General features: G+C 48.9%; 15 protein-coding genes and 2 non-coding genes across 20 annotated transcripts; 6 read left to right on the top strand and 11 right to left on the bottom strand.

The window, feature by feature from the left end:
* Nucleotides 1–11,460: 11,460 nt before the first annotated feature.
* commd7 (COMM domain containing 7) lies at nucleotides 11,461–14,714 on the bottom strand. The gene is made up of 9 exons (XM_068747911.1): nucleotides 14,586–14,714; nucleotides 13,752–13,805; nucleotides 13,408–13,510; nucleotides 13,279–13,335; nucleotides 13,148–13,185; nucleotides 12,990–13,080; nucleotides 12,317–12,366; nucleotides 12,204–12,252; nucleotides 11,461–11,675 (listed from the first exon to the last, which is right to left on the bottom strand). The coding sequence occupies exons 1-9, from the start codon at nucleotides 14,664–14,666 to the stop codon at nucleotides 11,599–11,601; spliced, it is 600 nt and encodes a 199-aa protein (XP_068604012.1). The 5' UTR covers nucleotides 14,667–14,714; the 3' UTR covers nucleotides 11,461–11,598.
* Nucleotides 14,715–18,319: 3,605 nt separating this feature from the next.
* On the bottom strand, nucleotides 18,320–18,413 carry trnai-uau (transfer RNA isoleucine (anticodon UAU)). The gene is made up of 2 exons: nucleotides 18,376–18,413; nucleotides 18,320–18,355 (listed from the first exon to the last, which is right to left on the bottom strand). It is a non-coding gene; the product is annotated as a tRNA-Ile (tRNA).
* Nucleotides 18,414–19,701: 1,288 nt separating this feature from the next.
* dnmt3bb.1 (DNA (cytosine-5-)-methyltransferase 3 beta, duplicate b.1) lies at nucleotides 19,702–28,963 on the top strand. Its single transcript, XM_068746571.1, has 21 exons — nucleotides 19,702–19,803; nucleotides 21,201–21,345; nucleotides 21,627–21,688; nucleotides 21,824–21,961; nucleotides 22,066–22,203; nucleotides 23,155–23,313; nucleotides 23,414–23,521; nucleotides 23,752–23,893; nucleotides 23,967–24,089; nucleotides 24,332–24,376; nucleotides 24,485–24,564; nucleotides 25,042–25,154; nucleotides 25,232–25,415; nucleotides 26,433–26,517; nucleotides 26,629–26,774; nucleotides 27,145–27,235; nucleotides 27,465–27,613; nucleotides 28,218–28,303; nucleotides 28,403–28,472; nucleotides 28,553–28,671; nucleotides 28,746–28,963. Exons 1-21 carry the CDS (start codon nucleotides 19,744–19,746, stop codon nucleotides 28,885–28,887), a joined length of 2,385 nt encoding a protein of 794 aa, XP_068602672.1. The 5' UTR covers nucleotides 19,702–19,743; the 3' UTR covers nucleotides 28,888–28,963.
* Nucleotides 28,964–31,578: 2,615 nt separating this feature from the next.
* Nucleotides 31,579–32,653, bottom strand: zgc:56699 (uncharacterized protein LOC405758 homolog). Its single transcript, XM_068753031.1, has 6 exons — nucleotides 32,554–32,653; nucleotides 32,365–32,471; nucleotides 32,046–32,172; nucleotides 31,883–31,966; nucleotides 31,746–31,800; nucleotides 31,579–31,663 (listed from the first exon to the last, which is right to left on the bottom strand). The coding sequence occupies exons 1-6, from the start codon at nucleotides 32,636–32,638 to the stop codon at nucleotides 31,600–31,602; spliced, it is 522 nt and encodes a 173-aa protein (XP_068609132.1). The 5' UTR covers nucleotides 32,639–32,653; the 3' UTR covers nucleotides 31,579–31,599.
* Nucleotides 32,654–33,607: 954 nt separating this feature from the next.
* Nucleotides 33,608–33,696, top strand: trnay-gua (transfer RNA tyrosine (anticodon GUA)). Its single transcript is given in 2 exon segments — nucleotides 33,608–33,644; nucleotides 33,661–33,696. It is a non-coding gene; the product is annotated as a tRNA-Tyr (tRNA).
* Nucleotides 33,697–33,894: 198 nt separating this feature from the next.
* On the top strand, nucleotides 33,895–36,204 carry letmd1 (LETM1 domain containing 1). 2 transcript variants are annotated; one of them, XM_068744086.1, is made up of 9 exons: nucleotides 33,895–34,008; nucleotides 34,145–34,284; nucleotides 34,450–34,565; nucleotides 34,652–34,734; nucleotides 34,811–34,997; nucleotides 35,224–35,319; nucleotides 35,412–35,564; nucleotides 35,682–35,778; nucleotides 35,898–36,204. In XM_068744086.1, exons 1-9 carry the CDS (start codon nucleotides 33,896–33,898, stop codon nucleotides 36,065–36,067), a joined length of 1,155 nt encoding a protein of 384 aa, XP_068600187.1. In that variant the 5' UTR covers nucleotide 33,895; the 3' UTR covers nucleotides 36,068–36,204. The 2 variants fall into 2 exon arrangements, with proteins under 2 accessions (XP_068600187.1, XP_068600195.1); XM_068744094.1 differs by having other exon boundaries at nucleotides 33,896–34,010; nucleotides 34,132–34,284.
* Nucleotides 36,205–36,245: 41 nt separating this feature from the next.
* cd63 (CD63 molecule) lies at nucleotides 36,246–42,003 on the bottom strand. The gene is made up of 8 exons (XM_068744106.1): nucleotides 41,907–42,003; nucleotides 41,210–41,295; nucleotides 38,267–38,455; nucleotides 38,088–38,162; nucleotides 37,895–37,993; nucleotides 37,644–37,787; nucleotides 36,945–37,028; nucleotides 36,246–36,868 (listed from the first exon to the last, which is right to left on the bottom strand). Exons 2-8 carry the CDS (start codon nucleotides 41,273–41,275, stop codon nucleotides 36,803–36,805), a joined length of 723 nt encoding a protein of 240 aa, XP_068600207.1. The 5' UTR covers nucleotides 41,276–41,295; nucleotides 41,907–42,003; the 3' UTR covers nucleotides 36,246–36,802.
* Nucleotides 42,004–42,992: 989 nt separating this feature from the next.
* On the top strand, nucleotides 42,993–46,454 carry nemp1 (nuclear envelope integral membrane protein 1). Of its 2 annotated transcripts, none has more exons than XM_068748689.1 (9): nucleotides 42,993–43,125; nucleotides 43,791–43,912; nucleotides 44,029–44,245; nucleotides 44,320–44,392; nucleotides 44,474–44,567; nucleotides 44,662–44,776; nucleotides 44,982–45,207; nucleotides 45,364–45,540; nucleotides 45,648–46,454. In XM_068748689.1, the coding sequence occupies exons 1-9, from the start codon at nucleotides 43,017–43,019 to the stop codon at nucleotides 45,805–45,807; spliced, it is 1,293 nt and encodes a 430-aa protein (XP_068604790.1). In that variant the 5' UTR covers nucleotides 42,993–43,016; the 3' UTR covers nucleotides 45,808–46,454. The 2 variants fall into 2 exon arrangements, with proteins under 2 accessions (XP_068604790.1, XP_068604798.1); XM_068748697.1 differs by having other exon boundaries at nucleotides 43,017–43,140; nucleotides 43,806–43,912.
* A 335-nt stretch (nucleotides 46,455–46,789) lies between these two features.
* Nucleotides 46,790–49,290, bottom strand: ormdl2 (ORMDL sphingolipid biosynthesis regulator 2). The gene is made up of 4 exons (XM_068747277.1): nucleotides 49,241–49,290; nucleotides 47,990–48,163; nucleotides 47,688–47,839; nucleotides 46,790–47,207 (listed from the first exon to the last, which is right to left on the bottom strand). Exons 2-4 carry the CDS (start codon nucleotides 48,161–48,163, stop codon nucleotides 47,072–47,074), a joined length of 462 nt encoding a protein of 153 aa, XP_068603378.1. The 5' UTR covers nucleotides 49,241–49,290; the 3' UTR covers nucleotides 46,790–47,071.
* Nucleotides 49,291–55,099: 5,809 nt separating this feature from the next.
* On the top strand, nucleotides 55,100–63,799 carry pan2 (poly(A) specific ribonuclease subunit PAN2). The gene is made up of 25 exons (XM_068743894.1): nucleotides 55,100–55,178; nucleotides 55,364–55,671; nucleotides 55,788–55,957; nucleotides 56,027–56,147; nucleotides 56,473–56,550; nucleotides 56,628–56,898; nucleotides 56,964–57,309; nucleotides 58,357–58,453; nucleotides 58,525–58,644; nucleotides 58,714–58,833; nucleotides 58,913–59,041; nucleotides 59,122–59,321; nucleotides 59,646–59,794; nucleotides 59,874–59,980; nucleotides 60,050–60,148; nucleotides 60,236–60,324; nucleotides 61,201–61,345; nucleotides 61,413–61,550; nucleotides 61,626–61,685; nucleotides 61,762–61,852; nucleotides 61,922–62,223; nucleotides 62,328–62,507; nucleotides 62,629–62,722; nucleotides 63,323–63,514; nucleotides 63,617–63,799. Exons 2-25 carry the CDS (start codon nucleotides 55,384–55,386, stop codon nucleotides 63,649–63,651), a joined length of 3,621 nt encoding a protein of 1,206 aa, XP_068599995.1. The 5' UTR covers nucleotides 55,100–55,178; nucleotides 55,364–55,383; the 3' UTR covers nucleotides 63,652–63,799.
* Nucleotides 63,800–65,973: 2,174 nt separating this feature from the next.
* spats2 (spermatogenesis associated serine rich 2) lies at nucleotides 65,974–72,205 on the bottom strand. Its single transcript, XM_068743906.1, has 12 exons — nucleotides 72,181–72,205; nucleotides 71,387–71,466; nucleotides 70,867–70,975; nucleotides 70,458–70,507; nucleotides 70,051–70,261; nucleotides 69,553–69,735; nucleotides 69,341–69,476; nucleotides 67,719–67,777; nucleotides 66,728–66,837; nucleotides 66,523–66,625; nucleotides 66,263–66,411; nucleotides 65,974–66,183 (listed from the first exon to the last, which is right to left on the bottom strand). The coding sequence occupies exons 1-12, from the start codon at nucleotides 72,203–72,205 to the stop codon at nucleotides 65,974–65,976; spliced, it is 1,425 nt and encodes a 474-aa protein (XP_068600007.1).
* Nucleotides 72,206–74,740: 2,535 nt separating this feature from the next.
* Nucleotides 74,741–78,633, top strand: pym1 (PYM homolog 1, exon junction complex associated factor). 2 transcript variants are annotated; one of them, XM_068750443.1, is made up of 3 exons: nucleotides 74,741–74,964; nucleotides 77,483–77,576; nucleotides 77,709–78,633. In XM_068750443.1, exons 1-3 carry the CDS (start codon nucleotides 74,934–74,936, stop codon nucleotides 78,199–78,201), a joined length of 618 nt encoding a protein of 205 aa, XP_068606544.1. In that variant the 5' UTR covers nucleotides 74,741–74,933; the 3' UTR covers nucleotides 78,202–78,633. The 2 variants fall into 2 exon arrangements, with proteins under 2 accessions (XP_068606544.1, XP_068606536.1); XM_068750435.1 differs by lacking the exon at nucleotides 74,741–74,964 and having other exon boundaries at nucleotides 77,369–77,576.
* Nucleotides 78,634–79,331: 698 nt separating this feature from the next.
* Nucleotides 79,332–81,228, bottom strand: ocstamp (osteoclast stimulatory transmembrane protein). Its single transcript, XM_068742975.1, has 3 exons — nucleotides 81,191–81,228; nucleotides 79,809–80,814; nucleotides 79,332–79,724 (listed from the first exon to the last, which is right to left on the bottom strand). Exons 1-3 carry the CDS (start codon nucleotides 81,226–81,228, stop codon nucleotides 79,332–79,334), a joined length of 1,437 nt encoding a protein of 478 aa, XP_068599076.1.
* A 1,006-nt stretch (nucleotides 81,229–82,234) lies between these two features.
* On the bottom strand, nucleotides 82,235–89,148 carry slc13a3 (solute carrier family 13 member 3). The gene is made up of 13 exons (XM_068745298.1): nucleotides 89,041–89,148; nucleotides 88,059–88,324; nucleotides 87,739–87,917; nucleotides 87,430–87,487; nucleotides 86,985–87,143; nucleotides 86,783–86,908; nucleotides 86,543–86,635; nucleotides 86,348–86,452; nucleotides 86,123–86,220; nucleotides 85,004–85,116; nucleotides 84,708–84,869; nucleotides 83,064–83,201; nucleotides 82,235–82,989 (listed from the first exon to the last, which is right to left on the bottom strand). Exons 1-13 carry the CDS (start codon nucleotides 89,146–89,148, stop codon nucleotides 82,822–82,824), a joined length of 1,773 nt encoding a protein of 590 aa, XP_068601399.1. The 3' UTR covers nucleotides 82,235–82,821.
* Nucleotides 89,149–91,029: 1,881 nt separating this feature from the next.
* LOC137898909 (uncharacterized) lies at nucleotides 91,030–94,539 on the bottom strand. The gene is given in 6 exon segments (XM_068742966.1): nucleotides 91,030–92,176; nucleotides 93,066–93,149; nucleotides 93,152–93,208; nucleotides 93,957–94,211; nucleotides 94,299–94,448; nucleotides 94,513–94,539. Coding segments are annotated over 6 exon segments (633 nt in total). The 3' UTR covers nucleotides 91,030–92,116.
* Nucleotides 94,540–98,740: 4,201 nt separating this feature from the next.
* tcf15 (transcription factor 15) lies at nucleotides 98,741–99,967 on the bottom strand. Its single transcript, XM_068746842.1, has 2 exons — nucleotides 99,319–99,967; nucleotides 98,741–99,011 (listed from the first exon to the last, which is right to left on the bottom strand). Exons 1-2 carry the CDS (start codon nucleotides 99,796–99,798, stop codon nucleotides 98,946–98,948), a joined length of 546 nt encoding a protein of 181 aa, XP_068602943.1. The 5' UTR covers nucleotides 99,799–99,967; the 3' UTR covers nucleotides 98,741–98,945.
* A 12,038-nt stretch (nucleotides 99,968–112,005) lies between these two features.
* Nucleotides 112,006–116,494, bottom strand: scrt2 (scratch family zinc finger 2). Its single transcript, XM_068749247.1, has 2 exons — nucleotides 115,954–116,494; nucleotides 112,006–112,796 (listed from the first exon to the last, which is right to left on the bottom strand). The coding sequence occupies exons 1-2, from the start codon at nucleotides 116,135–116,137 to the stop codon at nucleotides 112,006–112,008; spliced, it is 975 nt and encodes a 324-aa protein (XP_068605348.1). The 5' UTR covers nucleotides 116,138–116,494.
* Between the last annotated feature and the right edge of the window lie 3,985 nt (nucleotides 116,495–120,479).

Raw genomic sequence — 120,479 nt, 5'->3', positions numbered from 1 at the left:
GGTGTTGAAAACGAGCAGCCACACATCATCAGGCGTCAGTTTGCTGTAGATGAGATCACGTCTCTCTGCATGGCAGAGGCTCCGCCCACCGGAAGGCGTCGACCCGGAAGTCAAAACTTCGGAAACACGGAAGGACTTGATCGCGCTGGCGTGTTTCCGATCGTTGTCGCGGTTCCGTGTGAACGACAACGCGGCCTCGCTAACATAATTAAACCAGCAGACTGAAAAACACACCCGAACACACCCTACGCCACGCCCCCTTTTACAGCAGACGACCAATCAGAGCACGCCGTGGAACGACGAAAGTACACGCGTTTACTTTTAACTCTAGGAACGCAAACGAAGACGGGAAACTGTCTTTAAAGGTATTGATAAACGGATTTTAAATGTATTATAAACATATTGATTAACGTGTTGCGTCTGTAATTAATCTGAAGCAGCGCTTTATTATTTAGGATTGATCACATGACTCAACTTTCATTCTTGTGATTAGAAGATGTGCCCCCCCCCCCCCCCCCCCCACACACACACACACACACACACACACACACCAGGCCTCTGATAGGCCGGGGTCAAAGGGAGGGCAGCACACACACCAGAGTCCGACCAATTCCAGTCAATTTAGCATCTCATAATGACGGAGTAATGGTTTCGCTACGATGTCTGCGTTCGTCGTTGGTCCACCTCGTCCCGCGGAGTCTCCGTTGGGACGGATCGTCTCCGCTGCTAATGGAGGACAGAGGTTCCATTCATCCATCTGCTTTACCTAAACATTAGCGTTTACTGGCGTTATAACCCGGACGACCTCATTTTAAACAACATAAAACGAAACAGTCACGAAATGAGCAAAGACTCCTCCCATCCACTCTGACCATGACCATATATGGTTACATCCATCCAGTTAATGTGAATAAAATCAACTGCGGGCTAAGTTATGTATTTGGAATTAGTTTAGTTCTGATGTTCAAAGACTGAAGGCTAATTCAGAGTCAATAACACACACACACACACACAGCAAAGTGGGCAGTTAGGTTGTTAATTAGCTAATTAAAAAAAGGTTTCTTCTTAAATCGACCGAAGCACGGTAGTGATTTTTTTTTTTTACCTTTTAGGTTACATGTTACACGTCTGACACTCTTCTGCAGAACAGGAAGTATTGATGACGACCCTCTTCCAATCAAACCCACTTAAATCGATCATCAACACGGACACTCGAGCAGCTGCAGCAATCAATCGATTAATGGCAAGGAATCCATTTTAAGGCTATTTTCAGAAGGATTGAAGTCGAGGCCTGAAAGACCGATCGTTTTTTAACCTGTTCAAAAAGACAAACTACGAGGTGGCTGTTGATTTTCAAGCAGCTGATATATTAATCGATAGATTGTAGCAGGAAAAAGACCAAAAGCCAATCGATCAAAACAAAAAAGGAAAGAACCGTCATAAATAAATAAATGTGGGACTTAAACAAACGAAGGTCGGGGAATCCAGCTTTACTGATCGATCGGTCCCAACGGATTAATTAAACCACCTCTAACACCAAACAGTTTGTTTATCCGGAATCCTGGGCGGATGGTTCGACGAATGACATCAAAGAACTCCTTAAATGGGCGGAGTCAGAAACCTTTATTTCTAGTTTTTTTTTGCTTGTGAGGACTTTTTTTTTTAAACAGAACTGTCTCAAAAATACAAAACGAAAGTTTTTCAGGCATTCTAGTACAACAATAGCAGCTGATTCCTGGCCCGGGGTCACGTGACGAGGCTCGGCCTATCAGGGGGCCGGTGGTTTTTTTATAGGCGTGATGTCATAAGAGGAAGCTGCTCGCGCTCGAGTGTTGGCGTGTCTAATCTTCTGTTGCTGCTGTCGGGTTAGATCCTCGGATCAGAACAACCGGGCCGATCGCCTCACCTGGCAGGAGGGTGATGAAACCCAGACCGGCGGGTCAACCTGCACCGGGACGCCGACGCTTTAAGCAACACGCACGCACTACTTCCTGCTGCTGTGGCCGTGAGACATAATCTCATGATGACTTCCTGCGTCGCTAAAACTGGTTCTTAGGGGAACATTTACGTAATCAGCTGCCAAACCAAAAACACGGCGGGATGTCGCCACAGTAGCCGCTAACTATTAGCTATACTTGCTGCTTCAAAAACAATAGCATTCATTAGCTCTTTCAGTTACCAACAAGATTAAACTACTCTGTGTTTGCTGAAGAACAGAAACAAGAAGTTGTTTGAATTTTAATTTAATAAGAATATAAAAAGTTAAAAGTAAAGCCTGTAAAAAAAAGAAGTAGCGAGCAGCGCCACGCTAAAGCTGCAAGGCGCTACCTGACGAGGTGTTCTGCAGTTAGCCAGTTAGCATGCTAAAGGAGATGATGGATAGATACTTCTACCCTCCCTCCCCTGTGAGGTCAGAACAGAACTCTGCAGTCTAAACAGCAGATCCCCTGATGCTAACCAGACTCAACAGAACTGCTGCCGACCCGGAGACTCCGTTCCCGGTCCTTACTGGGATACTGGATCTATGCGGGACAGCTAACGGCGCCGTACACGCGCGTCTCCCACGTCCTGCGTCCGTTCGCGCACAGTCAGACATCACAGAACCGTCCAGACAGACTGGGTCACTGATAGATTTAGCTGAAAGATATCTCCATGGATCCCTCCATGCACGCTCTTTCGTGGCTTTGAAGCAGTAAAGTCTTCGCGTCAGACGACGGCGAAGGGACGGGCGGCTGAAGTTTCAAACGACTCATTTTATAGACGAACAGATGCACCTGTCTCTAAGGGCGTGTCCATCAACGTCCACACGCTAACGCAAACGAACTACAAATGTCTGGACAACAGCAAATATGCCGCTAAGAATGTGGAGCAAACTGACTGATTTAACGGCGCATCATCTATGTTACAGAAGAGTTAGCTCTTAGCAGTCAGCAGGCTAACTCAGAAGGACCAGATCAACCGCCCGGCAACCGGGTCAAGGGTCGTTTTTATTTATTGTTTAAGATCCGCTGGTCAATACGCATGTAACTGGACGGGACGGTGCGGCGTCGCTACCGTGCGACTGTACCGTGTGTGAAAACTGAGCTAACGTCGATCTCCATGTTAGCACACCTGAGCTAACATGGATGCTGCTAGATCAAAGAGGGCGTGTGGCCACGCCTCGCAGGTACAGCAAGGAGAAAAATAGCGAATAATTCAGGAAGCCCGTTTGGGGTCCCGCCGGAAGACCCACAACGAGGAACGTCCGACATGAAGACCCACAACGAGGAACGTCCGACATGAAGACCCACAACGAGGAACGTCCGACATGAAGATCCACAACGAGGAACGTCCGACATGAAGACCCACAACGTGGAACGTCCGACATGAAGACCCACAACGAGGAACGTCCGACATGAAGACCCACAACGAGGAACGTCCGACATGAAGACCCACAACGTGGAACGTCCGACATGAAGACCCACAACGAGGAACGTCCGACATGAAGACCCACAACGAGGAACGTCCGACATGAAGACCCACAACGAGGAACGTCCGACATGAAGACCCACAACGAGGAACGTCCGACATGAAGACCCACAACGAGGAACGTCCGACATGAAGACCCACAACGAGGAACGTCCGACATGAAGACCCACAACGAGGAACGTCCGACATGAAGATCCACAACGAGGAACGTCCGACATGAAGACCCACAACGAGGAACGTCCGACATGAAGACCCACAACGAGGAACGTCCGACATGAAGACCCACAACGAGGAACGTCCGACATGAAGACCCACAACGAGGAACGTCCGACATGAAGACCCACAATGAGGAACGTCCGACATGAAGACCCACAACGAGGAACGTCCGACACGAAGACCCACAACGAGGAACGTCCGACACGAAGACCCACAACGAGGAACGTCCGACATGAAGACCCACAACGAGGAACGTCCGACATAAAGATCCACAACGAGGAACGTCCGACATGAAGACCCACAACGAGGAACATCTCCCGACTTCGACCCGGGTCGATCCGACTGTCTTTAAAAAGATTTAAAATCTATCGGATAAAAGGAGGAATCATCTAAAACACAAAGATCAAACCTCTGCGGTGTTTATGATCGGAAATATATTAAATAAAAGACTTAAGCATCATCTGTCACCTTAACTCGCCCGAACTGGGACAAGAAGGGGAACCAGTTAAAACCCGGTAACTTCCTCCGAGCCCAGCGGGCCCGGGAGGTTCGGCTTTACGAAACCCAGTCAACGGGACTCGGACCCGGGACCGGACAGAGTGACGCACTCACCGGGGCCTTGACGGGGACGAACAGCACCGGCCGGTCCGACGAGCCGTTCTTGGCGTCCTGCAGCGTCCCGACCTGGAAGCCTTTGGACCGGACCCAGAATTTAAACTTGGCGTTGATGTGGCCGCCCCCCCCGGTGTCGTCCCCCCGGAGGAGGCTCTGCAGGATCCGGTTGTATTTACGCCGGGTCACGGTCTTGGTCTTGCCGGAGTCTCCGTACGTCCGGAGGCACCAGTCCTGAAATTCAACGAACATCTCCGCCCCTCCGCTCCCGGGGCTCACCGGCTGGCTCTGGCTCCGGTTCCGGTGGTTGGTGCTGGTCGTCACCGGCTCCGCCGCGCCGGTCTTTCTCGTTGTCATGATGGAACGAGGTCTTAACGCGCTCCCCTGAAACGGAACCACTTCACCGACCCGTTAGAATTCGAATCGAATCGGGGTTCGGTTCGGTCAAAGTCTCCGGAACCTCCGCACCGAAAGGTGCGTTTGTTCCCGTCTTTTCACCAGGTGGGCTGAAAACCTCCAAAAAAACAAAAAAAAAACACCGGAAGGTTCCAGAAAGAAAGAACCGAACCTCTTTTTTTTTTTATCTCTGAATGAACGTCCCGGTTTGATCCGCACCAACGGGTGGCCGTGAAGAAACCGACAGAAGAGAATCGAACCCAAACCGGGACGGTTCGGTGTGACGAGGCGGACCGGGAGGCAGACCGGACGGGCGGGCGGTGCAGCCTCAGACACACCTGTTAGGAGCCGAGCGTGGGTCTGGCCCGTCCCGTGGGGGGTGTCGGTCACCGCCTCCTCTTCCTCCTCTTCCTCCTCCTCTTCCTCCTCCCGTGAGACGAGGCGCAAACACAAAGGTGAATCTTCACCCCCTCCAAAGCGCGGTTCTCTCCCGGTTCTCTCCCGGTTCTCTCCGAACGGAAAGCGACGCGTCCCGGGGCCGAACCGACGGACCCCGTGTCGTCATGAATATTCAGCAGCTCCTCTTCATCCCTCCTTTGTCAGCTGCTCCCTCTTCCTCTTCCTCTTCCTCCTCCTCCTCCTCCTCCTCCGGGCTCCGGCTGATTGGAGGCGAGCGGACACCTGTTTGAATCCGGTTCGTTTTCTTCTTCTGCCGTTAAAGCGCCGCGCTTCGCCGATAACGGGACCCCCGGTGATAACGGGAGCCCCCCCGTCCGTTAAACCGGGGTTGGGTAACCGTTAACGGGACGCTCAGAAAGCAGGAAGTGTCCGAAAAGGAGCGCAAAGCACCGGGGGGGGAATAAAACCATTCCTGTAAACCTCTGATGACCCGCCCCATCCTGATCGATGCTTTTAATGATGATCAATGATTAGCGCCACCGGGAGGCCACGTGACCAGCCCGTTTGTTTGTTTATCTGTTTATTGTTGACATTTTGTGTTTCATCTCAAAAGAGTGCTCAAACACGCACACGCACACACACGCACGAGACATTTGTTTGTCATTTCTAATGTAATAAAACTTTTTCACGTGTTTACTTCCTTTCTTTTTTCTCTATTATTTATATTATATTTATAGGTATTTTTTTGTTTGTGGGGTTTCAAAGGAGACTGGTATTTACTCTTGTGATGGACTTCCTCTGGACGCCTGATTCCCAGCTGAGACATCCAACCGTCGGTTGGTCCATCAGATGCAACCAAACAGGACAGGAACCTGAAACGGCTGCGGTGGACGCCTCGAAATAAGGAAGCTGGCTGTTTGAAAGTCTCCCCCAACGCACACAAAGAGGAACACCCCCCCCCCCCCCCCCCCCAACCTCAAAGTTAGGATTCTGTTCAGAAACACAAACTAGAACAAACAAAACAAGCGCAGGACTTTGTAAAAGTGAGAAATCGGTTCATTTCTGAGCGATAACAGCGAATATTTCAACATCCCGACTGTGTTCTGGTTCGGTTCTGGACGGTTCTGGCGTTCCCCGCATGCAGGAATAGAATGACGGCCAGAAAAAAGAAATGCGAGCGGGAACATTAGAATAAGCTTCCATCATGGGAAGTGAAAGTGAGTTTCAAAACAGGACAGTTCCTCCCGCCTGTTTTCTCCCGGCCTCCGTTGGCCCTCCGACGGCAGCTGTTGGGTTGTTGTGTTTCAAACCAGATGTGAGGCGGTTTGAACCAGGTTTGAACGCAATCTAAATAAGGAATGTATTTTTTGCTTGATTGCACAAACAAATGTTTGTTTTTCTGTCAGGAGGACATTTTCAAAAAAGCATTTTTAAACTCAAAGTCATCCATTTATTTTTTTTAAAGTCCATGTGATGTTTGGTTCGTCAGAGCCACACTCGTGTTGTTGTAGTAGCAGCGGTTTGCCTGCAGGGGGTGTCTGTCTCAAAATAAGATGAACATGTGATCTGAAGAATCTTTTGTATCGTTAAACCGAGAAGATCTGCTGTTTTTCCTGCAGGGCAACAAAATGAGCCAAAAATGAAAACCTGGAATATTTCACTGTGTGAACCTGGAATGTTTCACTGTATAAACCTGGAATATTTCACTGTGTGAACCTGGAATGTTTCGCTGTATAAACCTGGAATATTTCACTGTGTGAACCTGGAATATTTCACTGTGTGAATCTGGAATGTTTCACTGTGTGAACCTGGAATATTTCACTATGTGAACCTGGAATATTTCACTGTGTGAACCTGGAATGTTTGTACAGTTTTAAACTTTATATTATTATTTCATTGATATTAGACGGATCAGTAGAGCAGACGTGAACTACGAACGGACTCGAGTTCTGATCCCATTCCCACTACATCAAACACAAAACACTACCTAACAGGCTCTATGCACACACACACACACGCGCGCACACACACACACACACACACACACACACACACACACACAGGGCCCTGTTTGCTCAGCTAGTTGCCATGGTGCCAGTCAGCTGGAGGGAGTGTGAGTGGGTGTCGAGGACAAGGTCTGCTGCTGACTCCTGGGTAGGACACACGCACACACACACACACACACACACACACATACACACACATTAGACTAGAACTGATCATCGAGTCCAGCAGACTAGCTAGCAACATGCTAGCTAGCTGAGCTATTTGCGCCTGCTTGCTTTGATGACGAATCGTCAGAAAAGGGAGGAGTTCTTTCACCGCAAACATTAAAGGTTCACTTTAAGGCGGAGTCACATCAGGTGATCACTGCCGCTAGCTTAGCATCAGTAAACCGGCTACTATAGCGTTAGCAACCTGCAGGCATTCAAACATGGTGCCATCCACCAATCGAGCCGGGACTTTCCTGTGTCGACATGTTCTCCGATTGGTTGCCCGTGTGTCACGTGATAAACTGGAGACTTGTCCAGGGTGCGCCCCTAAAAATGCCCATTAACTCCGATTCACTTTTACTTTTCGTGATTGGTGTGTAAAGATACCGAGAACAATCTAGAACCTTCTGGTGCTGATCCAGATCACCGTGTGGACGGTGTAGATCCAGTTAGGAGGGGAACGAGCAGCTTGGCGGAGGTCTGTGCCCTCTGAGTTCTTTTCTCCTTTGATCCTGTATTTAAATGTCTCATTATTCGACTGCGCCCTCTAGTGGCCACACACGTCCATTGAAAGCGTCTGATCCCAGTAAAACTCTCCTTTCCGAAGGTGAACGTCGTGAATGACCCGCCCCCTTGCGATGACATCATCACACAGTCCCTTTTCCGGTCACTCGTTCTCAGTTTATGTGAAACAGCATGCGGTGCGGCGTTAGCGTTTGTGTTAGCACATTATCTGTGAATACATTAGCACCAGGATCACACACACACGCACACACACACGCACACACACACACACACACACACACACACACACACACACAGCAGGTGAAGGGAACACCTGTTAACATCTAGAATGAAGCTGTTAACAGGTGTGTGCAGGAAAGTGCGACCCCTTCTGCTGCTGAGTGTGTGTGTGTGTAAGTGTGTGCGTGTGTGTGTGTGAGTGTGTGCGTGTGCGTGTGTGTGTGTGCGTGTGTGCGTGCGTGTGTGTGTGAGCTGGGGGAGGCGCTGAATTGGGATTATGTGGTTCTTTGTGAGTGTGGGGGACAGGCCCACTTTGGCTCCATCGCCACCCAGTGAGATGGGTATGGTTGCCAAGGTAACCCCATCAGCCTCAGCAACGGTGGCAAGTGGTAACTAAGTAACAGGAGAGGCGGGATTAGTGTGAGGAAGGGAGGGCCTTCCATTATCACGACAAGAATCCTTTCACTTTTGTTTCATTCATTTTCTTTTCATTGAACTTGACTCATTGATCCGGTATTGATTGTGATCACCCCTTTAAAATGCAGCTGCAGCCATATTTTCTTTAAAAACTTGATTTCCTTCTCTTTTTCTGCACCTTTAAACAGGAATAAATGAAGCTGAAGCCCCTTCCTCGGGGGCGGGGGCAGCAGTGGGGCATGTTGGGCCCAGATAAGGGACAGGAAGACATTAATTACCTTCGGCAGAGACAGACCCCCCCCCCCCCCCCCCCCTCACTTAATGCACACGAGGAAGACAAGCCTTATCTAGAAACACACGCATGTGTGACATCATGGACTCGACGTTTCCTTCCTCTGGCTGCACAGGCGGGCGTAATTCCTCCCCCTGCCAGCAGAGGGAGGTCGTCACATGTTGGCAGGTCACAGCGATGATTTTCTTTTTGTAGGCGATACAGATATTTAAAGTTTTTGATGCCTTTCTGTTCAATGAACCGCAAATTCATTTTATATGCGCCAAACTATCTTTATAAAAATGTTTGAATGCAGGTCTTTGCTTATTATATTTGCATTTGTGGATATAGAACTTTTAATTAAATTTTTTATAATAAAAAATATATCTATCTAAAAAACAAAACACAACATTCTCCCATTTTAAGGAGAAGTTCTTATAAAGTTTACAAGCGATAAAGCTGCTGAGGTCTTTTTCCAAAATGAGGTCACGGCGACGATCACGAGGTCAGACTGATGACGCGTGTGTCAAACAGAAGGTCAAAGGTCACGCAGGGAGGTAAAAGCACATTTAAATGTGAATTTATTTTTCGTTTTGGTGGGTTGTGTTTAAAGATGGCCGAATCCACCGCTGTGGTGATTTGGCTGAATCTCCCTGAATGGGATGAGCGGACCGGGGAGGAAGATGAAGACGAGGCAGACTGAGGAAGAAAGACTCGGGTTCGAGCAGTTAAAGCGTCTCAGGATCAGTTTGGTGGGCATGGCTGGAGTGTGCGTGTGAACAGAAAGGACGCGTAAAAGCCAACAGGAAAGGGTGTGGCCTGTTACAGGAAGCAAAGCAGGACTCTTTGTACACGTTACAGGTCAAAGGTCAAATGAATGCGCTTTAAGGCTCATCTAGATGTGAATACACGAACAAGTTCTGCAGAGTAATTCACTAAAGCTGTAAATATAAACCGGATCTAATGCGGACGCTGATTCTTGGTAATGGTGGAATGAAACTCGAGTACATTTACTCAGGTACACACGGTTTTAAGGTACTTGTACCCGCTTGTGTTACTTCGCCTGTCAGTTAATTCTTCTCCAGGATCTGATGATGGGTGAGTCGAACTGCGGCCTCAAGCCTCCAGCAGCGGGGGGGTGGGGGGTGGAATGAATACACATTGTAAAAACTTGGTCCTTCGTGTTTGCTCAGGTTGTCTCCTGACCTTTGACCTGCCTGAAGCAACCTCGACACGTCCTCTCCATCGACGTGCAAGCAGCAACATGTCGAGTCACTCGATGGGAGGAAGGAGAGGAAGAGGAGGAGGAGGAGGAGTCGAAGAATGTGAAGGTGGAGAGGAGCCGGAGAGGAGAGAAGCCGCTGAAGTACTTCTGGTTGTTATTGATCTTTATTTAATTGAGAACTAATTCTCACTTCCAATAACGACCCGGACCTGCATGTTTCTGGTGCCGGAGAACCCGGGGAGAACCCAGGGAGAACCCACGCAGACACGGGGAGAACACGCAAACTCCTCACAGAAAGGCCCCGAGCTTAGTTTAGTTTAGTTTATTGTTTGGTTCAAGCAGAATAAAAAATAAAATAAAATAATACCTGTTCGTGTACAAGAGACCATATTTCAATACGTCCAAAAGAAAACACAGAATGCCACAAGAATGTACACAAGAAACGGCATTCATTCATTCATTTGCCAACCGCTTATTCCGTCATCGGGTCGCGGGCCAAGCCGGAGCCAATCCCAGCAGTCAATGGCGAACCTGCGACCACCTCGCTGTGAGGCAACAGCGCTTACCGCTGCGCCACCGGGCCGCAAGAAACAGCAAATAATTCATTATATAGTGGGAAGAAGAGAGCAAACCAGGCGGCGTCTCCAGTCGCTGACGTTTCATAACAAGAAGATTAAAGGAGAAGCATGTTTCTGGAATGTGGGGGGGGGGGGTCTATTTAAATCCAAACATACGTGTGTTTGGATGAAACGCCACGCAGGCCACCTGGAACACGAATCCGCCTCCCGTTACCTGTTCTGATCCGAGGTGCGTTTGGTTCGCCGCCCGAGTCACCTTACGAAACACGATCCTCTCGCCCCGCGGGGTGTGCTCGTCTCGTTTCATAAACACACACACATAAAGGCGCGATCCTCATCATCCTCATAATCCTCATCATTCTCGTCATCCATTTCACACAATCCTAAAGTGCAGCGGAATGAAGAGCGAGGCATCACAGGAGAGATTCTTTTCTCCGGCCGGGGACGGACAGACGGACGGACGTGGTTTTACCGGTTCGGGATCCAGGACGTCCTGGAAGCGCTGAGACCACGCAGGGATAATCGTGTCTCATTATGCATGACAGCAGCGCTCGCTAACCAGAGTTTCCAGTTCTCCTAGAGAGCCTGATCCAGATCGAGACGCCAGCTTCTGGATTCCCGAGGACTCTCATCCCATTCCTGGGACAAAGTCCTCCGGGAACGATCCAGGACGTCTCGCTGGACTCCGAGTTCTGCTCGCTCGCAGATACGTTTTCTCCTCGGATCCATCTGAGCCTCGAGGCTGCAGGTTTCCAGTGAACCAGGAAGTAGAGCAGCGCCAGAGCCTCTCCAAGCCCCACCCCCCCCCCATGCGTCATCATCATCATCATCAGCTTCATTCTTCCTCCTCCAGAAACACAGCTGATCCAGAGGCGTCAATAAAAAAATATTTTGCCCCTTTGAACAAACAAACGGACTCAGTTTGGCGTCTCTCAATCTGTTAGGTTTATTATGCAGGTGCAACAACGCCTGCCCAGGTGTCTGGGGGGGGGGGTTCCCCACACACGCGTGCGCGGCGTGACAATCACACCCTGCAGCTGCAGCCTGACAGCCTGACACTCAGCTGAAACGCTCCAGGCTCGCCTTGGCTCGCTCCATCTCATGCAGGAAGTTGTAAAACTGAGGAAGCGTCAACTCTGAGGAAGCGGGAGAGGAAAACACGCATCAGCGGATCGGCGCGCACACGTGAACGTCTGTCCACGCCGACTTCCTGCCGACGGCGCCGGGCGGGCCGCTTCGACGCCCGGGGGGGGGGGGGGTTCAACCCGGCCGCGAACGCTCACGACGCCATCGGTTGCGATTTCGCTACGTGGCGCTAGAGGGCAGCTACTAAACGCCTCCTGCATGAGCACCTTCCTGTTCCCAGCAGGTGGCGCTAGCGCCGCCGCGTGATTGCTAAGAGGGTTTAAAACTGTCAGCTGTCGACCCGAAAGGTCAGGTTCGGAATCCGGATGAAAACAAGCCCCGCCCCCTAACAAATTGAATAGAAATCAGTTCCAAAGTTTTCGCGTCTTGGAGCAAATGATGAAAAGGAAGTTCCAGCTGGTCGCATCAGGACGATTTATTATTCACACGTGTTTATTTAGCTAATCCCAAAGAAACAACCACAAGGTGGCTTTCCAGCCGTGTGGGAGGGGCTTGTCTGATCGGTAACGTCTACTCACCCATGTGGACGTTTTCGGTGGAATTCCCTTTCCTGACCACGAGTTTCAGCTGCAGGAGGAGACAAGCTGCGTTCAGGGAGCCGAGCGGTGAGCGGAATCCGGAGCGTTCATACCTGCAGGAAGATGTTCCCGACCTTCTGCAGCTCGCTGGTGCCGACGGTCACTGCGGAAGTCGGGAAGCACGTCGCTCAGGATTCACTTATTCGGCCAGGATATCCCGTTAAGAGGAAGAGAACCGACAGAACCGGAAACGCTCCTCGAATAGAAACACTCTTTGTTTACCCGTCAATAAAAAAACGACATCATGCATTTTGTGCTCTGTGTTTGTAAATTACAATTTTAACGACTGTTTTTTTTTTTTTTTCAAATCAAGCTGCTAGCTTTTGTTCCGTTTTGAATATTTGAATTCAATATTTAGATTTCAGAAACGTAAAAATCATTCATGATAATTTCTTATTGATAATTTAGCCTTGAAACAATTCCATGATCACTCGAACCGTATTCCCCCCCCCCCCCCCCAACATGTATTAATCGTCATTATTTTTTATTGATTATTAGACGGCGTCACGTTTTTTCAACCTTATTATTTGAAGAATACATTAAAATAACTGTAAGAATTCCTGACCTCTCTCTTCATATTCATTAGCATAGCTTAGCGTAATGCTAACCACTTAGCATCTCTATCACCCGTGAGCCTTTAGGGGGTGTATGAATAAAGATCTGCGTTCAGAGGGATGCTAATCCTAGCCTAGAGCTACGCGGCTACGCTCAGAAGCCCCGCCTCACCTCCGAACTTCCACTCCATGTCGACCAGCTGGTTCACCATCAGAGTGTGTCCGACAGCAAGCCTGGACAGCGCCGCTTGGTGCTCCGCCCACTGCAAAACACGCAACTCGTCAAACCCGCGTGTCTCCTGTGGCGGCGCGAGATCAGGAGTTTCTCACCTGCTGCGAAAAACGAGCCGCCTTGTCTTTGCTTAATCCTGAGGAATCAACAGGAAAAGTAGGAAAGAGTAAAACGCCAGCGACGAGGAGGAGGAGGAGGAGGCTGTGGGACGAAGGGTTCGGAGACGTACCCAGCGACCCGAGGTCTTCCTCCATCTGCTCGGCCGTCAGGTTTCTCTTCAGGGCTCCTGAGGAGACAACAGAGTGTGGTTGTGTCAGCCAGGTGGTTCACACAATGCATTCTGGGTAAGAGTTCCCACCCTGCGGCACCAGGAGGACGCTCTTCATCAGGTTCCTCAGAGGACCGGCACTCATCCCATGTTCCCCCGCAAACTCACTGAGCTGCTGCATGAACTGCTCAGTCTACACACACACGCGCACACGCACACGCACACACGCACACACACACACACGCACACGCACACACACACACACGCACACACACACGCACACACAAAAGATTAAGCAATGTTTTAGTTTGGTTGAGTTGTCAAGGCGAATCACATTTCAGCGACAGTTCCATTAACATTTTAATTGTGTGTGTGTGTGTGTGTGCGTGTGTGTGCACATGCGTGTGTGTGTGTGTGTGTGTGCGTGCGTTCACCTCTTTAGGCTCCAACAAGAAATGGAACAGAATTTCAATCAGATGAAAAAATTGCTGCACAAAGTGAAAAGAACGAGGGTCAGGGTTAATGTCTGAAAGAAAAAGAATCTCAAGCCCCTGGTGGTGGGGGGGGGGGGGGGCGTCCCAGGACAGAGGAGACGTGTGGGGGGCCCCCCCCTGGAGAGCTCCGGTCTAGACCGGGGGCCCCCTCCCAAGTAGAGACGGCTGAGGCCTACAGAGAGACGCAGCCCGACTCTCGGCTCCTCGGCCCCGAACCGCCCGTAAACTTCACCAAGCATCAGTTTAAGGTAGCCACGCCCACAACGTTATCTGATTGGTTGGTAATCAGCAGCAGCCTAGCAACGGTGAATACACCGAGTGTTCAAAGTGACGAGCAGCTTAAAATAATACATGAGATTAGTTTAGTGGTAAAAAAAAACATCACATTTAAACTTTATAGGTAGATAGACAGACTGACGGTTAAGGGTCACAATCAGAGTGTTATCATGAATTAAAATCACTTTATTATGCATTATAACCACTGTTATTATACACTCTTGCCTTATACTTTATTACTATTTGATTTAAGACAGTATAAATGCTACTGGATGCTAATCAATGAAGCGGATTCATGAAGTCCTTTAGAAGCAGACATTTGATATTTAGTAAATACAGAGTTCATATCGCATCAGAATTTATTCAGAATAATGACGTCATCAATCACTATACGTGGTCATAGCTTATTATGAACGTCTATAGCTAACTAGCTTAACTCCCCGTCGTTTGTCCCTCAGAACTACATTTAGGCGGTTCCGTTAAACCGGACGTTCCTACCGGCTCGGTGAGTTTGTTCAGGTTCTGGAAGTCGGCGCCGACAGAATCCGGTAAAGGATCTTTCGTGAAATGAAGCAGCATCTTTTTCTGTTTACAGAATTCCGCCGAAGAGCCCGTCGCCTGTTTCCGGGTTCTTCAACGCGCGTGCGTCTCACGTGACCAGGAAATGAAAAACTTTATCGCGGTTCTTTTATCAAAATATTAACAATGTACAGATTAAACGTTTTTATTTTCGAGGACACGTCAATAATATGACCACAATAGGAAATGTATTTCTTACCTATATTTCACTCTCCGTCAGATAAATAAATAACAACTTTAAACATATTTTAACGAGTTACTTCTGTTCAGGCCGGTGATAGAAAGCATTTTAACTCGTCTTCACACTACAAACATTTTACTTGCTGTTTCTCCAGTGCATTCATTTGATTATTTGATTGTTTTACAGTTCATATAAAAGTTTTGTATTTATTTATGTCAAGGTGAAGGTCGGCGAACTTGTACTTAAACGTATATTACCGGAAAAGTACTGAAAAGTGTTTGTAAAATTGAAGCGGAGTTACTTTTATTCACGTAAAAAGATTTACTTCCATTTAAGCCACGTCAGTTTGTGACCGGTGGAATTGGGGGCGCAAATGAAGCCTTTTATTCTGACAGTATAAATCAGATTGTATTTCCGCCTTTAAACAACAGGGCGTCTGTTATGAACATGTTATAACAGTTTCTGTTCCGTTTCACCTTCACGGGGGCAACATTAAGGTGTCTCTCTGTTATAATGGAAGATGATGGAGTGGGGGGGGGGGGGGGGGGGGGGGTGAGTTGGGTACAATCAGGGGCTCCTGCTCACATTCCTAACCCCCAGGCCGGGGGCAAAAAAAAAGGGGGGGGGGGGGTAACATTCTCACCTGGGATGGACCTGGTGGCTCCGAGCGACCAGTTCTGCCCTCCTGTACTTCTGCGGGTCGACGCTAGGTGGACCGACCCACGCAGGAGTCCACGGGACACACGCGGTGAGCACGCGCACGAGAGAGAGAGAGAGAGAGAGCGAGAGCGAGCTCCGCAGCAGCATGCTCCGACAGCACGTCCTGCATGAGGAGGACGACTCCTGATCGGGTTCAAGGCTGACTCCTTCCTCTGGTTGAAACGCATTCGACTCTTCAGACAACGCACCTTCCTCTTCCTCACTTTCCCGCCGTGGATCAGCGCGACGCGCGTGGACGGTGATGTGAGTTTTGCGTGATTTGCGTGAAATGATTCGAGAGACTTTTGCGCACATTTCTTTAGTAAATCCGCTGTTTGGAGGAGCCCGGTGTCTTTGCGCGCCGAAATGACCCGAACAGTACCCGAAATGATCCGAACAGTCACGCGCTTCGTTTGGTTCGGAGTTTCTATCCGGATTGAGTCCGGATTATAGATTATGGCAGTGAAAATGTCTCAGTTCCTTTCGGACTCGCACATCTTGCTGTCATGTGTTTATTCTGTTTAATGTGGTTCTGATTCGCACCTTCTCGTGCTCGTGCGTGATTTTACGCGTGTATTTACAAGTCCCGCGCACGTGCGCGTGCCCCTGACGTTAACTGCGGTTTAAATGAAAGAGCTTTAAGGATGACTAAACAGGATTTCTGCACTTTGGTCGCGGTTTCCCCGGATCTTGACGCGCTCCGGTGTCTGAACCCGGTAATTTACCGGTTCTCGACGCGCTCCGGTGTCTGAACCCGGTAATTTACCGGTTCTCGACGCGCTCCGGTGTCTGAACCCGGTAATTTACCGGTTCTCGACGCGCTCCGGTGTCTGAACCCGGTAATTTACCGGTTCTTACGGGTTATAACAGAGTTGTTGTTAAGGCCGGATCGGAACGCGCACGTTTCAAATATCACGGTTAACAAGTGTCCCTGATTCAGTGGAGAAGGAGCCGCGGAAACGAAGGGGGCGGAGCCTCCCGGAGGAGGAAGAGTGACGTCATTCAGGTAGAGGAGGAGGAAGAGAGACCCTCGTGTTCCTCACACACACACACACACACACACACACACACAATAGAAGCCACACACTTTATTTATAGTGTCCTGAATTAAACTAAAACTAGGGGCGGGGCCTGGAGGGGGGGGGGGGTGTTAACCTGAAACCCAGCGCTTCATTATTGACAGGAATGTTGTGTAAACCGACCCGCGGAGAGCCGAGCATCATGGGAAGAGACGGGGGAGCGTGGGAGGTCAAACCTGACACCCGGCGAACACGCTGCAGCCTGTTGAGCCTCGAGACGCGGATCCAAAGCGCCCGAGAGCCGGATCGTAAAGGCGCCGGAATAAAGTCGCCCGCTGCGTCATCAAGGAATAAATAACGATCACATGCAGAGTAGAATAAAAGATCAAAGCTGCACGTTGCTGCTTCCGTGCGAGTCAGGAAGGCGTGAAGCCGACGGAACCGCTCCTCATTTTCCATCGACTCGAGCCTGATCAGAAAGTTGGGGGGGGGGGGGGAGGGGCTTCAGATCTGTCTGAATCCTCCAGACTTTTGGGAGATACCATCTTGTTGTTTTTTTTAAGGGGGGGGGGGCTTCAGATCTGTCTGAATCCCCCAGACTTTCGGGAGATACCATCTCAACGTGCTGTTTTGTTGCAGGTCCACGAGATCACGGCGTTTATGAATGAGGAACAAGTCCATAGTAGCTGCGGGGCTACTATTTCCTGCCTGGGGGGGGCGTTTTATCCTAAACAGACCTCAGACCTGTCGTCTGCGGCTGCTCGGCTCGTTCTGGAGCCGCAGCGCCGTTTCACGATCCCATCTTTTAATTCTCCGCTTGTCGTGATGGACGCCATAGAAGTTTGCTCAGGAACGCCCCGGCGGGATTCGAACCCGCTACGGCTCCGGTCCGGCTAGCAGCTAACCGTCTACGGTTGAGCGTTGGGACTGAGGTTTCGATAGAGGCTTTGGATTTCGGAAGCATTTGATCTGTGAACTTATAATTTACGAGCTGTTATGACGTGGCGGTGGAGTCTGGAACCCAGCATGCATATCCCCCCCCCCTGTCTTGCAGTACCAAGTGTCGCCTCTAGAGGCAGTAGCCTAATCTAAATCTAAACGGGCGTTGATTATCGGTCTAAAAACCTGGACCCGACGCCGGTCGGGGCCACTAGCGCTATGGCTAACAGTAGCTGCACCCAAAGATGACTCTAGAGAACAAGATGGTGATCCGCAGAGTTCCGGCCATGCTTTACACGTTTCTCTAGGGTGGTATGAAAATAAAAAAAACGTTCTCGTGATTTCATTTCTAATCTGGTTAATAGTTGTGTACAGGCTGCTGATTGGATGAAACACCTAGTGAGCCCGCCCCCCCCGTGCCTCGAGAGTTGGGCGGGCACAATGGAAGTAGACAACGTATAGCGTGTAGAGCTCTATGGGAGGGGCCATAAAGTACATGGCGGACAAGGAATGCAGCCCCCAGAGAGAGAGCCCGAGGATCCGACCCCCCCCCTAAAACACACTCACATTCATGGTCGCACCCTCCGGAGAGGGAACAATCCCCTCTCGCCATGCGGTTGCTAATCTCTCGCCAGCAGACACAACGTTGATGTGAAGCCCCCCCCCCCCCACCCCCGTCCTCAGCGTTCCCTTTTCGGGGGCCCCTCGGTCGCTCCTGTCCGTCCTTCCTTCGGCGATTTATTCTCACTTCCACTTTTCCCTGCATTAAAACAAAGAACTAAAGACGTGCGCTTAAGAGTTTTTACGCTAAAAGCTGCTCCGGGTGAGGCTCGAACTCACAACCTCGGCATTGCTCGGCGGCGTACTGTCTTATAAGTACCGCGCGCTAACCCATTGCGCCACCGGAGCTCGCCGGAGACCTGAACCCAGACCGTTAGCAGGAACCGGTTTGGTTCCGGTTTGGTTTGTTGGTGAGCGGTTCAAAGTGTGGCAGGTGTGAGGCGAGGCTCTGTTGCCTAGGGAACGGCCGCAGTGTTACCCGCCAGTAGGGGGCGGTAGCACACCTGCGGGCTGTAACACAAAGAAGAACAGACTTGGACCACAGGACAGACAGACAGACAGCATGGTCGCTGTTAAAAAGACGCGTCCCGAACATCGGCGCTTTAACCCTCCCCCCCCCGGCGGTCGCCGTGGGTTCGCGGTCCCATTTGTTGCACGTCTTTGCTCCGCCTCCGGCCGCCTCCCTCAAATGAAGACTTGTTTCCTCTTAGCTCGATTGAAAGTGATGGTTTTGGTCAGGAGGAGCTATATGATGCTAACAGCTGCTAAGTCATGTAGCATGCTGTGTGTGTGTGTGTTTGTGTGTGTGGTGGGGGGGGGGGGGGCCGTGATTTTAGGTTAGTATTTGATCTCGAGGATTCAAAGGTGAGCCGTTTCTAATCGTCCACGTGCGTCGCCGTGGTTTCCTGTTGTGTCTCCAGGGAGACGAGTTGAAGGTCTGCAGGTCTCTCTGCACGGGCTTGTCAACAAAACGATTGACCCTCCTAAACGCGCGCGCGCACACACACACGCACACACACACACACACGCACACACACACACTCTCTCTACTGCAGCTTTGCACAGGCATGTCGGATCTTCTCCAACCCGCTCACGATGAAACGGGAAACATCGTCTCGCCTCTCTTCCATTTTCCCCGTTTGTGTTTATCAGAAGAGGAATCTGGACGCCTTTTTATGTTTGTGCTCCGCTTCTGATGAAAACGTGAAAACATTTGAAGACGGTCCAATTCTCCCGAGGCATCAATAGGATTCGGCGCCTGCGTTTTATACACGCCGTGTATTCCAAAGGGACCGCGGAAAAGTTGCAGCCACAAACTAATTGAGTGATGATCCTCAAAGTGTGTGGGGGGGGGGGGGGGGGGGGGGATCAAAGGCTCAAGTTGGTGCTGTTAGAAACATCACACTCTTTTATCTACAATTTGCTCACTATCAGTATTTTGCTAGTGGCTAGCAATGGTAAGCTAATGTCATAAATAATACCCATTGAGCGTCCAATAGCGCCCGAATGAGGTCGTATGCTTGTGTGTCATCGGCCAATGAGGACTCACCTGTCCCTGATTGATCCCGGGGGGGGGGGTATCGGGACTGGAGCCGGTTCTGATTGTGTCTCCTTGTTTGTTTGGTCCAGGTTCGAAAAGGAGGCACAAGAAACTTCGGATCAGTCGACTGCGACCGCGATGCCTTCCAACAAATACTCTGCTGCCACCGTGGAGGAGGGCAACAACATGGCCGCCACTGTGAGTCTAACACACGCACACATGCACGCACGTACACACACACTCCATTATCCCTTCTTCCTCTTTCTCGTTTCACACTTTTCTGAGAGGGAAACTTCCTGGTCTCTCCTTTCACTTCTCCTTTGCTCCGTCTTCCCTTCTCGTTCTTCCCCGCCGCGTCTCTGTGTTGATTTCCCGTCTCCACGGCAACCGGCTCGTCGTGTGACACGAGTTCCGCAGGTATTCGCTTCAAGTTCGGACAGCATGCCGGTAATTACTTATCTCTTCACATCGGAACGCTGGCGCGACCTGTTGGGCGACTTCAACCCGCATCACTTCCTGTCGGGAGAGAACATGCAGCAGAGTCACCGGAGTCGCGTTTGCCTGTAAATCGCTGCTTCTGATTGGCTCAGGAGGACTTCAATCCGGCGTCAACCATGTCTTTATCTTTAATCCGCGGGTTCTTCTGGCGGGAATGAGCGGCTGCAGCGAGAAGCTGAAAGGAGGCCCGAGGTCGGAGCGTGGTTCTCCGAGCATCAGAGATCAATAAAGTTTATTGGGAACTCTTTCTTCATCCCGGAGGAAATGCGCCGCGGCCGAATTCCTCACACGCCAAACACGCATTCCCGGTTTTACGACATTAAAGAAATCACAAACAGCGATTTGTCTTAAAGCGCCGCCGGGATCCAGATTCTAATTCTGCTGTTGTTTTTTATAGATTACATTCATTTTTGTGCCTGCAGCGGCGTGTGTGTGTGTGTGTGTGTCATCACACACACACACACACACACCTGCAGCGGCTGGTTTGTGCGTAAATCTCCGACCGCAACACGTTAACGCCGGAGCGTGTTCGGATTAAGATGACTCGGATGCACGCGGCCTGCAGCCGGATCGTGTTTCAACAGGGAGCTGAATTCAGCCGGAACGCTTTCACCGGGGATGAAAGCCTCCTCCTCCTCCTCCTCCTCCTCCTCCTCCCCGATCCTTTATGTCAACAGAGGTGAAGTCCTCCGACAGGATTCCTCACCTGCGCCGTTGTTTTCCTTTCGCTCCGTGATCACTGATAAATTATAGGAATGTGACCCGAAGGGAAGGAAGGCTTTCGCCTCCCGACTTTTATTCCCGGGAGATTATTTGCCAAACAGGGAATGCCGTTGCTGTCGTGCTGCGGGGATGACTCGTGAAATCCGGAATGGGTTGGGATACAGGGAACTGGAGCTCCAGATCAGGATCCGGAATGTTTTCAGACGGTTCTTCCTTTTTTCACCGGTCGGGACAGCGGCCGGATTTAATCTGGATTATGTTGACAGCGATTGGGACACGATGACATCACCATCAGATCGGTTCTGATCCGGTGCAACGTTTACAGCCTGAGCAGCCTCACAGTCAAAGTCCTCTACCCCCCCCCCCCCCCCCAGGTCAACGGGGACACGCCTCCAGCCGAGGGCCTATCGGAGAACGACAGCGGCGTCGAGCTGACCAATGAGAACAGCCCCATGACGGCGGCCGAACCGCCCTCGCCCTTCAGCCCCAAGCAGAACGGCGGCGCCGCCTCGCCTCAAGGTAAGGACGCGGGTCCCGGGGGGGCGGACGCTGAGCAAAAGGTTACTGTGTAGCCATGGAAACCAAAGTATTTCAGACAGAAATGTACGCTTAACTGGCACCTGCTGGCGTCAGGTTGTCAGTGGGCGGAGCCACATCTGGCACACGCACCGTCTTTGGGTCGTGTGGCGGTTCAGGAATCCGTGTTCTTGTGTGTCCAAAGACCGAATCGTCTCATTCAGGCGTCCCTCCGTCCCTCCGTCCGTCTGACTCCCGCTTGTGTCTCACCGTCTGTCCTTCAGGAAGCAGGAAGAGGAGCAGGAAGAAGCTGGAGGAGGAGGAGAGCGGCTGGGACTCCTACGAGGTACGACCAGGAGGTCCAGGAGACGAGCCGGGACAAAACCCCAGAACCAGAACCAGGACTTTATGATAGCATTTGTAAACGTTCGGACCTCCGTCCCCGTGGTTCCTTTTTTAAACTGTGTGTCTGTGGATCCAGGACAAGTCGTCAGGAGGCTCTCAGCCGGGCTTGAGACAGACTCCTCGACCCAGAACCATCTTCCAGGCCGGTCCGATGCCGCATTTGCACAACAAACCTCGCAGACAGAACCGCAAACAGGAGCACAACACACTGCCGGTAGACACGCGCACACACACGCACACACACACACACACACACACGCCCCACCTCTGACCCGACAACGTCAGTATAAGTCGCACTCTCTACCTGCTCCCTGTCAGTGTGGAGGGGGTCCCGGGGGGGGATGTGGTCGAGTCCCCGAAGCCCCCGGTCTGGACCTGATGGAACAGGACTCCAAGGACTCCGCCCAGAGCAGCAGCGGCGCCTCGTCCAGCTCCGAAATCCTGCCGGAGTACAACGTAAGATGTTCAAATTGGCTTTTCGTCCTAAGAGGAGAACAAAGTCTGAACCGAGATTCCAGACGGTTGGGTTTCAGGGGCAAGAACCAAATCAGAACTCTGAACCAATCCTCAGCGTCTAGAGGCTTTCCTGATCGGGTCCCAGACCCAGAAGGTTCGGGATGCTGTTCTACGAAGCCATGAACCCAATCTGGACCTTTTGGGGCCTCTGGATCAGCAGTATGTCTGGAGGAGGAAGAAAACAGACCTCAGAGTCCACCAAGACCCAGTTCCAGGAGAAGTCCTGGATCATTCTAGAGGCTTCACAATCGTCTGACTGGAATCCATAGAACCTCGGGTGGATCTGAAGGAGGCGGCTGCAGCAGATAAACCAGGAACCAGAACCTGGATCTGGATCAGGTCTGCAGCTAAAGGTTCTCTAGGAGAACTGGAGACTCTGGTCACAGAGAGTGTCGAGAAATAAACAGGGAAAATCATTTCAAACGAGGAAGTGGAGGGTAACTCCCTACAGAACACCCCCCCCCCCACCACCTGGCCTTGTGTTGATGCAGGTGCCCCCCCTCCCACACACACACAGTAGTTCCATTCAGGACAGGACGACCACCGGTCTGCTCAGTGGCCGCGTCCACAAAGACGCTGGCGTGCTAAGCTAACAGCAGCTGTCAAAGAAACACCTGAGCAAACAGGTGTGGAGTGACGCCGACGCACGCACACACACACACACACACTTTATGAAGTCTGCTTGGAATTCAGATGCTTTATTCACTCCTGCTGGGAAAGTTCCCTTTCGTTCACATGGAGGTCAAAGGTCACCTGTGAGTTTGTTTACCTGTTCATTTGCGTGTTTCTTTCAGAAGGAGGGTTCACACACGGGCGTTATCTCCTTCGTCTCATCCAGTTTCCGCTCCTCTTCTTCGCCCTTTCCCCCCCCCCCCCCTCCTCCTCATCCAGGACAACAAGGGTTTCGGCATCGGGCAGCTGGTGTGGGGGAAGATCAAGGGCTTCTCCTGGTGGCCGGGCATCGTGGTCTCCTGGCACGCCACCGGCAAGCGGCACGCCAGCCACGGAATGAGGTGGCTGCAGTGGTTTGGAGATGGCAAGTACTCCGAGGTGAGGAGGGGCGGGGGCGGGGGCGGGGGCGGGACAGCCGGCCGATGGGCAGGAGGAGTAAGTCTCCTTCTTTTGTGCGACGCCTCCTTTCTCCCGTCAGGTTTCAGCGGACAAACTGGATTCGCTCACCGCCTTCCCCAAGTTCTTCAACCAGGCCTCCTACACCAAGCTGGCGTCGTACCGCAGAGCCGTCTTCCAGGCGCTGGAGGTCAGTCTCTCACGTCTGCTTCAATGGCACAGCCCACATTAAGGTAGTAGAAGAAGAAGAAGAGGAAGAAGAAGAAGGTCATAATAAACAAACTAAGCCAGTTAGCAGCCAAATAATAATGAGCCCCCCCCCCTGATACTCCATCGCCTTTACGGCTCCTCTTTTTACTCACTATTTCTCCTGCTCCTCCTGCTCCTCCTGCTCCTCCTGCGCCTCCTCCTCTCTCGCAGATGGCCAGTATCCGGTCAGAGAAGAATTTTTCTCCCTGTGAGTCCGACAGTGCAGAAGACCAGGTCAAACCCATGCTGGACTGGGCCAACGGCGGCTTCCTGCCCAAAGGAGAGGAGGGACTCAAACCCAAGCACACCTCCAGTGAGTCCGTCGGCGCCGGCGGGCCGGGAGAAGGATTTGAGCACGTGTTAAACTGTGGACGTGTGTCCAGCAGACAGCAGCCCTCTGGACCACCAGGTCCTCCACGTGTCCCTGCCCGAGTACTTCCCCAGCGTCAAGAAGTCCAGAGTCAGCCTCTGTAAGAACAAGGCTGGACCCGAGGAGTCCTACAGCAGAGGTAGGGAACCCTCCCAGAACCGCCCACCCTCCCAGAACCGTTTGCTCTTTGAACCGGCAGGCTAGCCTATTATTACTAAGTTCTATTTCCCACGTTCCTATTTCTCTCCTCCTCTGCGTCCTTCCTGTTTCCTCTTTTCATTACATTGTAATATGTAAAATATTCTTGACGTATACTTTTCCGTACTGAATGAGTCTAAAAATGTATAAAACAAAACAAATGTTTTGTCTTTTTTGTCTCAGAACAAATGGTGAATGAAGTTCTGAAGAATAAAAGAAGTATAGAAGGTAAAACTCTTTTTGACTTTCCGTGTGTCTTCTGGTCATTGATTGGTCTAACCTGTGTGTGTCTTCTGGTCATTGATTGGTTGATTGGTTCTCTATTTGTTTGGCCAGAGTTCTGCCTCTCTTGTGGAAAGATGAGAGCAGCAACCTTCCACCCGCTGTTTGAAGGAGGCCTTTGCCAGTCCTGCAAGGTTTGTTTTCTGTAATCGGCTATTTGCCTTCTTTTGCACCGAGTAACATCCAATAATAATCATAATAATAATTGCATTTGTAATTAATGAAGTCGTGAAAGGATGACTAGAGGTTTCCAAATACACCTGATCACTGTCGCCCAAAAACACATTCAAGTTCTTAGACTTCTTTTAGCTGCTAAGCTAAGCTGTACCTTGTACGCCAACCCGGAGCTGCTATGCTAATGTAGCTGCTAAGCTAAGCTGAGCTCACACTAGGCAGTAGACATGCTTATTGACACGCCTTCTGCATGTCTCGAGCTCATGCACCTTCGTCAGACGGACGCAGGCTAACGTTTTTAGCTTAGATGCTACAGGGAGCGCTTCAGCTTTGTAAAGGCGGAGATGTTATTTTTGAAACGACTTTTAAATGCTAACACGCGGCCGGTGCGTTCTGCGTTCGGCCGTGCCAGTGAGTGTCTTCCCGCGTGTCTCCAGGACGTCTACCTGGAGATGTCCTACATGTACGACGACGACGGGTACCAGTCCTACTGCACCGTCTGCTGTGGAGGTCGAGAGGTTCTGCTCTGCGGCAACGCCAACTGCTGCAGGTCCGTCACGCGTAGCAGGAAGGAGCACGCGATGCACGTCGAACACGCCTCCTCCAATGACACGCCTCCTCCTCCAGGTGTTTCTGCGTGGACTGCCTGGACATCCTGGTCGACCCCGGAGCGTCCAACAACGCTCGCTATCTGGACCCGTGGCGATGCTACATGTGCCAGCCGCTGCTGCAGTACGGCGCCCTGAAGCAGCGGCACGACTGGAGCATCAAGCTGCAGGAGTTCTTCGCCAACGACAACGGGCAGGAGTTTGTGAGTGTCGTCGGTCTCAGACACGGGAAAGGAGAGCGGAAGTGTAGCTTTAGATCTGCCTCGTCTCTTGATTCTGATACTGCAGCGCCTTTAGCTGCGGTTTGACACCAGCAAAAAACGATGATGATGATGAATATATTTATTAGATAGAATGTTAGAGTACAAGTACAGTCACACAGTAGCATGTATTACAGTACAAGTACAGTCAGACAGTAGCATGTATTACAGTACAAGTACAGTCAGACAGTAGCATGTATTACAGTACAAGTACAGTCACACAGTAGCATGTATTACAGTACAAGTACAGTCAGACAGTAGCATGTATTACAGTACAAGTACAGTCAGACAGTAGCATGTATTACAGTACAAGTACAGTCACACAGTAGCATGTATTACAGTACAAGTACAGTCAAGCATCCTGTCTAAGAGGAGCATTTCAAAAAAGCCCTTGCGGTCTTGTTTCCGTTGAAAGTCCTTCGTACATAAATCATCGACATTTAACAATACAAATAAAAATAAAACCAATATTAAATTACGCAATTGATGCAAAGTAACATTAGAAAAATAAAATGATTTTACACCACCGATGCAAACTAACAATTAATCTAAAATAAATTACACCACTGATGCAAATGACAACGATTGACAATAGATGACATAAATTACAATAAATTACAAAGACACTTAATATGTGCAACGTTGGTGGACAAGAGGGGGTGGGGGATTGATCCGGAGAGAGTCGTGATGACTATCTCCGTTCCTGTCCCCCTAAAAGGTGTATTTTTAGGGCCGTTTTGAAGGAGGCCAAAGAGGTGCATGTCTTGAGGGCAGGAGTCAAACAGTTCCACCCTTGGGTGGCCGTATTATAAAAAGATGATTTACCCATGTTAGTCCTGTAGGAGGGGGTAATCAGGTTGTTGTTTGAGCTCCCTCTAGTGTTGTGGCTGTGGGTGTCACTAAATCTTTGGAGGTGTTTATTCAGTCTTCGATTCGATTCGATTTGTCTTCGTCTTCCAGGACAAACCGAAAATGTACCCAGCAGTCCCTGCAGAGCAGAGACGGCCAATCAGAGTCCTGTCCCTGTTTGACGGCATCGCCACCGGTGAGGACGAGCGTGTCTGTGTGAACGGAAGTGAGGTCAGCTGTGTCAGTGGAATGCACCACTCCAACTGTGTGTGTGTGTGTGTGTGTGTGCGTGCGTGCGTGCTGCCAGGCTACCTGGTTCTCAGGGATCTGGGTTTCAAGGTGGACCAGTACGTGGCGTCAGAGGTGTGCGAGGACTCCATCTCAGTAGGAGTCGTCAGACATGAAGGAAAGATCCAGTACGTCCATGATGTCAGAGACATCACCAAGAAGAAGGTAAGGAAGACGGGAAACCTGCAGCCATGGCAACCGATGCCAAAGCCGTTGCAGTTTGTTGGTTGCTGAGGCGAACGAGCGTGTGAAATAACTCGAGATCAGACCCAAGAATGTTGTAGTTGAAGACGTTTCCACTAAATACAGCTGGTCCTCACTTCACGAAGACTTTCGACCAGACGGAGAAGGCGACAAATCAAAAGCAGAATTAAAGGAAACCTTTCAAATGAAAGGTTTCCTTTAATTTGAAAGGTTTCCTGTCAATGCTGTTTATCCCAAAGAGCATTTCGGTCCTCCTCGGGTGATTCTTTCTGTGTTTGATATCTAACTGAATACCTTTTGGGACACTTTGTGGTGACGTTGTGTCTTCCAGCTTCAGGAATGGGGTCCGTTTGACCTGGTGATTGGAGGAAGTCCCTGCAACGACTTGTCCATCGTCAACCCAGCCAGGAAAGGCCTCTATGGTAGGAAAGTCTGACACTGTTATTGTGAATAATTCACACAAGCAATGTGGGCGAAGTGTCTTGCCTAAGGGCACAACGACAGTGTACACATGTCATATGATCATAGGTACCACCCTCACCCCAGTGGAGCACGACATAAATAATAATGTCCCACTCTGTTCTTCTAAAAATAAAGCTTGCTTCGTGTCATAAATACGTTGTATGCTAAAATGACGTTTTGTTACTTCAGAAGGTACAGGGAGGTTGTTCTTTGAGTTTTACCGTCTGCTGAGTGAGGCCAAGCCCAAAGAGGGAGAGAAGCGTCCATTCTTCTGGATGTTTGAGAACGTGGTTGCTATGGGCGTCAACGACAAGAGGGACATCTCACGGTTCCTGGAGGTGGGTTACATGGACCGTAAAAGACAAACACGAACCAGCGGTATCTCTGAAGGACGGATGCTGACTGAGAGACTGGGCTGTAATTTGTAACGCCAGCGTCGGCGTGTAGAATGTTTCACTGTGTGAACCTGGACTCAACTGTGTGAACCTGGATGTTTTCACTGTTTAAAACTGGACTATTTCACTGTATGAACCGGGACTATTTCACTGTATGAACCTGGACTATTTCACTGTATGAACCTGGACTATTTCACTTTTTGAACCTGGACTATTTCACTGTATGAACCTGGACTATTTCACTTTTTGAACCTGGACTATTTCACTGTATGAACCTGGACTGTTTCACTTTTTGAACCTGGACCGTTTCACTTTTTGAACCTGGACTACCGGTATTTCACTGTATGAACCTGGACTGTGAATCTGTGTGATGTGTAATGTTAACATCGTTTTTGGTGGATTTAGGCTTTTGTTTTAGACGATTGAAGGATTATTTCAGCCTCTGCGTGCGAGTTTCTGATGAGAGTCGTTATATTTATTGTAAAATAGAACTAAAGTTCTTCCCGTCGTCGCCACGGAGGTTCTGAGTTTGGACTTTGTTTCGCAGTGTAACCCCGTGATGATCGACGCCATCGAAGTCTCTGCTGCTCACCGCGCTCGATACTTCTGGGGAAACCTTCCGGGTATGAACAGGTAACTCACGTTAGCATATCATTAGCATCGCGTCTGTCGCGTACATCGGCGGGGAGACCCGGTTTCTGAGACTAAAGGTGTTTGCCGGTCTAATTTCAGGCCTCTGTGTGCTTCTGGGATGGACAAGCTGGAGCTGCAGGACTGTCTGGATCACGGACGAGTCGCAAAGGTTTGGTATTTTCAGAGTAAAAGCACAGTCGCTGCAGACAGAATTGGTGGGAGTGGTCCGACTGTCCGTTTGCTTGATAGTTTGGAAAGGTGCGTACCATCACGACCCGCGCCAACTCCATCAAACAAGGGAAGGATCAGCACTTTCCGGTCCTGATGAATGGGAAGGAGGACATCCTGTGGTGCACTGAGCTGGAGAGGTGAGCAGGAAAACACCGAAACGGAACGGCACGAGTCGTCGGAAGGAGGATATTGATGCTTTCTCACCCTGCAGGATCTTTGGCTTCCCGGTCCACTACACAGACGTGTCCAACATGGGCCGCGGCGCCAGACAGAAGCTCCTGGGCCGGTCCTGGAGTGTTCCCGTCATCAGGCATCTGCTCGCACCGCTGAAAGACTACTTCGCCTGCGAATAGATGCCCCCCCCCCCCCCCATCAGCACCAGCAAGCTGTCGCCGCCAATGACAGAAACAACAGCCTCAGTAGCTGGTAATAGTGACAGTAGCTGTTAGCCGTTAGCATCCAGCCCTTCATGGAGCCTGGTGCTAACGTAGCCTTAACACACTAACACCGTGACGTGGACGCGACTGTTGTGAACGCCGGCGGGGTTAGGCCTCTCTGAGGCAGATTTAGGCCCCTACAATAATTTTAATGCAGTTTATTTTTCCTTTAAGATACCCTTGGGTTTGTTTTTAAGTTGACGACACTTAAACAGAGGTTAGCGTAACGACCGCTAAAAAAAACAACAACAACACGTCATTGATCTGTGTAGAAATGACGAGAAACGACGTTGAACGTTTCTGTCGGAAAATGTGGTCACAACACGGGTGCTGTGCTTAAAATTCAGCAACATGTTGGTAGCTGATAATTAAAAGTGTTTTGTTTATATTTTTAACATTTTAAAGGCGTTTTATAGGCGATAGTTCCTCGCTTCCCCCCCCAAGAAACCTATTTTTTTTCCCGCCGCCTCATGAAAGAGCCCTCTGGAGGAAGCTAGCGGGCTCCAAGCTAACCCGGAAGTGAAGCAGGATTCTGGGTTTTTTTGTTTTTGCGTAGATGGTGTGAAACGTAGCGTTAGACTTCGAGCTGCATCTTCCGGTTTTCTACGAATACTTGAAAGAAGCGATGCAAAGCCAGCGACGTAGAGAACGCCATGTCGTCTTTCTGCCACCCAGTCCGGTCCAGAGTTTATCTTTCATCTCATTTCCCCGCGACGGATCCGGGAATGAGCTAGCATCGGCGGGAAGCTAAGTTAGCGCTAATGACCTTTTGTTCTCAGGCGTTTTCCCCAGTTTCAGTTGCCTTGGTAACCAATGCCATGATGCCGGTTGACTGTTTATCCACGTGGTGGACATGCCTTGGTTTTGCAGTATTCACTGGATGCAACGACAACCTGTTTGAAATGGCGCCACCTAAAGTTAAACGTTAGCATAGCATCAGCTGTGCCACTTCCGTAAAATTTGACACAGAAAAAGAAAGTGAGGCTCAAGAGAGAGAGAGGAATGATCAGATTAAACTCATGCACTCTTCCAGAAGTAAATTTATTCCTGACGTTTTTTGTTCCAGACTTTCACCAGGCGACCGGATCGTGGAGAGAGTAAATTGAATTGAATAGTCATCTTTTTTTCTATTCTTTCTGATAACTGGATAACTTTTAAATCATAAACATGTATTACCTCAGACTCATGGCAACTGAACACCAGTCCTCTTGTATTCCCTTTAAATAAATATACTGTAGTTTACTGGCCCGGTAAAGTTAGCTCGTGCTTTAAACTATTTTCTCTGTTTTTCGTACTGTATCGATAAAAAGGTTTACAAGTGTTTCAAATAGTTTAACAGAGAAATCCACCTTTACTCTGTTCTCCCTCAGTTTTCAAGTCTGATTCTAAGTCCTTAAAAAAAAAAACGTTTACATGTTGGCTAAATACTGAAATTCTTGAACATTTTCTTAAACAGTATGATAAAAGAATTTCTTAAGATTTCCCTTTTTTTGTGGCTACTTTTAAAATTTTCTACAGAGCACACATACTGTCTATATTAACAGTGTGAATCTTGCTTTAATGCTGTAATGTGACAGTAATAGAACATATTAATCAATAGTTATTTAGATGTGTGTGTGTGATATCTGAGAAAAGGTTGTTTTAGTTTATCAGAATCACACTTTAGATGTTTTCTGGTTATTTTCGCCTTTTCATGAACCCAAAGTGCAAAACATGTTTAAAAACAACAGATTCTGTGCTATTTTTTTATACTTTTTGTACTTTTTATAGAATCCTATGTTTATGCAATAAAAAGCAGCTACGCTGTAAAAAAAAAAAAACACAGAAAGGCGCATCCTATGAGATGCCGCTTCCTTTGTGCTCTTTTGTTTTCATCTTCATTTCAGAGTTTGTAATATTTCAAAGCACCAAAAAACGCTTAGATTCCAAATTCAGTTCGCTGACGCAAGTCGACTTCCGTCGACCCCGTGACGCAGACGGGTCCCAACGTTATCGCCATTAAACGTCGCACGTCGCACACCGAGACAATTCAGAAGGTAACAAAAACGGACGTGACGTCAGGCACCCGCGCTGCTCCTAAACTTCCCGCTTCATATATCATTTCAGTCAGATGGAAAGCCTTTAAAAGTGAATCCTTATAAATAAAAACCTCGTCTCTCCAACAAAAACATCGAAAGGAAAAATAATTTCATATCTGGAATTTAAATAAAATTTCAATCCTTTCACAAGTGAAGTTTGATACCTAAAAATCAGTCCAACATTCACCGATGCTTTTCTGAAAATAGAACCGACTCCAATCAGGTTTCATCTCAGGCGCAACTGTCCCGTCGCAAGGATAGTATTTTTAAAGAATGTGTACATTCCGAAAACACCCATCGTGTCAACCAGTTTCAAAATAAACAACTCAGATGATTAGAAATCAGCAACTTTAATATGCCAAATAACTCAAAACAAAACCTGAGCTGCAGCTCGCTAATTTGGAGCATATTTTTGGGCAAAGAACATCCCTTCCAGACAGTTTTTGGGAAAAATAAAAATCGTAAAAACACATCTTAAAAGGAACATGCAGTTGAACTGTAAAAAAATTGAAACGACTGTCTAAAACTAGCCAACTTCTCAAACGAAGCATCACAAGCCGAGCCACGGAACCGTTGCGGGCTTTCTAATGCCGCCGACGGGTCTGCTCTCCGGCCTGTAGACAAACACGACAAGAGATTTGGGGTCAAAACGGCGAAACGGCGCCGAGCCGGATCAGACTGCGGGAGGCGACTTACAGGTTCGTCGGGCCGGTGTTTACGCCCCACACGAACAGAGCGCCATCGTCCGCGTCTGGAAGACAAACCGCGCCCATCACCTTCAGACGCGTTCAAGGAGCGAAGCGAGGAGAGAGAAAGAGGAAAGCCGAAGCTACCTTCGTCCCAGTCCTCAGTCATGTTCGGGTTCTGCCAGGTACTGGCTGGGACCTGCAGCGCCCAGAACCGACTCAAATCGCCCCCTGTCGACAGAAACATCGTCTCAGAAACACGAAGCGCACGTCGGCGGGGCTCTTCGCCGTGACGAGAGACCCGTCTTACGGTCTTGGCGGTCCACAGACGGTCGGTACTCGCAGGTCTCGGTGTGGCGAGGCAGCTCGTGTTTGGGGATCAGGTGCCGGGCATTGAAGGGGCAGGTCTTCAGCTCCTTGGCAAGTTTCGGGTGATTCTGCGGCAGGAAGAGAAGGCGAGCAGTGAGGGGCGTTCTCCCGGGTAACCCGGTCAGGTTGTTCCAACAGGAACCGAAGTTCTGGAGAGCTCAAATCACAGAAGGGGCTACGCTAACTGCAGCGAGACGAACATCCTCTACCGCCCTCTTGTGGGTGTAGTCGTTTAACATCAATTAAATGCCCCGTCTCACCTCACGGCACTTGATGATGTGGTACGGGAAGCGGCAGACCCGGATCTGGTGGCTCTTGTCGAACGGGCACTGCATCAGCTCGTCCGGATCGTGGCTTCCTTTCTCACCTTTAGGATAAAGTCACAGGAACAAATGGAACCCGATCGGTGTGAAACCGAATCGGTTCGGACGGTGTAGAAACACCTTTACCGGTTTCCTCCGCCGGATCTGCTCTCACGGCCGCAGCAGCTCTGGGCGGGAGGCAGGTGGTTCCATATCGGATGGTGTCAGACATCGTGGGTGGAGAAACACGGGCCTGAAAAAAAGGGACAGGTGGGGAGGTCATGGAAGAGAATCCAAGATGGCTGCTCGTTACGTGACGATGATGAATATATTTATATATGTATTTACAGTCAAACAGTATTATGTATTACAGTACAAGTACAGTCAAACATCCTGTCTAAGAGGAGCATTTCTAAAAAGTTTCCATCGAAAGTGTCCAAATAAAACTAATATTAAATTACTCAATTGATGCACAATAAAAATAAAATAAAAATAAATTACACCACAGATGCAAAATAACAATAAATTATTGTAAGATTATTCAAAGTCTTCGCCGGTGAGACACCAACATGTCCTCCGTCCGTGTCAGCCGCGAACCGCGACGATTAAATCGACAAACAGAACCGCCTTCGTAATTTAATTTAATTTTTTAATTTTTTACAGACGCTTCCACGCCTGTCGCCGCGTTCGAAAGCTAAGCTAATGAATGTAGCATGCTTTTATCTTGAGCGAACAACGCCAACTAAACGCTTTGAACTTCGTCTCACCGTTTGTGGAAACTTTCGTAAAAATTGTAAAAGTCAAACGGGAAAACCGGGCGTATCAAATCGATGAAGACTTACGCTGCCGTCGTCTTGTCGCGAAAAGCGATTAAAAAAAAATTCGCGGACTTTTCACTCGGCTGTGGCGTAGATCACGTGACTTCTCACTCACACGATGATTGGTCGGCTCCGAGTCCCGCCTCGTGGAAGCCTAAACTCGTCTACCTTGACCCTGATTGGCTATTAATGGCTGTGTCGCGATTGGTTAACTCTCGCCCTAAAGGGTGATTGATTGGAGGGTTGTTGTAAATTCATCAGGGCTCGTATTACTGAAAAACATTCCTCCAATCAAAATCAGGTTATTTGTGTTTATTATAGATACAGTCTCTGTTTTCAGCATTCAGATTACATTCCAGATTAAACGTTTCGTCATCGCATCTCCTTCGATAGCTCAGTTGGTAGAGCGGGGGACTGTAGGTGTTCAACAGCAGGGATCCTTAGGTCGCTGGTTCGACTCCGGCTCGAAGGAAGACATTTTGACGCAAACAGCTCGGTTTAACCCTTTAAAAAAATATCTTAAACTCCCCCCCCCCCCACCCAGAAAGGGCTACGGCCGAACCCGAGTTGTCCGTTTCGGAGGGTAGAAGCGGACATTTTAGTAATTACGGTAACGGAACCCTTCTGTCCGGAGCGTCAATGCGGTAACAACGACGGAAGTGACGTCAAGCATGGCGCTGCCTGGGCTGGGTTTGTGTTCACGTTTGTCCTTGATTCGGTTTCGTGGTGGGACGGACGGGACCGTTATTGGTTTTTATTCGCATCGTGCGTCTTGTGAGTTCAGGTGTGTTTAAACCGTTTAAAGGCTCATTTAATAATCGTGACGTCGTTTATCCACGTCTCACTGCAGGCTTTGCTACATTAGCACGTCATGCTAGCCCGCTATAACGCTTGATGACGGATTGTGTGTCTCTGTGCAGACATTACTCCTCAACCGAACCCCGGCGAGGTGTCGGTCAATACATCACCTCATCGATCCGGAGCATCAATAGTAAATATGAAGCTTTTCTGAAAAGGCGATTTCCACGCGTTTACACGATCCACTTCACTTTTACACAAGGTAATCACACTGCTCACTTCACTGTGTGTGTGTGTGTGTGTGTGTGTGTGTGTGTGTGTGCGTGTGCGTGTAGGTGCGTGTGCGTGTGTGTGTATTTTGTCATTGAGCGAAAAAGCAAAGTAGTTGTCGCAAATTTATTTTTATTGATTTAATGCTTCGTTCCAGGTTCGAAATTAATATTCCAAGATGTCAAAGACGTTATGAGGATTAGAACAAAGATGGCGTCTGAGGGCTTGCAGGTCTGTGATTTGCCCTACAGGGATATGGAGAAGCTGAGACAGGTGGGGTTTGAGTTTGATCTATTTTAGCTACATCTGGCTGTTTATTCTCTTATTGTACTTTCACTTTCTCAACATTTGTCTTGCAGACTCGTAAATACTTAATGAAGACTCTTCCTCTCCTGGTGATGTCGCTCCCGCCTTTCGCCAACTACCTGGTTTTTGTATTGATGTGAGTTAGACATATTTCATCCCCCCCCCCCCCCCGGAACCCGTTCCTCTCTGAATCCTCTCTGAATCGCTCCCAGGTACTTTTTCCCACGCCAGCTCCTGATCCCTCACTTCTGGACTCCCAGGCAGAAGGTGGCCTTTTGGGGGTCGTACCATTCCCAGAGGGTCCGGCACCACCTGCCGCTGCTGAAGGAACTGGAGACTTTGAGCCAGCAGGTCAAGCGGGGGCCTCTCCAGAAGCGGCTTCAGGTGCTTTGTGCTCAGGTGAGCCAACGCACGAAGGTTGCTCTTTACCTCCACCGGGGGGCGCTCTGTTTTTTTTGACGGCGTTTGTTGGATTTCATAAAAACTGCTGGAGCAAGATGGGTCTTGGTCTGATTTAGATCCCATTAAACTATGAGAGCGATCCGGATGCAAAACTAATCTGTAAGTAAGCAATCGGGTCGACGCGTCCGGAATATCCGGGTCGACCGTTGTTCCTTGTTTTCAGGTGCAAAGAGGCCGAACCCCCAAAGTGTCTGAAATCCTCGGGGTCCGGGACCTCTACTCGGGACCGCCCCTGAACGTCTTGAGTGTGACTCACAAGGTCAGCAAACGCCCCCCCCCCTGCCCCCCCCCACACGCACCGGTGACCCTCACCTGAACGTCTCCTCTGTCTGCCTTCGTCACCGAACCCAGAGGCGTGTCGGCGCCCTGCTCTTCCTGTCGCCGCGCCTCCCGGGGTTCCTGGTCGAGCGCCGGCTCTCCAGACACGCCCTGGAGCTGCTCCAGCTGGACCGGGCCCTCAGCAATCTGGGGCCTCATCAGCTGGACGAGTCAGAACTCCGACAGGTAGGTCCGCCCTCTCTGCGGCGTTCGGGAGTTTCACCTTGCACGGTTTCGGGGGGGGAGGCGCCGTGGATTCCGAGGTGGCTTTGAATGCATCGTCGTGTGTTTTGCTCCTTTCAGGCTTGCTACCTGAGGGGACTCGACCCCTACCCTCTCAGCATCAGCCAGTGTCGGGAGTGGCTGTCCACGTGGCTCCAGGTGTCGTCGTCTTTGAGGAGTACGTTCGCGTTTTCACCTCGACCGCGTCCTGCTGGCGTTTCCGTTCAGGCTAACGTCGAATGTTGAGCTGACTGAGAGACAATTCTAAAAATGGTTTGAATCCCTTGTTTTTTGCAGAATCTGAGCAGATGCTGCTTCTACACAGCATCGTGTTTCTCTCGGCCAACTACCCGAGCGGCGCCGCTGACAGGAAGCCGCCGCTACGATCGGCTCAGAAGCCGTCCCGCGGCGACAAAGACGGGGAGCGGGCCGTTTTAGGTTCTCGCCCGTCACGAGGAGACTTCTAACTTGCAGAAGAATTGCAGCATTGTTCTGGCGTAAAACAGGAAATGTCCGACTTCCTTCAGTTCATCGTTCACTTTTCCTCTCTCGTGTTGCACGTCTGATTAACCCTTCGGTGTCTGGAATAAAGCCGCGTTTGGGGTCGAGCGTTTTCCCGTTTTGACACTTCCAAGCAGAGCCAGATGTAGTTTAAAGACTTTAATACAAATAGAAACCAGCGAAACATCCAGACTCAGCTCCACACCCGTCAACCCATCCGACCCGCTTCAGGTTCCCCCCAACATTTAAGAAACAAACATGCAGGAAAGTTCAAATTAAATCTGAAAAACTGACATTTAAAATTATCTTAAGATAACGTGCAGTTTCGGTGGATTTGATCCATCGCAAACTGTCCGTAGGTGTGAGGGATCGTCTGCGTGGGCCCCCGTGACGCGCTGGCGACACGTCCGGGGTGTCCCTCCTCTCGCCCGCAGTCAGCTGTGACAGACCCGTGAGCTGCAAGGCGAATGGATCGACTGCAGACGAGACGACAGACGGACAGACGGGACGTTCCTTTCGGGGGGGTTGACACGTATGCAGCATCGAAAACATCTCAATCCTCAGACAACAAAGACGACAAAGACAAACGCGGTTCTAGGCTTATTGGGTCTGAAAGCAGATATATGGTCTCATCCTACGGTAAGGAAACGTGTTCTGAGCATCATCGGCGAAAAAGGGCGGCGGCGTTCCGTCCCGGCGAATCACATCACTTCGTAGCCGCTGCGGATGCCTCTCATCAGCAAGCAGGCGAAGACGATGCCCGTGATCTGGGGGGGAGAAACCCAGACGCGGATTCAGACACGGATTCCCCGCCAGCGGAAGGGTTCGGATCCCGCTACGTACCTGCAGGAAGGCGATGACGAGCGCTGCAACGATCACCCACTGGATGTTGGTCTTCAGCAGCTCCTCCACGACGTCGTGACAGCCCTACGAGCACGACAGCGGTCAGCGCCGGCGGGAACGCGGCGACGGGAACACGGGGACGGGAACACGGGGGCGGGAACGTGGGGGCGGGAACGCGGGGGCGGGAACGCGGCGACGGGAACACGGGGGCGGGAACACGCCGGCAGGACGTTCGTGTTGCACAACCGCGTAAACGCCACGTGACTCAACGCGCTACTGGAAACGGATTCGTGTCGACGCAATCCAGAAACCGACTAAATGGCGTGTCGTAACGCTAACGGGAAATATTTGTGACGCGAGATCAGAGACACGCCCGTTTGTGAAAGGTTCGGGGTCAGCGATCCGACAGACGCCTCCTCGCCCGTCTGGACTGACTTTACCTTTACTTTAACGCCTTTTATCACTAATTACTATTTATTTGCTGTAATAATACTCATGATTTGATTTCGATGTCGCCGTCGTGATGAAAGAGTTCAGATTTCCTACGGCGAGTGAACGCATCAGACAAGAATGCGCTAAACTATTTAGACGCAGCTCATTCTGGATTTAGAGTCGCATGATCAGCGGTGTGGGACGCGTCATCCTGATCTCACCCCCCCGTGGGGGGGGGGGAGGGGGGGCAGTTCCCCGGTACCTTACCTCCTGGTGCACCTTCTCGGGATCCGTCATGGCGTTGATTCCACAGCCTTTCGTTTCCACCACGCAGCAGGAGTCGGGCACCGACTTCCCGTCCGGCGTGAAGCTCCTCCAGTCGGCGGAGCTGTTCACGCCGCAGCACCGCAGCTGGGAGGCGAAAGGAAGCGCACGGCAGGACGCCGCGTCCCGCGTCAACAGTGCGAAGACACACAAAGGCCCAACAGGATGCGGCGGCGGTGTCCAACCGGGCTCACCTTCCTCTGCAGGTCGTCCACGGCGTCCTTGAACTCGCTCGTGCCGTTCTTGTAGTTGGAAATCATTTCCGTCAGGCTGTCCTGTACGACCGCCGACAGCTAGACGGACGCCAAAAGGAGCCGGGTTAAAAGCGGCGTCTCATTGGGCTTTGGGCGAGCGCGCGGTTCGGGTCGGGTCGGGGTCGGCACTCGCCTTGTTTCTGAAGACGTATCCGGCGATCGCCGCAGCGATCTCCACGATGATGACCACGGAGAGCAGAACGGCGAACTGAGGGAACGGGAGAGAGTCGGGATGAAGAACTTCATGTTCCGGGTTCAGTTCAGGACGCGGCCCCGTCGGAGGCGTGTACTAGTACTAGTACTACTACTAACCATGGTGACCATGCAGTAGTTCTCTTTCCAGGCTCCGCAGCAGCCGAAGAAGGCGATGAAGAAGATGACCACGCCCACGCTGATGAGCACGATGGGAGCGCCGGACGCCGCCGGGTCGTTGATCATGAAGGTGTTGTGTAGCGCTATCTGAACCAGGACGCCCACGACGACCAAGGCGAGTCCGCATAGCTGCAGGACACGGGAGGGGATTAGTCCCGGCCGGAACTCACCGCTGAGACTCACAAAGCCCCGCCCCCCCGCCACCCAAGAGAAGATTAACCACAATCTAATCTCCTGCGTCAAAACGACTCCGATGTTTATCATCTGTGGTTTTTAAAATGGAAACTCCGACCCAGTGAAAAGAGGTCACACACACACACACACACACACACACACACACACACACACACACACACTTTTATTTCCCTGATTCACAGCTTTGTTGGTGCCGCTGCTGCTCCCTCTCTCCATTCAGCCAGAAGCTCGCTCGACCCTCGCTGCCTCTAACTTTCAGTGGATTCTTTAAATTAAAATCTTCTTCCACCACAAACCGCAAATATTCCAAGCCGACATGTCGCGCCCTTGTTTACGCTGTGAGCAGGCTTTTGTGTGTGTGCGTGTGCGTGCATGAGCCGCTCCCATTGCATGTTCAAACAGACACAGGCCTGCAGCTACAGGTGGAGGGGGGGCGCACACACACACACACACACACTGAAACGTTCACATTTAGATTTAAAATCAACAGTTATACTGATTTTAAAACCTAAACACAAAGCAGTAGCATTCAAGGTGAAGCAATCAAATGTGAATTCCTACTTTTTTTTTTTTTAAATGCTACGTAAATCAATTGAAATCACTTTAATCACAGAATACAGTAATAAAGTCAATAAAGTCAGGCAATAAATTCACTTGAACTTTATTGCCTGAATGACAAAGTCCTGCTAAGCACCCAGCTCAGCAGTAAACACGCGTAAAAAGCACACAAAAACTCTGGAACTGGTCGAGTGTCAGATCTGCAGAAGGAACTAATAACCAAGTTGAGTTTGGTTTAGTTTAGTTTAGTTTAGTAACCGACGCTGGGTTAGTCACAAGTTAGAAGGATCTCGAAACGGACTCGACTCAAATGCACTTCCTCCATTTTCTGCACGTCGGATGACGAAACAGGAATTCTGTGCTACGTTGTGAAATGTACTGCGTTACAGAACTACCCCGTTCTGTGCGGAATTACTGCATACATTTAATTAGAACATGCATACAAACATTTTACTTATTCCTACCAAATCTTTTCACAATAAGAGCACCGTAACAGTAACAGAACGAGCCAGCTGTCGTGTGTGAGATCCTTCCGTTTGCGCACACACACACACACACACACACACACGTGTGAGATGGAGCATGTGAATGGTGATGATGACGTCAGACACACGGGACACACACAGATTCACCGTTTTGGGCCATCGTATTTAAAATGCACAGAACTCCCAAGTTCTAAACATTTTCCGTGAAACTCAGAAGGAAGCTTTAATTCCACAACAGAAATTCCAAGTTCGGTTTTCCCTGCTAAGCCTTCAGCCGTTTCAATATTTGAGTACGAGTCAAAATAGGAAAGCAAAGATTGACAGAGGACAACCGGAAGGATTGACTACAGAACAAAACCACATCAAGCCCAGAGTCACACAGAATAAAAGACCCACAAACACATCTTCCTCTCCAACGCGTCAGCTTGAGCCGGACGTCCCGTTAAAAATACACGTCTGAGTAATAATTAGGGGTGTCACGGTTCACGTAATGTATTCAACCGTTTCGGTTCTGCATGTTCGGTCCGGTCCACACGCGTACCGTTTTGGTTTTATGCATTTTTTTCTCATTAAATGAGTTAGCAGCGCGATCGAAGCGCTCCGCGCGGAACTAAAGTCCTGGCCGAGTTTCCGCACGGACGCCTATTAAGTGTCGGACACTGTTGACTGACGGAGGCGCGCTGGAAGCTTCGCAGGCATCGCAAAACTAGCAAAGCATTAGCTCTGTTGCTAGCGATGTTGTCACGGCAACCAGATCTGTGCTTTCTGCAGAGAATGTGGAGAAGGTAATCTTTCTGTCCAAAAACTTTAAGCTTGAATAGTTAGTAGTCGTAGTAGTACTACTAGTAACTGTAGTAGTAATATTTGTCATATTCAGGCTGTCGCTGCTTCGTGTTCAAAGTTTACAGTTTTAACTTAGTTTTATTAAGATTTTTAAATTGTTACAAGACAACAGTTTTAAAAACCTCTAATTTATTTGAAATATCAGCCAAATCGGTCGCTTTTATTTATTTATACAAATTATATTGTTTGTATTTTTTTTTTTATATAAAAGCATCAAGTAAAAAACGACATCTGCCTTTTTTGTACCGAAAATAAACCGAACAAATGATTCTAGCGAACCGCTACACCCCTAATAATAATAATAATAATAATAATTCAACATGAATTGATTTTATAACAGAAATTCACTTTGCCTTTCTCTACAATGCGAATGTTTCGCATCGTTTCCCCATCGATTGAAACAAAAACAAACATATTTGGACGCATTTAAACCCGCCCATATCCTCCACACCCCATCGGCGACTCCTCTCGCTCTGAAATCCCAAACAAACAAAGGAGAAAAGGCAAACACGTCGCATCCGGGACACGTTGGGGTTCGTCCAGGATATTTGAGATGCGCCTGAGTTCCTCCGTTTCGACATAAAGGTGGCATTAAACAAACACGGCTACGCACACACACACACAAGTCATGTGTGTGTGTGTGTGTGTGTGTGGGTGTGTGTGCACGTCAGCTGACAAACAGACGACAGCAAAGGACGCCAACCAAAAGCCGAAAGGGCAAAAGCAGAGGTCACGCTGAAAGTCACGGGACTGGAGGAGCCGGGTCACGGGGGGGGGCACACTCTTCATCACCGCCACTCACCCAGAAGATGAGGTTGAAGAAGAAGAGCAGGTACTTGACGCACTTCATCCCCCCCTCCACGCCCATGGCTGACGAGGGTCGGTTGCCTGGAAGACAAAACGCCGTTATTGCGCGTAAAAAGCAAATCATTTTAAGGACACGGCTGATGTAAAGGAGCCGGCGGACGATTGATGACGTCATCGCAACCCATTGTCCTACCGGGACTAAACCCACAGCGGAAGGCAAATCAAAGTCGGGCGCCACCGCCTACTTCAAACTTTTAAGGCGGATAGGCGTTAAAAAAAAAAGGGACGCAGACTGGGTTCGAATCTCGCCAAATAGAACCGATCGCGGCCATGCAGACAACTTTAAAGGCCCGTGTGACGCACGGAAGCCGGCATTTAGCCGTTTGTTCGGTCTGAAGGCGGAAAGCGAGGCAGCCCCGAACCGTTAGTCCCGGCCGGGCGAGCAACAATGCCCGCCTTGTTAGGAGCCGAAATAAACGCTTATTGAATTAACGGCGGCTTCCCAAGATACACGGTCTAATCCGATTAAGTCGTGCCCCCCCCCCCCCCCCAGTTATTGTTCGAAGAAAAACATCTGGATACTTTTGACGGAGCTGCTAACTAAGCTAGCTTTAATGTTTTTAAAAATGTACGGATCCTCGTTGCGGTCACAAAAAAGAAAAGTTCGCTTTAACGTATAACTAGTTAATTACCTTGAATTTATGGAGTTTTTAGATCCTGCGACGACAAGCGCGGAAGACGAAGTGTGGAGAGAGCCGAGCTCCGCCGTTTATATTCCCTCCCCGTCCCCGTCCCCTCCCCCCCCGCCACCCGTGGGCGTCCTGCCCGCATGCCCCGCAGCCCAGCCGCTGTTCAGGGCGCTGAGACGTTCAAGTGTCCGTCTGTTACCATGCCGACGCCCCAGACGGTTTCTAGTCGTTTAAAGTTGCCTTAAAAACTAACAGACAACTTCTAAGCACACACGGGCCGCTTAAATCGTTCGTGGATTGTTAATGTGAATAAACACGCGTTATTCGTGCTTATGAGTCTTTTTAAGATGACGTGTTCTAGAATTTCCAAAAAACACATTGCGTCTCAAACGCATCAGCACGTGACGTCTATGCTAAGGAGAAGATACCTAGTAAATATCAACATAAAATCATATTTGTTCTGTATTGTAGATTTTTTTTTTAAACATCTAAATATCAAATGGCGGTTCTCCTCATCATGAGTGATATATTTGTAAAGTTTGGTGAAGATAAAATGTATAGTTAGATAGATACGCTCTGGAAAAAACGTCACATTTCCATGGAAACAACACAAAATAATATTCAAGTAAAATTTAAAATATCTAAATAAATTACTATAGTTGATATGTGTTCAAAGAATGGTGAGGCCAGTATTTTTAGTTTACAAGGTAAAGATAAAAACCTTTCAAAGCAAAAAGCACTCTTGGGATGTATAATTTTTTGGACATGTTCCGTTCAAAGACAAAATTATCTACAGATCAAATAGCTGCCATCTAGCGGTAAAACATACTATAACATACCATCACCGTGTTTTGATGAATTAGTTGTGTAATAAACTTTGTTATAATAAGTCTGTATTTAAAAAAAAATGGCAGTCATGTGAAATTATTTCACAAACACAATATTTGTTTCGACGCAGAGAATCAGATTACGTATGTTTTTCAACTTCGTCGCATAAATATGACGACAACCAATCCGGACGCTGTGATTGGCTTTCCGTCCGGAGCTCACCCCGGCAGTCCGAGGAAGAACGGGCGGGGCTTACCATGAGGGGAGGGATGTGGCGCTCTCATCATGGCGGGACACATGAAAATAGGGAATCGTTTAATTGGCCGCGGCGCAAAATTAGTGACTTTCGTTGCGCTACTTGCGTGTTTACCGGAAGTTTCGCAGCAGGAAGCGGGTAAGAAGCGGCTTCGCGGAGCGATAACAATGCTTAATACCGGTTTGAAACGCGTTTCGTCGGCTAACTTGAGTTAGCATGCGTGTGTTCGAACCTGAGAGCTTACGCAGCTAATTCCTACGGTCCGGCCGCTGGCGCAGAATCACGGCGGATCAATGTTTGCTGGTTTAGGTTGCAGCTGAGGACAAAGTTCGTTCATTTCAACGGAAGGGAACAATAATACCGACAATATATCGCATATCTCTGTCTAACACGAGCCGCTTCCGAGAGTAACATCAGTTACAACGTAAAACGGACGTTACTATCGGCGTATATTCTTGTGATCGCGGAGTAAATCCGCCGTTTTGTGTAGTTTTAGGTTGCGCAGCACCAAATATGACCTCACTGGTGACGCGACAGCCGTGATGCATGTTGGATTGAATCTGAAAACAGCGCAACCGGACGCTTTACGCACAACCGGGCGCTTTACGCACAGGAAGTCACAAGTCTGTCTTCATCCGACATTGGTTTGAACGAGAGCATTCAGGAAGCGTTCTGTTTGAACTTTTATTTAATTGATCATGGAATAAGCATTTTAGCGTCCGCGTTACGACATCGATTCTTAACTCGGGGGGATCCGCTTTAAGGTTTCGGACGTTCTCCGTGTCCGTGCTTCTCTCACGCAGGCGGCAGACCTTCAGTGATTGATCTCCAGGACGGAGAGACCTACGTCACGTCGGGGCCCGGCAGCTTCTGCTACAAAAACTCCGTAACGCCGACTTGGAAACAAACATGGACGCGAATTCAGGTCGGTCGCAACGCGCGAGCTCCCATTTAAGCTGCTCGCCGATGAATCGGAGTCGTTGTTCGCGCACCTTTTAGGGCGAACCTCGAATGAATCCGTTGTTAAAATGTCTCCGACAGGTGAAAGTGCGGAGTTCAAACATCTTCAAGGTGGCGATGGCGGAAGGCGAGGAGGAGCTGCAGAAGCTGGACCGCTTCAGCTTGTGGACCTGGTTCCGGAGCTTCTTGCGCGAGCGGCACAACGAAACCACGATCGACATCGGCCTGTTCAGCTACAAGACGTGCTTCAAAATCGACCCGGCCGACGAGACGAAGTACATCGTGAAGCCCGAGCGCAGTGAGCGGGGCGGGAAGAGGAAACGGGTCGCGTTCTCCGGACGACTTCAAATGTCCCCTTTATGTCCTCCACAGCGTTCGACGTCTATTTGTTCCTGGTGTTCCTCGTCGGGGTGTTGTTGCTCGTATTTGCGGAATCACTCAGCAGGTGGCTTTTCCTCCGCGTGTTTCGGCGGCGGCGGCGGGATTTAAACCGGTGGCGCCGTCTCACGCCGTTTCCTGTTTGCAGGAGTCAACTTTTCTTCTACTCCGCCGGGATGAGCACCGGAATGTTCGCGTCGCTCATCATCCTGTTTTTCCTTCTGGCTCGCTTCATGCCGAAGGTAAAGTGTTTTATTATCACATTTATGTCACGTATAATTATTTTCTGTGTGGTTGCCCCCCCCCCCCTCCTTATTTATTTATTTTTACTTCCAGAAAAGCCCTTTTTACGTGCTGGTCGTTGGTGGGTGGTCGTTTTCGGTTTACGCCATGCAGCTCGTCTGCAGGAACCTCAACGTCATTCTGCGAGACCACTGGCGTGTGGCACTGGGTACAGAACCAGAACCTTCACTCATAGGAACAGTTCAATCCTTATGTCACCATGCCAACGGAAAGTCACATGCTTGCAGTATATATATATATAAATAATGGAGGCTTTTTCACAAAAAATCATATAAAATATGGATTAAATTCAGTCCTAAAGGGGTCCGACGTGAGCTATGATGAAAATGTCTTTCGTCCTGCTCTGTTGCTAGGCTACGTTGGGGCGGTGGGATTCTTCAGTTTCGCCGTGTGCTACCGCTACGGCCCCCTAGTGGACGAGAAGAGCATCAACATCTTATCGTGGACGTTGCAGCTGGTCGGCCTGCTGTTCATCTATTTAGGGATCCAGATTCAGCAAGTCGCCTTCGCCATCATCGTGGCGGCCCTGTTCTCCAAGCACCTGGAGTACCCGGTCTCGCTGGTCGTGGCGGCGTGGAGGTGGGTGTTAAAAAAAAAAAAAAACGCAGACAGGACAGCGGTACCAAACTGAGAGGAGATTCTGCTTCCTGCTCTGAGGCTCGACTCGGACCATAAAACACGAAGGAACATGTTCACTTTGGAAAGAGACGATAAATGCCTTTCTTCCCCGAGCAGGAACATCCGACGGCGTGCCCGCTGGAAGCCGGCGCCGCCCCGCCTGCTGACCGAGGAGGAGTTTCAGAAGCTGGGAGAGGAAGAGACGCGGCGAGCGCTGGAGGAGCTGAGGAAGTACTGCAGCAGCCCCGAGTTCAGCCCCTGGAAGGCCGTGTCCAGGCTTCAGTCTCCCAAAAGGTAGAAACGGCGTCGCGGAAAAACCAAACGATGATGTCATCAGTCGCCAGTGAGGTGCGCGGCCTAAAACTACACAGCAGAGTCTAACGGATCCCATCGATCCCCAGGTTCGCTGATTTCATCGAAGGCTCGCCTCACCTGATGCCCAACGAGGTGTCGGTCCACGTGCAGGAATACGGCTTCGGGGGTTCTTTTTTTGAGGATGAGTTTTTCAACACGGACGATGAAGAGGAGGACGATACGACGTCTTTGATGAAACCGGAGTGAGACGGGAAAGTTCTAACCAGCCTACGAGGACCAGAATCAGATCGGTGCCCTTTCAGAAAGGCGGCTGGGGGGGGGGGGGCGGCGTGTCTCCGCCCGGACGGACTTCAGGGGATTGCTGTGGAGGCGGGATCAAGAGCCGCCGCAGGTCCTGGTGCTGATGAGTCATCGGGGAGAACATTGTGGTCCGATCCCGCACCAGTATAAAAAAAAAAAAAGACAATGTAATGTAGCTCCTGAGAGCGTGCACGGAAGCCAGATCTTAATTTCTTTAACGTGCACGGAAGCCAGATCTTAATTTCTTTAACATGCACGGAAGCCAGATCTTAATTTCTTTAACGTGCACGGGAGCCAGATCTTAATTTCTTTTGGGAACGGCGGGTTTCCGTTTAGCGTTGAAGTCACAAAAGCGGAGAAAGTGCCACCGTTGTTTGTCGGGCCGCGTCACCTTTTACAGCGTGGTCGTCTGCAGCGTTACCTTAGAAACGCGCTCGCAGCATTTGGCTTCTTGATTCACCTGCATCCGGGGCAGGTGTAGTTCAGGGGCGCGATGTGACCGTAGGATTATTTAGCGTTTATTTTTTGCTTGTGGAGAGAAAGTGTGGCCGAGTTTGAGCAGCGGCTTTCATTTTAACGCATTTGGAAGTGTCCCCCGAAGTATTTTCAATAAAAAATGAATTTGAGTTCTGATGTGAACGTCATTCTATCACCGCCGGGGCGGGGCTGGGCGGGGCTTAGGTCACCGCCGGCGTTGGGTTTGGTTGTCTGACTGTTAGCAACGAAACTCCTGGGGAGGACTTCCCTAAAATATGGACCGCCAACAAGGAAACATCACCGCGATGCAAAAAAAACGACATCCAGACGGCGGAAACCCTCGGATGCAAGATCACGCTGATTCATGTGAAGAGACCCGACTCACACCCCGACTCGCTTTGGCTCCACACCTATGTACAGCTAATGGAGGTCAAAACATGACGTGCAAAAATAATCCAGGGCGCATTTATTCACATTTATGGTAACAAACAGACGGTTTTACAGCCATTTTCACGACGACGAGTTGCTCATTGGCGGAAGTCAAAATGCTTCTGATTAGGAATGTCAGGAAAGACATTTGTACGTTTCATGCTTGCACATTTTCACACACACTCGACGCTTCGGACCGTTTTCCTCTCCCCGACCTCGAAAAAAAGTAAAAAAGTTCAGCAGAGCAATAACTCTGCGTGTCCAGTGCTGACAGTCACAATCCACAGTTCAGTCAGTCTCAGCGTCAGTATTTGTTGATCCCAAATATCCGTACTCCGTGAAACTGAGGCAACTTGGGGAGGAGAACGCTGAGGAGGGAACCGGTGTTGATTAGGAAATGCGTGGGATCGTATTTTGTGTAGAAACTGGCAAGAATATACCTGGAGGGGAGAGAGGAGACGAAACACTCGGCGTTTGAGCGACAGAAAGAAACGGAAACTTTTACGTTCGGCGGGGCTTCGGTTGAACAAACGCAAATACGAACCTTCTTTGGCTACATCTGAGTTTGTGTTTGCGTCTCTACATCGATGGCTCAGTGTCAAACTTGGACTAAAACGAGCTGGACTATGTAGAAAAGATGTAACGTTTGATCACACAGATTGATTTTTTTTTTGGGGGGGGGGGGGGGGGGGTAATATTTAGTCTGAAAGCACAATTTAGAAAGGCAGATCCACTTTATTCATCTAATTCCGTTTGATTGTGACGCCCGTCCTTCCTCGACGTTAACAAAGAGCCCCCAGTCACATCAAATGACAACGTTACCATGGTAACACGCTTACCGTCATCGGTATCTTACTGAGCATTTTTAACACGGTGGTTTTCGCTAATACCCACGAAGAAGAAACTCCAAAAACACTCACAGGACAATCGGTGAGATGGTGAGGAATTTGCGTGACGCCGTGAACTGGACGCCGTAATCCATCTGCTCCCAGTGGGTGAGCAGGCGAGCTTTGCCCTGGTCTGGGGTCTCAAAGGGGGTTCCCTTCACCGTGTGGAGGAACAGGTACATCACCTGGACGGCAGAGAGGCGGCGGTTAGCAGACGAGGACGTGTCCGCCCGAGGCGTGTCACGCGAGCGTAGTAATTATTGATCATCTGTCATCTTACAGCAACCCCCCCCCGCCCCCCCGAGGCGTGATTTCAGGGGGTCATTTTAACAAACCAGGTTGTGGATGACGTTGGTCAGCGTCCAGACGAGCGCCACGGAGAAGAAGGGAATGCTGAGGAGGACGATGTGCAACACGACGGTCAGCAGAAGGTAGGTGAGCCATATCCCCCTGCTGTTCATCACCCTCGTGTTGGGGTTCACCTCGCTGTGAGCGACTCCCACGTTCATCTGGAGCAGGGAGAGAAACGCACGGTGCGTTCAGGTGGAGGGGAAAAAACAAGGAGAGAAACACACGGTGCGTTCAGGTGGATGAAAAAAAACAAGGAGAGAAACACACGGTGCGTTCAGGTGGATTAAAAAAAACAAGGAGAGAAACGCACGGTGCGTTCAGGTGGATGAAAGAAAACAAGGAGAGAAACACACGGTGCGTTCAGGTGGATGGAAAAAAACAAGGAGAGAAACACACGGTGAGTTCAGGTGGATGGAAAAAAACAAGGAGAGAAACACACGGTGAGTTCAGGTGGATGGAAAAAAACAAGGAGAGAAACACACGGTGCGTTCAGGTGGATGGAAAAAAACAAGGAGAGAAACACACGGTGAGTTCAGGTGGATGAAAAAAAACAAGGAGAGAAACACACGGTGAGTTCAGGTGGATGAAAAAAAACAAGGAGAGAAACACACGGTGAGTTCAGGTGGAGGGGAAAAACCTCCCGAGTCCGGCCGGACAAGGCCGAGTAAAAATGCCTCCGATTCCGAGAACCTTAAAAAGTGCTCTCGAGAGCAATAATAATAAAACAATAATAAATAAAAATAATAAATTATTATAATAATAATGCATCTTTAGAGCAGACACCGCCCGACTGAACTGTTCAGGGTTAGGAAACACACACTCCCCCCTCACAGGGACTCCGTTACGTCACTCAGCTAAAATTAAACATGCAGAAACTAGCTTCAGCATAAAGTTGTGGTTTTATGAAAAGTCACGTATAAAGTCACAGTTTATACGACTAAATGTGAAATATCCTGAAGTCGTGTGGGAGTACCCGTTCACATTAAACCGGTTTTGAACTCCACTTTAGCAGTTAATTTTCGAAAACCTACGACGTTCACCAGCTAGCCAGTTAGCAATTGAGTTGCTAGCTACGGGTTAACAAGCTAGCGCTACTTCAAAGTTACGTTGATCATGAATCAACACATAAATCAATATCGGAGGCCCTAAATCTCCTGTCGATCTGGGATACATTGGCTCAGCCAGTGCCATTTTTAAAGATTAAAATGTCTACATTTCAGCGGAGGAAACTTTACCTTCCTCCGTTGTCGTAGCTCACCAGGAAATGCCTTGTTTGTTATGAGCCCCGCCCTTTCCGGTGCGGCCGGCGGCGGTCAGCTGTGAGAAGCCGAACCCGAGGATGGGTCCTCTGGACCCGGGGTCGGTGAGCAGGCGAGGCCGGAAACGGTTTAGCTCGGAGCAGTTAGCATACAAATAGAAAAGGCACAGAACTGTAGTTTATCATAAATGCTCGCAAAACAGAATTCAAAATGTTTTTAATCACATTTGGATCCGGTTTCGGGATCGGGAATTATTCGGGGTTTTTTCTTTCTTTTCCAGTATTATAAAAAACAAACACTAAATACTCAGGATTTCAGCCCTTCCTTGAAGAAAATTAGAAAAATGTTATTTACCTTTACCTCTAATAATTAAAACTCGTAATAGCTGCATGTCTATGTTAAAAAAAACAATACATATAAGAAAAATGCTTGAAATGTTAATCTATTAAAAATGCATCTCCTCAGTACATCAGGGATGTGTTCTGTCCAGTAAACCATTATCTGTCCTCCGCCAAGCACCCCAGTCCCCCTATTTTGATATTTATACCAAAAATAATGGCCCAACGTGTATTTATTTTTATTTATTTTTAGATTCCTTAACCATGAAAACAAACAAAATCGTTCTGTTGTGAAAATTTACCCCAATTTCTGTTTCTTCAGGTATTAAAGACAGAACAAATCCGCTGACCTGCTCCGATGCGGAATCGGCTCAGCTATAAAACGACGCTTGTTACAAAACTCTGTCTCTAATATTAAATGCACGGCAGGAAAAAAAGATTAATAATATAAAGAGTAAATAGTTCCATTTGAATAAACAGTGACTCACGTGTAGGGAATGAAAACAAAAAGCACAGATTAGATTATTTCCTGGGGGCGTTATTGCTGCGCAGAGAAATTACATCAGGAAATGATGTAATTAACAGATTACACACAGCCCACTGGTTTAGGCTCTATTTATAGCGGGTTAATGATTTTACTATCTGATTTCGTAATCCCATTTTGTGATGTCATTCTTGACATTATCAACAAAACAATAAAGAACGACACTCTAGTCTACAACATGTAGCGTTGGGCATATGGGGCTAGACGATGGTTAGCCAACAACGCCACTTTAGGACTTCCAACCTAAAGATCCTTTTTTTCCTTTTGGTGCCCAGCTCGTTCTAGCGGGTTTCCCGACGGCACTTACGCACAGGTCCGCTCACAGTGAAGACCAGCACGGCACTAGTAATTCAAAACATTTATTAACACTCTAAAAACAAGCGTTGCGCCAAAAACACCATAAACACGCAAAAGAAAAGGAGAGACACGGCAGTGACAGTCTACGGCCAACCTGCCTTCGAGACGGGGAAAACACAAACGAGGACGCTGGAACGAGGGAGGGGAAGCACCTATATACGCCCCCCCCCCCCAATCAGTGGTAAATGGGCCACAGGTGCTCCCTCCCATGCTTGCCTGCCCAATTAACCCCAATCATCCGGTTACAAACATATTTTTCTTTGTCGTAGCATCAAACGTGAACATGTGTCCAAGTTCACTTGTAATTTTTCACCAAAAGTTCAAATATTTTATGCCAAAAACAAAGAATTATTTTCTCATGTCATACAAAGTCACAGAATGTCCCAATAAACCGGAATTCACCAAATTCCTGGGTTTTGGGCCGAGGCTGTAATCTGAAGTGTCTTTAATGTCACTTTCTAACACGTTCACGCCCCTCCTTGCACCATCGTCTGGTGAAAGTGCCGTGCAAATGTCATTTCATGCTGTCATCATAATAAACTGGACCCTATATTGATCTTTATTCTAGCATCTCCCATTTTGTCAACTTTATTTATTCAGCACAGCCGCGAAATGTGGATATTTATGGTCAATGTTAGTTTTCTTGCAAAGGTTTTCTTTCTTTCTTTTTTTTAGTGCTAAATAAATAATTTCCCTTTCTGTTTTTCAGCCTGTGACAGCTGCGGCGGATTTTTATTTTATTTTATTTTATTTTTTTGGCCATCAGTGTCAGGATTCCATGTGGGTTTCTCAGACAACTTCCTCGTTGTCCAATCCGGTATGTTTACGGTGACATCATCGCTGCTTCCTCTTCCTCTTTTTTTCATTTTGAATGAATGAATGATTGACATTACATCACAAAGGAACTGGGGCGCGCACAAACAGACGAGGTGGAAGTGTAACCGGATGATTGGTCCCGACGACACAGAAGCAAGCAGGAAGTCGTGCGGGTCCGAAGAGCGGCAGGAATCTTTCAGGAAAGCACAGCTTCCTTGTCTTGTCCAAACACGTTAGGAATTCGGAGCCGTCAGTGAACGCAACTTCTCATTTTAGGACGATTATGAATGCATCGTTTGATTTCTGAATCGGATTTATTTTGCACGCAAAGACAGAAGGAGAAAAAACGTGCACAGATTTTAAATAAATACAAATACATAGAATAAATATGCTCATACATTAATTCCATTGGAAATACAACGCACGTGCGCGCGCCCGCTGCAGGAGGGGGACAACGCTGCTCGTAGACGCACTGGAGGCTGCAGACATCGGATCAATGTGATCGATCGCAGGCTGGTCTGATCGCGCCGGACGACGACCGTCCGCGCGCGCTACACGCATTCCTGAGCGGAAACTTCCGCGTGGCGAGCCGGATCTCCCACGGCGAAGACGCGAGCGGCGAGGATGGAGAAGGAGAAGAGTCGGTCCAGGACGTAGAAGCACATCACGTCCTCCGCCCACTCCTCGGTGGGAATCCCGTCGCCGCCGGCGCTCTGTGGAACCGGGAAGGAAAATCAGAAGTGGGACTCGAACCCATGAAGAACCCGGTTCGAAGGCTCCGCGGCCCGCACGCACGGCTCACCTGCTGGCGAGTTCCGGTTCTCCAGGTCACGCACTTGCTCATGTCTTTGTGCAGCTCCTTTATCGCCGGGTTTATTTCACTGACGAACTTTGAACAGATTTGAAATCCGGAAAGCTTCTCCATCACGGAGCGGTAGCTCGTAAGGACTCGGAGCGTCTTCCCGACGCACGGCTGGGAGGGGGAGAGGAACGGAAGCTTAGATCGGAGAGGACGGAACCCGTGCGTGTGTGTGCGTGCGTGCGTGCGTGTGTGTGTGTGTGTTGCTTACCGCTGAGGTGCGTTTCAGAGCCTCCGGATCGCACAGGTCGTTGACCTCCATCCAGGCCGGGCCGATGGGGAAACTGTTCAAGTATCTGGATCCATTCTGTGCCTGCAGACGAGAGAGAAACACGAAAAACACGTTTTTGAAAAAGCCTCCGTTATAAATAAATGGGTTAATCCAGATTTGTTTTGTGTCTGCGTGTCCAGACTGGTATCCGGATCGCGCTCAAAATTTCATGGGATCTAAATGAGACCAAAAATCCATCTTCAGATTTCTATTCATCAAGATCCATCCAGCAGTTCTGCTGTAATCCTGCTAACGAACAGCAAACCGGGTCGGAACTCGTCCTCGGATTTCGCACTAAAATAAATTAGCACTAAAAAGAAAAAAATCTCACCTTCGCGGATACAAGTTTGACGAAGCGATTCAGCGCCAGGGAGCTGCGGGACACATCCGCGCACGCATCCCGCAGACCCGGTTCGACGGGCGCGCAGGACGCGGCCGCGCAGAGCAAGAAAAGAGCCGCAAAAGTCGTCCAGCAAAAGTCCATGGCGGGTCTCCGGTGCGTCCTTGTCTCCGGTGCGTCCGTGTCTCCTGCTGCGCGCTCGGAGGTGTGAGTGATGAACCCACGGAGCCCCGCGCGGTTTTTAAACTCCCTGGACGCGCGCGCGCCGCGGCGGCGCGGTGACGCGGCAGGGGTTTCCTGCGCGCATCCATCAGGCGGAGTCCACGTCGGGGGCAATTATCTCGTTTCCGCGGGCAGGAAGAGAATGGGCGTCGTTGAGCGGCTCCGCGCGGCGCGTCATGCGTAAGTTCATCCTGATAACTCATTTGAAAGGTTTTGGTTTCCCCCCCCCCCCCCCCCCCCGCTAATCAATAAACGACGAAGGTTACATTTATTTGGCTTTACTACAACAACAATCACCTTTACGCTACGTTCTTATCTAAAATGAACTTTTTTCTACCAAATGACTGCGTGGAAATATAAGAGTGACAAATTGCGTGACGCGTGTTTTCTCTTGAAAGTTCGGCGTCTGTCCGCGTCCGGAGGAAGTGAGAGAACCTTTACCTTTATGTCAGGGTGATAATCCTCCAAAGATGAACGCACGAACTTCCCATCGCTGTCCAGGAGCTGCCCGTCTTCCCTATCCGGGGAGAAAAAAAAAAGCATCGATCAGGGACGCCGATTGTTTATAACGCAGTTATAAACGGACTCGGTTCAAATTCATTTACAGCGTGTTGGAAGCAAAGAATGAAAAATAATGTTTATGAATTTTAAAAAAAGGATGAAGAAAAGAAATGAAGACAAAATTATTCACATTTGATGTCATTTTACTGATTTTTGTAAATAATGTGAATTTTAAGGTGGAACTATTTCATCTGTTTATTTGAAATGATCCTTCACTTCAGATTATTATGGAAACATTTTTACGAGATAGAAAAGAAATACTTTATTTATCCCAGACCTGGGGAAATGATTTGAATGATTGTTTATTCATGAAACATGATCAGAAGAAACCGCAGATCAATGATCCTCTGGGATCCATCCGGGACACATTTGGAGGTTGATCATTTAAATTTAGTTCCCTTATTGTCACAGAGACACAATGACACAACTTTTATGGCATCAGAGGCATTTAGCGATAAAATAAATCACGTGATGTCAAACATTTCATGTTTAAATAAAATATTTGGTAACTCGTTATGTTTGTATTTTGTTACAACATCGAGAAATATCTTTATAAGCTTTACGATATCATTTTATATTATAAAATGATATCTAACGAATCCACTTTGTCTTTGTCCCTTTAATTCAATCAAGCCAAGTAGAAAACAGACAAAGGACTGAAGCCACCAGGACAATCAATCATCAGGAGACAAAGGGGAGACGTGTCCCCCCCCTCAGATCAGTCCTGTCCTTGGTCTTTTCAGTACACCTTGAAATGAACAGGACCAATGCAGCGACTGATAACTTGTCCACAAGCATGTGGAGACAGCAGACTCAGCCGTCCACCTGCACCTGAAGGACACGGGACACTCCTTTGGGGACGGTCATGTCCAGGTTTTAGCCAGGGAAGACAGATGGTTTCAGAGAGGACTTAAAGGTGCTACTTTCTGTGAAGCTGGAGAACCCAGCTCTGAATAAGAGGAGGACTCCGACCCCGTCTATCAGCCGGGACAACGACCCCCCTCATGGACGTTGATGACTCCCGATGAGTCTTATTGTCCCGGTGGTTTCTGTCCTTTGTCTGTTTTCTGCTCCAACAGCGGGTATAAGTATCCGGACTCCCTACCAGTCATTTAGAACTGAAGAAGTCTCTCGGACGAGACGTGAAACTATTTTTCTTCCGTGTTTTTTGCTCTTTTTGATTTTTCCCGGCAATCCGTCAAACCGAAGGACACAGGTGAGAACGTACCTGTCGTCTGTGGAGGTTGTCCCTCATCCAGGTGAAGGTAAAGATCAGTAAACCAGGACTCAACTGGTTTAGGGTTTCTTTGTTTACCTTGCCTTTTCCAGGGTCCACATACTTCTACTCCAACAGGAGTAAAATGATCCGGACTCTTGGATGAGAGGAGAAGCGTCTTCACCAAACCTTAAACAGCTCCAGTTTTGCTCTTCTTGATTAACCCTCAGTGGAGTTTAAAAATCCCGACGCTCCCGCGGTGCTCCTGAACGCCCCGCCCTTTGCGCCGGAAGCGGTTTCGCGTGTTATTGTTTTGAATGGCGCTGACGCGGACCCCTGCGTGGGACGTGAGACAACGAGATCGGCGTGGACGTTGCTCCGATCCTTGAGGTCTTTAGTTTTATAAACATTCTTCATTAATTTAAAAAACAAAAACAAATTAAAGGAAATTAAAAGCGACTCGGTGGGCCGCGCGCCCGCGCGCGCCCATGCTAACGTTAGCTTCCTGTTCGCCGCGGCTAGCCGGATGCTAGCTTGTTTACATGGACGTCGTCTTCTTCGCCGTTCCTCCGCAGGTTTGTTTCCGGCTGCTCTCATGATGAACTTCGACGGCCTCGACGCCGGGCTGGGTGAGTACCCGCCCGGCCGTCACGGGGCCCTGGACGCGGGGATGGAGCCCACGCTGGACCCGCATCTAAACCCCAGCTTGCTGCAGGGCGTGGAGCTCGACCCCGGGGGGCTGGCCGTGGCCGTGGCCGTCCCCGAGCACCTCCTGGAGGGCATGTACTCCGAGCTCCACAGCGCAGTGTCGGAAGTCGGCGTCCCGGTCACCGCGACGCACTTTGACCTCCAGGAGGAAATGCTCTGGATGGGAAACCACCGAGTAAGAATCCAGGTTCTAGAATCATCACCGCCATTTAGGGTCGAATGGTTCTAAAACGTTCTGGACCAGTCCTAGAACAGAACTTCTCATCACGGTTCTTCTCCAACGTTCCCCAGGGGCACGTAACCTCGTTCTTCGGGCCGACGATGGGCCGCTACTCTTCCTTCCAGGCGCACGCATCGGACGACATCCGGCACATCCAGAGCCTGGAGACGGGCGTCCTGTTCCTCTCCAAGTCCAACCTGAAATGCAACACCCGGGGGGGCCTCGTCATGTTCGACTACCCGTGAGCGACGCGACACAAGCGTTCACCGCGAATGTTCAGGAAGGTCAACGGCGTGACCTTTGCTTGCAGGATGGAGGACGGCGCCGACATGCACAGTCTCCTCATGGCCGACAGCAACACGCTGCTGATGGGCGGCTTACAGAACTACGTGCTCGAAGTTGACTTGAATACGGTTCAGGAAACCCAGAAGGTGAGACCCGCGAGCCGATGGCCGTCTGCGCATACAGATGACCGTCTGCGCATACAGCACAGAACCAGCCGTCTGCGCATACAGCACAGAACCAGCCGTCTGTGCATACAGACGACCGTCTGCGCATACAGCACAGAACCAGCCGTCTGCGTATACAGATGACCGTCTGCGCATACAGCACAGAACCAGCCATCTGCGCATACAGCACAGAACCAGCCGTCTGCGTATACAGATGACCGTCTGCGCAGACAGCACAGAACCTGGCCGTTAACCTGGAGCGGATCCAAAGTCACAGAACCAAAGTTTCTTCTCGTTTCCGCTCCAGTTCGCCGTCGAGGTTCCGGGAGTTGCCATCCTGCGCCACACCGGCCGCTTCTTCTTCTGCGGTCACACCTCCGGCAAGGTAAGGCTCCGCCCCGTCCCGTGAAAGACGCCGTCCCGTCCCGCGGGACGCTCACGCCCCCCCCCGTCTGCTCGCAGGTCACCCTGCGGGACTTGCGCACCTTCAAGACGGAGCACGAGTTCGACGCGTTCTCCGGGAGCCTGTCGGACTTCGACGTTCACGGGAACCTCCTGGCGGCGTGCGGCTTCTCCAGCAGAAGTTTGAGCGGCTTGTCCTGCGACCGCTTCCTGATGGTGTACGACCTCCGCATGATGCGGGCCGTGACGCCGCTGCAGGTGCACGTGGACCCGCTGTTCCTGCGCTTCATTCCCACCTACACGTCCCGCCTGGCGATCATCTCGCAGACAGGTAGGGTTCCGGCGCCGTTTCTCCGTGGGAGGTCGCTCTAATGTCCCCGCCTCCTCGTCCTCCAGGTCAGTACCAGTTCTGTGAGCCCACTGGTCTCGCCAACGTGGCGGACATCTTCCACGTCAACACCGTGGGACAGCTGCTCATGAGCTTCGACGTGTCGTCGAGCAAACAAGCGATGGCGTTCGGCGACTCCGGCGGCTGCGTGCACCTCTGGTCGGACGCGCCGGACGTTTCCTACAACGACTATTCCCGGGAGACGGAGTTCGCCCTGCCTTGCCTCGTGGACACGCTGCCCCAGCTGGACTGGAACCACGACCTGGTTCCCCTCTCGCTGATCCCCACGCCCCTGACCAGCGCAGAACAGCTGCTGTCTGATTGGCCGGCCGCTCTGGCGACGCCCCGCCCCAGGTGAAGCCGTTGCGACGGCGTTTTCCTCTTTTGTAACTTCAGCTAAATCATCAATAGCAACTTTAATTGAATCCTGGGTCCTCGGAAAGGCTCCATGTTTTTGTCAAAAAGGAAATTAAAGGAACGAACAGTTTGGGGCGGAGCGCCGGGAACGACAACGACAACGGGAAGTTGGGAATTCCTGCGAGAGAAACCGATTCATTGTCGGTTTTCATCGAGAAGCTCGGTGTCGGTCCGCTTCTCCACGGCTATTAAATATACTACTATATCCAAATATACTATTAAATATACCACTATATACGAATATACTATTAAATATACCACTGTATACGAATATACTATTAAATATACCACTGTATACGAATATACTATTAAATATACCACTGTATACGAATATACTATTAAATATACCACTATATACGAATATACTATTAAATATACCACTGTATACGAATATACTATTAAATATACCACTGTATACGAATATACTATTAAATATACCACTAGATCCGAATATACTATTAAATATACCACTGTATGTGAATATACTAATACTATTAAATATACCACTATATACGAATATACTATTAAATATACCACTAGATCCGAATATACTATTAAATATACCACTGTATACGAATATACTATTAAATATACCACTGTATACGAATATACTATTAAATATACCACTGTATACGAATATACTATTAAATATACCACTATATACGAATATACTATTAAATATACTACTAGATCCGAATATACTATTAAATATACCACTGTATACGAATATACTATTAAATATACCACTGTATACAAATATACTATTAAATATACCACTGTATACGAATATACTATTAAATATACCACTATATACGAATATACTATTAAATATACTACTAGATCCGAATATACTATTAAATATACCACTATATACGAATGTAATAAATATACCACTATGTACGAATATACTATTAAATATACTACTATATAGGAATATACTATTACATGTACTACTATATAGGAATATACTATTCTGTCCAATAGGAGAGCTCCTCCTTGCGACCCGGAGATCCTTCGCACGATTAAAACTGTCGGCTTCATCGGCTACGCAGCAAATCCTCGGACCCGCCCTCGGAACCAGGTCAGTCGGCGACTCCGAACCCGAACCCAAACCGCCGTCGGGCTCAAACGCGTTCCCCGTGTTGCTTTCAGGTTCCTTACAAACTGAAAGAGGCGGAGCCGGATTACGATAATTACAACCAGGTCCCGGAGTCGCCCCTCGGACGCGACGAGGAGCCGCACCTTTACATGGTGCCCAAGAAGTACCGGAAGGTTGGACCTCTGCCTGATCGGACCTTGCCTGTTGCTGCTGCGTGTAGAAACGTCTCTGTGTTCCGTCAGGTTACCATTAAATACTCGAAGCTCGGCCTGGAGGACTTCGACTTCAAGCACTACAACAGAACCTTGTTCGCCGGGCTGGAGCCGCACATCCCCAACGCCTACTGCAACTGCATGATCCAGGTGAGGAACCGAGGACGGGTTCCGGCCCTGCCCCGGACGCTACGGAACAGAATGAGAGCGGCGCCGTCTTCCTGTGCAGGTTCTGTACTTCCTGGAGCCGATCCGCTGCCTCGTCCAGAATCATTTGTGCCAGAAGGAGTTCTGCTTGGCCTGCGAGCTCGGCTTCTTGTTCCACATGTTGGACTTGTCCCGAGGAGACCCCTGTCAGGTTGGTGTTTAGATCCGGTTCTAGATCGACACCCCTCCCCCCCTCCCCCCTAACGCCTCCTCTTCCTCTCCCCCCCTCAGGCCAGCAACTTCCTCCGAGCGTTTCGTACGATCCCAGAAGCCTCGGCGCTGGGCCTGATCCTGGCGGACTCGGACGAGCAAACCGGGAAGGCCAGACTGGGTCGCTTGATCCAAAGCTGGAACCGCTTCATCCTCACGCAGCTCCACCAGGAGACGCAGGAGCAGGAGGGCCCGCAGGCCTACAGGGGCACCAGCAGCAGGTCAGACCGGACCCCCCCCCCCCTGCCAACGCAGCTCTAGAGGAGCAGAACCGAGCTAACGCCGCGCAGTGTCGTTTAACGCAGCTCTAGGGGAGCAGAACCGAGCTAACGCTGCGCGGTGTCGTTTAACGCAGCTCTAGAGGAGCAGAACCGAGCTAACGCTGCGCGGTGTCGTTTAACGCAGCTCTAGGGGAGCAGAACCGAGCTAACGCAGCTCTAGGGGAGCAGAACCGAGCTAACGCAGCTCTAGGGGAGCAGAACCGAGCTAACGCAGCTCTAGAGGAGCAGAACCTAGCTAACGCTGCGCGGTGTCGTTTAACGCAGCTCGCTGGGATCCGCCGGGGAATCGGTCATCGGGAAACTGTTCGGATGCGAAGTGGAGAACAGCAGCTTGTGCCGTTGCGGCAAGGAGACGGTCCGGTCGTCGCTCACGCTGCTCTTCACCATGCATTACCCGGAGCAGAACTCTCAAGGTGGGTCTTTAAGTCCCGCCCCCCCCCGCTTCACCTGGGATGACGCAGACCAATGACGGCGTCCGCTTTGACTCGCCAGACAAAGGCATCAAAGAGCAGGACTTTGCAGAGATCCTGAAGAGGAGCATCTGTCTAGAGCAGAACACGCAGGCCTGGTGCGAGAACTGCGAGAAGTACCAGCCCACGGTGAGTCCCCGCCCCCCCACGCACGGGGGTCCGGGGGGGCCTTTAAGTTCTACTGTCCCGCCGTTGCAGGTTCAGACACGCAACATCCGATGTCTGCCGGATGTTCTGGTCATCAACTGCGAGGTGAACGGCACCAAAGAGGCCGAGTTCTGGAGGGTTCAGTCGGAGGTGGGCGGCGCCGAGTTCAGTTTACCTGAAGCCGTTTCGTCTTTTTAAAATCCTGAATCCTGAATCTGTTTCCGGATCTCTTCCCAGTACGCGTTCGGGAAGGCCGTGAAGAAAGCAGCGAAGGAACCGGTGAAGCCCAAAGAACCTCCGCCCATGCCCACCGAGTGGTGCTTAGAGTAAGTGTGTGTGTCGTACGCGCCAGTGTGTGTGTGTCGTACGCGCCTGTGTGTGTGTGTCCTACACGCCAGTGTGTGTGTGTCGTACGCGCCAGCGTGTGTGTGTCGTAAGCGCCAGTGTGTGTGTGTCCTACACGCCAGCGTGTGTGTGTCCTACACGCCAGTGTGTGTGTGTCCTACGCGCCAGTGTGTGTGTGTCGTACGCGCCAGTGTGTGTGTGTCGTACGCGCCAGCGTGTGTGTGTCGTACGCGCCAGTGTGTGTGTCGTACGCGCCAGTGTGTGTGTCGTACGCGCCAGTGTGTGTGTCCTACACGCCAGTGTGTGTGTCGTACGCGCCAGTGTGTAAATAAAATACCTTCAAATGGGACGTTCTAGTAAGTTCTAAACAGAACCGTTGTCGTATTTCCTGTATCAATATCAGACATTCAGGACGAGGAGTTAAACGGATTTATAAATTATACTTCTGATTCAACAATGACTTCATTGATACACGCACACACACACACACACACACGATTATTGGCCAATAGAAATAAAGGAGGAGAAGAGGAAGGAAGGAGGATAGTGAAAAGAGGAAGAGGGGGGAAATAAGAGGGACAATTAAAAGAAGAAGAACGTAGAAGAACAAGTGCGGCCTGTTGTCGTTGCCGTGGTGACGTCGGCCCGGGTAGAACCGCGGAACCCGCCGTGTTCCCGCCGTTTGGACGTCGATGATTTCACTTTGCAGAACTTCGTCAGTGAAATGTCTGGAGATGCTCCGAGATCTGGAGCAGAACTCCAGCAGCGAATCAGCCGTCTCGCATGCACCGATGACATCACCAGCATCACTTAGGACCCGTGTGTGTGTGTGTGTGTGTGTGCGTGCGCGCGCGCAGCGGGGAGGAGGCGTGCAGCGCGGGCGGCTTCGCCTTCGACACGCGCGTGGAGGACCTGCGACACGTCTGGATCCCGCTGACGCTCAAGATGTCCATCAGCAAGAGCCGCGGGCTGGACGTCAGCAGCTGGGCCGAGGGAGAGGAGGTGAGGAAGGGTCCGGGGGAGGTGGGGGGGTGGGGCTTGTGCCTCCTGACCCGTCGCCTCCCTCCAGCTCAGCGCCGCCGAGGAGGCGGAGGGCGCCTCCCTCTACGACCTGGTGGTCACGGTGCCGCACGTCCTGGACGCTCGCACGGGGGGCAACCTGGTGGCCCACATCAAGGTGGAGGAGACGTACCACCAGAGGAAGGAGGTGAGACACGCCGGGGAGGGGGCGGGGGGGGCGTGGCGTTCAGCCGTGTGACCGCCAGCGAACATTGTCTTCCAGGGCGTCACCCACCAGCAGTGGTATCTCTTCAACGACTTCCTGATCGAGCCGATCGATAAGGTGAGGGGGCGGGTCCGATCGGCGCGGTTCGACTTCCTGTTCGCAGCCGCGTGACGTTTCCGTCGTTTCGCCGCAGCACGAATCGGCGCAGTTCGACGCCAGCTGGAAGGTTCCGGCCATCCTGTATTACGCCAAGAGGAACTACCACGCCAAATACGACCTCCGCAGTACGTCCGAGGCCGTCCGGCGGCGCCGCCGCGTCGGCTTCCACCGTCGCTAACCGCCGTTTGCCTCAGTTAAGAACCCCATCGACGCCAGCGTGCTGCTGACGGAGGCCTCGCTGGCTCGCAAGCAGAGGAAGAGTCACGCCACCTTCGTCCCCCTCATGGTCAGCGAGATGCCGCAGCCCGGCGACCTGGTGGGGCTGGACGCCGAGTTCGTCACGCTCAACCAGGAAGAGGCGGAGCTTCGCAGCGACGGCACCAAATCGACCATCAAACCCAGTCAGATGTCGGTGGCCAGGATCACGTGCGTGAGGGGCCAGGGCCCCAACGAGGGGGTGCCCTTCATCGACGACTACATCTCCACCCAGGAGCAGGCGAGGCCCGACGGATGCGTCTTTGATCTTTAATCGATCTCGATGTGCCGCCCGCGTTGCCTCCCAAGTCGGGGGTATTAAAACCCGACGCGGCGCTCTTCCAGGTCGTCGACTACCTCACGCAATACTCCGGCATCAAACCCGGAGACTTGGACGCCAAGATTTCCTCGAAGCACCTGACGACCCTGAAGTCCACCTACTTGAAGCTGCGCTTCCTCATCGACACGGGAGTCCGCTTCGTCGGACACGGGTTGCAGAAGGACTTCCGGGTCATCAATCTGCTGGTACGTTGTGGACATTTGGACTCTCCTCAGGTTGCTAGTTTGATTCCTCGTCCCCGAGCGTCTCCGCGGGTTGTGCGTTTCGCCGGCGCCGACTCGAGTCTTGTGTTTTCTGCTTTCCAAGGTTCTGAAGGACCAGGTCGTTGACACGGTCTACCACTTCCACCTCCCCCGCAAGAGGATGATTTCTCTCCGGTTCCTCGCCTGGTACTTCTTAGGTCAGTTTGTGTCCTAACTTCTTATTGGTTACTGCCCCCTGCTGGCGAGCGAAGGCACAGCGCCACAGAATCAAACTAAATCTCCAACGAGGAGATCGTCCGTCTGTCCGTCCGTCTGTCCGTCCGTCAGTGACGTAGCGCCGGAGGTTACAGACGGATCTTGGTGGAAGTTTCAGGAAATATTGATCGATGATCCGCGTTCCAGATTGGAGATAAGTGTCGTCTTGTAGCCGAGTCGATTCCACGTCGGCGCAGGTCATCTTGAAAAGCTCTGGATCTAGAGGAGCTTTTTTTTGACTCACTTCTAAACGAATTAACCGGAAACCAATTTGTTTTCATGGATAAGGAATCTAAAACTAAAGTTACATTTCGGGCAATAATTTTTGCGCTCTTCTAGTTTTATTCCTGAATAACATTGCCATCTCAGTTTAAACATTACACAGTTCTGGTTTGTGATCGTCTCTTCTTCTGATCCAAGCAGAGGAAGTGGAACTAACGGTCCCTTATTCTTTTTGTAAATTCCAACATCCACCCTGAAGCGGAGCCTTAAAGTTGAAATTCATTTCCGAGTCATTCCTGATCATTTGTCTTTTCTGCTAGACCTCAACATCCAGGGCGAAACGCACGACAGCATAGAGGACGCCCGCTCCGCCCTGCAGCTGTACAGGAAGTACCTGGAACTGAGCGGCGGCGGCCGGAACGACGACGTGAGGAAGGTCCTGAAGGGGCTGTACGAGAAAGGCCGCCAGCTGGACTGGAAAGTCCCGGATTCAGACGCCGGAGACGGTCAAGGTAGCCCAAAAAGTACGGCACAGCTGTGGAACAGACGCACGCCGACGTAGACGAACGAGTCGTGGTGCGAGCGTACTGAAAGCGTCGTCCCTCCCTCCGCAGGCGCCGCCGGGTTCCCCTCGGCGATGGGTCTGTGACCGGGACGGTCCCACCGGACAGGCACTGTCCCGTCATTCGTTGGACTTATTTGTACTTTTTATTTTGCGTACTGTACAGATTCAATGAAGGACACTTTGGTTTGAAAGCGGTTTTGTAACTTCTCTTAAAAAATAGATAAATAAACATTCGACTGTCAAAAATACTTTTTGTGTTTAAGTGCCAGGAAACTTTTACAGAACCAAATAATCCAGAAAACAAAGAGAGAAATCTCTTTAGAAGTTTAGTAACGATGTGGACGCATTTGTGTTTCCGTGTTTATTTATTCGCTCATTTCAAAGGGACGTTCCACGGAGAACTCGCAGAAAGCAACCCAAACGCACACCGGCAGTATTGCAAACTGTTTATTCGTAGTAAATGGGAAGTGTGCAACTCAGTGAGTGGGATGAAGAGCGGGGGAAGGGGGGGGGGGTCCAGGACAGTTGACGTCTTTGGTCCATATTTTGGATCGGCCGGAGACAAGAAAAGGCACTTGAGTTTACAGCTGTCTCAGAAAGGTGGACGGGATCGACCGGAAGAATGAACGGACTCGAACTTGTAACCTCGTTATGATTAATATGAATATCACATACAAAATGCCCCATGTGAGCACAAAATGATAGCTACATATACACTATGTATATACAGTAAATGTGTGTATAAAGTACGGGATCAAAACTACGTCGCGTGGGAAGAGAGAGAAGAGGAGGCGGTTTGGGTTTATCCCCTTTACAGGCAGAGGAAAGAGAGGCAGCGACCTGAAACCGGACTAAATCATTTCTTTGGCGAGAACCTAAAGTCTGGAATGTAAAACGAAGCGTGTTTAAAATGAGAGAAGACAGAAATCCCGCGTGAGAAAACGTTCCGGGCCTCGAACGCCTCCGAGTGACGCCGGCGTGACGGACGGTCGGTTTCCGTCCTGCAGCTTCGCCTGAAAGTCTGAAATCGAGTCCACCGTAATTCCCGTAAATCTTCCTGACGTAACAACGTCACAGCTTTTAAAGACCGAGTTAGCATGCGTGGCTAGCCTAGCCTAGCTCAGTCAGGGCCGGACAGCTGGCTTTGCTCTAGTCGCGCCTCTGAAGCTCGCTAATCAACACATTCTATCCGCCTCTGTGTCTTTATTTTTTTTGGATCCGACTAGTTGCCAGGCAACCAGCAGAGTCTCCTGGATGTTATCGATTGCAGCCGGACACGGAGTCTCAGAGTGGTTTTCGTTACGCTTCCTAGCGGAGTAAAATGAAAGGCGTGTAAAGCGGCGAGCTTCGGAACAGCTGGGCTGTGGATTGTCTCGCATCGGGACGGAACGCGGGACGGAACGCGGGACGGAACGCGGGACCGTCTCCCCCCAGCCTTTCTGGCTTTGATTCACTGCGTGGGAGAGAGAGAGAGAGGGTCTCGGATGGTTCCACAGTGAAGCGCAGGAAGCGACTACCCCGTAACAGGAGCCTCTTTGGGTCTGTTGCCAAGACAACCATTTAGTCTTCATCCTTAAGGTCTTTACTCCCGTGAAACCAAAGAACGCTGACGAAGCATAAATGCTGCTGCTCGTCCAAGTCGCTTCCAGCGCAGCTGCGTCCGTCCTCTTTGCAATGCTGCACTACACCTTACTGGCCAGAGGAGGCAGCAACGAGCCAGAAGGGCAACCGGGGCAATTCTTAGAACGTCAAACTAATCCTTAAAGTCAAAAAGGAAACCTTAAACCTTTCTATGCGACATCACGGCACAAATAATAAAGATTTGATCTAAAAACCCGAAACCGCAGCGATAACTTCGGCCCAGCTTCTAGCAGCCACACGAAAAGCTCTGGATGACAGTTTGATATGTTCGATTTATTGATCTACGATCGTCTGCAGTGCTGATTGAGCAGCCCAATGACGAGACTCGAGAGAATCCCGGAGCAGTTCTTGCTCTTTCGCGTTTTACACGGTGAAGACGCTGCAATGGTTCCGGGAGCGGTTTAAAAAAAAAAGAAGAAGAAGAAGAAGAAACAGAAGAAGAAGAAAGACCCGAGGTTCCGATGATCAGAGAGACGCCACAGCAAAAATAGAAACAGTACTAAGACTTCAACTTCAATAGTGTGTGAATCGTTGCCGGGCCGTCCCGTCAGACATGAAAGAGCGAGAAGCGCTCCAAGAAACGTCCCGGGAGACGGACGATGGCGAGCGAAGGGAAGAGCGGACGGACGAGGCGAGGCGGCGCTACAGCTCGACGGACTGACGCATGTAAACTGGTGTTCTATTCTTCATTGGGTTAGTGGGGGGGGGGGGTGGTGCACGGGTTAGTAGGCGGCTTTGACTCGCCGTGGGGGGGGCTTTCCTTTGTCAAGGGCAGTGCATCCGGGGGGGCCTCTGGGGCAGCCCGTTCTGAGACGGCTGCCCCTGGTTGGGACGGGACGGACCCCTCGAGCCGCTCGGGTGCTGCGAGGCCGGGCCGCCGCCGTCGCCGTGGTAGCGGTGGCTAGCGCGCCCGGCGCCGCCGTTGTACCGCTGGTAGCCTTGCCCTTGGAAGGTGCGGCGGTTGCCTTGGAAAATCTGAGCGGAGAATTCAAAGCCGGTGAGCGGCCGACGGGTTTCTACGTTTCGGACGGATGCGTCGGTTTCTGCGGCTGACCTGTTTGTTCGGTGGAGGGCGGCTTTCGTTCGGGGCGCTCCGGGCCTGAGCGGGAGGAGGCGGAGCTTCCTGCATGCCCGGGCTGGCGACGGAAGACGAGGTGGAGCTGCAGCGGGACCGATTGGAGTATCCCGTACGGGGATGGTAAACTGTAAAACAGGAAGGCGACACGTTGCGGGACGTTAGAACATCCGACGCCAAACCAGCCGCCCATCGGCACGCCGCGTTTGGTCGGGGGGGGGGGGGGGGGGAGGCGGTACCTGATCCGAATCCCGTGATGTTGCTCTTCAGCGGTTCGAGATCAAACGTAAATCTCACGGCTTTCCCGAGGTCTTCGTCGTATTTCCGCTCACTCACAAAGTGCTGCAAACAAAAACAAACAAACAGATCGATTATTGTTATCAGCAACACGCCGCTGTGGGCGTCGCCCAACTCTGAGAGGACGGCGAGGGCCAATCAGCTCACCTTGATTTCCGCACGCAGTTCGGTCAGCTGCTCCTCGGACATCGACGCCGACTTGTCCGTCAGCCGCCTCAGCTCCTCCGCTCTTTTCTGCCGGGCGTCCAGAATCGACACTGAAACACGAACGTTTGATAAAACCAGCCGTCTTTCATCCGTGGCGCCGCCGAAGCAGACATGCCGCGTCCCGCCGTCCACCGCCAGGATTTCGTTTGTCTGCTCTGGGCTACCGTAGCTAACGCAGCGCCGGGGGGGCGGGTTCGACTCCTAACGCAGCGCCGGGGGGGCGGGTCCGACTCTTTATTTCCAGTTCTAAGGATTTTCTGATTTCAGTCTTTAAACGTCGCCTCGGACGTAAAAGAAGATCAATAGATCAATAGATCAATAGTGTTTCTGCAGCTGATCCCAGCTTGCTCTGGGCGAGAGGCGGGGTACACCCCGAATGCGTCGCCAGCGCATCGCCACACTCACGCACACTCCCATACAAGCGTTGGAGATGGGAGGAAACCGGGACAACCCGGAGACAAAGTCTGTACGGATGGGATTCACCCCAGATACCTTCTTGCTGTGAGGCGACAGCGCTAACCACAGCACCGCCCTACGCCAGGACATGGACATTCTGCCGTCGGCATGGAGGGACGTCACAGAAACTCGATGAGCAGAAGGTAAACTCGTTGTGAAGAATCACTCCAGGTCCCCCCGCGTCCCTCTGGACCCCCCCCCCCATACACACACACAAAGACAGCATTGAGTCTCCCGTGACACCCGACACTATTCACTAGTTGCAGGGCCGGAACACACAACAGTCCACACGGAGGACAGGAGCAGAGAAAACGTCCCACTTATACAAGTATGCGGTCCCGCTCTGTCACGTTAGACGCGGCGCCCCGAGGACATTCGCCGCAGCGCCGTGCCGTTCGGCTCGGATTCTCAAAATCAGGTCACGCTGCAAGAAGGGAAGTAGGCGCTCCCGGGGGGGGGGTTAGCGAGTACTTACTGGACTCGGCCTTGACTTTGTCCATTTCTCCCAGCAGAGTCACCTCTCGGTCCATTAAGCTAGAAAACGGGAGAGGACGAAGGAGAAGACATTTTTCACATTAAAGACACAACACTCAACTTTTCTGGAAACAAGCGTCTTAAAGTAACTCAAGTATCCCGTCGAGTGTGAACTCGTCAACGCGCCGGTCGGGTTGATTGATGACGCGGCCGCCGCTTCCATTTCACGGATGAACGACTTCTTATTTATTTTATTTTTGCATTTTTCCAGAAAATCCCCACATTTGCGACTCTTGAAGCAGAAACTAGCCGCACGTGGGCGGGAAATAACATCCGGATTTCTCCCAAAGGTTTTGGTTTTCCCTTTAATCCCAACTCCAGGAAAAGAAAAAGAAAAGAAGCTGCCGTTTAAAACAAACAAGAGAATAGAGATGCTTTCTGTCTCTCGGGACACGGGACACGGTGCCGGATACTGGAGACGTCCCCGGATGTCCACCAACACGCCGTTAGCCAGCAAACTAACCTGGGACAGGCGACACTAAGCTACTACCGCCTCGTTAAATCGCTTCACAACACGAGCCGCCGGTCGTTCCTTCGTGTGAAGACTTGAAGGCGGAGCCACGCCCACACGGCGCCGCATCAGCATCCCGTCACCGGCCGGCGACGGCCCGACCTTCAGTCACACGCCAAGGACGTCCATCTTGCAGAATCGGCTGTCTGAACATGAAAGGCTTGAAATCAGCAGGACTCCTGCTCCGTTTGATTGGTTTTGGAGAAGTGCAACACGATCCCGCCGGCAACTGTGGTCACGACATCAGAATCAGCTCACAGCCCATCAACGCTCTCTTGGGGGGGGGAGCAACATGTCTGCCTCGAGAAGGTTAGAAGACTCGTAATCCGACCGAGTTAAAGAGCGCCGAGCTCTTTGCTGTCGGCGTCTCCTCCTCCAGTCTTATTAAAAGGATAAAAGGAATCCGGGGAGGAGCCAGATTCAGCCGATTTAGCGTCATTAGCATCGAGTCTTTAAATAGTTCAGATCTTAAGACAGAAAATATCTCTTATAACGTCTCATTTATTTTGCATTATTGAAGCGACAACTTTAACAATCATTTACTGAAATGCGTATAACGATGTAATTGATGACGCCATCGTGGAACTCCTTGGTTTGAGGTGAATTAGTGACCGAAGGGAAAATGAAGATGTAAACTACAAAACAAAAGAATAGAGCCTGATCTAGAATGTAAATGCAGACATTCAGGACGAGCTGCTGGAATCAGGAGCTAATGCGAACCCCTCTTCTATATTTAGTCTCCGTTGTGGCGCCGCCGGGAGACCGCAGACGGAGAAAGCCTCTCTGGGGTCGTCGCTCCCCAGCCAGGAGAATCACGCTAACAGCAATCCAGGCGGGAGTTCACGGCCCGAACAACAACACGCCTCCGACACGACCCCGGATCAGAGCGCCGACTCTACAACAGGCCCGGGTGAACCCCCCTCCCTACCCCAACACAAGCACGCAGCCGCTGCCCCGATTCCCGATCCATAACGTGCAAGCATCCGGGAACTACGTGGTTTCCGCCGTGGAAACACCCCGCAGCGTTTTATCGCGTTCAAACGTTCACGCACCAGCTCTGGAGCTCAGCGAACGTCTGCTTCATCCTCTTGATTGAGGAGTCCATCTCCTCCTTGACCACCATCCTGTAGCGGGTCAGGGAGGCGGTGCATCTCTGCAGGTCCTTCACGGAGCGGTCGATGTTGGACGCTGGGGACGCGACGCAGGACTTAGACGCTACTAGAAACCGAATTCATGGGCAAAACGGCGCCCAGAGGCAACCTACCCATTTTCTTGGCTCCTGATGATGACGCTGGCTCATCGGCGGCGGGCGCTAGCGAGGACGTGGGCGGACGAGAGTTGGCGCCAGGCTTGTGTCGGCTCTTGTTGCCCCGAGGAGCCGGCTGGTTCCTCCTTCCTTGCTGCAAGGCAGGACTCGGAGCGCTGCGTTGACTTTCTGCTTCGGCGCCTGAGAGAAGACGGATCACGTCACGGCGAGTCGAGTCGAAGCGGCGGAATATTTACACGGGCGGCTTTATTATTAGCATTTTACCAACAACTGATTCGTATCAGAATCCATTCGAGATTTAATCAAAGACACTAAAACTATCCTACTTACACCAACTTGTCATAAATAGCTTGAGGTGCCGAAAAGCTACTTTGCTAACGGACCGCTAGCGTGCTATCGAGAATGAGCCTCTTAGGTGCAGAGCATTAGCATAATCAAGCAATTAGCCAAGCGCCAGCTAGCAGAACGGCTCAAACGCATCGGGGCTTCGATTACCCGCGGCGGCCTCAGAGTCCAGCTCGGCTGCGTCCAGGGAGGCGGAGTCCAGCTGTTCGCTCAGAGAATCGAGCGACTCGCCGTCCATCGCGGATCCGTTAGCGTGGAAGCCGTTCACCTCGTCCTTGCCCTCCTCCGGCGACGCGGCCTCGGGCGGGGCGGCCTCTGCGGAGGCCTCCGGCTGAGGCTTGGGCTTCTTCTTCTTCTTGGGCTGCGCGCGGAGAGATCGGCGTCAGTCGTCTTTGTCCCGACTCGGACCGTTCCGGTAAAGGTCGGGTCGGACTCGTGTCGCGTGAAGCTGAACCGTCATTCAGACGCAGAACCACGTTCCCGCTTTTATCTGCATCGTGTCCGCGCAAGCTAACGCCACAGCGAGACGCTCGAGACGCAGCCTTTCCGGTTCTCACCTTCTTTTTGCCGGTGACATTCCATTCCTTGAGGATCTCGACTGCGCTGCCTGTAGGTGGAAAACAATTACCGATGACACGGGGACACAGAAAGGCACCAACAGCCGTCCCAACGAGTGAATGCCCAGAGGCGCTGCCAAATTTAGGAGCAGCGCAGCCGGAATTACGGGCCGACGACCTTCCTGACCTATAATTAAACTTGAGAAAAGGTATGCAAACAACAATATGACTTCCGCACAGCAAGACGTGCGTGCGTGTGTGTGAAGGGCGTTTCTAAGGTCATGTTTATCACACGCAATAAACAGAACGAGAACCCAGCGCACCCTCCCGGTGTTTGTGGAGGGCGCATCGTAATTAGCTTCCTTTAGCTCGAGACGACACACAACCGCAAACTCGGATCTCTCCGCACCTTCCAGGAACGCTTGGACCGCCTTGTCGACGCAATTCTCAAAATGCTGCAACACCAGCACGATCTCGTTGTTGCTTTTGTTGGGGACGACGGCCCTGACGGCGCCGATCTGGAAAACGAAAAGCACAAGGAGTGACAGGAATCCGGATTAAATTGGTCTCAAGAATCAACGTTTGCCTCGAGGATAAACGCTTCACTAGATGCACACAGAAGGGAAACAGATTTGTGGGAAGCTTTTGCACCATTTCCTCACGGAATAAGGCAAACGCATCGGCCGAAACACATTCTGACGGCATTTCAAGAGATTAAAACGTTCGGATTCGGAGTCAGAACCGGCTTCGAAGGCTGCATATTTCCTTTAGTGACAGAATAAGCTAAAGCAGCACCGGAATTTGTGTTTGTTTTTTTTTAAACTCAAGCATTTAGGTTTTAGACTAATCTCGTGATTTCATGTTTCACCGGAAGAGATGCAGGATCTCTGTGCTCCGTCCGGTCGCTGCCGGACGCGTTTATAACCTACCTTCTCCTTCATCCTCTCGGCCGTCCCTCCCTGGGACATGACCATTTTGGAGCGAGTGTCAAACACCACCCCGCACGTATCTGCGCAGATAAAGCAAATGACGAACGCCGCTGTTTGCTCCAAGTCTGAATTATATTTGCAAACCGCTGTAAGACATCATTTGCAAGACAAAGCAGCCGGCAGACATCTTGGTGCCGGTTTCCTGGACGGGACGTCAACTGCATTCAAACATCTTTACGATGGCAGATCTCGTGCGTAAGACCAAGCAAACATTTGACACGTTAACGGCACAAATTGAATTGACAAAGTACTCTAGAAGGACGTGTTCTCGAAGGACAGCAGCACCGACCGGACTGAAACGTGAATCGGATTTAGCGGGCTACAAACCAAAGATGACTTCGGGGGGAAAACTGTCAGAGAAACAACTTAAGAGATGTCTTGATTTTGGATCAGAAACTCTCCAGGGCCATTTCTTTATGAAACCGAGCAACAACAGCCGACTACGAGCGCCGGGGTAAAGTCCACCGTTAATCTATGGCCCTTTGAAGACGAGAGAGAAAGACGAGGCCCTTGTAAAAGTCGCTTTTCCCATGCTAGCAGCATTAAAAGCAGCCGCTCATCCGGACCGTTCAGATACAGTTTGAGAGTATTTCCAGACGCCTCCAAAATAATTGTGCACACATTTATTCATCAAATAAATCTACGAGCTAACGTTGCATTAAATGCTGTTAGAGCAATAATATACCGCATCTTAAGTCGATGTCTTTAAACCCATAATAAAAATCAGTGCTCACCTTTACGGCTGTTTTTCTTTGCCATATTCTCACACAGACGAATCGCCGGGTTGTATCGATCACCAATAACTTCAAATATGCTTCAGGTGGCGAGTTGAAACGAGGACGTCGATGTAAAAGTTGTCGTCGTTGGAAAGGAGGGGCAACAAGGTTCAGATCAGGGCTCCACCACCCGGGCAACGATTCAGGTTTTCTTCCTCGTCTTTCTCCGCGTTGATCCAAGTCTGTGAGGGGAAAAAGGATAATAATAAATAGTTTTAGGAAACCTCTGATGGAGGTCGATGGCTTTGCACCGCGATCTTGGATGCAGCGAAAAAAACAACAAAACAAAAAACAACATTCAAAGTTACTGCAGTCACGCTGCAAAAAGGGGACAGATATTAAACAGCGGCTTAACCAAGACAAGAAAATATAAATGCAAATGAGATGAAATCCGACTCCTCTGGCTATTGAATATGAATGAAAAACAGACTTCAATAAGTTCCCGTCTGTCAGACAGGGCACTCAAAAAAAAAGCTGCAGTTAATATTTCCCTTGGCAGAGACATCACATTTAGTTCAGGGGGAAAATGTTTGCAGGCCCGGGGGGGGGGGGGGGGGGACTCGTCTTTGATGGGTATTTCCTTTTCTCCATTCTCTGCGGGAGCAGCGGGCGATAGTGGCGACGCACGACGTTCACCAGGCATTCCCGGTCCGCGCCGATGACGACCGGAAACCCCCCCGATTCTGACGCGCCGACAGATGATCCAGATGTCGTCACGAACACAAATGTTTCCGGCTAAACGAGACGTCCTTCTCCTCCCGACACGCTGGAATGCGCTTTCCCTTTTCTCTGACCGTTCATGAAAGTGCATCCGAGAAGCCGGAAAGACAGTCAAAGCCAAGACACGGAAAATATTTCTCCAGAGACAACGAGGAGTTATGAAGACGAAAAGACGATTCTCTTTATTTGGAACAGACCGCCACGCGCTGCTTTAATGAAGGCCCTCCTCGTCTTCAAGCGCTTCAGAACTTCAGCAGTCCGGACTTGCTGTCCGGGCCAGCTGCTGCCGCTCTCCCCTTCGGTTTCTCTTTCCGCAGAAAGGGAAACTTGGTGGCATGACACCTTTCTGATTCGGCCTCGGTGTCATGAACCCGGTTCCACGCAGCACACACCTTCGCTGACGTCAAACAGCACAATGTTCGAGTGACTCCGCAGCTCGCTCTCACGCACGGTGTTGATCTAGAGGGATGGTGCTCAAATCCTCAAGTGCGCCGGGTGCACTTTGTGTTCAGCGGTGCGACGCAGAATAAGCGCTTAGTCAGCACTCGCGTGAAAAAAACATTAAAATTCAACGAGTTTAAACTACATTTTTGAATGGAAAACGAGGCAAGACAAAAGTGCAAACAATTTCGTAAAATAAAATGTCATTTTGATCAAAAGCATGTTTCATCACAAATCCCATCTTGAAACCATTAAGTATTTCTATATGCATTTAAAATATTTTAATATTTTAATCCAAGATGCCATAACTTTGAGCAATCTAACCTTTATTAGATGATGTCGGCTTACTTATTACTTATAAATCGATATTAATTTTGCTCTTAGACTTGTGAATATTAAATAGCCAATGTATAATTTTATCAAATAGTCAAGTTCTGACTATTATTAGATAAATAAATGCTGCCGGCTCTGCAATTAAAATAACATTTCCAATATAGGAAATGTTTTCTTATCAAATATTTGCGTGTTTTGCTCACTTTCAGTTGACTTTTCTTGCACGATAGGGTTTCGTTTCACAGGTTTGGCTCGAGTCCCGACGTTACGTGAATGCTAGCTCGCTAACATTACCGAACGTAGCTTTGCGTAGCTCTGCTTTAATGTGTAATTATTTGCCATTACAAAAAAGGAAAAACGGCACTAAAACGATTAAATGCAATGTTTGCCATCAACGACTTTGTCCGTGGGCGGACATTTGAATGCAGCGTTAGCTAGCGCGCAGCTAGCATTTTGTTTTGTTTTTTATTCAATGCTCCGTTGCGAGGCTAGCCATCTTTTAGCCACTCAACTAAACGGCTAAGCTACACTTAAATAATTAAGCCCTGTTCCTAACTATGCGCTAAGCTCACTATGCTAGTATCGATACAAAATTAAATACGTACTTTTGAGCTGGAAAATTAAACAGTAGATTCTGGAAAGGGGCTGCCGCTGCTCCTACCGCCAGCCGTCCTTAATGCCAAGTGGTCTGTTGTGGGCAATATTTTCCGACACTCGACTCCTCCGTGGTTGCCAGGTTGGTTTTACAAAACGCCCCTTTTAATGTTTGCGGCACATTTGATTTGGAACTTGTAAATAATACCTGTTGTGTTTATGAAATGTGCAATGACAACAATAATAATACTATAAATAACGTATATTCTGGCCCAATAGACTACGACATTAAAACATGGGATTCGAGCCATTTCAAAAAAGCTTTGAACACGTTTAACTTTCCAAACATGGCAACCTATGATCCACGTCGTCATTTCCTAAATCAAAGAAAAGGGTTCGCGTGGTTTGCTGCCTTGAACCTCCCGATTATACTCCGCGCTCAACCATCGCGTTTAGCCTTAGCTGCAGCTGCGGTTCCCGTCCGCAGATGCTGCCATGACCCCGCTCACCTCGGGGGGAGACGCACGGGTGGAAGAGGTTTTCTGCTGCGTCGGGTCGAAGTGAGCGAGGGGAGGTTTGGGTTACCGATCAACCGAGAGTAGCATACAACACGTTAGCCCAAAATGGCAACCCCCTATGCGACAGATGAGTCTGGTAAGGCTGATGCATGTGCCAGATCTTTGCCCATCTAAAGCAGAATCCTTGTTTTTATTTTTATTAAACACAGTAACCGCAATGAAGGCGAAGAGTTTTCATCTGTGGCGTTTAACGCCAACATTACAGGCTCGGATTGTTTTGCTCTGCAGCAAGCTAACGCTAGTGTTAGCTGTTTACAGTAGAAAACAGCTAACACTACGGCTAACGCTAGTGTTAGCTGTTACGGCTAACGCTAGCGAGCTGCCAACTTGGCCGTCACGGTTATTTCGTTGGCGGTTTGGGTATTGTGCGCTTTATATAAAGGCTCCGTTCGATCCTTACCAACTTAAGAGCTATAATTGTTTTATTAGGAAAACGACCTTTCTGCAAAAACAGTTCCATCACTAGCAACGCAAGCTAACGTTCCTTAGCTTCTCCTGCTGAAGCTAATATGATCGCTGATAACGTTGTAATGATAATTGTAATCGCCAGCTGTGATTAACTCTTTTTATTTGGCTAATATTTTATTCAGACAGTTTCATTCCTGTTATGACAGAAACGGCTTAATATTTAAATTTTGGGCCACTTGCACACGTGGCTTTAAATGTTTCTACCAGTCTAATTATTCAACCTCATTTTGTTTTTGTTTTTTTTGGACCAATTCTACAATTTATCATCTGTTTGCAGTCAAACAGAAACGGGTTGAACAGCTCAAAGAGACACAAAAAGCGTCTTTTAACTTCCGTCGAGACAAACCACAGAAGTTCTGATCCATGGAGGGATGAAACACAACTGCAAGTGTTGTTGTTGTTGCTTTACGGATCAGCTGTTTGTCTGGGAGAAGAATGCCTTACCTCCGGTAACAGATGCCGGGAGCTCAGTGATGCTCCAGGGCTGGAAGCCTGCAGGGTGTGAAGAGCAACGTGGATTTCATCAGGAAAGTCTAGCAGCAAATATCTTGGCATGTGTGACAAAAGCCAAAGCTCGTCCCCAAAAGGGGAAGAGACGGCCCCCCTGAAGCCGTCCAATGATTTCTCTCGAACGCGGGTGCAGCTTGAATTATATTTCATCGAAGTGTAACAATGGATGCTGGTTTTGTAAAAGTCTCTCTTAGGTAGAAACTTCCTGGTAATCGGGTGATTTATTCCCCATCCCCATCTTGACTTTCCCGTGGGGTACCCCAACATTCCATTTTTGGACCCACTTCAGCTTTCAGCTTCTCCTCGGTCCGATCGTCCAACATCATTGTGGAGGCTGATCCGATATACCTTCACCTGCTCGCCCCGGAGTCTTAGCCGCTGTTTTCAACTTCCTCAGTCAAAGCATTCCTCAACTTAGCCGATCAGATTCCAGAAACTTTATTAGTCCTTCGATGGGGAAATTCTTTTTCCCCCTCTCGTGTATTTTTAAACAGACAACAAAGCCAAAAGCTTTTCCAGAGTCCTGTTAAACAGGCATCGATGCTTCCGTCTTCTTCAGAATACTCTGCTCCGACTGGTTCCGAATACTTTTTCTTTTCATTGTAAGGTTTTACTGACCGCTTCTGAAGCACGTCTATATCGGGCTCCAACCTTTGCAACGCATCTGATAACGCCGTCTGGCCGTGACAGAGTCGAGGCTCAAATCTGAAGGTGACCGCGCTTTTACGGTCAGGGCGCTTCAACTTTGGGTCGGCGGCCCCCGAGGAGATAAGCTCACACAGGAACCGCCTCAACGGCCCTTTTTCAAAGATATTTATTATCTTTCTTCTTTTTCAAGCTTTTTTTTTTTTTTTTCTGGAACCCGTTTGAGGCTTCAGGCCTTGAAACGCTGCGTGCACAGCGACATCTAGTGGCTTGAATCACTCGTAGTCTCAATCTCGTGTGTGCCATAAAACACAAAAAAGATGCCTGTGTAGTATTATTCAGAGCTTTAAATGTCTTATTGTGGAGTGCTGCAACAAATACTCTACAGTACGATGATTAAGTCATTTTCAAAAACACTGGATATCAAATATGAATGCTTCCATCACAAGTTAATGCCCCATGTCGGTCCAGTGTCCACTTTGACGTAGATTTCTTTTTTATAAATACATATGCGATATTTTATGTTACAGTATGTGTGAATACCACATAGAAAACTATTAAATATATGCTTTCTCTTTGTCAGATGTTCTGTATTTCTGCATGAAACTGGACTCTTGCATCAACCGCGCTCGGCTTTTATCTGCCGTCTGTGGCCATGTTGAATTACCCTCGCCCCCAAAGCGTGGCGGAGAATTCAAGGTCCTTTTTTTTTTTTTTTAAAGAGGGGGAGGATGTCAGGCCCCTCGGGATCAGAATCGGATCCATTCGCATAAGTTTGTTTGTTGATAAAACCTTTCCAGCGAATAATGAGCGCAGAGCTCCTCTGTTCGGAATTCTAAAACTCAAATCTGGCGCGGAGACGACGGGATGAAGAAAAGTTCTGCCTGCTCCGGCCACGCGGATGAATTCGTCTGAATTTGTTAGAGCTGTCCAGAAAAAAAAAAAAAAAAGCTTTGCTTTTTGTTGTGCAGGGAAATACATCGCTGCCACGCAACGACCTGATGGAACGTGGAGGAAGCCGAGGCGCGTGAAGGACGGTTACGTCCCCCAGGAAGAAGTGCCAGTGTAAATACACTCAGAAAATGTCTCTGCACGAGCCGGACCGGGTCCGACGTCGTTTAGGAATGACTCGGATGCGTTCGGAATGATTCATCGTCTTGTCTCCTTTTGTTTTGTTTTTCTTCTTCCCTGTCGTAGCTATGAAAACAAGTACGTTAAGTTTTTCAAGGGCAAACCAGATCTGCCGCCGGGCATGAGCCCGTCCGACGCCGCGCCGCAGCAGCAGAGGACGGCCGGCGGCTGCGGCGGCGGCGAGGCCGCGCTCTCAAAGTCTGCCAAACGCAACCTGAAGCGGAAGGAAAAAAGGAAACAGCACCAGGACGGGGACGTGGACGTGGACTCGATGAGCAACGCCATCCAGGACGTGTCCCTTTCGGGGGATGATAACTCGTCGCACGGCACGGAGGCGGCGGCGGCGGCGGTTCCCACTTCGTCGAACGATTCCTCGGCGGCGGCAGCCGAAATGGCGAAGAGGATTAAAAACCTGAAAAAGAAGCTGCGGCAAGTCGAGGAGCTGCAGCAGAAAGTGGACGCCGGCGAGATACAAGAGCCGACCAAGGAGCAGCGGGAGAAGTTGGGCCGGGCGCCGGCGCTCCGGGACGAGTTACGGCAGCTGGAGCTGGATTCCTGAAACGGCCTCATCTCCGACCAAGGCTTCCGCATTGTACATATTCAATACTCGCATATCAGTGGCCACGCCTCCCAGGCGGGGAACGTGGCCACGCCTACGTCTGCAGAACTGACGAGCAAGACCTCCGACTCCTGTCGCGACTCTTCCTCACTGATGAGAATCTTTTAAAGACATTTGCGAATCGTTGACGTGCACGTCTTTTACGTCGTCCTTTCCGTTGCCAAGTGTTTTATATAATGCAATGACGTTTTTCTTTGAAGACGGATGAGATGCTTGTTTTCTACGCCTTCGCTGACTCAAACGACATTTGTTAGTCCCAAAAGTCTTTAGAATTTACTCTAATGGTCAATAAAAGACGTGCTTTTGATACTTCATGTTTCAGCAGTGCAGGGAGATGGGTGTCTGTTTACACGCATGCTACACACATTTTGATCCCTTCACATTAAAAGAATTGCATTTCATGTATTTTATTATTGTAGTCAAGTTAGGTTGACCGGTACATAAGTCAGATTATCTAATTTGTTGGCCCGTCTGCTCTCAGAATGAAGACGAGTTAATTTAATAAATACTGCACGGTGTGTAAAATATTCATCCGTGTTTTTTAGAGTTACTCGTGAGGAGCAGATTTCTTACCCAAGTCGTAAAATACTGCCTTGCAATGACGTCAGTGTTTGGAAACCCCTGCAGGAGATAGTTTTATTCAGTCCTTTAAATTAAACGGCTGCTGTTTTCTCTGATCTATCTGCATCACCACCGTGAACAAATTATTTACCTTTACATTTGAACCAAATCTATTCCTGTGTTGTGTTCAAGGCCAAATGTTAAAAAGTCATATTCAGCGCCGGATAGGATGAGCTCAAAGCTTGTGTGGACCAGCACCACGGAGCTACCGGAGGCCACCAGAGGCCACCGGAGGCCACCAGAGGCCGCCAGAGGCCACCACGGAGACACCAGAGGCCACCGGAGGCAACCAGAGACGACCAGAGGCCGCCAGAGGCCGCCAGAGACGACCGGAGGCCACCAGAGGCCACCAGTTAGGAGGGGAGTGAGCTGCTTGGCGGAGGTCTGCACTCTCCGAGTGCTTTTCTAGTTAAAACATGAGTAGTAAATGACAAACAGGTTTGTATGTTTCATTTGAAAACGTGTACTGGTGGTGGAACAAGACGATTCACCGGAGGCCCATCGGCAGCAGAAATGGTCGCTATTTGCTCCGTTTGTCTCATTTTCCTTCGTATCTTCTCTGCCAGGTGAGCCTTTCTCCTCTCCTCCTGCTCCCTGAAAAAGGATGCAGAGATCATCCTGCGCAGCCGCCCGGCGTAAACGTCCAGGAACACCAGAGAGTAGCTAACGAGCCAGAGACACCCCAGCAGGGCCGCCACCCGCCGGTCCGGGGCCGAAGTCGTCGCATTGCACGCCGACGGCTCGAGGTTGAAGGCCCACGTGTAATCTCTGTGGAAATGCGTAAGCTCCCGGGTGATGCAGGACCGTGGGATAATACAAAGAGCAGGGGGGAACCACCGCACCTGTCAGAAGAGCAAAGGCGTGAGAAAGGGAAGAGGCAAAACCCAGAGGTGAAAGGTCAAAGAACGCTTTGTCCGCTGTCTGACCTTATAATCCACGCTTATGCCGCCGGACGTTTGGGGAAAATCTTGAAGCCACAGCAAAATCGCCTGAACGGCGTGATAGACGGCGTGATCCAGAGCTACTATCAACAACATCATGAAGAAATACAGCGTTACCGGAACCAGCGCCAAGACGCAGGAAGTAACTTCCTGCTTCGATATTCGCCGTCGACTTCTGTCTTTCTTCGTCCATTTGCCGGCGGAACGGGACGTTTCTCCCCGGGACGCATTGGACACGAGGACATTATCAAACCGAACAGACGTCAGGTAAGACCTCAGGTAGCGCGACGCCTCGAAGACGAGCAGAGCCACGTAAATTCCAGCGACGACCCTGTTGGAGAGCAGTTTGTACTCCGCCAGGAGGTTCCTGGCGCGAGAAAAGTCGCCGTCCATCTGCCCAATCAACCCGGAGAACTTGCTTCTGATGTCCGACAAGTCGACGTACGTGAAGTGATCCAACTTCCTCAGGTTCGTGACGACGCTCAAGTCTTCCCTCTTGACTCTGATGGTTTCCTCGACGAGGTCTCGCTTTGCTTCGTTCAACGGTTCCGATGAGTTCAGCAGGGCCCCGGCCAAACTCTCGCCGGTGCATTTCAGGATCCGCGCCACCGCGCCGATGTTCAGCGTGACGTTGGGTACGACGTTCAAAACCAGGATCGTGACCGAGGCCGAGATCAGGAGTCTGCGTCCCTGTTTGGTGCAGACGGTGGGAAGTATCATAGTCAGGACGCAGCGAAGGGGGTGGCACAGGAAGCAGAGCGGGCCCACGGCGACCAGGTAGACGCACGCCGTCCGGACGGACGGCTCACGGTCGTATTTCAGAGTCTTTGACAACCAGTGGTGAAGCAGGCCGCCGGTGACGATGGCGACGGTCACACAGAGAGATAGAAGCGTCAGGACGTCTTTCCCGGAAGGCGCAGGGGCGGAATAGACATCCCAGAGATGAAGCAGGACGGATTTAAGAGCCCGTCTGCAGGATCCCGTTCTGTTCCTGAGGAAAAACGAAACGGCACCCGGGAGGTTTGGGAAGGGACGCACGATTGAGTTCTTGAAAAGAGGAGCGAAATGAAAGCTTTCAATGTTGTTCCCTCCGCCAAGGATTACGGAATAACTGCTGCTAGATGGAAAAGATCTGAAGATGGGTCTTGGTCTAACGGTTCCCATTAAAATTTGAAAGCGAGACACCCGTCTGGATACAAAAAAAATCAGGATTTTTCAGATCCAGTTAGGCGGGGAACGAGCTGCTTGGAGGAGGTTTGTGCTCTCCATAGATAGATAGGTAATAGATGATAGATGATAGATCCGATGATTTAAGGAAGATCAGCTCCTAAAAGGATCAACAGACGATTAAAAGCTAATACTCTTACCTGATTCGTATTCCGCCGTTCTCCGTGATGAACTTCATGTTTCTGGGAAACGCCGGAGGAAGACTCGGATCAAAAGAGGAACTCTGTCATGTTGTGGGTTGCCGACGAGCTCTCACGAGGGAAATGGTAACGCCATGGCCCGAACATGACGCACAATCACATGAAAGAACTTCATGCACACACACAGGTTTACAATCCTTTTCTTCCCAAAGGCCTCCATCACGTTTCCATTTGCCTTTTTCCAGGAACTTGTGCTTCTCTTTCGTCGGAGGATGATTATTCTCAGAAACAAACTCAGCTGGTGAGATAAGAGCAATAAAAAATCGTCCTGATCTGTGATCTTATCTTTTCACTTACATCAGAGCGCGCCGTGGCCTCCAGGGGGCGCCAAAACATACCTTAAACTACTATTAAGAAGAACTCGCACATTCGCGATGGCAAACTCGATTACTTTTACTGAATCGAGTTTAAATGAGTCAGTGAGGCAGTTACCCAGAAGGTGCATCGAAATATGAATACAAGTCTTGTTTAATTTAAATTTATTTATATTAGCAGTTTTATTTATTTGTGTGTATATATATATATATATATATTCCCCATTTATATTTTTAATTGTGGCAGTTTTGGTCCTCCATAATAAAGTGTTTGAAAGGTTAATGAATGTCGCAGCCAGACCGATCCCGTCCTGCTGGGTTTGCTTTGACACCCGACATGACTTTTGACCCCGGCCCTGCTAACACTCAGTAACTGCCCCGGCCCTGCTAACACTCAGTAACTGCCCCGGCCCTGCTAACACTCAGTAACTACCCCGGCCCTGCTAACACTCAGTAACTACCCCGGCCCCGTGCCGCGAGTCAAACATTGTCTTTAAACTGGAGGCGAACGAGGAATGAATTCACATCTGTAGATCCGCGTTCACGCAGTAGCAGCTCACTTGATCGCATAGCAGCGAATCAGAATTGCACAGGCGTAATTTAATTAGCTTTTATTTGTAATGGCATTCATTTAAGAGTTAAAAAATCACAATGTCTAATAAAATGTACATTTTCATCCACTAAATGTAGCTATCGGCTGAAATCCGCTGTGGCTTCGGCAGCAACGACACATCATAAATTAACGATAATAATCTCTCAGTGATTTTGATTAGAAATATAGACTTTAAAATAATTACTCATATAGATTTCTCTCATTGTTCCGGCACACGTGAGCCGAGGAGCATCAGAACATCCTGTAGTTTCATATAGAGGTGTCGGTCATATCCTTAGAATATCATGAAGGAGTTTCTTTATTACTGAAATGAATCGACTGGTTCATGATATTCTAATGATATGAACCGGCACCTGTATGAAACGCTCGCCCTTTGCTGCTGCGGAGGAGAAGCCCGTCTCCTGTTGCGCGTACCGAGAAGGCAGGCAGCAAAATAAAGGTTTTTAACTTCAGGCATGGAGCGTTCAACCATTCACATTGTAAAACCTGGACTCTTGGGAGCCTACGTTTAGACGTGTAGAATCGTCGTTGTAACGTTAACGTTAACCCAGAAACATCTCAACAGACATTTGTCCCCATTTAGTGTTAAACCTTCCCACAATCCTCTGATGCTATCTGAGCTCGCGTTGACGCCGATCGGTTCATCAGAGCGTCGCGTTGAGCGAGCTGACCCCGAGAAGAACAGGAGAGTGGTTGCCGGGTGAGGCCCATTCCGGGTACGTCTTCAAGTCAAACATGGCGGCGCCCCAGGTGTTAATGGCCAGAGAGACGGCGAGGATCCCCAGGATGTTCATGACGATGCCGGTTTTTACCTGAGGAAGCAGGGAACATGAAGGCGGCGAGGAAAGATCTCAACACGTCAAAGGAGGCAATGCGAGCATCTCACCATGTCTTTGACCTCCAGAAGTCCTGACGCAAAGGCGATAGAGTTGGGCGGCGTGGACACCGGCAGCATGAAGGCGTACGAACATCCGATGGTAGCAGGTATCACCAGGTACAGAGGGTTCACAGAGATGCTCGTGGCCTGGAGCGGAGTTTAGGATGACAGATAAAGAGCTGCTGGAGGGAAGCCGCCTGTCCAATAGCACTTAGAAAGTCATTGATAAGTCATTGATAAGTCAGCGATAAGTTGTTGATAAGTCAGCGATAAGTTGTTGATAAGTCATTGATAAGTCGTCAATACACCATTGATAAGTCGTCGATAAGTCATTGATAAGTCGCCGATAATTCATTGATAAGTCACCGATAATTTATTGATAAGTCATCGGTAAGTCATTGGTAAGTCATTGATAAATCGTCTAAGTCATTGATAAGTCGTCTATAAGTCATTTATAAGTCGCCGATAAGTCATTTATAAGTCGCCGATAAGTCATTGATAAGTCACCGATAAGACCGATAAGTCACCGATAATTCATTGATACGTCGCCGGTAAGACATTGGTAAGTCATCGATAAATCGCCGATAAGTCATCGATAAGTCGCCGATAAGTCATCGATAAGTCGCCGATAAGTCATCGATAAGTCGCCGATAAGTCATTGATAAGTTGTCTATAAATCATCTTTAAGTCATTGACTAAGTGTACAAAATCAATGTTCACGCAATTGAATTGATTAAATCAACCAAACCTTAAAAAACTCAAACATATCCAGAGATATTGAATAAATCGGGCTAGTAAGAATGATTCGGAGTTGATGTGTATTTTTAACCGATTTTCGAATCCACTTTTATACTTTTTCCTTCCTGACCTCATTCTGGATCAGAACCAGAAGACCTTTTTTTTTATGATGGTTCATATCCGTAATCCTGCTAACAGACAGACACGTTCAAAAACAGAATGTCTTACTGATGTCATAGGTGGGGTCCAAAAGTCTCCCAATAATGACAGCAGCAGTTAATGTCCAACAGGGTGCAGACATCAGGACATCTGCCGCAAGAGTCGAGGAAGAGTTGAGCAACAGACGCTGGTTAGTTCGGTCAGTCAGTCAGACGTGCCTTCAGGACATTAACGCCCGGATGACCAAGAACTTCCTGTTATTACATCGAAATGAAACTGAGGTTCTGATACTTGGTCTCTCTCTCTCTGTCTGTCCCTCTTTCTGTCTCTGTCTGCAGGTCCTTCTGTCCGTGGTGCTGCAGAACCTGGACCTGTGTCCCTCAACACTGATGTCCATATCGCTAGCATTAGCATTTATAGCTTTATAGGGCCTCTCTCGCTCTCTCTCCCTCTCCCTCTCCCTCTCCCTCTCTGCCCAGCCGGCCCAGAAAGATGGCCGTCCACCATGAGCCTTAGGTTCTGTCCAAGGTTTCTGCCCGTTAAAGGGAAGTTCTTCCTTGCCTCCGTTGCTAAAGTGCTTGCTCTTGTGGGTCAAGTTGGGTTCTGACTTTCCCTGCTAATCCTGTAACGCGCCTTGAGAGGACTTCCTGTTGTGATCTGGCGCTATATAAATAAAATTGAACTGAATTGAATTGACTCCTGTTCAAGAACACACACCTCAAACACACACACACATAGATCAATTACTGAACTCACCAGTTTCATAATGATGGGTAGAAATATGATACTTGTGGCGGTGTTGCTGGCGACCTCCGTGAAACAGGCCACGAAACCAGTGATCAACATCACAGCTGCAGCCGGAGGGACCTCAGCCAAAGGTCGGAGGTAGCCCCCGATCCAGGTGGCGAGTCCGGACTCCTGCCAAACACCACGGGATCGGGACGAAAGGTCAGAGAACAAACCACATCAAAGCAAAACAAACTCCGAGGAGAAGAAGAAGAGCGGAGCAGAACCAAGAGGAAAGAGATGCGTTCACATCTTTGTTTTTTTACCTCACAAGCCTTAGCCATAGCGTAGCCGCCTCCGAGCAGCAGAATGATGTTCCAGGGAACAGATTCCTGGGTTTTCTTCCATGTTAAGAGGGGTACATACGGAGTGTTTGGTGCTGAGGAAAGAACAAAATACACGACTCCATGAAAACCTGGCCTGGAATTGACGTTGTAGTTGTTTTTACTTGTGTTGTGTTTTACACCCTGGTCCTGCTCTTTCCTCGTTTTCCGACTGAATCTACTCTGATTTTAATGTTATTTTTTTCATTTTTGACGCGAGCCAGGGGTTTGTTTGACCAGCTGCATGCAACAAAAACAGTCACACAAACTCGCTCAAGCAAACAGGGCCGAGTTATTATGAGAGATTATCCTAATCCCAGAAACAGGGATCCATTCGGGGCATTTACTCAGACTCTAATCCGCGTTATTAACATTCCTCACCTTATTTCTAGCATTTTGCAATATCTGTGTTACAGTCTCCACAAATAATCAGCATCAATATGAAATGCTATGCTAATTGCTGTGCTACACTAGTGAACTAGGAAAGCACTCAGAGCACAGACCTCCTCCAAGCAGCTCGTTCCCCTACTAACTGGATCTACACCGTCCACATGGTGATCTGGATCAGCACCAGAAGGCTCTAGATTGTTCTTGGTATCTTTATACACCAATATGAAAAGTCAAAGTGAGTCAGAGTTTGTGTATTTTTAACAGATTCTTGAATCCATAAATGGAGTTTAATGTTAAAATTTAATATTTGTTCCTGAACTCATTCTGGATCAGATCCAGAAGACATGTTGCATGATGGTTCATATCGGACCCCTTTATGACTGGGATGTTTGGTGAGTGAATTTAAAGCAGATTTTACAACATATATATATTTTAAAGCCTCTATTATAAGTAAATGGGAAAATCCAGATTATTTGTGTTTCCAGACGGGAATCCAGACCGCTCTCAAAATTAAAGGGATCTAAATTAGACCCATCTTCAGATTATAATTTTTTTTTTTACATTAAGATCCATCCAGAAGTTTTTTCCCGTAATCCTGTTTACAAACAGACAAATAAACAAACGAACGGCATCAAAAACACCAGCGTTGTTAAATCTCGACTGCTGGCTCACCTTGAGTGTCGGCCCACCAACGTAGGGAAGGTTTCTGCGAGGGGAAAAAGAACAACATGGTCACAATGACCACACCGGTGACGGCGTCTGAGACGTACCTGCAGAACAACAGGAGGAAGCAATCAGGACAGTCGAGATACACGGCGACAGACTTCCAGAATGGCAAGAAGGGGTGTTAAAAACCAACGAGCTGCTTTACACTTCCATCAACTGCGCCTTCCTTACCCATCTTTAAAAAAGACCGACCAGCCAGAGAAAAATTTGGGATCTCTTGTGAAAAGAAGAATGGCAAACAGTGCAAAGAAAAAACTGATCGCCCCCTCTGCAAAACTGAAATAGGAGCATGCAAAATAAGAGTCAGCAAGAGGCTCTGTGATGAAAATGTCGTCATTCACCGTGAACCGCAGGGGGGGGGCTCACTTTATGGGTCCGAGCTTCCTGTAGTCCTCCTCGATCACGGCCCTCGCTCTGGCCTCGGACTGTTCACGGTGGTTGTGTTTACGGAAGCACGATCTGCATCACAGGAAAAACTCCTTCACAAAAAGGGAGGACCCCCGCCCCGCCCCACCCTCGTGAAATCACCATTCATCAACGCCAATGTGGTCTGAGACGATTTGTTTAAGACTTCTCAATCAATACCAAATGCAGCGACAGCAATACCTGATATTCAACCCTCCGTAGAGGAACGCGATCCAAACCCATCCAAGGAACAGGAAAAGAACGACGAGCGGCAAAGCGAAGGCAAACCAGGAGCCGAAATTGATGAGGTCGCAGTCGGGGAAGTTGCTGCCAAGCAACGAAACGATGGTCAAAAACGATGCCGAAACGTCACCGTTCACGCGACGCGCGAGCGGAGAGGTACCTTTTCAGCTGTCCAATCAGGATGAGGTTGGGGGTGGTGCCCGTCAGCGTGGCCGTCCCCCCGATACTGGACGCGTACGGAATGCAGATCAAGAAGCCTTTCCACACCTGAAGCTGATGCTGTGCCTCCGATCGGACCTCCTCCGCTGTCCCCGAATCCCTATTGTGGGTTTTAAATGGACAGTGGACAAAGTGCACGGGGTCTATCTATCCATCCATCCATCCATCCATCTATCCGTCTATCCATCTATCCGTCCATCTATCCGTCTATCCATCTATCCGTCTATCCATCTATCCATCCATCTGTACCATATCTAAACTCGGGTCGTCTGCGAGAGCGCTCCCGTCTCCGAGCAGCTCCCGCCGGCGGTCCGGCGACCCGATTCGGCTCTTTGGTGGGAAACATTCAGAAATATGGATTTACGGTTGAGCGGTTTCTCTCTCACCCGTCCATTGAAAGTTTCTGCGTCTCTGACAGTGATTGCATCATGACAGTGGCGTGACCTAGAGGAGAACGAAAAGCAGCAGGTTGCATCACACACACACACACACACACACACGCACGTTGCTGGAAACACGAGTCCAACCACACACTGACTTCACGCCACGCCACTCTCGTTAAACGTTCGCCACTTTAATACTGAATAACGGCGCCGGAGCTGTTCAGAAGTCCACGCCTTAGACAGCCAGGATTACATATTGGATGGGGGGGGTGATACACACTGCACCACCGGGGTACCGAACACACAACGTACCGTTTGTCGTCTCGGTCTCAGCATCGACTTTCAGCTTGCACTTCTCTTTGAGCGTCTCCATGTCTCCGAACAGACTCTCCAGGACGGCGTTAGCGATAGGGAGCATCATGGCGGTCGTGGCGGTGTTGCTGAGCCACATGGACAGGAAGCACGAGGTTAACATCATTCCCATGATGAGCCTAGGAAAACACAGGCGGCGGCGTCAGGTTGCGGCTGACGTTGGGAGTGTTTCTCTTGGAACGAACGCAGCGGGTTAAACACACAGTCTCCTATTTTATCTCGTAAAAAAGTCCGAAACCAGGAAAGCACATTTTTCTCACCACGCCGGCCGGACGCCGACGATGCAGAGGACCTTCAGGGCTATTCTGCGATGCAGGCCGCACTCCTCAATGGACGAGGCCAAGATGAGGCCGCTCAGGAAGAGGAAATTGGTCTCCAGGAAGTACTGTGGACAAAGCGTCTTAGAGGGGAGGACTCCCAGCGTGGGGAAGAGGCAGAGCGGAAGCATGGCAGTGACAGCCAGGGGGAGGGCTTCCGTGCACCAAAACGCCGCCATCAGCACCACCACGTAGAGACATTTCCCTTCCTGTAGGAAATGAAAGTCAACTTTAAAAAATAAGTAAAAGACAAACGCGGGACAGCCAGGTTCAGAGAGTGATGTCATCATTTTAGAGACGCCCCGTAGAGAGACGATTGGAAACACCGAATTCAACACTTTGACATCCCATCAGTTGATTTTCAAGTTACGAGGCCTACATAATTATCATCGTAATTATCATAATAAGATGCAACGATGACGCCAACCTGTTTTGAAAGCAGGAATTTGTATTTATTTAACAGAGATAATCGTTGCAGTTGGAGTCGACCTTTTAGAGACGTTACGTTGTGTCAACTAAATAAATAAAACACTCGATCATCAGAGTTTTCATTTAGTATCCTGATGGTTTTTTTTGTTTTTTTAACCTATTCCACCAAATTTTTCTCATGATCTCATTTCTCATGATCACAATAATCCAGATTATCAATGACTGCTCATCTCATGATTTTTAGTTGCAGAATTCTGCTTGACCGAATGTTAATCCAGTCTCAGAAACAGCTTCTCTTGTTTTTTCTTTGCAGCTCAAAAACTATTCAACATTTATTTCAACAGCAGAAAAATCCAAGTGACCCGCAGGAAGTCTCGATACTCGACACGAGATGCGCCTTATTGTTGATTCGACACTGCTGCTCGTGGGAATTTCATATTTTGTGAACATTAAAGAAATCCATTCTCCTATACAGAGTTGCACTGAGACCACGCACCTTTTCTGGTAGAGTCAAAAGTAAAGGCAGGGAAACCAGAGGAGTGACGAGCAGGACCAGTTGTTTATGGACGCACCGCAGCTTCTTGCACAGAACAGATATTCTCATCTCCAGAACGAACTTTTGTTGCGCTTCGGTGAAACGCGGCTCCGGCTTGTGTGGGGGGGTTGGGGAGGGTTGAGGGGGGGGAGAGAGAGGGGGTCAGGAGGCGCCTTGAATCCTCCGGACGACGAGTACGGAGACGATTAACCTCACGGTCCAATTTAACTCCTCAGGCGCGGTGACGTCAGAAGCGGTGCGTCTCGTTCCACACCGAGGAAGCCGCCGCTGACTTGAAACGATGCGCGTCCTGCACGTTAATTAATAATAATTAAAAAAAAAGGCGCACGCAAACTGAAGAAACGCGCAAAAAAAGAACGCGCAAGAAAAAACGCAGAAACAAGCTCAGAGCGGAAGCCAGAAGGAAAGTGAAAGGAAAAATGCCTCCATCCTTCCTGCCTTTAATTTGACTTTTGCGCGTGTGGCGTCGGGCATATGGGGCCAAACGAAATGTCGCCAACAACGCCACTTCAGGACTCCCAACCTAAAGATCTATTTTGTGTTCCTTCGGTTCCCGGCTCGTTTTAGCAGGTCTCCCACCCACAGGTCCGCTCACAGTGAAAACCAGCACGGCACTCAATAATTCAAAATATTTATTTAACACTCTAAAAACAAAAGAAAAGGAGAGACAAGACAGCGACAGTCTACGGCCAACCCGCCTTTGACGGGGAAAACGCGAAGACAGGGACGGGGGAAGGGAAGCACCTATATACGCCCCCCCCCCCAATCAGTGGCAAATGGGCCACAGGTGCTCCCTCCCATGCCTGCCTAATTACATCCCATCCGGTTACACGCGCATTGAGTAATCGTGTTACACGCACACGCACACGCACACACACACACACACACACACACACACACCTCCACTCTGACATAATTTCACTCGTCGTTTTTGCGTTCAAACATAAAAGACATCCGGACTTTCTTGGTTTGGGTTCTTCATTCATTTATTCAATTACCTTCTGAACCCGCGATCCGTTACCGGGTCGTTACCGGGTCGTGCTGGAGCCTATCCCAGCAGTAAACGAGGGGCGAGGCACACCCTGGACAAGCCGCCAGTTTATCGCAGGGCCACACACACACACACGCGCGCGCACACACACACACACGCACACACACACACGCAATTTAGTGTAATCAAATCTCAGGCCAGAAAAGAAGACGAAGGTTCTTCCGTAATGCGGAGACCAGATTCCCGTAATCCGCGTTGCGGTGACTGATTGTGAAAGTGTTTCTGCTGAGTCCACATAATCCGACCACGTTCATGTGATGCGGAATGTTTGTGGGGCAGAAACGATTCCCAGATCCTGTTTCTGTTCCTGTTTCAGTAAAGACTTTGATGTGGAAGTCCAGAACAGGTTCAGTAATTTGCTCCAGATCAGAGAGTACAGGACCTCTGATCTGAGGCTTCGCTTATTGAGCGTTAAAGCTTGTCCTCTTTTATCTATCCTTAAATCAGAAAGATATTTGAAGGCGTTTTGTATATTACTTATACTTCATTATTACACGGTTACGCTTTGTAAACTCAACTCCACTACATTTTAAAACTTAAAGACATTCATGTAAAGAAGTCCGGTAGAACCAGGAGTTCTTTACTTTGCCAGGAACAGTTTGTTATTCTTCCGTGACACGGTCCAAGATGGGAAAGAGAGACGTTCCAGAACATTTTGGCCAAATAGAAACTTCTGAGAGATAATTCACTCTCAAAATACAAACTACAAACAACAAGAGAACATTATTCTGTTCTTTCCGAAGCATCTGAGAACAGAAGTCCCTTCTCATCTGAATTCAAAGTCTTTTATTGACTGGTTCTGGTTCTGGATCGGATTTTCACTTCCCGTTAACGCGAGGCCGGGCTCGGGTTCGGTGATCCAGTGCGCCATCTTGTGGCTGTAAATGTTATTGTGGATGCAAAACCATGACACCAAAGCATCTTTCATCGCGAGATAGACTTTCAAACAACTTTATCATAGAGACATTAAAGAAACGTGACAAAATGTTTGTGCGAAGAGGAAACAAAACACGGATAACTAGACCTCTGCCGAGCCAGAGACGGGGACTCACGAGTCCAACTCGAGTCCTTGTTTTCAGGGACTCACGAGTCCAACTCGAGCCCCTGTTTTTAGGGACTCACGAGTCCAACTCGAGTCCTTGTTTTCAGGGACTCACGAGTCCAACTCGAGCCCCTGTTTTTAGGCACTCGCGAGTCCAACACAAGTCCCTGTTTTCAGGGACTCGCGAGTCCAACTCGAGTCCCTGTTTTTAGGGACTCGCGAGTCCAACACAAGTCCCTGTTTTCAGGGACTCACGAGTCCAACTCGAGCCCCTGTTTTTAGGGACTCACGCGCTAAAGACTCGAGACTTGACTTGGACTCGTGGTTTGGGACGCGTGAACAACGTGAGTTCTAATCGAGCGCAGCTCTCTTCCAATCGATCTTTATTTGTTTTTTTCAGATTGCAGTGCAAAGACGCGCCAGCAGGTGGTGATGTGCGCGCACTTTACATGCACCTGTTGACTCGAGACCGGATCACGTGGGTTTTTATCTGGGTCTGAGACGTCAGCTCTGATAGGATGCTTCCTCGATCACGTGACTCACAGACAGGAAGTAGCTCTAGTTGTAGTTCCTACTTGAAAACAACAAGGTAAACAAGGCAGTCGATTCTTCGCGTGGATTTACAGTGAAATGAATTTAAATATGCTGAAATCTGAACTCCAAATGTTAGTGACATATCATTAGACAGAGGAAACGCGTGCAGCAATGTGATATACGAGTTATTACGATTCAGCTGCTCCAGACAGCGGCGTGTCTGGTACAAAAAGCCCCATATTGTCTCTTCCTGTTTTGTACTTTCATGTTGAATAAACAGGAAACAGGAAACGGAGCCACACTTGACTGGAAATGATCCAAAAAATATTGATTAAAAACATGCAAATAAAGGAGGATTCGTGCGTTCAGGTTCATGGTCTCCTTCTGGGTCAGCTCCACCACTTGCGCTGCCGTCGCCTTGACGACCTGGAGCGCACCGCTCGGATGACCTGAACCAACAGAGACACAAAACGGCGAAGAGCCAATCAGAAACTAGAAGGGCGTCGACCTGAGATCTCTGCGATGGTAAAAGGTTACAAGTAGAGAAGCGAGAGAAAAGGGATGCGGAAGCAGGGACGGTCCTCGCCTACGGCCTGCAACTCGGCGAGGAGGCGGCGCAACGCTTCGCAGACGTGACTCGATTCGAGCTCATCTGGGGGAAATCACACGCACGACTCGCTTAACGGCCTCAAGTCAAAGGCAAACCCACGTTTTTAGCACGTCGGTGTGGATTATTGGTCTGCAGGATTAGGAAGAAACGACCAGGGCAGAAGCTCATCGTCAGCTGGTAGTTGTGTGTTTATAGGCCTGTTTCTACAGTAGCACGTTTTAATCCAACAGATTATATTGTGGATCGACACAGGAATAAAAGAATACCTGGATAAAGCGTTTAATCTGGACCGGACGCTAACTCTGAAGTCTGATAATTGATCCATCTCTGGCTTCTGTAGAAACCGCGTCGCTAGTTGAACAGGAACATTTAGACAAAAGATTTCTCTAAATCGAAAGCCACAAAGAAATCCAAGCGAGAAAGACAGAAAAGAGCTCGCCAGTGGGCGTGGCTGGAAACGCCATGATGAGCTCAGCGTTGAAAAGTGAGCAGGAATATTATGGGGGCGGGTTTAAATGAAAACATTAAAGACAAATGAGAAGGATCCAAATCTACAGTTAATTTAGTCGACATTATCGTACGAAATAATCACATTTAAAGCATCAAGATTCTGACGACAGATAAAATCAAACAAATGCAAAAAAAAAAGAACTGGAATAAAAACAATTTGAGAAATTCCTCATCTCCATTCCGGACGCCGCATCTAAAAGCAAATAAAGTTTGATTACCCAAATGCTGATTAGCGATAAAGCGATTTTGGCCACGCCCACTGCAGAATATCTTAAAAGGGCCCAAACAGGCGGCAGGTCTCCCCCCGGAGCGTGGCGGGTCGCGTTCGGCGCTGCGGTCCGGTGAACTTGACCCAAACACACTAAAATAAGAGACAAGAACAGGAGAAGTCAAGGTGGAAACGAGATAAACGCGGCTCGCTTATATTCACAGCTGAGTTCCTGCATTCGATTTAAACACAGAAACGTCACTGTGGATGAAAGGCGTGCGTGAAGGTTAAAGGTCGTATAGTCATCACGACTCTCTCCGGATCAATCCCCCCCCCCTTTTTGTCCACCTACGTTGTACATATAATGTGTCTTTTTAATGTATTGTTATTTTGCGTAATTTTATATTCATTTTATTGGTATTTTTAAATGTCGATGATTTATGTATGAAGGACTTTAAACGGAAACGAGACCGCAAGGGCTTTTTTGAAATGCTCCTCTTAGACAGGATGTTTGACTGTACTTGTACTGTAATACATGCTACTGTGGGACTGTACTTGTACTGTAATACATGCTACTGTGGGACTGTACTTGTACTGTAATACATGCTACTGTGTGACTGTACTTGTACTGTAATACATGCTACTGTGGGACTGTACTTGTACTGTAATACATGCTACTGTGGGACTGTACTTGTACTGTAATACATGCTACTGTGTGACTGTACTTGTACTCTAACATTCTATCTAATAAATATATTCATCTCAAAGCGAGTGAACCTAAAAACAGGCTTTTTGCACATCTTAAAACGACACAATTCCTCGATTCTGAGGATTCGAAGCAACAAATCACTTCCGGTTCTGCGTCTATGCGTTTCTGATGCGCAACATTTCGGATCTTTACATCTGCGGAGGTGTCCGACGGTTCGGCCCGCTTGACCCGAAGCTCACCGCTGACGAGCAGGTCCACTCTGCCCTTCCGGTTCCGACCTCCGACGTGGGCGGTGACGAAACACTCGTAGCCGCCCGAGTCTTCGGGCGTCACGTTGCGCAGGAGGAGGCTCTGATCCGCCCCGAAGGCGGCCGGCCGGCCGAAGCCGAAGAGCTGCGTGACGTTGTCGCCTCTGGCTCGCCGGATAATCCCGCGTTTCCTGCTCAGCTGATCAGAGCATCAACCGGAAGTTCTTATCGCGGTATTTTAATCGGCGTCGTTTCAGATCCCAAGAGCGCGAAAGGCTCCTCTCACCTTGTTCCACGTCACCGACAGGTAATCCGCGCTGCCCGTGACGAAATCTGGACACTTCAGCGTGACGTCATCGCCGCAGCCCGCGCGAGTCTCCGCCAGACTCCGGGCCGCAGAAAGCAGCAGCAGCAGCAGCAGCGGAGACAGACACACCTGCGGGGATAAACGACTCTAAACGGCGTCGGGTTCGATCCTTAGTAAGAGATGCACGACTCACCTTGATGAGGAAGACCTTCCGTGTCATCTCCTCGTCTTCATCAGTCCTCTGGCTGAACGGCAGCTCTTAGCTTTCGGGTTCCCTGAAGTGAGGTCACGGTTTCCTGTAAAAAAAAAAATAGAAAAAAGGATGAGAGTACCAGAAGAAACCAGGCCACCATGTGGTCCCTGAACGCACCTTCTGTGCAACGGGTCCACAGAAAGTGTGACATCAAACGCACACGCAGACACGCACACGCAGACACACGAACGTGGGCACCCGGCTCATCCTGTTGTTTTCATCGCAGGGAATTCCCCATTGTCTTCCTGCACCGTGCTGCTCTTGTTGACAAAGGAGGCCGATATATGGTTATTAATAGCCCAAGAACTTCATGGAAAAGGGAAGAGCGAGGACTCCAACATCTGCATTTTAACAATAACCTCATTCATCGGCAGCCGGCAACGGCCAACGCCGGCGTTTTCAGTTTACAACAGGCGCCGTCTACTGCTGCATCTCACGAAACATCAGAAAAGGCGTCACGTTTATGCACAAGTCAAAGGAAACGGTTGTTTGTTAGCGTGGATGTAAGTCGGAGCACATGTGTGTGTTTGACTCCGGCTGTGCGCGCCGTAATTACAGGGTGTTGCACGCCACAGCCAATCCCAGAGGTTGTTAGCGCGCCCAGCTGCGAGCGGCGGCCTCCCTGTTTCGCTCTTTTGCCTCTGATTGAGGAAATCCTCTGACTTGTTTGCTCCATTTGCTGAAGTGAAACGTCCCAATGGTTCCGCCGGCGTCCCTCAGGTCCCGCCATGAAGACCTGCTCATGTTTACTGGGCTTTGACAGATATATGGCCCTTTGATGGACCGTAACGGCACCAGCGTTTCAGAGCTGATGGATCCTATCAAGTTTTAGTTTATTATAAAAGTTTATTGTTGTCGGGAGGAAAATCTGTGAAAGTGGTTCTTTGGAAAAACATCCAGCAACACTCCGCGGATCCTCTCGGCCCACACAGGATCGTTAGAATCAGACGAGGAGGGAGTTTTTTGTGCACCAAGGAAGCTTAAAAACATCGAATGGGATGCTAGTGCTAGCTATGCTTGCGCTAAAGAATAACATACACAAACAGGATCTGTAAAACAACAACAATGTTCAGATTTCTGTCAGCTTTAAAAACTGATTCTTGTCACAGTTTCTTATATATTGTCACCGTAGCAACCACGATAAGGAGCTCCTTAAATTGTATAAAAATCCATCCAATAACTAAATCATTGCATTGCAGGTAAGTCCTCTTTAGCACTTTCATTTTCTTTATTGATTCCATGACTTCTTGACTTTTGGGCCTTGCCTGTTTTTTTAAATGTATTTTTTATTTTGTATAATTTCCCCTCGCCAGCTCTCCTCACGTACCATCCTCTTCGCTGCCCAGCCCTTCATCATCCTCCCTCCGTCTGAAGGCCCTGCCAAACTCTCTGGTGCATGAAAACAAATGTTCTTGTATGTAAGAAGAAGAAGAAGAGGAAGAAGAGCCCCCCCCCCCCCCCCCCCCCCAGACAGATCTCCCCCTCCTCCTCCTTGGAGGAAGTTCGGTAAAGAGGGGTCTCTGAGCCACCATTAATATCTTTGACATGCAGGTGCAGCGAGGGGCTGCCTCTCAATCCAGACGCTGAAAGACTGGGAGAGCAATGGCTAAAATGTTAGCTTCAATGCTAACGAGCGCTCTGGCTAAAACCACAAAACACCAAAGCAGGAGCGTTTAAAAAAGTCCCTAAAGGGAGGATTACTCGAATCATCCGTTCCGTGATGACATTTGTTCCACGAGGCCGTTTCACTCGCGCTAACCTTCTTGCCTTTGGTTGAAGTTTAAGTGGCTTTCCTGGCATGGCTGTGATTCCGTGGAAGGTTAGCGCCCATCTGGGAATCAGGACTGCACTTCCCAGATGATGTTAAAAAAAACAACACCCCCTCTTCACATCCTTCCTGTTTCTGCATCGTCTATTCTATCCGAGTTTGTTTTTGTTGCCTTTTTGGTGAGGCAAGAAAAACGGGCACGTTTGAGCCGTCACAGCCGTGATTGGTGCTTCGGGATCGTCGCCGGGTGGCTTCGTCTGTGGGTTTGTTTGGATCGGTGACTGTTGCACGGCAACGGGAAGCAGCCGAGGTTCATTATTCCATCAGTTTCTGAGTTACCTTGAGATCCCTTTATTGAACTCATATCGTCTGACTGATTGACTTTCTGATTGAAATCAAACGCACTGAGATCCATCTACTCAAGGTCAATAAAGCGCCGCCGCGAGACTGGCAAAGGTCATGCAACACATTTAAGTTGGCGTCATGCCGGCATCCGATCAGTTCCTGAGCCCGCAGGACGGGAGGAAGCATCTCGCGCTACTTAGGTTTAATATTTATTAAAACTAAGTGTCTGTTCAGACTTAATCCTCCAAAGAGAAGACGCAGCGTTGGACGAAAAGATGATTACACAGAGGCTCGGAAAATGAAGGTCGATCATCTCAGGTCACAAAACCTCCAGGAGGAGGCGGAGCTTCGAATTCTCCCTGCGCATAATCTCTTTTGGGATTCAGAGATGTGAGGATCAGAGGAAGAGGAGCCGTAAACCTTTACCTTGTCCCCCAGGTGTGTCCTCGCCTGTCAGACATGTTAGACAGACCCCCATAACTCGACTGCTCCCCCCCACCCCCCCCGGATCTCCTCTGATGGTCTCTGCCATCAATTTGTTACCCGTCATCTTAAAACACAAAAAATCTTCTTCCAACCTTGTTGAAAGCTCACTATTTGGTTCCCTCGCTCGGCCGACACAGCTGGAGAGCTGCACATCTGGGTCCCGGCGCCGGATGATGTCAGGGCTGGCGCTGACCCAAAGCGCGACGCACAGAGAGTTCTACAGCGGGGTCGACGGCGTCTTGTTTTCCCTTCCTGTGCCTCTGTGACATCTTCCTGCCGAGATGGGGGGGGGGACCTCGGGGAGCCATTTGGGGAGGCCCGGAGCCGGTGCACGGAGGACTTAGCACAGCAAATTCCAATTAGTCTGACAGAGCAGGTGGGGGATTTGTAGAGTGATCCGGATACCCATCTGGATACAAACATCTGGATTTTCCCATTTACTTATAAATATAGGCTCTTTCCAAGTGTCATATATTGTAAAATACTTATATTAAACTAATATTAAATTCACTCACCAAACATCTCACTCATAAAGGGGTCCGATAGGAACCATCATGAAAAATGATCGATCAGATCCAGAATGAGGGCAGGAACAAATATTACATTTTAACATTAAACTCATTTATGGATTCAAGAATCTGTTAAAAATACACAAACTCTGATTCACGTTTACTTTTCATGGTTGGTGTGTAAAGACACCAAGAACAATCTAGAACCTTCTGGTGCTGATCCAGATCACCATGCCGACGGTGTAGACCCAGTTAGGAGGGGAACGAGCAGCTTGGCGGAGGTCTGCGCTCTCCCAGTGCTTTTCTCGTTTCCGACATTCCCGGAGACGAATCCGCTCCACAAACAGCGTCGGAGCCGAGTCGGGAATGGGAACGCGTTAGTGTAACCGCGAGTCTCATGATAAACCTCACGATTACGCCTCGGAAAGGCTTCGCTGCCGCGCTCCGCCGTGACCTTTGACCTCTCACCCCATCGGGCCCACAACAGTGATTTATCCCTCCGACATACCAACAGCTGTGTTGGGGGCTCCTAGCAGAGTGTGGACTACTATTTGCCGTGACTAATCGATAGCAGACTTCAAAAAACACCAATCGTGAGAGTTGGGGGGGGGGGGGGGGGGGCGGCCATTGACACCAGAAACCCGGAACCTTTGCTTGAGCTCTGCAGGCTTCAGAAACAACATCGTGGCAACGTTACAGGAAAACGATGAAAGTCTGTGTGCGATCCGGCGTCAGGAATAAATCCACAACGGGTTAAAGTTTTTTGCTCATGATCGACGCAGTCAGCGAGCATTTAAGAGCATTTAAGAAAAACGGTTTATAAGAGCTGCGGCCATTTTCCAAAACGTTACTTCATGTTCTAAAATGCCGCCCAAGTTATAAATATTTTTAACGCTTTGGCCATTTAATTAGTGAATTTAATTTCACAGCATTCAGTGATTAGAATCTGAACTACATTTTTAAATGCCGACGACAAATGCAATGTTTTGTTTTGTTTGTTTTTTACAAAGAAGGGGAAATCAGGAAACTTTGATAAAATATATTTTATTTAAAACTTCGCGGAAAAGGGACCAGAATTCACAAGTTTCAAACAAATGCGCGGCATCTCTGAAAGTCTTAGTTTAAATTCTCAGTCAAGTATAAATAGTGTCTCTGGCGCCGTCCTTTGATCCAGCATTAGTGCGCATTTGTGCGCTCGAGTCGTGCGTAACACCAGCTTCGACTCTTCCCTGAGAAAGTCCGAGTATTTCCAGGTTGCTCCTCTTTCAGCGTCTCATTCGCAGCGGGCCCAGCCCCCCCCGCGTTCTGAAAAAGTCTTTGCCCTCCTTGATCTGCGGGAAAAGAGGAAAAGTCTCAGACACGAAAACACAACAGAGTTAGGATTCAGTTCGGGGTCAGCTTTAGATCCTTTTGCGCGCAGCGCGTAAAGCTCCTTTTGCGCGCACACTTGAATACAGAATAGTGGAGCGGACGCTGAGTTGGAGCAGACTTTTCCAAAACCACAATCAATGCCGCGCAGGATAACGCTCCTGCGCTCTTGAGCGTAAAATATGTTATCCCGACGTTTTGCACATCACGTGCGCGTTTTAATCTGCGTGTAATTTAATCCGATTAGACATACAGTAAAATCGAATTTACCCCTTTTCTCTGGCTGCTCAGACAGAAGGTGCAAATGCTCCGCGGCTGCTGCGCCCCGCTCTCTCCTTGCGCATGACGAACCGCGCCGAGACAAGGCTGCCCGTCGTCGCCGGCGTCCCCGAGGAGGAGCACGTTGGCCAGATGGGAGATGTAGCTGGACGCCAGGCGGAGGGTTTCCACTTTGGAGAGTTTCCTGTCCACCGGGTCGGTGGGAATGAGAGTCCGGAGCGCGCCGAACGCGCCGTTGACGCTCTGCGTCCTGCCTCTCTCCCTGGCGTTGGCCGCGCTCCTCTCTTTCAGGATCGCCCCGGACTCTCCGTCTGGTTGGCGTGAAATCCTCCTTCGCTTTTCGGTGGAGCCGCAGAAACTCTGCTCCGAGCTGCCGTCGCTTCCACTGCGGCTTTCATCATCCTCGGACGTGATCGTGAAATCGGAATAAATCAAACGGGTCGCCACGGGCCGAAGCATGGCGAAGGTCATACTGGGGGAGGGGGGGGAAAGGGGGACCAGTCCCGGATCCGGATCGCGTCTGAGCTCAGACTGAGAACCGAATCATTGACCTACATCCCCTTATGATGACACGGAGCGCCGCGCAGAGCCGCTGATGGACCGGAGACCGTTTGAAGGACGGACCCCGACTACCGGTCAGAGCTGGAGGGGCGGAGCCGAGCAGCGTCACAATACTGGCTAGATTAGACTCTGAGATTACAGATTAAACATTCAGGCGTCCACTTTAGAGTCAAACCAAAAATGACGCGTAAAACCAAGTAACGGTGCGCAAATATCGTGCGTAAAGCATGGAAATTAAACAATCCACCTTTTGAAATGAACTCGTTGTTCATGGCAGTCAAGACTATTTCATTATCATTACTTCAGTCATTCTAAATATGGTCAAACTATTTAATAATAATAATAAAAAAACATAAAAAAAAGATTTATCTCCTGCATTTTAATTCTTAGGAGCTTCTTCAGCCCACACAGATAAAATATAACATAAATAATAATATACAGCCTATAGAACCCAAACGTATACTTAAATGCAGTACTCGAGTAATTAGTTAAATTCTACCACTGGAATGTAAGGAACAATACTAAATAAATTAAAATAAAAAGAGTCTTTTATCCTCATGGAAAGTAACTTTTGCTTTCTCTATAGTGCAGCCTTGGTTCTCAAGGCGACGCACTTCCCTCTGCAGGTGTTTGGAACTTTTGCTGCATCCGTATGCAAATCCTTTAGTCTGTCCGTGTCGAACATTTCCAATGGAAATGATCAAGTCAAATGCAAGAAGTTCTACGATTTGAATATCTGCTCCGGGAGGGCACAGCGAAACTCAAAAGACGAGCAGGAGTCGATCATCCTGCCGTGACGTCACCGTGTTGAGCCAAGTCAGAAGTGGGAGTCACCAGACACAGCAGATGATGAGGAAGGTTTATTTTATTGAGATGTTTTCCTCCTGAGGAAAACAAGCACTTATATATTTATATAACATAATATAATATACAGTATAACCTATTTAATAGTGCATAATCGCCATTAGCTAAAGCAGGTTTGGCTGAAGTACAACATCTAGTTCCCTAAGAGTATTAACATTTGCATTTAATACACAATATGTTTTTTTTTACTCCCACTAAGCAGGATTCCGCTGGAGTCCGCTCCTCCTCCCCGGGGGCAGGAGAGCAGTGACTGAAGAGGAGGCGCAGAGGAGGCAGCAAAGAGCAGTGACTCAGAAACCGCCTCCGCTCGTCGGTTTGTTGGATGCAGGACGCAGGATTATGCAATAAATATAGATTTCCATGGAACATTTATGAAACGGATCAAATCAGATCTGGCACAAACGACACGCCTGCAGCCGACAGCAGTCTGAGGGAAGCCGCCAGAGACTCCAGTTGTAAAAAAGCATTCAAAAAAACATATCCTCGTGTTCTTCAGTACTCGGTACACGTCTTTATTTTTCTGGAGTAATATGACAGGACATCAAAACACTCAAAAGGGCCAATCACAAAGAATCCAGAATATATCACAAGCTCATTTCTTAAGAGGGCACAGAGGAACAGTCTGAGAACTGGCAAGGCCCCAATTCATCCAAGAAAGAAACTTCCTCCTCTGAGCTCCTTAAGTCCCCTTGATCGGTTTAAATCCTCAAAGATAGAGCATAAAGAAGCAAACATGGAAACCACTCCGTGCAGGAACAGGTGCAATATCTGGGTTTTTTCACACCGGGTGTTGCATGTCAAAAGAAAGAAGAAAAGAAGAAAAGAACCCCCTTTGAGGATACGGTTACTTCCAGATAGCGAGCGAGCCGCAGGAAGTCTCCTCACACGTGACGATTCAGAGGAGAAATGTAGAGTCCTTTAGGGCCGGTCGGGGGGGGGGGGGGGCTCAGCTCAGAGCTCCAACCGGGAAGGAGATGCAGTAGGAGAGGCCTGCGATGCGTCGTTGGCTTGTATTATTCTGGAAATGCACATTTCCTTCCTCCAAGTGATGAAACAGACTTTAATAAGAACCAGCCTGAAAGCACCAGCAGGCCGTCTACCAACGCCGTCCACCAACGGCGTCCACCAACGGCGTCCACCAACGGCGTCTACCAACGCCGTCTGCCAACGGCGTCCACCAACGGCGTCCACCAACGCCATCCACCAACGGCGTCTACCAACGGCGTCCACCAACGGCGTCTACCAACGCCGTCTACCAACGCCGTCTGCCAATGCCGTCTACCAACGCCGTCCACCAACGCAGCGCGACAAACCACTGCCCTGATGCTCAGCATGATTTCAGAAGGAGCGAGAGTTCTCCGAATTCCTGCAGCAACATGTGCAGTAAATGCATCAGCAAATTCCCCCCCCCCTTCTCAAGGAAAGGAAGATTAAAATAGATACACGACATGAAGAAGACAAACTTTCAGAGTCACTCCGGAACCATCTTCCCACCAGGAAATAAGATTAAAAGGCACGTTTATTCATCACGGCCGAGAGCAAAGGCTGCGGTTAAACTTCTTCTTCATAGAGATAGTTTACATTTGATCTGATTGAACTTCAGGGAAGAGAGAGAACGCTTTGGTAAATCTTTATAAACGGATTCTCTTTCGGTAATAAATAAAAACAGCACGAGGTGCTGCTCATTTCTGGAGACGAATCAAACGCTTGCAACACGAAGGCGTTACCGTTACCGTTTAATTTCACCCTGCCATAACAGCTTGAGCTTGTTTAAAGATGACACTTAAACTTATAGAACCTACTTTAAAAATAAATAAAAGTTATATCGTACTTCTTTAATTAACACTTTCAAACTAAAAAAAGTCTTGTTGAATTAAAGAGTAATGTCTCCCTCTGCTGGTAAATCCGGACTCCTACAGTCACCGGATGCAGCAGGAGAGTCTTGACTGCATCCGGTACGTTTTAAGGTCTGAAACGTTTGACTTTATCAGCTTGGCTGGGACGGACGGCCTGTTCAGTCTCTGATAGGCCGCGAACCTGTGACATCCTCCAAAAGAACAGTCGTCATTTCCACCTTTTCTGCCTTTGATCCAGAGCACATCAATGGGAGGAACATTCAAATCTGCCGTCTGCTAGAAAAATACAATAAAATACAAAACACAGACTGAGATGTGAGATAATTTGTAGGATGTTTTTCAGAATTAGAAAGACTCTTAAGTACGGACACATTTGAGCGGATTAAAAGTCTGATCCGAATAAAAATGCTTCATGTACACACCCAAATCGGATTAGCCTGACCAAATCAAACTCAATCCGATCGAGAGGGGTGGTTTATACCGATTGATGATCCGATCAGGGCGCATGAAAACACTTATTCCGATGTTTCGGTACAAACCGTCCTTACTGCGCATGTCTGTGACGTCAGCCACACGCGCTTCTGTTATTCCCGGAAGCGAGTTGAAGCAGAGCGGGCGAAAGACGGAACCGATCAATATCTGAGACAAACACGTTACCGGAGATATTAAAGGAGGAACGTAACAGCGCAAACGGGGAAAACGCGTGAAATAACGCCGACGTTTCAAGCGGAAAAGCGCGGAGGGATATTTTGTTTACAACGGAAGTCGCTGCGGCTTCTTCTTCTACTATTTCCGGTATATTTGGTATAAATTGCGCATGTCAAAAATACACTTTTCCGACCGAAAGCGTGACGCATGAACACGCAAGTCCCAATCGGATCAATATTTTTTAGGGTCCATGAACACAGTGCATCCGCTCCTAATTTAACTCCGAACTCTGATCGGATTAAATCAAAGTTTTTTCATGTAAACGTCAGAACTTGTAGAATGAGAACAATCACAAGATAGAAAAAAAATAAAGTTTTGTTTTTAATATAAAATGTTAATATAAAGTATTAAAAACGATCACAGGATTACCTTCACGGTCTCCATCAGACTCTGAACCTTCAGCTCATCCAGCACCAGGGCGGAGGGATCGGCCTGATGACGACGTTCACCGGGATGACGTGAACCTCCGCGTGAATCGACCTGCTGTCACGAGTGGACATTATAACGTGGAACGATGAGCGCCACAGACCGACTGAGGTAAAACCGATTAACTTATCAGTAGTGCGACGTTTCACTCCCTCAATTGAAGCAGGTGGGCGGAGGACGCAGGTTAAAGAAAGATTTCTATTGGTCTGCGCTCCTGTCAATCACAAACGTGGAACGCCCACTCCTCAAATGTTTGTTTTGTGTAATGTAAGAAGTTAAAATTGTCGAATTTTCAATGCTAGTATTTACTAAATGTCAGTATAATTAGAAGTAGAGTGTTTTTTTTCTGTCATACTATGAGGCGGAAGGTTTAGCGGCCTTAAAGCCTCCATTGTGTAAACCTTTGTCAGCCCCTTTTTCCAGATCCAGATAATAATGTGTCCCTCAATCGTATCATCATCATTAAGAGACATGATTTATAAAAATATATATACCAAAAACCTGGATCCATACTATCAGCTGGATAAGCCTCAAAATCTAATCAGATGTTCCCCTCGGGCCCCCAAACGATCATCAGAAGCCGTTCCAGAAATCCTTGAGTTATCCCGCTGACAAACAAACAATGGCACAATCACTTGTTTTCCAGCTCTCACTGGCAGAGGTAATTATTTCTTCCTCTAGATATCCAGCCGTTTTCTCAAACCTCTTATCCTGTGCAGAGGGTTTGCATATTTAACGAAGATGTCTGCGTGCAAAGTGAAATAAAGCACCGCTATTGCTTAAATCGGGAAATATTTCACGCGAGTGAAGCATGTGGTGTGTGATCCGTAGTTCTTCTTCTGAGTTTCCTGAAATAAAACCCCAATTTAGGAAATCCTAAAAGACTTCTATGATTTGGGATTTGAGCAGGATGGAGACATAACATTTATGTCAACACCATTTACAGATATGCGACGGAGGAACCTTTTTTTTGCGTGTGTGTGTTTAGACGTATTTTGCTGCTGCGCTCTGAGACCCCGGACAAAATGTAATGTCGCAGAATATTCTCTCTATTACGGTTTAAAGATCTGCTTTTTTAATATGACAATTCCATGGCCAAGCTGTTTCCAATGGAAACGTTCTGACTATCGGTCGGTGTTGGGTGATGTCGACGGGTGCGTTGCGTAGGCCTCCTCCTTCAAAGTGAAGTGCTCGGGCATCGTCTATATTCTTGCAGGGATTTCAAAGAGCCAGCCTGGTTGCTGTGGTTACTAAAGGGATGCCTGGACCCGTATCTTTGCACAGGTAAGTGAAGAGCTTCAAAGATTCTGTGGCAGTGGCGCGGAAAGAGAATTATCGTTGTTTTCTCCAAAACCGCAAATTTTAATGAGACTATTAAAAATGATTTCTTGGACAGGAGCAGCAGGCCATTATATAGAATAATTACAAATCCTTTGAACGACAATGGCAGCTCCTTTCATGTTGAGTAATCGGTCACACGGGGTTCTGTTGCCACGCGAAGGAGGCCTATATATGGTATGTAATTAAGAGTACTTTATATGTATTGCGTAATTGAGTTAGTTGCTGGAGTTCGATGTTTTGCATACCCCCCCCCCCCAATCCCTTTATACAACGTCAGATTTGAGTTGTTTCTCTGCTGTCAATCAAAATCTGCTTCAAGCTGCCCAAACAAACCCCCGTAGGAAGAGCAGAGACTGACTTTCAGCGCGTACGGAGATCATCTCCAGCGCTGAAGTGCACTTGGAGTCCCACAACCCTCCGCGTGACCCCCCCGCGTGACCCCCCGCGTGACCCCCCCCGCGTGAGGGCTGCATTCTAGTCACTAACGCGTCTCAATTACTGAGATTAAGTTCGTCCCGCAGGTGCAGCACGAGGTCACCAAAGAGCGGTTCCTACATGATGATTTGCTGTTAATTTTAGATTTCACTCCCCGTGGGATTGTCACGTAGGAAGCAGCCGGAGAAAATGACCTGCCAGCTTCCCGACGTGGGAGCGAGCTATATTTATATCTTCTGTCCTTTTTTTTTAAACACGTTGACATGCTTTTAAAGTGCTAATTATTCTGCCGGCGATGCTCAGTCTTCAAACTATAGCTTTGTGACGGATGTGAAATGGCGGCACAGCAGTGAGCGTCGCTGATTTGTTGATTATTCACCGGCGCCGCAGAAACCTTTGAAATGAATTCCTGTGCTATTCCCTTTGAGCACGGCTGCCCAGAACATTTTCTCTCTTTAATGATCAGCCCTGGAATGAATTTGCTCACCCAAGTGAGAGGAAGTGGAGCTTTTATTAAGGTGCGGATTAAGATTTCGACCTTCTCTCAGCTCATTAGCTTCACCATAAAGCCATAAGCAGAAAAAAACATTTGTATTATTTTACTGCTCAAGGTAAACTATGAGTGTAGAAACGCTCATTAGTAATCTAATCAACCTTTAATGACTCGCCTTGTCGCTGCGTGTATCGTATATATGAAGGGAAAGAACGGAGCTATTTAAGGAACGCCCTTCTTGACTTCTGCTTGAGCGCTGATGACAAGTTGGATATCTCAGATGCATGAAAATGCGATTTTGACGTGACTTCAAAAAGAGAAGCATACGGATGAGGTGGACCCGCTGCCAGCAGAGAGACGAGGAAGCAGATGGGTTTCTACGCAAACAGCACAGACATCAAGAACACCGAGCTAAAGAGCTTGGCAGTCTCACTTGATGAAACAGTGAGGAATGGAGGCGTTTTTAATGAGCATCTCTCCTGTGATGGAGAATGTGAAAAGACAAACTGTTAGCTCTTAAAGGGGCCCTCACAGTTGTCTGGCCCACAGTTGTCTGTTTTTAAAACAGCTTTGTTTTAAAAATTATTTTAAAAACGAAGCCGTTTTTAAAATAATTTCATTTTAAAGATCATTTGAATGGAACTTTGTGGGTTAATGCTGGAAGCAGCAATCGGAAACTGTTGGATTTTCCAGTTGAAGTCTGTAGTAATTTATTTTTATTTTTATTTGTATTGTTAATTATCGATGATTTATATACTAAGGACTTTCAACGGAAACAAGACCGTAAGGGCTTTTTTGAAATGCTCCTCTAAGACAGGATGTTTGACTGTACTTGTAATTTAACATTCTATCTAATAAATATATTCATCATCATCATCATCATCATCATCATCATCATCATCATCAAGTCAAGCCGCTGTTGTCGACAGCAAATTGCTTGTCGGCGTTTGCGCGTTTGTTTATGCCGATGAGCCAGCAGATGGCGCCACAGGAAGGGTCAAATGGAAGGGCAGCACCTGTTGAAGTGTGAAGCGAGTCATGTTCTCCTTGTGGTAAGGATGAGATGCTGTTTTCTTTCACCTGTGACCAGAGAGACACGAGTTGAACCAAAACGTGTTTTTTTTTTTTTAACGTGATTTTGCACGATGAATCCAAACTTTTATATCCATTCCTGCACGTGGAACGGAAACGGGCTGCAGTTTAATACAGAGTATCCATCCTGCAACGCTGTTGTGGTTGATGAAACAAATAATCTGCAGGTCATTTGCAAAATGAATCAATTGAATGCCAAGTAACTGCAGAACATGCCGACGCCCGAGGCGACGCAACCGAATCCTTCGTTCCTGGCCCAGGAATAAAAAATAGACAGAAATCTAAGCCTTTATTGTTGCTCTCTTTTTTGTCATTTTAGCAAAATAGCTAATTTGTCAGTTTTATAGCAAGACAAGTCCAAGTGTAGTTTCGTCATGGTCGCCCCCTCACCCCGTTCTATTTCCTCTCAGACGATGCTTTCCTCAGGTCAGTTTCTTTGAAGTGTGAGTGCAGCACGCTCAATCTTGCAGGCTTGTTATCAATTATTTACCAGATTTGGGTCTGAGTGTGTGCGGCTGCCTGTAGAGCGTTGCAGGGATGTGCATGAAGGGTCACGCTATACCCCTGCCCGCCTGCATGCCGCTCATCCAGCGCCACCATGGCTAATGTATAATAGAATTCCACTCATCCTCATTTTATACTCCGTTGCCGTGTAATGAAATCAGTTATTTACTTTCATCACAAAATGTGATCAGAGGAAGCGCCTGCCAGGGCTAAAGTCTGCGTGGTGCCGCGTCCTGAGAATCAACGCTTGGTGTTGAGCTCGTCGTTGGATGTTTATCTAGTTACCCCCCCCCCCCAGAAACATAACTCGAACGGTGTAACAGCAGCAGTAGAAATCACTGCTTTCCCACACCAGGAGAGGAGAATGAGGCAAAGCGTGCCGCTCCTGAGTCGCCTGCTGTCTCATTATTCTGCCGCTGTGCTGCTGGAGGACACTGAAGGACAGAAGCGATTGAATTCAAGTGCTGCATATTCCCTGGAAACCAATCAAGAAAAGCCCCGGAATAATAATCCCTGTCCGCTGCCATGATTCAGTTTTATTTTTTGCCATATTTTCCTCTTGGCTTTTGAGTCACTCAGAGTAGTTTCAGCATAAAATCAATGTTCCATTAAAATGTAATGACCAGAAAGGCCTTAATAGAGGCGGAACAGATGCCTGTGCGCTTCTGTTTAAAGCTGACTTCTCAGGAAGTCTTATTCAAAGCTGCGCCGGCACGCTCGGGTCCTCTGGACCGCTCTGGCTCGCAGCTGCTGTGGGAAAACAAAAGGATACGGGCCCGATAGATCGCTCAAACATTGACAGAAGAGGCTGCAGCCGATCGCACATGACTATAATTATTCACTGCTAATGTTGACTCGGGGCTATCCCAAACAGAATCCAGATTCTCAACATGTTTCCTAAAGAGATTCGGATGAAAGCTGAACAAATCGGCGTGTCTGGAAAACTAAACCCGATTTCGCTGTTTTAAAAGAAAGAACAATGGGCCGGTGGCTTCCTTGTGCTATTGTGTTTATTAACGTTATCATTGCTATTGTTGTCATTGTTAATCGTAGCAGAACAAGAGAAATCAAAAACATCCCTCAGCAATCATGGCTTAAGTTTCTTCATCTCAGCTGGGGGGGGGGGGGGGGGGCGAGAGTGAGAGAGAGGAAAATCAGAATCAGTTTTTTTTTTCTTTGAGGACCATATGGAAGGTTTTGAGCAGCCGACCATATGTTGAAGGCTTTTGTCATGGAAATCATACTTTTTTGGCACTTTTTCATTGCGCAGCCAAGCCGGGCACATAAATAAAAGAACAGGAAAAAGGAATCATACAGAACATGGTCAAATCGTTGAGAGTACACAGAGTTTGATGTTTGTCTTTGCAACTTACAACAGATAGCCGTTTAACCCAGACACTCCCTGATTCGCGTCGCCACCCAGACTGAAATCGGTACCTGCATTTGTCTTTTCTGATTTTGTTTTGTTCATAAAAAAAAACAAAAAAAAACGGACAACATGAATAGAAAAAAGAGAATTAAATGTCTACATGCATTGTCATATTATTGCTGTGATATATTTACAAATGTATTTACAAACTCATCAAAGAGGAACAATGTTTCCCTACGTGTAAATATTTAGGAGGTGAGACTCAAACTGCGCCTCCCTGGCGCCGAGGACAATCTGTGCTCCTGCCGGGTTTCAGATACAATCCTGCAGCGTGTTTTTAATGATCCCTTTGCTTTCATCTACATCTCTAAAGCCCCCAGGTTTAGCAACGCGTCTCTGCTTGCGTGTTACGGAAGGTAGGCGCGCAAAAGAATCCACGGGAAGTCAAGATTTCTGGATTTGTGTTAATCAAGAGAAGCTTCTGGGCGCTGACCGGTTTAGCATGTTTTTTTATTCCTTTATTTGTTCTTGTAGGGTCGGGCTCAGCCTTTCCACCCCATCCGTTTGGAATATGCAAATTTAGCTGACGGCGCATTTGCCGGCTGGTGCTTGACCTTCCCCTTGGAGGTCGCTCACCGACTCCATCACGCTCCCTATCTGCAGTCTGTCTACAAACACCTGTTATCCTCCCACACTCCACCAATCCCACTTAAAGGCGGTTGGGATGGGATAAGGGGGGGGGGGGGGCATTACAGCATCAGAATAATGATAATAAAAAAAAAAAAAACCTCTCATAAGAGAGTTCACGTCAAGATCCGTTCATTAGTGCTGATTGAGACGCGTCTCCGTCCATCAGGAGGAACCTCGGCTTCACTGAGCGGTCGACGCTCCGAATTAGATTTTATCCAACATGTCAGTGAACCAAATGAGATAATCCGGTCGCCTCAAATGTATCGTAGCCATGCAGGAGGGTCAAAGCTGCCTTTCAGCCGCCGGACTGGCTTCGTTTTGTCTTCCCAGCAAATTTTATTTTTGAAAGAGATGGATAAAAACCACACGATCAATGAAAAAAAAACACCCTTTTCAACGGAATTAACACTTAAACTGTAGCAGAGCTGAACGCTTCCAGCGCTAATCTTAGCACACGCGTCGTTATCATTATTGCTTTTACACCTTTCAAAGCGCCGCGTTTGTTACGCCCACGTTATTTGGCGCTCTAATTTTAACAAGCAGACGTTTTACATTTTCACGTCGACGTGTGTCCGACGATCGATTTTCTGATGCCTGAGATCTAACGACAAAAAAGGGGCCGAACTCTCCGTAGCAGTGGGCTTTTGGCAAACAGCAACATGGAGATTATTTTAGCCTTTAGGATATTTTTCTTTCCTTTTATTGCCCCCAAGCGACTGAAAACAGGACGGGTGTGATTGTTATACGTGTCAATTGCTTTTTCGGTATAGTTATTGCCTTAAAAACAAAAATAACTCTGCATTCACTTGTTTTGAGGTATCCTAGCATCCTAGCCTAGCATCCTAGCCTAGCATCCTGTACATTGTTCCCCTTTAAAACAAAAAACTAAGTCCCGTGGACTCTCTACAGTTTTCATGCATATAAACATTTTCTTTGATGATCAGCAGCGTCTTACAAGGTCAATGGAAGTTCTTCTTTTCCTTTTTAATTCAAAACAATAAATAAACACATGATCATTAACGAATAAGCGAGTCTTCAATAAATACACAAAAATAAGGTCGATAAATAAATAAATAAATAAATAGGTCAATAAATAATGTATTTACATGATAAATAGATGGTATGCATCTCAACTGTGGGCGGGAGCTTTGAGCGACACACAAAACAAACGGAATAATTTGACTGTCACTTTTGTAACTGAGGGTGTTTCACGCTGAGGTAATACTGGTGGAGGGGTGCGCCTCAAACACTGGGTGGAGGCCGCCGGGCGATGCACCGCCAAGGCAGCAGCGTCTCTACAAGCCACCGTGGTGGAGGAAGAACAACAAGTTTTCATTGCTATAGACAGTCAGCCGCAACATGGCACTTAGATCATTTGGTGCGGATCCCAGTGGTTTTGTCCTTCAGGGTGAGACTGAGTCCGAGTGGAAACCTGTTCAACAGGCCTGCTAAACAGTTTAAAATCACTGCTCTGGCAGAATTCAATTGAATGACCTACGGCCTATAGCTTATTAAATATTTTTTTTGAATACCCACAGTTACAAAGATGCTTTTTTGATCAACAAGGGATAATAAGCACAAAAAAATAAATTTAGAAAAATCAAATAGAAAAATAACATCCGTTTAATTGAAACATTGGCGTGAAAAAAGGGATCTGTCTTTTTAACTTTGAAAATGATCTCCCTTTTCCCCCCCCCTTTTTTGCAAATACTGTCATAGTTCACATTTTCATAAAAAGTTCATGTTGGCAGTTGCAAAAGAATTCAATTCTTAGCAAATAAAAAGCAGCATAAAAATACAAGAGGTCATTTTGTCTCTAAAAAAAACAAACACTGTTAGTCCTTTTTCTGTTTTTTTTTCTCGTTACTATTTGCTATAAAATATCAGGAATCTAAATATTATTACTATTGATATCAATATCATTATAGTCATTGATAAAAATTCACATGCCAGGCCTCATATATAATTGTGTGTATAAGTGTACACGCGTGCGTACATGAATGTGTTTGCGTGTGTGTGTGTCTGTTTCCATGAGCCCACATCCATGGGAGCACACGTTTTGCCTAAATGTGTACAACTAGAATCTACAGTCTGTATTGGGGGGGGGGGGGGGCAGGTTTTTTTTGATTGTATGTTTGTCTGTGGACGATTAGCTACTGTGCAGGGAAATAATCCAGCATCTTTTGAAATGGTCTTCGCCATAATCGTTAGTTTCTTCAAAATATTGCTTTCTAAAAAAAGGGAAGAAAAAAGGCATGGAGGGCAGAGTGATCAGGGTTATTGGTTGTGAACCTTCAGCCGGGGAGGGGGGGGGTTCAAAAATTTTGCTTTCCGCGCGGTTACTTTTCTGATCCAGAGTCGTCTTCGTCTGCGGAACCCTTGAAGCACGCTGACTCGTAGTGCTTGTTCAGGTAGGACTTGAGAGCGAAGGTCTTATTGCAGCGCTTGCATCTGTAGTGCTTGAAGGCAGAGTGTGTTTGCATGTGGGCGCGGAGGTTTGAACGGTCGGCGAAGGCTTTGCCACAGTGTGCGCAGGCAAAGGGCTTCTCCCCCGTGTGCGAGCGCATGTGACCTTGAAGCAGCCACGGCCGGCTGAAGGCCTTGCTGCACACGTCGCACTTGTGCTTGAGGTCGTGGGTGAGGATGTGCATGGCCAACGCCGGCATGGACACGTACACTTTGTTGCAGTTGGGACACTTGCGGGCCATCTTGCTGTCCAGGCTGCGGTGCGTCTGCTTGTGTCTGCTGAGGTTGGAGGAAGTGGCGTACGTCTTACCGCACTCGTTACAGGAGTGGCGTGCGCCGGCTCCCCTCTCCTGAGCGTTGGCGCTGCTGCTTCTCGAACCCTCTCCGTGACTCTCGTCATCTCCCTTCCGCCTTGAGCGACCGTCGGAGATGAAGAAGGCGTCCATGCTGTAACCTTCGGCCAAGGCCTCCGATTCGCCGCTGTAGAAGCCGCTGGCCGTCATGCCAGACTGGGGGCTGTCGGGATGCTTCAGGTCGGGGTCGCAGTACTCCCCGCCGCTGCTCACCTGGGTGTAGAGCGGATCCGACACCGGCGACGCCAGCTTGTGCTCCATCTTCTTCTCCTCTTGGTACGCAGACGGCGTGATGTAATCCTGGATGTAGCCTGAGTAGGAGAGACACACACGCAGACACAGTTGGCCAGAGGCTGTGATGGATGAGGGCGCGGTGACACACCGGTGATGACATCATTATCACCGCTGCGGAGGATTGCAGTTTGGACTGAGTGGCGGCACAGGCCTGATTGCATTTACTCCAGAATGCAAAGCCTTTCTGCACAAATTCATGGAGCGTGACGCGCTCAACTGCAAGAAGGAAGATTGGGATTTGACAGTGAGGATGAGAACTAGATAATAGTTCATCAGTGACGTCTCCTGCGTGAGGAGATGCGTAATGCATGGCCTTTAAAATAAAGTAGTAATGCTCTGTGACCTTTATTCAACTCTAAACCTTCAATCCAGCGGTTCTAATTAAAGCAACTTGCAATATTTAACTTTGTTCCTTTAAAAAAAAAAAAGACAAAATAAAAATCAATTCTGTGAGAATTCTCTCCCGTCTTCTTATTCTGGACCGGTGGAACTTTGTTACATGGCTGCTCACATTCCGTTGGATTTCACGCTACTCCTTGATACAGGTTCAAACACAATACCAGCAATAACACAAAAGCACCACAAGTGATTTAATTCCTCCCAACTTTCCCCCGAGCTTGATTTCGGGGAGCTGCATTTTAATTGGCATCATTCATACCTTTCATTTCCCTGCGAAGCAGCCCAGCGCCAGAGGAGCTAAAAGGCTTGTTGGCAGCTAAATGCATCCACACAGAACTCCATATATCTGCCGTGAATCTCAGCAGCTTGGAGAAAAAAAAAAAACATTCATTTTACCTCCAAGGTTGATGTTCTAGAATCTGAGGGCAAATGCATGATGCGGTGAAATTCCCGTCCTGAGACAAACGGTGCCTTGCTGCAGAAAGGAAGCCCTTCTAAGCTCTACGTACAGCAAGCAGTGGGGATGAGCTATTGACTGATCGGAATGAAGTTCAACGTTTGGAACTGATCAATAGCCTATCGTATGTGGAACAGTGCAGCTGCGAGGACAATCGGGGGCTGCAGAAGATGCAGAAATCGCACTTGGAGCGAATCAAGTATCCGCAACACACGATGAGTCCTGACTATGTTAGACATGGCATCACGCACATTGTTTGTGTAGTGGAGGGGGGGGGGGCGGGGGGGCGGGGGGGTCACCTGTCTGCAGCGTCGAGCTCGCTGAAGTACCGTCAAGAAACCGTCCATTAAGGAATCAGTTTAAGTGCCCCCTCGCTATAGCGTCTCCATTCCCAGGGGTTTCTGTCAAAGACTTGACGCCCGGGGGGGGCAGGGGGGGCACATGGCCTGTGCACGCATGACTGTGCTGCACTGTACGGGTTCTATTGGTTGCAGAGATGGAGAGAGTGCACACGCATTCTGTCAAAGAAAGAGACAATCCCAAGAAACAGAATCTATTTCTGTTGAAGTTGATCGAATGCAGCTTTAACAGCCGCATCCACCGGTTTTACAGCCCCCCCCCCCCCCCGCCAGCCTGAATATGTCAGCCGGGCTTCTACATGCAGCAAGACTTCCATTCTTGTTCTTCTTTTTAAACAAACCGTACCGTGCCGGTGTGAGCAGAGGCTTTTACCATCGGCCAAGGTCGGAGGCGGCGCTCGCCATTTAGGTCTGGAGCTGCATCAGCCTTTCCGGCTCATGGAGTCGTTTCTCTAATGCAAAGTAAGCATGTAATTAATGGACCCTCTCAGCCACCCCTCTTTGTTGTTCGACAGACACTCAAGTCAAATGTCTCCTCAATGAGGGGGGGGAGAATCTGCTGGCGCGGCAGGAGTGCAAACGCTCGGTATTTCATCCGTGGTGATTTCTTTTATTTAGCAGCGCCTTTATTTTGGAAGATTCCTTTGTTTTCAATGAAACAACAATCCTGTGCATTGTTCTTCTTTTCTGCTTTTCGTTATTATGCTTATTTTGCATTGTGTAAAAATTTTTTTATATATAGATTCTTTAAAAGTAACAACAATCATTTAACAAATATTTTCTTGGAATAATTCCAAGATGAAAATCCTACAGCAGAAAGTCTAAATATCATCACATAAGTCAAAGCTATGCCTGCTAAATATAGTCTCTCTTTATTTCCGTGTTTAATTTGACTGTTCATTTTGACAGTTTGCATGACTTCTGGCCGCCTGAGGCCACTTGGAAATCGTTGAGTCTCGTCTTTGGCACGGCCGAATAACAGGTGGGCGTCGTCACGGCGTCCAGCTGCGGTCTGCGAGGCCTCCCTCGCCGTGAAAATATCCTGACAAATCATAACAAAGACACGCATGGCCTTCTGAACGCGGCTACAAAATGGAAGCGGCGAGTTTAAAGCCGACTGAGAGTGAAGGTCGCCTCCCTGCTCCGACCGGAGCTCGTCTGCTGACCACACGCGCCCTTCTTCGTGTCTACTGTACGACCTCCGCCACGGGATCGGGCCTTGCTGCTGCCCCGAGCATTTCTGACTCCTTTTTATTTAGTCTTTTATTTTCTCCTGCCCTTTGCTGCTCTGTACGGTGTGTTGTCGATGTCTCTTGTGGGGGGGACGATGGGCCTGCACGGGCTGAAACTCTAAACCCCTGCTAGTTCTCAAATGCCCGGAAGGAAGAGAAAGATGTAGTGGAGCGATGGGGGGGTGGGGCGATTCTGCGTGCTCCATTTGGATGGGAAGAGGGGGGCCAGGGAAGATCGGCCCATGATGGGAACTCAAGGACAATAACGGCTAAGGACAAACGTACCATCTGATGCTCATCTCCTATGAATGTCTGAGTCCGAGATAATCAGCAGGAAGCTCCACGCGGGATTGGGACGGTTTCACGAATACGTAACCGCCGCCTCTCCTGGTCGTACACGCGTTTCTCTCCGTATTTACATAAGCTAATCCGTGACTGTGACCTGAATTGTGTCTGTCCTTCACTGGAGTAAAAAAAAAAAAAGCAAAAGTCTGGGAGCGGGGTGATGGGGGTGGGGTGCCTCTGGAGGGGATTATAAAATCTGCTGGCTGCGTGTAACATCTCACACTAATTTACACACCACGAGCATGCTATTGGCCAAAGCACAAGAAAACCTCGCTTGATGGGGGAAAAAACAAAAGCGGATGAGATCCGTGCTGAACCTCAGGCACGCCGAAACGGAAACGGAGCGGTGCACGAGCAAGAGAGTGGAGGCATGTTAACTCACCATTCTCACTGAGACGAACCCCGAGACTCGTCGCCGAGTCCGTGACGGAGCGTGCAAACGTGAACGAGTCGTCCGGCTGCTGGTGGTGGTGGTGGTGGTGGTGGTGGTGGTGGTTCGAGGTGGCCGCATTGGACGAAGAGAAATCATCAAGCTTGATCTTCTTCACCAAAAATGAGCGGGGCATGTTTCAATGGATAAAAACACAGAGCTGAGAAAAATGCATGAGAGAAAAGAAAAAGAAAAAGAGCCTCTGAGGAAGCGCGAGCGGCGGCGACTTGACGGTAATCCTTCCGGTTAATGTAAAGTGTAAAAAAAAAAAAAAAAAAAGATAAATAAGAAAATGAAAACCAGCGGAGAAACGAGCCCGACGACGATGCTGCGTGACGCTCTCTGGCTCCCCCAGCTTCACCCTGAAAAATGAAAAAAATAAAAGATCCCGTTCAGCACTGGATAGCTCCTGTGATGCAGCAGGCTTAAGGGACCAGTGAGGACGAGGAGAGACGGAGGGAGACAGACAGAGAGAGGAGGGAGAGAGAGAGAGAGAGAGAGAGAGAGAGAGAGAGAGAGAGAGACTGTCAGACTAGCTGAGATCAGCAATCACGCCAGCCTTTATATGGGGCAGAGGCAGCGGAAGATCAGGTGGTGCTGCGAAATGGAGCTGCTTAGCTTTAATCCATCAAATGTCCCCGGGGACACACATCAAATTACTACTGAACCGTCTGTGCATTCGCACACAGACAGAGGAGAAAGAACACAGCCAGGCCCCCGCTGCTGCTCCCCCCCCCCCCCCCCCCCTCTCACCCCGCTTATGCTCCATGCTCGGAGGAGGAGTAAAGAGAGGAGGGCAGACAATGGAGATGTGGATGAGAGCACACTCGGTGTCCTGTCCCCCCCATTGTTTTCAGATGAAGTGGCACAGTTGATGTTTGCCTCGCTCCTGTCGTCTCAGACCGCCTCAGATCTTTTGCGTCCCTTCGCCGCCCTGCTGAGAGCCCTCATCCAGTACAGGAACGGTTCTGGACCCGTTCTCTGGATTCCACCACTGCTTGGCTCGCCGCCTCCCCCATTTCCGCTGCACAGATGTGCGTCCCGCCATGCGTGGCAGTGAATTATCTGATTGATTAATCACATTTGATTTTTTTTTATTAGGGTGAAATCTACAATTAGATCCGTGCTTTGCTAAACCGGCCAGTTATTCTCTGGACTCATTATCTCGCTGTCTCTACTTTATGCTTTGTTTTCTTGAGCATTCAATATTCGCCGTCACCTGCGTGTTTTCAGGTGATAAAATAATGCACCTGTTTGATTCGCAGGCAACAGGCAACACTTGTGTCATATCACTTGTTTGATTAATTAATATCTTGCAGAGTTTAATTAAATGAAGCCAGATTATTCAAGGGAAACTGATCCTGTTACAGCCCTCGTATCAGAGGAGAAGGTGCAGTCATCGGAAAATCTGCCTATTCTCAGCTGCTGCTTTTTTTCCCCTGTGGCTGGCGCGTGTTTGTGACGATGATCTAATGATCACTGGGAAAATTACAGCTTTGCTGAACCCCGGAATGAAGTTTTTTGGATTGGTTTCAGGCTTCCAGAGATCCCGAAAACCAAAGCGAATTCAATTTACAGTCATGTTATTTTTTCCCTGGTTGTTATCTGCAACAGTGGATTGATTTAGCGATCGAATTTGCTTTAATGGTCAACAAATCAATAAGGAGGGTATTCATTTAGAAGCATTGCCATATTTTCATCCTAAATTAATTACGTTGCTTTATTAAAAGTAGAATCCGGGCCTTGAAAGGATATATTTTCAATGCCTAACCCACTTGTCGATCTCCCTGGAAGAACTCAAAGGGTCCCATCAACGTAGTCGTCTTTAAACCAGTTCAATGCGTCTCGTGATCAGCCTTAATTTGTCCTTGGATGCCGTTCAAAGTGCTGTAGATTTATCCCGACTTGCAGGGGGGGGGGTGCCCCCCTCGCCTCCATCGCCCTAGATCACGCCTGTCGCCAGCAGCGGCCCTGCAGCTCGAACGCCTCCGGATCCAAGAGGGGAGGGAGGTTGGGATTTATCACATGTATGCGATTGTACGTCACGACAAGAAGTTTGCGTTGCCGCCACCAAGCCGAGCTAATAGTGCGGAAGCAAGGACGAGAAAGGTCAGGGGAAGACTCACTGTGGTGAAAAATAGAGTCGTCTCTGGGACAAGCTCTCACCATTCTGCGTTTCATATAAAGAGACAGCTTATTGTCAACGTGCCAAGTCATGGGAATATTTGGGAATGGTGCAACTTATTTAAATCGCAGGTATTTCATTTATTATTTCATTAACTTTCACACAGTGATTAAAAAAAAGAGTCACACGTTCATCTAAAACCTAAAAATGCACCGCTTGGCAAAGAAAATATTTCTGGAACAGGGGAATTTTTCGTTTGCGGTTTTGCGTAACGTCCTTCCATCATTTTATCTGCATATCAACTCATTAAATAACAGGGTTAACGTGTTTCAAATGATGCATTTAGAAATGACCTAAATCACAAACGAGGTCAGATTTCCCTTTTCTGCTTTCTCTCCCCTGGTAAAGCACAATCTTAAACAAAATGTGATGATCATGCTAAGTCGAAGGAAGACTTTGCCGTCGCTGTGGAAGCTTTTCAGGCGCCGGTTCTTGCCACTTGGCCCCCGGTTTATTGCAGCTGAAAGATGTGAGACTTAAAGCAACAAGTTAGCCACAGGTTAGCCACAGGTTAGCCACAGGTTAGCCACAGGTTAGCCACAGGTTAGCCACAGGTTAGCGGCGAAGGAAATGAGAATCTGACATCCAAGCCTCTCTCAGTTTAGCATCCTGCAGCAGACCCAGATTGGTTCCTCCTCCTCATGCCTGAGCTCCGGTCCACTTATGCCCCCCCCCCCCGACTCTCTCTGACATGTGGTCACTGCCCCAGGATGTTACCATAGCGACAACCCCCCTCAGGCTGAAGGAATGTTTTTTACTATGTAGTGATGGAGCTGGAGGTTGTTGTTGGTGGTGGGGAGGGGGGGGGGGGGGCAGCGCTGTTGTGGTCGGATGGGACGGTGGCTGTGATACAATCAGCCTCATTAACATCCTGTACGCCCCCCCCCCCCCCCCAGGGTTGGCAGATGACCTGTACAGTCGGTCCAGTCGCGCCGCTGACTGTTAACCTACCTGCAGGAACATTTGTTATCTCCGTTTACTCACGGGTGAAGTCCGTTTAAACACTCGACCCCCAGACGCCCGACATGAAAAGCCAATTCTGCTGCTCTAAACCTGAAACGTAAGCAGCTCCTACTTAGCACTGCTTATATAAGCTTGCTGGGTGAGCCGAAGAGAAGCTGAGTCTGTTAAGTGAAGCCACGATATATAATTCACCTCATTCCTGCTTACTGGGTCACTTTTTACAACAGAAGAAGACGGGAAATGGGCTTTAAAGGAAATAAGAATGCTGGCCAAGTCCGACAAGTATTTACTTTAAAGTATTCCTGATTAGTTCCTGATGTAATTGGCTGTTTTCCATCAGGCCGGCGTTTTGGGGCAGGAATGCAACAAAACCTTTTGACTCGCTTGCTCGCTCATCCGTCCACGACGAAGGTTGTGAAAGCAATATTTAACATTTTTTACCGTGGATTCGCATTCCGACACGAAGCCTGAATGGCGCCTAGCTGCCGCTGCGGCCGTACCGGCGCTAACGCTGTTTGGCAGTTAGTTCAGGGTATCGCTCACGCCCTATTTGGCTTGTGTCTGCCTGTTGTCCTGCATGCATCTCAGAGCGTGTGCACATTTGTTGTCCATGAGCAACTGTTCAGTAAATGGGGCAATTAAGTGTGAAAAGCAGAAAGGAGCTAGCATGTTCGTATCTCTTTGGTTTGGGGGGGGGGGGGGGGTAATTTATGCTAATAACATCTCTACTGCACAAGCTGCCCAAAAATGATAGCAGACCCTTTTGGCTTCAGAAGAATCTTTTCATCCTCTTGGAGAGGGAGAAAAAAAAAAGTGGTTCTTCAACACCTTGCAAATAAGACAGCTGTGTGGCAGTGAATGAATCTCTCTCGCCCTCTCTCTCTCTCTCCTCCTTTCATCTGCAGATGATAATCTATTCTCCTTCACTGTCTTGTATGGTGCATGTTTGTTCTTCATTTAGCCTGTGGAATACTTAAAGCCCAGCCCCCCCCCCCCCCCCCCCATGCACTCTTCCAGCCTGCACACAAATCTAGCATCGTGTTTCCTTTAAAAGCCGAAGCTGCATTTGTGAACGTATTACTGTAAAGAGTATCCTATGCATGAGTGAGTGATGCATCTTAATAACACTTAAACTCCAACTCAGTATTCTGTTCATGTAGCATAGATTCCTCTATCATGCTGAGGGCCACACGGAGAGCAGAGGCCATGATGGCAGTTCAATAAATAACCAGTGAGAAAGTGTGAGCAATAAAACCGCATGGAATCTCCACCAGCTACGCGCTATCGTGCTCCGCCACAAAGAACAAACGTGCCGGCTTCCAGGGCTCAG

The sequence above is a fragment of the Brachionichthys hirsutus genome, chromosome 2, assembly GCF_040956055.1.
Source record: "Brachionichthys hirsutus isolate HB-005 chromosome 2, CSIRO-AGI_Bhir_v1, whole genome shotgun sequence".
Lineage (NCBI taxonomy): Eukaryota > Metazoa > Chordata > Actinopteri > Lophiiformes > Brachionichthyidae > Brachionichthys > Brachionichthys hirsutus.
The sequence above is the reverse complement of the archived record's forward strand: the minus strand, read 5'-3'. Positions and strand labels throughout refer to the sequence as shown.

Bases quoted from the DNA above. Each gene is read 5' to 3' on its own strand.
- ocstamp (XM_068742975.1), bottom strand. From the start codon at position 81,228: ATGAAGTTCATCACGGAGAACGGCGGAATACGAATCAG. The intron at 80,815-81,190 runs GTAAGAGTATTA...GTTTTTCCTCAG, and splicing joins AACGGCGGAATACGAATCAG to GAACAGAACGGGATCCTGCA. The intron at 79,725-79,808 runs GTCAGACAGCGG...CTCTTCTGACAG, and splicing joins GCATAAGCGTGGATTATAAG to GTGCGGTGGTTCCCCCCTGC.
- spats2 (XM_068743906.1), bottom strand. From the start codon at position 72,205: ATGGCAAAGAAAAACAGCCGTAAAG. The intron at 70,976-71,386 runs GTAGGTTATAAA...TTCGTTTTCCAG, and splicing joins CCGAGAGGATGAAGGAGAAG to ATCGGCGCCGTCAGGGCCGT. The intron at 67,778-69,340 runs GTGCGTGAACGT...CCCGTTTTCTAG, and splicing joins TTCGCTGAGCTCCAGAGCTG to CTTAATGGACCGAGAGGTGA.
- letmd1 (XM_068744094.1), top strand. From the start codon at position 33,896: ATGGCGCTGCCTGGGCTGGGTTTGTGTTCACGTTTGTCCTTGATTCGG. The intron at 34,566-34,651 runs GTGGGGTTTGAG...TTTGTCTTGCAG, and splicing joins ATATGGAGAAGCTGAGACAG to ACTCGTAAATACTTAATGAA. The intron at 34,735-34,810 runs GTGAGTTAGACA...AATCGCTCCCAG, and splicing joins TACCTGGTTTTTGTATTGAT to GTACTTTTTCCCACGCCAGC.
- zgc:56699 (XM_068753031.1), bottom strand. From the start codon at position 32,638: ATGTCTGACACCATCCGATATGGAACCACCTGCCTCCCGCCCAGAGCT. The intron at 32,173-32,364 runs GTGAGACGGGGC...TTCCTGCCGCAG, and splicing joins ACATCATCAAGTGCCGTGAG to AATCACCCGAAACTTGCCAA. The intron at 31,801-31,882 runs GTAGCTTCGGCT...TTTGTCTTCCAG, and splicing joins GACTGAGGACTGGGACGAAG to ACGCGGACGATGGCGCTCTG.
- pym1 (XM_068750435.1), top strand. From the start codon at position 77,413: ATGAATTCGTCTGAATTTGTTAGAGCTGTCCAGAAAAAAAAAAAAAAA. The intron at 77,577-77,708 runs GTAAATACACTC...TCCCTGTCGTAG, and splicing joins CCCCAGGAAGAAGTGCCAGT to CTATGAAAACAAGTACGTTA.
- ormdl2 (XM_068747277.1), bottom strand. From the start codon at position 48,163: ATGAACGTGGGAGTCGCTCACAGCGAGGTGAACCCCAACACGAGGGTG. The intron at 47,840-47,989 runs GTTTGTTAAAAT...TCTGCCGTCCAG, and splicing joins CCAACGTCATCCACAACCTG to GTGATGTACCTGTTCCTCCA. The intron at 47,208-47,687 runs GTGAGTGTTTTT...TCTCCCCTCCAG, and splicing joins ACCATCTCACCGATTGTCCT to GTATATTCTTGCCAGTTTCT.
- slc13a3 (XM_068745298.1), bottom strand. From the start codon at position 89,148: ATGAGAATATCTGTTCTGTGCAAGAAGCTGCGGTGCGTCCATAAACAA. The intron at 83,202-84,707 runs GTGAGTTCAGTA...ACTCCGCTCCAG, and splicing joins TACCCATCATTATGAAACTG to GCCACGAGCATCTCTGTGAA. The intron at 82,990-83,063 runs GTGAGATGCTCG...CTGCTTCCTCAG, and splicing joins TTCTGGAGGTCAAAGACATG to GTAAAAACCGGCATCGTCAT.
- cd63 (XM_068744106.1), bottom strand. From the start codon at position 41,275: ATGGGCGTGGAGGGGGGGATGAAGTGCGTCAAGTACCTGCTCTTCTTC. The intron at 38,456-41,209 runs GTGAGTGGCGGT...CGTGTCCTGCAG, and splicing joins TCTTCAACCTCATCTTCTGG to CTATGCGGACTCGCCTTGGT. The intron at 38,163-38,266 runs GTTAGTAGTAGT...CCGTTCCCTCAG, and splicing joins ACTACTGCATGGTCACCATG to TTCGCCGTTCTGCTCTCCGT.
- scrt2 (XM_068749247.1), bottom strand. From the start codon at position 116,137: ATGCCCCGCTCATTTTTGGTGAAGAAGATCAAGCTTGATGATTTCTCT. The intron at 112,797-115,953 runs GTGAGTTAACAT...TCTCCTACTCAG, and splicing joins GGTTCGTCTCAGTGAGAATG to GCTACATCCAGGATTACATC.
- tcf15 (XM_068746842.1), bottom strand. From the start codon at position 99,798: ATGACCTTCGCCATGCTTCGGCCCGTGGCGACCCGTTTGATTTATTCC. The intron at 99,012-99,318 runs GTAAATTCGATT...CTTTTCCCGCAG, and splicing joins TGAGCAGCCAGAGAAAAGGG to ATCAAGGAGGGCAAAGACTT.
- nemp1 (XM_068748689.1), top strand. From the start codon at position 43,017: ATGGCGGGACACATGAAAATAGGGAATCGTTTAATTGGCCGCGGCGCA. The intron at 44,393-44,473 runs GTGGCTTTTCCT...TCCTGTTTGCAG, and splicing joins TTTGCGGAATCACTCAGCAG to GAGTCAACTTTTCTTCTACT. The intron at 44,777-44,981 runs GTACAGAACCAG...CTCTGTTGCTAG, and splicing joins CCACTGGCGTGTGGCACTGG to GCTACGTTGGGGCGGTGGGA.
- pan2 (XM_068743894.1), top strand. From the start codon at position 55,384: ATGATGAACTTCGACGGCCTCGACGCCGGGCTGGGTGAGTACCCGCCC. The intron at 55,958-56,026 runs GTGAGCGACGCG...CTTTGCTTGCAG, and splicing joins CTCGTCATGTTCGACTACCC to GATGGAGGACGGCGCCGACA. The intron at 59,322-59,645 runs GTCAGACCGGAC...CGTTTAACGCAG, and splicing joins TACAGGGGCACCAGCAGCAG to CTCGCTGGGATCCGCCGGGG.
- dnmt3bb.1 (XM_068746571.1), top strand. From the start codon at position 19,744: ATGCCTTCCAACAAATACTCTGCTGCCACCGTGGAGGAGGGCAACAAC. The intron at 23,522-23,751 runs GTCAGTCTCTCA...CCTCTCTCGCAG, and splicing joins CCGTCTTCCAGGCGCTGGAG to ATGGCCAGTATCCGGTCAGA. The intron at 28,304-28,402 runs GTAACTCACGTT...GTCTAATTTCAG, and splicing joins AACCTTCCGGGTATGAACAG to GCCTCTGTGTGCTTCTGGGA.
- commd7 (XM_068747911.1), bottom strand. From the start codon at position 14,666: ATGCTGCTTCATTTCACGAAAGATCCTTTACCGGATTCTGTCGGCGCC. The intron at 13,511-13,751 runs GTGAACGCACGC...GTGTGTGTGTAG, and splicing joins TCTTGTTGGAGCCTAAAGAG to ACTGAGCAGTTCATGCAGCA. The intron at 13,336-13,407 runs GTGGGAACTCTT...TTGTCTCCTCAG, and splicing joins CGTCCTCCTGGTGCCGCAGG to GAGCCCTGAAGAGAAACCTG.